The sequence below is a fragment of the Eptesicus fuscus genome, chromosome 15, assembly GCF_027574615.1.
Source record: "Eptesicus fuscus isolate TK198812 chromosome 15, DD_ASM_mEF_20220401, whole genome shotgun sequence".
Lineage (NCBI taxonomy): Eukaryota > Metazoa > Chordata > Mammalia > Chiroptera > Vespertilionidae > Eptesicus > Eptesicus fuscus.
Window position 1 is genome coordinate 52855629 of NC_072487.1, and position 140672 is coordinate 52996300.

General features: G+C 51.7%; 3 protein-coding genes, 1 long non-coding RNA gene and 1 other non-coding gene across 9 annotated transcripts in view; 1 reads left to right on the plus strand and 4 right to left on the minus strand.

Moving 5' to 3' along the window:
• Positions 1-3557: 3557 nt before the first annotated feature.
• Positions 3558-50449, minus strand: CORO2A (coronin 2A). 4 transcript variants are annotated; one of them, XM_028145953.2, is made up of 13 exons: positions 28433-28577; positions 25568-25768; positions 14608-14724; positions 12894-13043; positions 11012-11191; positions 10202-10318; positions 8367-8471; positions 7514-7610; positions 6607-6719; positions 6168-6258; positions 4947-5221; positions 3766-3903; positions 3558-3657 (listed from the first exon to the last, which is right to left on the minus strand). In XM_028145953.2, the coding sequence occupies exons 1-12, from the start codon at positions 28505-28507 to the stop codon at positions 3772-3774; spliced, it is 1653 nt and encodes a 550-aa protein (XP_028001754.2). In that variant the 5' UTR covers positions 28508-28577; the 3' UTR covers positions 3558-3657; positions 3766-3771. The 4 variants fall into 4 exon arrangements, with proteins under 4 accessions (XP_028001754.2, XP_008140088.2, XP_054583253.1 ...); XM_008141866.3 differs by lacking the exon at positions 28433-28577 and adding an exon at positions 50391-50449 and having other exon boundaries at positions 3558-3903; XM_054727278.1 differs by having other exon boundaries at positions 3558-3903.
• On the plus strand, positions 29677-33129 carry LOC129151649 (uncharacterized). Its single transcript, XR_008558306.1, has 4 exons — positions 29677-29709; positions 30380-30487; positions 32558-32664; positions 32827-33129. It is a non-coding gene; the product is annotated as an uncharacterized LOC129151649 (long non-coding RNA).
• A 4073-nt stretch (positions 50450-54522) lies between the features above and the next one.
• On the minus strand, positions 54523-98965 carry TBC1D2 (TBC1 domain family member 2). Of its 2 annotated transcripts, XM_008142139.3 has the most exons (14): positions 98789-98965; positions 98045-98476; positions 94566-94707; positions 88838-88985; positions 82317-82450; positions 78782-78978; positions 71160-71555; positions 65751-65861; positions 64262-64449; positions 62792-63268; positions 58513-58633; positions 56186-56371; positions 55373-55494; positions 54699-55046 (listed from the first exon to the last, which is right to left on the minus strand). In XM_008142139.3, the coding sequence occupies exons 2-14, from the start codon at positions 98411-98413 to the stop codon at positions 54800-54802; spliced, it is 2838 nt and encodes a 945-aa protein (XP_008140361.2). In that variant the 5' UTR covers positions 98414-98476; positions 98789-98965; the 3' UTR covers positions 54699-54799. The 2 variants fall into 2 exon arrangements, with proteins under 2 accessions (XP_054583235.1, XP_008140361.2); XM_054727260.1 differs by lacking the exon at positions 98789-98965 and having other exon boundaries at positions 54523-54994; positions 98045-98553.
• LOC114231748 (small nucleolar RNA SNORA66) lies at positions 83951-84082 on the minus strand. Its single transcript, XR_008558422.1, has one exon. It is a non-coding gene; the product is annotated as a small nucleolar RNA SNORA66 (small nucleolar RNA).
• Positions 98966-108077: 9112 nt separating the features above from the next.
• The window catches only part of GABBR2 (gamma-aminobutyric acid type B receptor subunit 2), a 249382-nt gene continuing 216787 nt past the window's right edge, over positions 108078-140672 (minus strand). Inside the window, exons 14-19 of the mRNA XM_054727422.1 lie at positions 126384-126494; positions 120142-120366; positions 118028-118210; positions 114340-114469; positions 111576-111693; positions 108078-108943 (exon numbers count right to left, since the gene is read on the minus strand). Of these exons, the coding sequence (XP_054583397.1) occupies positions 108778-108943; positions 111576-111693; positions 114340-114469; positions 118028-118210; positions 120142-120366; positions 126384-126494 (933 nt within the window). The 3' untranslated portion in view covers positions 108078-108777. The remainder of the gene's footprint in view (positions 108944-111575; positions 111694-114339; positions 114470-118027; positions 118211-120141; positions 120367-126383; positions 126495-140672) is intronic.

The window sequence follows — 140672 nt, forward strand, 5'->3', positions numbered from 1 at the left end:
TGGCTGGACCCCACCCATGCACGAATTAATGCACTGGGCCTCTAATAAACACATATTACACACACACACACACACACACACACTGAGTGGCCAGATTATTATGTGTTCAGAGATCATAATAATCTGGCCACTCAGTGTATATGTGGAATCTAAAAAAATAAAGTAGTTTATTGTGATGATCATGTCACAGTGTGCATATATTAAACCATCACATTGTGAAACTTAAAAAAAAAACACACGCAACCTAAGTACGTACAGTTTTTATCAATCATACCTCAATAAAGCTGGGGGGGGGGCAGCTCTCATCTATAAGGCCCTTGGCTTTCTTTTTGTTGTTGTTGTTAATCCTCAACCAAGGATATTTTCCCCATTGATTTTTAGAGAGGGTGGGAGGGAGGCAGGGAGGGGGAGAAAGAGAAAAATCATGCAAGAGAGATATATTGATTGGTTGCCTCCCTCACGTGGCCCCAGTCATGGGGATCGAACCTGCAACCCAGGCACGTGCCCTTGACCGGGAATCAAACCTGAGATCTTTCCCTGCATGGGCCAGCATTCTAACCACTGAGCAGCACCGGCCAGGGTGAGGCCCTCGACTTTGAATACCCTTGATCTCTGCCCCGTCTATGCTCTAATCTTGGCTTGTTTCCAGGCCAGGGAACAGGCAGTTTTATCTGCTTCGAACACACTTCCCCCAAATGCTCACTGCCCTGCTTACTCCTATTTACCCTTCAGGTTTCTGCCCAAATATCACCCGTTCCAGGAAGCCTCCTTTGCTTCTCCTCCCAAAGCAGCCAACATGTCCCCTATCCTGGCCCTCCCTCTCCCTCCAACCACGACTTAAAACCTCAGAGGGCAGGGACAAATTCTGTTTTACCTGTTTCCCAGCCTGGAAAAGCAGGTGCTTGATAGTTATTTGTGGAACAAATCAAGAAAAGGAAGGTCCCATGTATTAAAATGGGTAGGCAGATACTGTTTATTTTGTTATATTCTTTCCATAGCACGATTCCACATCTATTTATTTTCACTTTTATTATTATTATTATTATTATTAATTTTTTTTTTTTACAAAGGTACAAGGAATTTCAGGAACAACATTAAAACAATCAAACTGTTCAGGCACAGTTTCATATGAAAAGCATAGATCAATTTCTGACTTCCTGCGTCCCTCTGTGATACTCAAGTTTTGTTCCAGGAAGAACAATGACTGTAGCGCTAAGGTGGAGATGCCCTAACGCTCATCTCCCAGTGCTGTCTTCATTCTCGGGAAGTTCCTGAGTCAGCAGGTGGGGGCTCCAGGGCCTGGAGTAGAAAGACGAGTGCACATTCCGTTGCCCTGAGCGCAAGGGACTGGCCCTGCAAGTTCTGGGCAAGTCCCACTTCATCAGTCAAGAACATAAACAAAACAGGAATTTTTTTTAAAAAATGGCTTAAAAAAATATCTGATAAAAATCACCTATCCCGCTCCCTTGCTGTGAAATAATTTAAATAATTTACTCTAGATGTAAAAAAAAAAAAGAAAAGAAAAGAAACCGTTTGTTCATGCTGCCTTTGCATTGTTTCGAAGTGTGAGGTCTGGGCCCCTTTGGGGTGGAGAGAGTTTGCGACATTCAGGAAGCTCCCCAGACTCAGCCCCACCTCCACCACTTTGTAGCAGTGCCTATCGGCACAAACATTTCCTTATTCTCTAAGGCTGGCTGACCTTCCCTCCTGAACGTGGGGTAATCATGCCTGCCTGACCCGAGTCAGAGTTAAGATGTGTCAGTGAGTGGAGGTTGGAGGGCTTTGTAAACTGTGAAGTGCTGGCCCCAAATGAGGCAGGAGAGGTGACCCCCATCCAGACTTCTGCTTTCCGGGCAACACCTAGGATTTGGTCTTTGGCAAGCTTGGCGGGCCCCAGCGGCTGAGTAAATGGTGGACAAGACAAGCAACTGGGGTGTCTGGTATGTGCAGCAGACAGGGGAACTCAGCCATGGCTAAGGGAGGGTGCAATCAGAGCCCCCATCCTGTGGGAACAGGGTCGGGGGCAGAGACCTGGCGGAGGGCTCAGAACGGTGCTTCCTGCTTTTAGCCTTAGAGGACTTAGAGGACAGAGTTGGAGTCCCAGCACCTGCCTGGTGCTCCTTGGACTCATCTTTAGTGTAGACAGCTACAGATGGATTAGCCCGAGGGGTCTCCCCCATGTATTGCAGAATCACATGGGAACTCACAAAAACCTACACAAGGCCAGGCCCTACTCTGCTGATGCAGCTTCGATCGGTCGGTCCGGGGTTGGGCCTGGCCATCCGTATTTCCTGAATCTCCCAAAGGGATTCTAATGGACAGCCTGGGCTGAAGCCTACCAGGCCGGGTGGCCTCCTGCAGTCCCCATCCTAGTCCAGCAGCATTACCCTGTGCAAGGGGCAAACATCCTTGGTCAGGAGGCACATTTGTCTCTAGCTAAGCCACTGTATTGACCACCAAGAAAGGGAGAACCTCAGAGAAGGGCTCAGAACACAGATTCACAAAGGAGGGACAGAAGAAGCACAGGCTGGAAGGGAACTTTAGGGCCATGTGGTCTCGCTTCCTTGCCTCGTACAATCCCCCTCCTCCACAAGCCCTCACGGCCGGGCGGCCAGGGGGTTCTGCGGGCAAACTGTCAGCACTGGGCTCCCTACGTCCCGGGAGCCTCTTCTGTTACCTTGGACGGACACCTGCCTACGTCATCCTGGCCGAGGCAGGCTCTGCGACCTGAGGGCTTTGGTGGCGGCCAGGGTCTGAGCAATGCCCTGAGGCCCGCGTCCTACACCAGGGAGTGTCTACCCACCTGGGCTGATTCTGGCTGAAGAGAGGATGGTGTTGTCCTCCTCTCTGTATTCTAGAATTGGGCCGGACCTTGACTTCTTTCCCTGACGTTAACCTGCCTCTGCACCTTTGCCAATGTCTTGTGAGTTCCCACGGCAAAACCAGCTCACCACCCTGCAGGTGATTTTCCTTAGGCCAAGGCCAACATTTCTTGTCTCCGGTGGTCGATCCCAGGGCCTCCTTGTTCAGATGGAGAAATTGAGACCGGAGAGGGAATGACTTGAGGCCACGTCAAATCAGGGGTGCCGCTGAGGCCAGAACCAACGGGTTCCTGCTCTGTGGGCTGAGAACTGTGTCAGAGCAGAAACAGCAGACAGGCAGACAGACAGACAGACAGACAGGCCCAGGAGAGCAGAAGTTCAGCCCAGCCACGAACTCTCTGGGGACCTGCATCACGTGTCTCTCTCTGGGCCTTAGCTTCCCCACCTGTAAAATGAGGAAGTTGGGCCAATCACTGGCTTTCACACTTCTAATTTTTTTTGGAGTCGCAGAATTGTGTATTCCATCAAAGTCCACATGTATAAAACAGAAAGGAGAGCTGTCCCGTCAGAAGGGGGGTGAGGGGTACAGCCTCCTGCTTAGCCTGCCCCATTCTATAGACCACAGTTTGAAAATCACAGGCAGGTTTACCTCCTAGGTCCTTGTAGCTCTAATTTTCTACCAAGTTAGAGCTTATCACGCACCCTTACAAGCAGAATCAAACAGAAGGCAAGGTGTCCTCTAAAAAGAGTCAATTCAGACACCGTTGTTTCGAGAAGGCAAATAGAAAACGGCACCACGTTCCACTGGAAACTTGCGGCGACGGAGTTTCATGTTCTGGTAAAAAAATGTAGAAATAGCGGTTGTTCTCGGGGGACTTGTGGTTTGGTTCTGGACCTCCCCATGGAGCCAAGTGGTGTCCCTGAGGGCGAGGAGGGCAGAGACCTCTGCTCAGGACCATTCTGAGCTCATCCGCAAGTTTTTGATCTCCAGTTCCAACTGCTTGGCCTGGACCTCGCGCTGGGTCACCAGCTCCCGGAGTCTTCGGATCTCCTCCTGTTGCCGATAGAACATCTGCAGCAGCTGGGAGAGCACAGAACAGAGGGAAAGGTAACGTAAATGCCCTGGGACTTGAGGGGGCAGGACCCCAGCAGAAAGGATAAAACATTGTCCCTTTTGGACTCAGAAAGGTGGAGGTGATTAAATTAACGTGGCTGAGGCCTAAGGGGACAGCCATTGCATTGATCTTTTACAAAAACCTTGTTTCCTTCACCTAGTAAATGAAATTAAAAGACTTGACGTTTCAGACTTGTTTTTGGTGCCTTTTTTTGTGTGTTTCTTTTTTTTTCCCCTCCTTAGATTCCCCCATGGGATGGAGGAAAGGATGTTTGGCCCTGATGTCTGGAGACTGGAGTTTTTACCATCACTAAACTGTGTGACTTCAGGCAAGTTACTTACCCTCTCTGAACTTTAACTTCCTCCTCTGGGAAATGGGGGTCAGAAAACTAACGTCAGCATTATCACAGCTGCTGCCGCTGTACAGAAAGGTACCAGGTGTTGGGTGATCCCCCTAAGTAAGGATCTTTGTTATCTGCTCACAACGGCCCTGTGAGGGTCGTGGTGTTACTGCCCCCACTTTACCGCTCTGGACACTGAAGCTAAGAGAGACTCGGCCCCTGGGGCCAGCGTCTGACAGGTCATGCTCAGGAGAGCTAGGATGAGCATCCCTCCGGGAGATGGCAGCCCTTGAGGTTTTAGCCACTACCCACTGACTCCCAGGGCTGCTGAGAGAACGCACACAGATGACACATCAGTGCCCACCGCGGGACCTGGCACACAGCCAGCACTTAACCGATGTTGGCTCTGAAAGCACAAATACAGTGTCAGAACTGGAGGGATGCTAATACCCACCACGTCAAGCCCTCTTCACTTTACAGATGGCTCTCCCCGCTCTCCACCCACCACCAGGGCATACAGGCGGTGCTCGATGCCTGTTTGTTGAGTGAATTACCAGTAAGCAGCTAGCCAGGCCACACAGCTGGTTATTTTTCTCACCCATCATTTCTCTGCCCCCTTCTCCACACACCCCTCCCCCCCAGTGCAGGCACCCCCACCCTCATTCCCACCTCGTTCTCTGTCTTTGGTGGGGGGCATTCAAAGATGTCAAAGCCATTCGTGAGCCACGTTTTCTTCTCCTCCAGCCTGTGTTCTGCCGTCCACCTTGGCGCCTTCTCCTCGAGCAGAGAGAAGGGCCTCCGGCCATCTTCTGCCGCCAGCATTTCAGTCCGGTCCAGGAGGTGAGGCGAGGCAGGGGCCAGGGAGTTGGAGAGAGGCCTTTCCGGGGGCAGAGGCCGAGGGCTCAGCAGCTCGGAGCCGGGCCGAAGGGACACCAGGACAGGCCCTGGGAGGGAAGCGAAGGCTGTGTGAGGGCTGAGTGCCCACAAGCACATGGGCGTGGGGGCACTGGCACAAGCAGGCGTGCGCAGACACACAGACACGCAAAAGGTGTGGGAGCTCCGGCCACATGCAGACAGGCACAAACCCACGGACCAGGGCACCCAGAGTGCGAATCGGGGTCCCGCGCGTGTGACCATCTGAGGAAGCCTGGCTTGCCGGAGCAGCACGGCGCATGCCCTGGAGCTGCCCGGCACCGCGAGCTCCGTGGGGAAGCGTCGCCCTTGCTTTGTAGGGACAGTCCCACCACACCGCCCTGCCATCCATCCGTTCACGAATTCCCCCCAGCACGCTGGGCAGCAGGGGAGGCAGGCTCACAGGGAAGGGTGAGGAAACTGAGGCCCAGGGAGGAGCGAGACTGTCTACGGGTTATACAAAAGTGGGGTTTGGGGGGATAGAAGGAGAGGGAGATCCCAATCACAGAGGCAGCAGCTGGAGTGGGGGTGGGGAGCACCCACGGCCTTCCCTGGGCTGGCCTTCACGTTGACAGGACAGGCAGGGTGAGTCAGGGCAGGCGGAGGGCACCCCAGGGCCTGGGTGGGGGCTGCTGCCTTGAGGGCCTCTGGAGTGATTGTGGAGGGGCAGGTGGGAGGATGGGCAAAGGGTCCAGCTGAGACTATCCAGTCACTCTGCACAGCCCAGAGCTTAGTAGTTTTCCATGGAGCAAAATCCCTTGACTTGGAGGGAATGTTCTGAGCCACTCGGGGCCAGTCCCTGCCTTCCTGGACCCTATCCGACCGTCCCAGAGGCTGGGGACTGATGGTGAAGGACCAGTCCTCGGGGTTTCAGGAGAATACAAATACGGTCCAAACCCCTCTCAGCCATCTGCGCCATAGGACATGCCATTTCCCCCCACATTCGCCCGCCCGAGGCCTCTTCTGGGCTTTCCTCACCTTTATCTATCCCACTGAGCCACTCCCTGGCCGTTAGAGAGGGCTGGGCCCCTGCTGTGGGCGGGTAGATGTCCTCTTGGTAGGATTCCGACTGCAGGAGAAGTCAGGACAGTGAGAAGTGGGGTGGTGGGGAGGCTGCCCGCAGGAGGGCCTTAGAGAGCTGGGGTCCAGGTCCTCCCCAACCTTGTGAGTTGAGAAAGCCAAGGCCAGGGAGGAAAGGGTCATGCCCAAGGTCATCACACAGCAACTCCAGAGCAGAGGTGAGGCAAGAGTCAGGACTCCTAGCTCCCGGGATGCCTCACGGACCACGGAAAGGCCTGCCCCTTGGGGAAGTGGCCACCAGCCTCCCTGTTGCTGCCTCGGGCGTGGGCTCCAGGCTCCGGGGTTAGTCTTCTGGGGAAGGGTTCCCGCCTCCCTGCAGAGCCCCCACCACTCTCACCCGCCGGGGGACGATCATGGATATCGGCTCGATGAGGCTTTTGGTTGTGATCAGCTTGTAGAAGCGGAAGATCTCACAGGTGGACACGTCGAGACCTCTCTTTGGCATGAAACCTGCGGGCAGATGGTCAGTTAGGGCCCAGCGGTTCCAGCTGGGCTGGGGCCACAGGGGCCGGTGTGAGTGGCAAAGCCAGGCTGCACACCTGGATGTGAACAGACACCGCCTCCTCCCCCGATTCTTCCCGTCAACCAACAGTTCATGCAGGAACACCTCCGCTGGGCCAGGCCCTGTGCGGGGGTGGGGTAGGGGGGGAATGGGGCTGAAACCTCAGACCCTGGCCCCACCTTCAAGAATATACATGATTTTAGCTCGACTTCGGCAGGAAGCGTGCTCGGCTCCAGGCCCTGCCTCGCCATCCCCACAGCTCCTGCCCCAGATGCCCTTGACAGAGCGTGCCGGCTTTCTTTTGCTTCCTGTTAGCATGGCACACCTTTCCCCATCCCTTCACTCGTAATCTAGCTGTGTCTTTACGTTCAAGTGCGTTTCTTGTAGGCAACACGTAGCTGTGTCTTGTTTTGTTCTTTTATCCCCAAAGACACGGAAAAAGCAGGGCCTCTCTGAGGCCAGCCTCTCCCATCTCCGTGCTGCTGTTTAACGGCTTCACCGGGGCCTAGGACACCTTCGCTCTCCCCCGTGCTGTGCTCGGCCTCCTCTCTCCGTTCCGCAAGTGTGGCCTCGCTCGGGAAGCCGCCCAGAGAACCTCCTGCACCCCAAACCAGAGCTCCCACGAGCCAGACTGTTCACCCACCACCTCCCCTCCCGAATGTGGGCCCCTCCAGGGCGGGGCCGGAACCTGACTCATCCCTGTCCCCCCAGGTCCCAAGCGGCCTCGGGGCCCCACACTCACCGATCCCCTTCTGGGGGTGGTAGGAGCGGTACTCCGTCAGGTAGTTCAGGTGAGGCTTGTCGGCGCTCACCTCATAGTAACGGATGTTCCCGTCTCCCTGCGGAGGAGGGTGTGTTCAGAGCCGGTCCCCAGCACCCCACCGGCCCCCACTGCCATGCAGCAGGAACCTGGTGTTCACAGTAGGTAAAGAGTTGGCAAAGCCACCCTCACACAGGGAACGCCAGGGAACTGTCACCAAGGCAGTAGGAGGGGCCCCCCAACCATGACCCAAAGCCCACCGGGGTGTCTCCGAGGCAGAAGCTCTGGGGGCACGGGCTGGAGCCCCACCCCCGTCTAAGAGCTGCACCCCAGGACCAGAGTGGTGTGTCCTGAGACCAGCGAGTGGGTCTCACCTCTAGGAGCATTTCTGTCATAGTGACCGGGCGGGGCAGGGTGGGGGGTGCTGCTGCTGGCACGGATGGGTACGGTCAGGGTGGGTAGGGCCAGGGTTGCCAGAGACAGATGGTAGTCCTACCCAGTGAAGACCTGCTCTGCCCCCATTTGAAGGTGCCCCTGGTGAGACACACCCCCTGGTCCCTCCTCGTCTGGACCCAGAGTTGATGGAGGGGAAACCAATGCAGCGTGTTCAGCTGAAGCCCTGGGCCCAGGTGCTCTCGGGAGCCAGGAAGGTGGGAGAAAGGGGGTGGGCTCCCCACAGCAGGAGAGTGGTCAGCGACTCTTGCCTGTCCCTGCCCCTGCCTTGCACCCCAAGGGCCCAGGCTGCTGTCTGGCCACCAGAAGGGCTAGGCTTAGGGTAGTTCTGCCTCCTGCCTCAGGATTCCATGAAGCCACCTTCCTCCCGTGCCAGACTGACCTTCCCCACCACGTAGAGCATGTTGGTGTCCGAGTCATAGAAGGGGAACAGCACGCCGGAGGAGCCGTCCAGGTCCTCCTCTGTGAGAGGCACGGAGAGGTCGTCCTGCAAGGGAAGGGGACCAGGACGCCTGCAGGTCACTCCTGGGGTCCTCGGTGGTGCTCTCTGAGCTAAGAATTCCTGCCACGGGGCTCTGCTTGGGTGTGTGTGTATATGTGTGTGTGTGGGGAGAGAGAGAGAGAGAGGGAGAGAGAGAGAGAGAGGGAGAGAGAGAGAGAGAGAGAGAGAGAGAGAGAGAGAGAGAGAGAGAGAGAGAGAGAAGAGAGAAGAGAGAAGAGAGAGGAGAGAGAGAGAGAGAGAGAGAGAGAGAGAGAGACAGGCCGAGAGACTTGTGTATATGTGAGTGTATGAGAGACTGAGTGTGTGTATGTGAGTGTGAGAGAGACTGAGTGTGTGTGTGTGAGAGAGAGACTGAGTGTGTATGTGAGTGTGTGAGAGAGACTGAGTGTGTATGTGAGTGTGTGAGAGAGACTGAGTGTGTATGTGAGTGTGTGAGAGACTGAGTGTGTGTATGTCAGTGTGAGAGAGACTGAGTGTGTGTATGTGAGTGTGTGAGAGAGACTGAGTGTGTGTATGCGTGTGTGAGAGAGAGAGAGAGACTGAGTGTGTGTATGTGAGTGTGTGAGAGAGACTGTGTGTATGTGAGTGCATGTGTGTGTGAGAGAGTGCACCACCTTGTATTTTGCAGCATTTTGCCCTTAATGAATGACTTCTCACACACCTGATCTCACTCTAGCCTTCTGCCACCTGTTTTGTTATTTATTCTCACTACAGGCCCAGTGCAGGAAATTCGTGCAGGGGGCGGGATATGTGTCCCTCAGCCCAGCCTGCACCCTCTCCAATCTGGGATCCCTTGAGGGATGTCTGACTGCCTGTTTAGGCTCAATCCCTGCAGTCGGACATCCCTCTCACAATCCAGGACTGCTGGCTCCCAACCACTCACCTGCCTGCCTGCCTGATTGCCCCTAACCGCTTCTGCCTGCCAGCCTGATCACCCCCTAACCACTTCCTGCCAGCCTGATTGATGCCTAACTGCTCCCCTGTTGGCCCAATTGCCCCTAACTCCCTCCCCTGCCAGCCTGGTCACCCCTAACTGCCCTCCCCTGCTGGCCCAATTACCCCTAACTGCCCTCCCCTGCTGGCCTGGTCACCCCTAACTGCCCTCCCCTGCTGGCCTGGTCACCCACAACTGCCCTCCCCTGCCGGCCTGATCACTCACAACTGCCCTCCCCTGCTGGCCATCTTGTGTCCACATGGGGGTGGCCATCTTGTGTGTTGGAGTGACAGTCAATTTGCATATTACCCTTTTATTAGATAGAATGAAGAAGGAGATTCAGAGAGAAGGAAGTGATCTGTCTGGTATTTGAAACTCTGGCCAAGTGCTCCTTGAATCAACACTGCTTGACCTGCCCCCCACCTCCCCTTCCCCAGCTGCACCCCTGCCCCCCACATGCAGCTCCTCCTGCCCACTTGCCTCAGTCCTTCGTCCCAAGCTCTGCTCCAGCTCTTCCTTCTGCCCAGAGGCCCTCTCCTCCCTTCCACCCCGTCCTGGTCCAGACGGGGCCACGTGTCCCCCCCTATCCTCTGTCCTGACCAGTCTCCCTCTTTGAACTAGAGGATGCCCAAGGTCTGGGCTTGTGCCTTCAGGCTGTTGGCATCTTCCTGTTATTCATCAATACATTCAATCAATGAGTGCGTGAGTGAATGAATGAATGAAGCCAGAACTCAGCTAAGGAGCGATGATGGGGGGTGTTGGCGTTGCGTGGGAGACTCACCTGGTCCCACAGGGCAATCTGCCGGTTGTTCCACCGGGATGTGCCTGTGGACAGCAGCTTCTTCAGGTTCCCCAGGAACAGCACTTTGTTGGCCCGGTGCCCCTTGTAGCTGGCTTCCTGGAGGGACATGTGCAGTCAGGGACGCCCTTGCCTTTGCTTATGCTGCTGCTCCACCTGGAATGCCTCCCTTCCTCACCCCAGCTCTGCCTGGAGAACCCTTCCAGGGCTATTTTTCTGAGCTGCAAGAGGGAAATATTTGCCCAGTTCCATGCTCTTGTGGAAAGATTATTGAGCACCCACTATAGCATGGGGCTGGGCTATCTCATCTAATGCTCTGAGGGGAAAGACTAACAGCCCATTCTTGCAGATGAGGAAACAGAGGCTTGGCCACCTAAAAGGGCGTGCCTGAGGTCATGTCTCATAGCGGATCAGCAGTGGTGCCCTGAGGTCTCCGACCCATGTCATGCCCCTTGACAGAGCTGAGGCACACTGACAAGTTTTGGCGCGAGACCAGGTTCAATACTGGCTTTCGATGTGGGCATGTCGCTTAGCCTCTCTTCAGCCTCAGGTTTCTCATCTGAAAAATGGGGCTGACACATCCTACCTCAGTTTCCTCATCTGAGAAATGGGGATGACACATCCTACCTCAGTTTCCTCATCTGAGAAATGGGGCTGACACGTGGGAAGGCTTGGGCAGAACTCCCATTACTGTAATGAACAGCATTACTGCCCTGTTCTCAGAAGCCTCCACCATCTCCACTCCGCTCCTTGCTCCTCTGACCCCAAGCCAGCCTCCAGCCTAGCACTGACCTGGAGCACGGTTCCTGCTCGGGGGTCGAGAACCCGAATCTTGCGGTCTTTACAGGTGGTGGCCAGCAGGCTGCCGTTGGTGTTGAAGGACATAGAGAGGATCACGTCTTGGTGACAGTCGATTGTCTTCACGGGGCTCATGATTACAGACTCCTTTGTATCCAGGTTCCAGACCATCACCTGCACGGCAAAGAGCCGGCTCTGAGCACGGCGGCCTCCCCGCCCCTGGCCCCCACAGTCACACGCCGGCCGGGCCGTAGTGAAACATGGTATCCCCCGGGGGGGAAGCCACAGATGGCAGTCTGGCCAAGAGGCCTCCGGTGGGAGGATGGATCTGCCGGCTTGAAGCTGCCTCGTGGTGGGAGGGGAGAGCCGGGAGCCAGGCTGTCTTGGCCGTGAAAAAAAAACACACCATCTGCCTCTGCCTGGGAGCCATGAAACATCCACGCTAGGAGGACCTGGGGGACCAGCTAGTCCAGGGGGTTTCAAACAGCAGCTCCCACCTCGCACAGGCAAACAGGGCTGCCGTGTCTGGTTGCACAGGCTCTGAGAGCAGTGTGCTTGCACCGCACAGTTCCAGGGCAATCCATCCCCAAAGCCTGGGATGGGAACAGTGCCCCCTGGCGTTGTGTACAGAGGAACCTGCACAACCCCAAGCAGCCGCCCTGCAGACACACCCTAGACCAGGCGTCCTCAAACTACGGCCCACGGGCCACATGCGGCCCACCGAGGACATTTATCCGGCCTGCCGGGTGTTTTTGCCGTTTTGTTTTTTTTACTTCAAAATAAGATATGTGCAGTGTGCATAGGAATTTGCTCATAGTGTGTTTTTTTTTAAACTATAGTCCGGCCCTCCAACAGTCTGAGGGACAGTGAACTGGCCCCCTGTTTAAAAAGTTTGAGGACCCCTGCCCTAGACAGATAAAGAGCACTTCTGGTCTGAAGGGGGAGAAGCCCTCCGCACCGCTCCCGTTTTACCCAGCACAGAGGCCCCGCAGCTGCCTCAGTAAAGCCCTGTGGAGGGAAGAGTTTAAAAGCCACAGCTATGGTCACACCAACTCCATCCGTGTACAGATGGAGAAACTGGGGCTGGAGAAGACAAGGGCTTTCCCGGGTCACACTGCAAGTCAGAGGTGAGTCGGAATAGAATCTCAGTTGCCCTCACCATGGATTTCCCCCTCCACAGGGCCCAGCCCACCCCCTCCAGGCAGACTACGGGGTTGAATAGTGCCCTCCCCAAACTTTCGTCCACCTGGAACCTCAGAATGTGGCCTTATTTGGAATAGGCCTTTGCTTATGTAATTAGTTCTAATGAGGGCATACTGACTTTGAGTGGGCCCTAAATCCAATGGCTGGTGTCCTTTTTTTTTAAAAAAAAATTATTATTATTGATTTCAGAGAGGAAGGGAGAGGAAGAGAGAGAAACATGACTGATGAAAGAGACTCATTGATCGGCTGCTTCCTGCACACCCCTTACTGGGAGCCAAGCCCAAAACCCAGGCATGTGCCCTGACCAGGAATTGAACCATGACCTCCTGGTTCATAGGTCGACGCTCAACCACTGAGCCACACCAGCTGGGCTGACTGGTGTCCTTATAAAAAAGAAGAGAAAATACACAGACACACAGAAAAGGAGGCCACGTGACAACGAAGGCAGGTTGAAGGGATGCGGCCACAAGCCAAGGCGTGCCGGGAGCCACCGGAAGCTGGAAGACTCACAGAAGGATTCTTCCTCAGGGCCCCCGGAGGAAGCCCGGCCTCCTCACGCCTGGAGTCAGGATGGCTAGTCTCCGGAACTGAGCGGGAGTGCATCTCCGTTGTCTTCAGCCACTCGGCGTGGTCGTTTGTTCGGGCAGCCCCAGGGAGCTGCACGCAGACCCACCTTGTAGTCATAGCCCGCGCTGAAGAGGATGTTGGCCGCCGTGGGGTGCCACTCCACCAGGCCCACTCTGCGGGAGTGGCCCACCAGCTCCTTCCTGTAGGCTGTGAAGTTCCTGGACAGCAGCTGCTTGGGGATGGCCCAGATCTTGATCTGCCGGGGATACAAGGCCCAGGGGGGTGTTAGCCAGGGCCGCCGTGGCACCCCACCACCCTCAGAGCTGGGGGCAGTGGCCAGCAGAAGGGACGGGGCGTTCGCTCTGTATCCACCTCTCCCTCAGGGGAGGGGCAGCTGGGGCACCTCAGAGGGACGGGCTTTGCCAAGGTCCTCCCGCCCAAGCAGGGCTGGCGTTGACCAGAGATGAGTCCAGGCCTCCCGATCTGCCCTCCCCGTAATCTTTGCCATCCTAATGACCTGAGGTAGTGGGTGGGTAGATGGGCCACAGGCCTGACTCTCAGGCTGGGTGTCAGAGCAGATTTGCCTTCCAGCACAGAACACCCCCCAAAGTACCATGGTCTCCTCCTGCCCCTGGTCTCCAAGGCCCAGGGTGGAGCCTTGAATGGCCAGAGGAAGGGTTTGTGCTGAATCTTCAAGGCACTAGGGAGCCAGCCAACACAATCTCCGGAGCCGGACAGGGCAGGCCCTTCCGAAGGGGCCCCTTTTATGTTCCTCAGCATCCCCTCTGGAAACTCAGAATTTTCTACCTGCTTGTCCTGATGAGCTGGTGTGCTTCCTGTGATCAGACAGGGAGGGTTCTGCAGTACATTCTACTTCCCTTTTTGCCTTGGCTGCCAGGCAGCTCTGAGCTAAACCTAGGGCTCAGGAGCTACAACCCTCCATTGCCAACGTTTCTAGTATTATTTCCTCACTTCCTCCATCTGTGGCTGCTGCACTTTAGAGAACTGGCATCGCGCAGTGGGAATAGAAATAAGTCCTCGGTTTGAGGTCCGGCGCTGCCTCTACAAACTGTGCGATGTAGGGCAAATAGCTGTACCTCTCAGATCCTCGGCTTCTATACACCAGAAAATTGTCCTACCTTGTGAGGTTGCTGTGAAGGGAAGACTGAGTGAAATGATATGTGTAATGAGGAGCACAGTGGGCTCACAATAAATGGTAACTATGAAATTTATCCGTACTTGAATCACCTGATCAGATTGGTGTCTTTTGTTTTAAGCTATAGCCACCACGTTTTAGAATTGGCCTAGAATAAAAATTATAAATAAATAACACTGAACATTGTGGGTACAGGGATTAGGTCCCTGGTACAGAATAGGAGCTCAAAAAAGTTGGTGGGACTGAAGCTTTGGGGTGGTTTTGGTGTCCATATTCATATATGGTTCCCACTCTAATCCTTTTAAAATTTGCTTCACTACTGTTTGAAAGTGGCACAGTATTTTCTGGCCACAATAAAATTGCTCCTCGTGGCATTTTAGAGTTCCCCCAGAAGAGGGACTTTCCCAATGGAATTCATGAATCTCACTGGATCTTCACTAGGCAGTTGGAGCTATTATGCCCATTTTAGAGGTGGAGAAACTGAGGCCCATGGAGAGAAGGGGGTCATGCCCCAAGGTCAAAATCTAAATGACCCCCCTCCCCACACAGTAACCTCACCTCATGAAGGATGAAGGAGTCAGGAGCATCAGAGCTGAGTTCCATCTCCCTCTGCCCCAATCCCACTCCTTTTGTTCAGGGAACAGCCTTAAGGGCCGATACTCACCGTGGCATCTTCAGAAGCAGAGGCGATTTCAAAGTCGTCAAAAGGGTTCCACTTGATGTCTAAGACGTTCCCTCTGTGCCCGCAGACCTTTGGGTAGTGGGGGTCCAACTTTCCTGTCTGCAAAACAATGCCCGGGAGGAGTGAGGGGAGAGGGGGCGAAGTCCACTTTAGCACCCGCCGGTCATTCATTCAGTCAGCAATCACTGAGTAACGGGGAGACGTAAGGGGCAGAACTGGGTGTGACTCTAGGACTCACCCCTCTTCCCCGTGTGACCCTGGGGGCGTCACATCCCTGCTCTGAGCCTCAGTGTCTCCCTCAGTGAAATGACACAGGTATTTCACAGGGTTGGTGTGAGGGTACAGGAGACCAGGCGTGGAAAGGGTCTAACACAGGTTATGAATTCAGGCCTCGCACACAGGAGGTGTTCGATAAAAGGACGTTTCCTTTCACACGCTGCTGGTGGGGAGGCGAAACTGGCGCAGCCACCTTGGAGAACAGTCTGGCAGATCCTCCAAAGGGTAAACATAGCTACCATGTGACCCTACAATTTCACTTGCAGGTGTATCCCCAAGAGAAATGAAAATGTAGGTCTACAAAAAACTTGTACATCAATGTTCACAGCAACATTATTCAAAATTGTCCGAAGGTGGAAACAATGTCCATCGACAGATGAATGGGTATACAAAAGGTAGTGTATTCATACAATGGGATATTATTCAGTCAGTCAAAGAACGAAGTACTGATGCATGCTACAACATGGATGAACCCTGGAAACACGCTAAGTGAATCAGTCAGACAGCAAAAGCCACTTAGATGATACACCAGATGTGGTTTCATTGCTTGAGCATATTATCACATCCCCTGGTACCTGGCATCCAAGACCCTGACTAACGGCATATGAAAAATTCAGAACAGGTAAAGCCACAGAGACCGAAGCAGGTGAGTGGCTTCGGGGAGGGGCAATGGGGAGTGACTGCTAATGGGTCCCGGGTCTCTTTTTGGGGCGATGAAGCTACTTGGAAATGAGAGAGTGGTGATGGCGGCACAACCATGGAAAATACTAAAACCCACTGACGCCTACACTTGAAAATGGTGAGTTTTATGGTCTGTGAATTATAGTTCAATTAAAAAGGAAGGACCTCCCCTTCCCCTCTCCCCCTTTCCTGCTGAGAATTCCTGAGCGGGTACGGGGCGGTGGGGGGTGGGGGGGGAGGGACACACAGGTCCCAGAGCGCATGCCATGTAGCCCTGAAGCTGAAATTTCCAACCACTATTCACACACTGGGGTATCTCCCGGGTCACGGGGAGCCGCATGGGTTCAGGCACAGACGCGGGAGTTGGCAGCGACCAGCACACGCATTTTACACCCCACACTGCACGGTCCTGGCAGCACACGGAGCCGGGCCGGGCTCTCCGCCTGCCCGTGCTGCACGGCCCACAGGCACCATCGGCCTCGGGTTCCGGAGCCCACCCACCAGAATGCCCCCCCCCCCAACTGCTCTCGTAGCTGAGTGACAGAGACAGCTGAGAGGAAAACGGGCCCACAGGCCTTCGTTCAGCAAATCTTTAGGAGGAACCTCGGACACAGCACTCTGCGAGGTGCCGGGTGAGCTCAAGACGTAGTATCTGACCTCGCCGAGTCAACAGTCCCAGGATTTAAAAAAGGGAACTTTCAAGACAGGGTGAACCTGGGGAACACCCACCCCCTCCCCTCCCCGCACCTCCCCGGCTCCGCAGGGGGCACTGCGCTTTTGTGGGACAGCCCACGCGAGGCTGAGCGAAGACACCGGGGTGGTCACCTCTGACCTCGCTTAATAAGACTGCGAGAGGGCAGCAGCTATGAGAACAGACACAGGGCTGCCCCGCCACGCCAGCCAACCTGGGAGACAGACACCTGAGCCCCTGGATTGTGGGGGCTTTATGCAGGCCTCATAGTAGGTCTGCAAACAGAGGCGGTGGTCCTGGGCTCTCCTTCAGAAACACACAACTCAGCTCTCACCCCTCAAGAAGGGTACCAGACACCCCCCTGGAATGGACCCTTTACTGGAGGGGGAACTTTATAAAGGATGCTCCTTGACAAATGGGAAAATGGACAGTAGATTCAAGTACTGTTGCAATGTGAACCTGATACTGTGGTTATGTTACAGAATAGCCCCAAATACACTCAAGTATTTAGGGGTAAAGGGCAAAGATGGACGTAATGTACCCTCAAAGAATTCAGAAAAAAAAAAATCCCCTCACATACCCATTCAGAGAAAGAGCGAAAGAATTTGGACAGGTGCTGATAGTGATGTGTGAAGAGGCGGCCTAAAGTTCCATTTCTTTCTGATGGTCCTGCCTTCTCCACGGCTGGAAAAAAAAGGGTCCCTGGACAGGGAAGAGAGAGAGGGCATGCTCCCTGCCCCCTGCAGCAGGGGCAGCACCTGGCGCCAGGGCCCTGCAGCGAGAACCCTGCACCCACGGGCCCTGGCTCAGGTCTGCACGGGACCGTGGTCCAGCCATGGACCCCTCGCCCAGGCTCTAGGCCTGCACGCTGTCACCAGGTGAGCTTTCAAGGACTGAAATCTGATCGTGTCTGCTCAAATTTTCCCTTTTCCCCCATCTATAAAATGAGTGAATAATCATCTCTCCCTGGCAGAACTGCTATGGGGGTAAAGTGAGCTACTGTGCGAGGAAAGCCTACTGGTGATGTCTCAATGGGTTTAAGTGCTCAAATAAGAGCAGCTATTATTATGTGTATATGTGTGGGTGTGTACGCACGTCCATGTGTATATCAAAACTGAGAAAAAACAACTGGACAAAAATACACCAAAATGCTATTAATGGTTATCTCTAGATGGTGAGATAAATGAATGGTTTTTTAAAAATACATTTTATTGATTTTTTACAGAGAGGAAGGGAGAAGGATAGAGAGTTAGAAACATCAATCAGCTGCCTCCTGCACACTCCCTACTGGGGATGTGCCTGCAACCAAGGTACATGCCCTTGACCAGAATCGAACCTGGGACCCTTCAGTCCGCAGGCAGACGCTCTATCCATTGAGCCAAACCGGTTAGGGCTAAATGAATGATTTTTATCATCTTCTATGTCTTTAAAGAATTTTCCTCCAAACTTTCTATAAAAACTGTAAATTTTACAATAAAAAGGTATTTAAGATAAAATTCCAGACTTTCTGAAATGTCGGGTCCTTCCAGGATTAGCCAAAAATGTTCTAAAACTGCAGGACTTAGCCAAAACTGGTTTGGCTCAGTGGATAGAGCGTCAGCCTGCGGACTGAAAGGTCCCGGGTTCGATTCCGGTCAAGGGCATGTACCTTGGTTGCGGGCACATCCCCAGTAGGGGGCGTGCAGGAGGCAGCTGATCGATGTTTCTCTCTCATCGATGTTTCTAACTCTCTATCTCTCTCCCTTCCTCTCTGTAAAAAATCAATAAAATATATTTTAAAAATAAATAAATAAATAAAAATAAAACTGCAGGACTTGAAGGGCTCTGAGAGACCGGGAGTGGTAAAAAGCCAGCACAGCTCCGTACCTGCGGGTGGCAGGCACCAGCAGGGGGTCACCCCCTCTCTCCCTGACCCCCGGCTGCAGGAGGAGCTTGCCCAGGTCCGGTGCAGGGTCAAGCCCAGGGCGGTGAGCTGTGGGGTCCTTCCCATGCTGAGGTAGCTCAGCCCTTTCTGAGTCAGTGTCCTGCCCGCTTCCTGCACACAGCCTTTCCCTTCTCTTGCATCTTTTCCTGGGTCAAAGGGCATGAACAACGCTGGGTCTTGGGCCACGGCACACCCAGTTGCTCTCAGGGCCTTTATCTCTACACTGGCCCAGGGCCATGCCCCAATTTCTGCCCCGAGGGCGCCTCGGAAGAGCTGAGTGTCCTTGGCTGACAGGAGGCAAAGTGCCCAGAGCCCCATTCAGACCCACAGCTCCCGGGTCAGCCCAGGAGGCGCTTCAGGCTCCTCCGATGAAGCAGCTCCCAGAGCTGAGCGTGGGCTCCTCCAGGCCTCAGAGGCCCGGCCCTCCCCTGAGGCGGCAGGCTGCTGGTGCCTGAAAGGGTTTTGTGCTGAGGACCCACATTAGCAGGCATTAGCCAGACGGATGGGCTATTGACTGGGCTGCTAATAGCCCTGGCAGGGCAGGAAGTTTATAATCAGGAGGCCACTTCCGCCCTCTGCCCCTCAGGCCAGCCGTCAGCCAGGACCAGGCCTATGATTTATGGGGGACTCAAGCTCTACATCAGGGGAGATACGCCGGCTCGCCTCACAGACCTCGGAGAACCTGGCTCGGCTTGGAATGGCCTCAGTGACCCTCACAGTCATGGCCTCCAGTGACCCTCCCAACAGCCCAGAGTGGACATGGGAGGCAGGGGTGGTGGGGGCAGGCGGCGGCGGCCTGCACAGTGTGCCTGCGAGGTCAGGTGGGCAGGTGGCTCCTGAGTCTGAAAGCTGCTATAGCACTCACTACTGCGTGACCTTGGACAAGTGACCTCGGCGCTCTGTGCCTCAGTTTCCTCATTTACAAAATGGCAGCAGCAGCAGGACCTCACAGGGTGGGCATGAGGATTAAATGAGTTAATACACATAAATGCTAAGGACAGTGCCTGGCACGTGGTACGTCCTCGGTGAACCTGTCAGTGGAAGGTCATTGGAGTTAGTCACCATTATCCAGTTTTACTGTTGCTCCGAACGTTTCGGGGGCCCAGGGAGGCACTCGGTGTGAGGCCACACTTCCGCCGAGGGCCTCCCGTCACGTCCTGCCCAACCGATGGGCATTCGCTCCAGGGCTGCCTCGCTGAATAAGTCGATGCCTTGATCGTATTCCCAGGGACAGCTCAAGCACATTCTCACTCTACAAGGGGCAGGTCTGCAAATGTTTTTTTTTTGAGGAACTATTACTTAGAGTCATTTATGTGCCAGGCCCTGTGCTGGGTGCTCTGCTCCTAAAATTTGATTCACTTCCCAACCACCCCAGGAAGTAGTACAAGAGTCCCCATTTATAATGCAGAAGCTGGGGATCGAGGGTTGGCAACGTGTGCTGGGGGCCACAGAGCCAGTCCATGGCCAAGCCACGAGAACGGGGAACGCTTCCTCCCACTGCCTGGCCTGCCTCTTGCCATCCTCACACCATTGTTCCCATCAGCATCAGGCAGACCTTTCGCTGACGACCTACTATGTGCCAGGCCCCACACTGCGTGCACATGGGGCAGAAGATGCGTCCCTGCCCCCCAGGAGCTGCCAGTCTGGGGAGGGCGTGAGGTAGTATACCCAGGGCCTGGAGAGAGAGGCAGAGGAGAGGCCCTGGGGATCAATCCGAGAAGGCTTCCTGGAGAAGGAGGAGACCTTTGAATTGGGCCTTAAAGAGAGGGAGACTTAGACCAGGCCCGGGAGGAGGACAGGAATTTTAGGTAAAAAACGGCAGAGCTGTAGGCAGGTTGTAAGTGGGAAGGGTCCTGAAGCAGGCAGCAGGGAAGGCAGACTGAAACATGGGATGGAAGGGAGGTCAGACGAGAGGAGTCAGGCTGTGGGCATGGAGACCGTCACCCTGGACAGGGCTCAGGGCTGGACCCTATACAGAGACGGACGTGTGGACAGATGAGTTACGTCCTGATTAGAGGGGTTCAGACGTGGGGCCGGGGGCTGCCCAGAAGAGAGAGCTGAGCAGAGGGAAGGATGACAGGAGCATTCCCTAATCCTGGGAACACACTTGCTGCTATAATGCAAATCCCGTTTCTGTAAGGATCAGGGCATCATTCCCCAGCCCTCCCCCACGAGGACTCAGATGAGCATGAAGATGGTTTACGGCAGAAACCCACACCCAGGGTTGGAGGCGGTGAACCTCAGAGGTTCTCTGGTAACCCTCCTTGGTCACCCCCAGAGACGGGGAGCTCACTCTCTACCCAGGCGTTTTGTTCCACTTTCAGACCATATTCACTGTGAGAAAACACTTCTTCCTTCGAGCCTAGTGTGGCCTCCGTGTGGCCCTCCCGCTCCCCTCACTTCCTGCTCTGGCCCTGCTGTCCTTTGGGACCCCATAGACACCCTTTCCATCCCCTCCCAGGCCAGCCCCAGGGAAATTTGAAGGCAGAGGACCCATTCCTCGAGTGAGTTCTTTTCCAGGCCAAACCGATCCAAAGAACTGAAAGGGACTTGAAAAAAGGCCTAGCCCACGCCTCGCACTTCTAGGCAGGGGAGCTGAGTGTGGAAGGAACAGGAGATGCTACGGGAGGCTCTGAGAGTCAAACTGTCAGCTGGGCCGGCGATGGGAGCTCGGCGAGGAAGGCAGGACTTATCTGCAGGCAGTGGGGAGTCGTGGGAGGCCTCTGAGCAGGGGAGTGACCTGGTTAGACACAGGCTTGCGGAGGTCCGTCTGGCCCCTAAGAGCCCAGCAAACGTGCCCCTTCCCCCCAGGCACCTGCAGGCCCTGGTGTCCATTCGACCCCGCAGGCCCCTGGCTCCCCTCTGGCCGGGTCCACGCCCAGCAACCTCCCAGCGCCCACGGCCTGCCCTGGCCTTCCTCCCCGCCCATCCTCCACACCTCACAGCAAAGTCCACCCTTCTTCCTTCAAGAGGTGGATCTGCGGCGAGCGGGCCCCCGGGTCAGGAGCCCAACCTGGCACGTCCCCAGACCTCCCCGTCGCCCTGCCCTGTTCCCTGAGCACAGCCCTCTGTTGCCAAGGCTGCAAGCACCTCCCTCCACGGGGGTCACCCTGGGTCACAGCACGCAAAAGGCAGGGCCCTGGCTGCAGAGGCACTCCCGCTGGGACACCTGACCCCGCCTGGGGCGGCCTAGCCCTTTTGAGCAGGACTTCCGGGACACCTTCCAGCGCAGGCACTCGGTTAAATAAGCAGCTAACGTGTCCCTTCCTCCCCGCCCTTCCTTCGCACGGCGATCTCTGCCGACACGTCTCTGCCCGGACGGACATGATCCCTGGGACCCAACCAGGAGCCTATGTCTGGGCCACATTCGGGTCCTCACTCTTACTGCTCAGGGTCCTCGGGGAATTCATCTCCCTGAGCCTCAGCATCTCATCTGTACAGTGGAGCCATTTTCCCCTAAGAAATGGGCCGATGGCACCCACGTCAGAACTGTCCTATCCGCCCAGAGTCAGTGCTGCGTGATGGGACCAGAACCTGTGTCCTTCCCCTCCCTCGGGCCCTCATTCCTGCTGCCTCCCCCTGGATGTGGTGACGTAAGAAACGATCAACCAAAGGTGCCGAGGGGCCGACCTGGACCCTGATGCAGACACAACGAGGCCCTCAGGAGGCATCAGGGACGTTGCACAGGAAGTGGAAGTCGGTGACCCAGGAGCCAGGGTCCGTGCTGCGATCCTGGCGTTGTGGTCGAGAGAGAAAATGCACTTACTTTTGAGACTTGGATACTGAAAAGTGTGTGGGGATAAAGTGACAAAATGCCCAAGGTTCGCTTTGGAATACTTCAGTGGAGGGGGGGGAGAAAAGGGATGGATGAAGCAAGAGGAGCAGTCTTGAAAATTCTAGAACCCGGGTGTCGAGGAGTTTGCTGTATTGTTTTCTACCTACTTTGGTGTTGGAAAATCTTTCATAATGATAAAAAAGAACCGGGTGACCGTCGAGCACTGAAATGTAGTTTGCAAATCAGCGGCAGCGGCACCACCTGGGAGAAGAGTCGCCAGAATTAGCAAATAAAAATTACGGGATGCCCAGGGGTATTTGAATTTCACATAAACAACACATGCTACTTCTAGTCTGAGTCTGCTCCGCCTGGTATTTTACCAATACTGAGGAATTCTCTGTGCCAAGAGCTTGGCAGTTCCTTATAAAAGGACACATGGGTGACGAGCTAGTCGCTGCCCTCCTGGGCATGTGTCCCGCAGACCTGGAGACGGACTCACGTTCCCACAGAGACCTGTAGGCGGATGCTTACAGCAGCTTTACTCATAACAGCCCCAAACTGGAAACCATCCAGATGACCTTCAGCGGGTAAATGGTTAAACGAACTGTGGTGCGTTCACACCCCGGAAGGAATACTACTCAGCAATAAAAAAGAACGGGCCACTGATAACACGCAGCAACTTGGATGGATGGTTGATGCTGAGTGGAAAAAAAAAAAAAAGTCAAGCCCAAAAGTTTCCATGCTATATGGTTCCATTCAGGTGGCATTCTTAAAATGACAAGAGCATGGACATGGAGAACAGAGTGTTGTCGAGGCTTAAGGTGAGAGTGGGAGCGAGGGAAGTGGCTGTGGCTAAAACGGGCAGCCTGGGGGATCTTGGTGATGCTGGCGGCATTCTGCATCTTGACGGTACCGATGTCAGGACCCTGGCGGTGAGACTGAACTCCAGTCTCACAAGATGTTACTGTTGGGGGACGCGGGGGGGGGGGAGTGAAGGGCAAACTGAATCTGTTATTTCTTACTATTGCGTGTGACTGTGCAATGATCTCAAAACAAGAAAGATTAATTAGAAAGGAAAAAGAAGCAAGAAGACGTCATTTGGTGCTTATCTGAGGGGCAGAGGTGACTGGCACCCTGCGTGTTCTCGGGCCGCGCTGGGGGCTGCTGGGATGCAGGCTCTCCGGCCCCGCTGCAGAGCCCCCTAATCAGCATCGCGTCGTGACCCCCAGGCAGGAGCTCTGACTAGTCCAGCTCCTGCTGTGCCTGGGCTCCTGGGAGTCTGTGCCAGCAGCAATGACCGTGTGTCCTCAAGCTCCTTACGATACTGTTTCCAAAGCCCAGAGGGAACTAACTGCACGTTTACGCGCGATCAGCTGCACAGGACAACTGCGTCTCCACCCTCCAGAGTGGGGTCCCGCTGGACGCACAGTGGAGCCTGACTCCTGCCCTGGCCTCCAGGTCATCACAGCCCCAGCCCTGCCCCCTCTCTGACCACCTCCCACTGCTCCTGCCATGTGACAACACGCCTGTTTGTTTCTCAATCACCAAACCCAGTGGTCGGCAAACTCATTAGTCAACAGAACCAAATATCAACAGTACAACAATTGAAATTTCTTTTGAGAGCCAAATTTTTTAAACTTAAACTTCTTCTAACACCACTTCTTCAAAATAGACTCGCCCAGGCCATGGTATGTTGTGGAAGAGCCACACTCAAGAGGCCAAAGAACCGCATGTGGCTCGCGAGCCGCAGTTTGCCGACCACGGACCAAACCCATTCCCACCGCAGCGCCTCTGCACCTGCTGTGCCTTTTGCCCGAACACTCTGCCTCTAGGGTTCTAGTGGCTCTCTGCCCACAGTCACCTCCCAGAAAGGCCTTCTCTGCTCCTCCTCTCTAACCGGGGTCCCCTCGCCCCTCCCAGGTCACATTCCATCACATCAAACCAATTCATTTTCTCATCGCAGTTATCAGCACCTACCCATACTAATCGTTTCATGCAAGTTAGAAACCATGGCACTTCTGAAAAAGTCCGGGTCATAAAAATCAGGAAAACACATTAACATGTAATTAATTAAGAATATAGTTTGTTTGGTGGACAGAATCTTTTATTTTATTTTTAAATATATTTTTTATTGATTTCAGAGAGGAAGGGAGAGGGAGAGAGAGAAACATCAGTAATGAGAATCCTTGATCGGCTGCCTCCTGCACGCCCCCTCTACTGGGGATCCAGCCTGAAAACCAGGAATCGAACCATGAACTCCTGGTTCATAGGCTGATGCTCAACCATTGAGCCATGCTGGCCGGGCTGGACAGAATCTTTTAGAAGCACCCAGAACGTGGAAGAAATAAGTAGGCAAACAGGCCATGTCTGGGGGTCCTTCCAGCTCTAACCTTCACGACTTTCCGCAAATCCCATTGTACACTTGTTCCTCCCCAGCTTGAAAAATTTCATCTTTCTAGAATATGGTTCGCGCTTCTAACCCCGTCATTCAAGGCCCTTCTCATCGGGCCCCGATTAACTTCCCCAGGGTAGTTCCCTTCCTCCCCTAGACAGACTGTTCTATCTGTTCCGGCCAGACAGCTCTACAGCTCTCTGCATTGTTCCCTGAACAGTCCACACATGGTCCCCGCTCCATGCCTTTGCTTGAGCCACTCCCTTTGCCAATTATGTCCTCTCTGTTTATCTGGATGAACAACTGCCGGGTAAGTTGTTCAATCAATGAGCATGTGTGAGCACCCATTGTGTGCCCACAATGCGCTATATGGATAAAAAAAAGTATTGGTTCTTTTTCCCCCCTATTCCAAGGATAGGAGGTCCCAAGCAGAACGCCTGGTTCATGAGATTCCAATTTGTGATTTTTAGTTCTGAAGTCCTGTTTCTGACTCCTGGTGGCTTATGTGCTGGGTGATCTCAGATGATGGATTCGCTGATCTGAACCTGTGGGACTCCTGTCCACACTGAACTGTTTCCTCCAGAGACCTGGTCTCTGCGTTTGCTGCACACCAGAGGCAGTACCAACCCAGCAGCGCTCGAGACCCCTCGGAGGGTCCCCTTAAGGCAGAGACGCAGGCCCCTGAGAAGATCTGCCATTAGGTGAATCTATAAGAAACTGCCACGTGGGGGTCCAACACGGTTAAATATCAGCAAAGGCCTAAGGTCCAACCTCTACTGCCAACATCTGCCCTGAGGAGAGCCAGTCCTTTCTGTTCACTTACGCTTTCCTCTCCTACCTCAGGGTTGGCTTCCTTTAGGGGGGAGAGGAAGTGGCTTTGGAGATTTCCCAGATGTCCTGCGAGCTGGGCAATGCATTAAAAAATCTATTTTATTCAGGAGTGGATTATTTTGCAGTGGGGTAGAGGGGACATCCCAGGAATAGTGAGGCAACTGCTGGAATCCCAGGAGAGGTATATTCTTCCAAGGAAGAAACGAAGGCTCACAGAGGTGAAATGACTTATTCAAGGTCACACGGCTGGTAACAGGCAGGACTAGGGTTTGAACAGGGCACAGTAGCAGAGAGCAGGCTCTTTCTACGTTCCCTCTGCCCCGAGCTGCCTCCGGAGAGCCGTCCGGGCCTGGGCTCGCCAGGCGCCCTTACCTGGTGCAGGGGGATGACGAGGAAGGCGCCCCCTCCAGCACACTCGGTCACCACGGCGATGAAGTGGGGGTTCACGGCGCAGAAGTGATTGTCGTGGACGCTGTGGGTGATGGGCACCGAGTCGTAGCAGTTCTCCTTGCTGGCTGGTTTGCCAAAGACGTGGCGGAACTTGGAGCTCCGGTACTGGGGGTGCCATGACATCTGCAGGAGACAGACGGGGACAAGGGGTCTGAGGCTCGCTGCCTGGGAAGTGGGGTGCACGGCGGCCTCAGCGGGAGGACACAGAAGAGGGCACAACCAGGACAGGGATGTGCTACGGACCCAGGGAACAGGCTATCTCGGTGGCTACTTCCATGGACCCGGTGAGATGTAGCGAGATGATGTGTAATTACTGCTGACCTGCCTGCTTTTCATCCGTCCAAGCGTGAACACAGAAAGAGCAGAAAAGCGGTAGAGAGACCTCAGCACATTCCCAATCCACCATCTCGCCGGACAGGCCAGCCACCCCGCCCCTCCCAGCCCAGCCAACTGGGTAACGTTGTGTCCTCTGGAGCCAGCCAGCCTGCCCTTCAGTTCCAGCTCTGCCTCTTGCCAGCTGGGCAGGCAAGTGACTTAGCTTCTGAAGCCTCCCTTTTCTCATCCGTAAAACGGGGACCACGAACGTATCCTTCTCAGAGACCTGTCACGAGGGTTAGATTAGATGACACGTCTAGATCCCTTGGCCAACAGTAATAATGACGACCACTACGCTCACCCCGGCAATCTTGAGAGCTGGCCAGGCTTCCCATCCAGCCTTGCATTTGTTCACTCCATGTTTACGGAGCACCAGGGAGAGACTAGACCCTGTGCCAGGCCCCGGGGTTTCGGAAAGAGTAAGCCTGAGCCCAGTCTTATAGGAGTGAAGAGTCCTGTGAGAGAGGCCACGGGGGAGTCTGGACCACTGCGACAGGGTGCTGTAGCTGACGATGGAGGTGGGTACAGGGCAGTCAGGGAGGGCTTACCAGAGGAGGTGACACGTGAGCTGTGATTTGAAGGGCGAGTAGGAGTTAGCCATGTTGGCAGGACAAGAGAGGGCTGGCGGGAGGTGTCCCAGGCAGATGGAATAGCCGAGCAAAGGCCGCGAGATAGAAGAAAATATGGAATGTTTGGGGAACTACATGCAGTTTGGTAAGATTAACAGGGAGATGTTAAAAAAGAAGCACACGCGCGCGCACACACACACACACACACACACACACACACAAGCATAAACTGGGCAATGTGAGTAAAGAGAGTACCAGCCAGAGGTGAGAGGCCCCGATCACAAACGAGTGGCCAAACGCCTGACACTGTGTGGCCTCCCCTCAGTCTCGCTGCTGCTCAGGTTACACCCTCGTCCCCAAACTCGCTGACCCACTGGACCCTCCCCTCTCTGCTCCCCATGTAAGGCAGAGGGCCCCTCTGGATACCAAGCCTGGGTGTACTCCTGACCGCCGGCCCCCACCTTATAGCACCCTTCATTGCTCCCCACGCATTACTGCCTCCAGGTTCAAGGCCAAACTCAGCCTGTCATGCAAGGCCTTCTGGTTGGGTCCCACCCCATATTCCAAGATTCACTTTCCCTGCTCATGTCCTAAAGGGTGCCTTCCAGATAACGAGCACCCCTCTCCCCGCCGCGCCCCTTGGGTCTGCTCATGCATTCCCCGTCCTCCGGGCCTTCGCCCTGGCCTTTCCCGCCGCTTGGCCTGCCCTTCCCAGCCACCGACTGCCTGTACCCACCTCTGCAGCCCCACATCCTCCACCCCCAGCTCCCGTGACACCCCCAGCGGCAGAGACCGTGCTCTCCTCGGCTCCCCACAGCCGCCTCTCCTGCCTGCCCGAGGTCCCTGACACCGTCTGCCCTGATTTGGACTCTGGTGTCAGGTCTCATCTTCTCCACCAGCCTGAGGGTTCCTCAACACAAGAAGGCCCAGCTCCAGGAGTGCCCAGCACGGAGCACTGCCTGCCCCCGGCCCCAGGAACTTCCCAGAGGAAGACAGTTTGGCTGGTTCCCACGGGGTCAGGACCCTTAAGGTTCTTCTTCTCTGCGCTCAGTTCAAAGGCACAAGGTCGGACTGTTGGCCTCAGGAGGTCGTGGTGACCAAGGGAGACCCGTGAGCCGAGCCCTCCCAGGTAGCCCCTCTGCCTCCTGGGGGCCGGTCTGTCCTGGGCAGCTCAGACATTCCCACTCTCCTTTTGGCAACTTTGCCCAGAAGCCTGGCTGCGTTTGCCAAAGCTCCAGGAGGCAGCACCGAATGCAGGGACTGACTAATGAGTGCCCATCTGATCCCAGCAAGGAGGGAGGAAGCCTCACAGAAACACAACGGAGAGAGGAGGCAGTGGGAAAGCCATGCGAGGAAGTGGGCAGAGAGGGGACGCGCAGGAACAAACAGAGATCGTCTGGAATGCCGGGGCGCTGAGCTCCGAACGCGCTGTGGGTCCTCCATGCAGAGGAGGGGGACCTCAGCTTTGTGCCTGAGCTTCCCAGCAGTCAGTGCGAGAAGGGAAACGGTCAGAAAGGGAGGGAGTCAGGGCGACTAAGACAAAAACCTCCACCCGCGAAGGAGCAGCACAGCCCTCCTCGGCCCGGGCCTGGGAGAAGCGGGTCCTGCGAGTCCTCTTAGAAGGAACAGCAGGACAAAGACCTCCCCGGGGTCTTGTCCTCTCGGTGGCAGCTGGGGGTGGGACAGGCGGGAGAAGGCAGCAGGCTCAGCTCCAGGTCCCCCAGCCGCCTCACTCTGAGCAGCGTCGGGGGGTGGGAGGGCTGTCTGCGGCCAATGGCGCGGCTCCCCTCACATCCCAGCCTCCGTGCCTTCAGGCAGCCATCGTCCCGCCTGGAAGACCTGCCTGTGACCCTCCAGCACGCTGTCCTTGGTGAAGAGAGGAGAAGCCACGTGTTCCAGACGGTACAGCTTCCATCATCCTAGGTCCCCCCAAGGGACTGAATGGAACCGAGCATCTCCCCGCACCTGACTCAGGTTGGACATAGAGCCTGACAGAGAAAGGAACGGACAGAGTGAACCACCGAGAGAGTGGGGTTACCCGTCACAGAGCACAGCCTACCCATCGACTCACCCCGCCCCACGCACGCCCAGCCATTGGTCGTGGGCAAGCAGGGGCCGTGCTTGGTGTGGCCAGAGCACAGGCGCCTGCCGGGAAGAGGTGGGCGAGGGGAGGACCCGACCCCTTCGGGAGCCACGTTAAAGCACCTGGGCTCGGAGGGCGATGGGGAGGGACGGCGGGACAGTGAGACCGGGCTTCACGGGCAGGTGGACTCCCCTGACGGCCGGGAGGAAGGAAGGGTGGGCCAGAGGGCAGGCGGTGATCACCTGGGCTGAAACCCGGCACAGGGCATGGAGAGGAGAGGACATGTTAGTGAAATGCCAAGGAGGGGGACCCACCAGCCCTGGCATCTGCGTGCCTGTGGGGCCAGGGGCAGGTCATGGCTGCTGAAATCAGCACGACCCGCGGGCCATCCACAGTCCTTGCCCCTCCAGCCACTCCCAGAGTTCTCCCTCCACCGCCCAGAGCTTGGTCCCACGCCCGAGGGACGGCTCTCTGCCCAGGGTCAGGGAGCCTCAAGAGGCCTGGGCAAGTAAGTCTACCTGAGCTCACAGTCACCTCCACGGAAATAGCAACTCACAGTGGGGGGTGGTTGCTAGGCGCCAGGGCCATTCCAAGTGCTTCCCCTGTCTGAACTGAGCAGGTAGGCCTACCTGGCTCCCCATCACAGATGCAGGGGTGCGGCCAGACGTGAGGGCCCCGCGGTCACACAGTGTCAGCGGTGGAGCTGGGAGCTGAACCCGCTGTCTGCAGCCTCCAGCCCCAGGTTCTTGAAGATCCTGACCTCGATGACAAAAGCTCTTTCGCACCCACTGCACCCTGGACCCCACCTCAGCCCGTGACCATTACCACACCCACTTTACCCAGAAGGAGAAAGAGGCTCCGGGAGCTAAGTGGACGCCCTCCAGAAAGGGGGCTGATGGCCTCCACGGGTGAAGCCGGCTGCCCTCGGAACAGCCTGAACACCAGTGACCTTCTGCCCCCTGCCCCAGACTCCTTCCCCCACCCCACCCCGCCCCACCCCACCCCACCCGTCCCACCACCTTATCTTTACTGCCAAGGTTCGTGCAGACCTATTGCCACGGAGGGAAACGGGCAGAAGTGGGGGATGGAGCAGCACCAAGCCTCTCCCTTTGCCCACGATATGGGAGTGTGCACCCATATGTGCAAGTGAACTTTGAGCGACTGCGTGTGCACTGTGTGTGCAAATCTGTGCATGAGCACGGCATCCACCAGTGTTCACAAGGACCCAGTGCTCACTCCCGTGGTGTGCACGCATGTGTATCCGTGCAGGCATGAGTTTAAGGACTCAGCAATTCAGAGAACAGGCGTTTTATTTTCCCTACAAGCAGGCACTTGCTGGAAATGCAGACCGTAGCGGGCCCTCCGCCTCGCCCAGGGGCTGGCCCAGAATGGCTGATCCCGGCCAGGTTTATATGCCACCCATCCTATCTTGCCCGGTCCCATCCGGCTGGGTCCACATCAATGCTACAGCAGGCTGAGGCGTGGCACAAAGCAGGGGTGGCACCTATTCTGTCCCATGCATGCTTAGGGCCCCCGATGCCAAGGGATTAGGCTCTGTGGGCTGTGAATTCCCCGCCCCCCTCCCAAAGGAGTTAGTCACCTCTGGGTTAACATCCCATTGAGTTGATTTAATGCCTGGCAGTGAGGAGCTGGCTGCCTGTCCCAGCCCTCAGCTCTCCTGTGGATCTGTGTCTCTATTTGGTGCAGGAGAAGCAACTTGACCAAGATCCTAGGGGTAGGATCAATGCAGGTGGGAAGCAGAAGCCAAATCCTGTCCAGAGGCCCCTCTTCCTGCCACATGCTCCTCTCTGACAGGTGAGAGACGGACAGACAGACAGACATAGAAACTTTCCTGCCTGCCCCCAAAGGCCTGTCTTCCCAGCCCAGCCCTCCACCATCGCAGGACAAGTGTTAGCTCCGGGTGGCTGAAAGGAAACCCAAGCTGGGTGGGTACAAAGCAGCATAGGAGGTGATTCATTAATTGCACCGTTCCTGGCCTCAGGGAAAGAATGGAATTACCTGATTTGGTCTTGGAACCTCCGGGATGGGTAGATGCCTGGTGCTGCTGGCTACCATGGTCTCTTTATAAGTTTGTGGTTCCACATCTGACATTTGGAGTTTTATTTCTTTTTCCTAAAACCTGACCTTGTGGTCAGTGAACTAGCCCCAGACGTGCCTCCTGAGAGTCTGAACCACCACGCTTATGTCTGCCGCCGTTAACAGAGAGAGATTACAACCACAGGTTTCCTGGTTTTAAAACATTGCCCAGCCAGTGTGGCTCAGTGGTTGAGCGTTGACCTATGAACCAGGAGGTCAGAGTTGGATTCCCAGTCAAGGCACATGCCCGGACTGTGGGCTCTATCGCCAGTGTGGGGTGTGCAAGAGGCAGCCAATCAATGATTCTCTCATCATTGATGTTTCAACCTCTCTCCCTCTCCCTTTCTCTCTGAAAAAAAAAAAATAATACACACATACACACACACACACACATCTATCTATCTATCTATCTATCTATCTATAATAATGAAAGCATAATATGCTAATTGGGCCAGACGTCCTTCCAGGTGACCTTCTGGATGAAGCCGAGGCTGCAAGGGAAGCCCGGGTCCTGGGTGCCTGCTGGTGGCCGGAGGGAAGCCCAGGTCCCGGGTGCCAGAGGGAAGCCGGTGCCAGCAGCCAGGGGAAGGAAGGCCTACTCCTGCACAAATTTCGTGCATCGGGCCTCTAGTATAAACATAAACAAATATTACTGTAAGAGCACAGAGCATTCTGTCTGAAGGGGCCTATAAAAGACCAAAAAGTAACATAATAAACACCTAGTTATGGGCAGGTCCCTCACCTGGACTCCAATCCTGACCAACTGTCAGCTGTCGTAGGATTTATCTTTGGGCCCAAACTAGCCTAGGAAAGCTCCTTTCTAATTCATCCTGATGCACCCGAGAGGGGCGGGACTCGGGGTGGGAAGCCAAGGCCACCTGCAGTCAATGAAAGGCTCCCTCAACCTGCAGCCCTCCCTCTCTCCGGGCAGGAAGAGGACACCACTGCTTCTCCTAGTGCAGTGATGGCGAACCTATGACACGCGTGTCAGCACTGACACGCGTAGCCATTTCTGATGACACGCGGCCGCATGCCGAGGATGAAAACATTTGCTGCTCCTGAGGATGAAACATTTGCGACTAGAGTCTTGGAGTTAGTTTTTCCCTCAAAGTGACACACTACCCGAGTTATGCTCAGTTTTTTGGCGAAGTTTGACACACCAAGCTCAAAAGGTTGCCCATCACTGTACCTAGTGAGACTTCCATCCAGTCATTTCTGCTCATCGGAGGCCAGGCCCTGTAGCTGCCCCTTCTTGGCACCAGGTGTCCTTATTGCCGCCAGCAACAGGGTCCACGTGACAAGGGTCTCATCCCCCAGGTTTAGTCCCTCCTTCAAGGCAAGCAGAGGCCGGTGGCTGTCCACGGAAGGAGGCGGCCCACTTTCCCGCTTTGCCGGGATGGGGATGGGGGTTCCGGGGCTGGAGGGACCTGCAGTGCTAAAGTCGGGACAGTCCCAGGCAAAGGGGACAAGTGGCTCCCGTACCACCTACCGCAGAGATCTCCAGAAACCTTTATCTGATTCACGTGCAATGATTTTCCTCTAAGTCACCAGTAACCCTGACGCCGGCAACCTGCCCGTGAGAGACTCTAGAACTGACTTCTTTTTAAAAAAATATATATTTTTATTGCTTTCAGAGAGGAAGGGAGAGGGAGAGGGAGAGATAGAAACATCATTGATGAGGGAGAATCATTGACCGGCTGCCTCCTGCATGTCCCACACTGGGGATCGAGCCTACAACCCAGGCATATGCCCTGACCAGGAATTGAACCGTGACCTCCTGGTTCATAGGTCAACACTCAACCACTGAGCCACGCCGGCCGGTCTACAACTAACTTCTTAAAGAGCCCAACATCCTGAACCAGAGAACAGACCCTATCAAAGCAGGAAAGTCCAAGGTTTGTAAAGAGAGGTGAATGTGACGTAATTCAGTCACCAACCTCCACCCGCCGCTAGCTGTGCTTATTCTGTGCCAGGGCCTGCGGTGGGGGCAGGGCAGGGCAGGGGGCCAGAGAGGATGGATTCAGTGACTGCTTTCCACTCGTCTACACGTGTCTCAGGGGAAGGGCCAAGAGCAGGGGAAGATGAGAGGCCGGGATCCGGCAGGCTGTCTCCCTTCTCGAACTGACGGCTAGGGCAGCGGTTGCTACTCTCAACGCACGCGAGGCTCATGTGCATCACAGCACGGGCTGGGGGACCCAGGCGCTGGCTCTGACCAACACTGAGCCTCCCGTCACACCCGGCTTCTCAACTAACCACGTTAAAATGAACTTGAATGTAAAACCCAGCTCCCCAGCCGCACCGGCAGCATTTTAGTGCCCCGCAGCCACGTGCGCCGTGTGGGCATCTGATGGAAGTGTGATTACAGGACGCGTCCATCACACCCGTGTGACTCGGGGCCCGTTACCTAACAGTCTGTGTCCTCACCAGTAAAACCAGGCATTGTAACAGCAGCAAAAACAACAGCTCACACATGGCTGACTATGTGTGAAGTATGTTCCATGTGCTAACTCAACCCTCACAGCGGTTCCATAAATACAGACGCGGGAACTGGGGCACAGAGAGGTTAAGTAACCCGCCCAAAGTCACACAGCTGGTAGGCATCGGAGCTGGGATTCAAAGCCGGCCCGTTTAGTCCCAGGTCCACCCTTTCTCACAGGGCTGCCCTGACCATTACGTGGGACAGTCCGCACGGCAGTGCTGGGTGAGTGCTCAGCGCTCAACAGGAGTTGGCTGTCAAGACGGACGCGGTCCCACTGCTCACAGGACGCTGAGGTTCGATGAGGTGCAGGACAGGTCTGTGCTGAGGGCCCAGCGTTTGGGGAATCGGAGCAAGAATCCCAAACCAGGAAGTGCAAAGCAGCCGGCTTGGCACAGCGGCCTGACCCCTGGGGCTGGCCACGCTGGTGGAGGGAGCAGACAAGCACAGTGAACGCTCACATCCCCGCTGGCCAGGGACCCTGCGGAGTGTGCACCGGTGCATCTTCCGGGCAGGGCTCTCCAAGTGCAGGGCAGCGAGCTCGGCCCCGTGCTAGGGGACAGGGGCTCTGGGCTCTTGTGTGTGGGGAAGGGGCAGTGGTATGGCCCCGCCTCGATTGCCCCCCTTCATGAACAGGGGAAGCAGAGGCCCCTGCAGCCACCAAGGAGAAAACAGTGGTGTCTCCAGGTTCTCTGCCCAGCGTCCTCCCGCCTCCCCCTCCCCCTCCCCCAGCCTCCGGTCCTTCTGGTCCAGCACAGATGCCCTGCCCGGCCCACAGGAAATACAGATGGAGTCAGAGGGCGAGCCAAGAAAATGCCTCTCTCCTCCTGATGAGATTAGGCCTGAGGGAGGCCTCCTCCTGACATCTGACGCTGCCCAGAGCCGTCCCTGGGCCCTGAGGGGCAGGGACCTCCTAAGGTCCTCCCGCCAAGCCTCCCCCCCCCCCCCCCCGCCGCCCCAGGGTCCCACCTGCTCTCTACCCCTCCCCCAAGCTGTGCGGGGCCTGGGCAGCCTTTCTCTTGGTGACTCTGCTGCCGGTCCCTCCCCGCCCCAGGTTCCTATCCTGCCCCCACCCTGACCCTGTCTTTCCCTTAGGGCCCCCTCTGTCCTCAGGATAAAGCCCTGGGCTGGACTTGGGCTGTGAGCACCCCCATCCCCCCACGGCCTTCTCTTCTCCACAGACCTGCCCTCTGAGCCCAACAGATTTATCTGCTCCGCCCTGAAAGCATCGTGTTTTCCCAGCCCCCCATCTTCGCTCACAGCCCGTCTCTCTGCCTCGAACCTCGTCAGCCCCCGAGTCCATGGGCACTGGGCTGGGCTCCTAGGGTGCCCCCTCCTCTCACAGCACCTTCCTGGGCCCAGGCCAAACAGAGCCACCTCCTGGGGGGCTCCCGGCTCCCAGGACCGACAATCTCTCTGCCTGTGAGGTACCAGGGCAGGGGGAGAGGAGGGACCAGGTTCGAATCCCAGACCCACTTGTCTCTGCACCTCAGCACCTCGCCTGTAAAGGGTCCGAATCGCTCACTCGCGGGGTCCTGCCAGGGGTCACTGAGATAATGGGGTCAAACACCTCGCACGCATCTGGTGTGAAGGAGGAGCTCAGCTGGTGGATGCTCCCTCCTGTCCTGCTCCCTGTGATTCTTCCTTCTTTCACCTGTCGTCTGTCCGTCCATCCGTCCATCCATCTATCCATCCCCAATGGCCCTCCCTTTTGCTTTGCCCACCCACAGGCCAGATGCCATAGGCAGGCACTGGGGGGCTGGGGAGAGACCATCTGGCTCCTGGATCGAGCTTTCACAGCACCACCAGCCCCTCCGGCCCCCCTCTGGGCACGAGGGCCGGGGCTGAGCCTGTCCTTTCTAGCAGGTGAGCCGGTCAGGCTGGAGAGTCCTAAGGCTGACACCACTGGTCCCATGACTTTGGACAAATCTAGTCCCATCTCAGGTGTTGACTTTCCACCCGTAGGCTGGCAATGCCCGGCCCCGCCCACCTGTTGGGATGATGGGCAGAGGGCTCTGCAGCCTGCACGTGCCAAACCCTGGGACCGGGAAGGCTGGAGCCGTCTGCCTGGTGCCTTCACCCTTTGGGGACACAGAACAGGGCTTCTTCTGTGTGTTCCCCCCCATCAGGCCCCGACCAAAACTCCCCGTAGATTTATTGCCCCACGGTCTCCTTATCTAGCAGTTTCAGGAGATAAGGTCACCTGGGGCTTTCGCAAGACACCTCCAGGAGACAGAAAACTGGAGGCTCTACTTCCTGCTCCCGCCCCGTCCTTGGCAGAGTGTCTGGATCTGTCTTTGGACAGAGAGGGACACTGAGGCCCAGAGAGGGAGGGGCCTTGCTCAGGGTCCCACTGAGCAGAGGACGGGGCTGGAGCTGCACCGCCTCCTGGGATGGGCGTCTGGCCAGGGCCTGCATTGTTGTCAGCAGGTCCCTGCCTCGGACCCAGGAATCAGCACCACCCTGCCCTGCTGCTGGGCCCTCCCCGAGCCTGTCCTGCCCTGGGGCTGTGGGGAGGCCGACATGTAACCAGCAAGCTCAATTCAGGGCAAACAGGCTAAGCAGGCCGCAGCAGGGAGATGGAAATCTGGGGAGCTGGGGAGGGCTGCAGGGCAGATTTTTGAGCTAAACCTTAAGCTCAACGTGAGCGAGCCCGGCACAGAGTGAAGGAAGGCACTCACTCCAGGTGGAAGGCATGGCTCAGCTGCACCTCCACACCTGGCAGCACCGTGGCTCGGGGCGGAGCGCTGAGGCCAAGAGAGGCGGGTGCGGTGTGGGGTGAGGAAGCAACAGGCACATTCAGGAAACCACCAGCGTCTGGGTTGGCCTGGGATCCGGGCGAATGCAGGGAGCAATGAGGGCCGTGGGGAGAGGGGGCCGGGCGTGGGCCCCGAACACCGGCTTCGGAGCTGGCACTTGAAACAATGGGAGGCATCCGAGTCTGTGAGCAGTGGTGTGACCTGGTCAGAGCCGACGTGGATTTAGCTGCAATTTGGTCGTTAGAACGTTTGCCCTGGGAAAGTACAGGGTGGGGCCAATGTATGTTTACGGTTGTTTGCAATGGAAAATAATGCAATAATTAATAAATGGTAATACAAGAATAAACGGTGCTTCCTGTACTCACAAGTGTAAACCAGCCTTGGCCCCACCCTGCATCTTCTTTCTTAACTTTGGGCTTGTGTCTAAGGAAGGAACAAGAGGTTTTGTTTCATGGCCTCCGGGAGGCTGGAGGGCTGGGGAGCACGGGGAGGAGGAGGGCGAGTCTGAGGCCTTCCTGGTCTGGACTCGGGAGGAGTGTGCAGAGCCGGCGGATTTGGTGAGCAGGAGTCAGGGCCTGATCTGCCACCTCTACAGATCTTAGCTCTTCGAGCAACTGAGCCGGGAGGCCTGGCCTACAGGCCACATCCCAGCAGCTGGGGCTTTTAAATCAGAAAATCGTTTTCTTTCATCCTTCAACCCGTTCCCTGTGGTAGGAGTCCCCGGATCTGACCGGAGCCTGCTGCTCCCGCACATGCCTGGGCGGCCCAATACGCTGCTCAGGAGGAGGACGGGGAATTCCTTCCTGCTTCTCCCTCACCTGCTCAGGAACATGGAGATAAATGCCGCTGCCCAGCCTTCCTCGATTCCCCAGCTGGCACTGTAGAGGGTGGCGAGGCACCTTCTCCCTCTGTCCAGCCTCCCCGAGCTTCGCCCAGGTCACGTGTTCAGACTGGCCGGCCGGGAGGGGCAGCCGGCCAGCGGAGGATGAAGGTAGAGCGAAGATGTCAGGGCACCAGGCCGGAGGGGGCTTCCGCCCCAAGTCCGACTCTCTGCAAGGACTGGTGACAGCATCTCCTTTGTATTTTTTTCTTTAGTTTCTTTTTAAATTTTTTTATTTCTTGATTTTAGAGAGAGAGGAAGAGAGTGAGAGACTTACAGAGACAGAGAGAGAGAGAGAAAGAGAGAGAGAGAGAGAGAGAGAGAGAGAGAGAGAGAGAGAGAGAGAGAGCTACAGAGACAGAAACAGAGAGAGAGAAGAGAGAGAGGGGGGTGGGGGACAGATTTGTTGTTCCACTTAGTTATGCATTCTTAGGTTGCTTCTTGTATGTGCCCTGACTGGAGATCAAACCCACAACCTTGGCGTATCTGGACGACACTCTAACGAATCGGCCACCCGGCCGGGGCCTCTCCTTTTCGTTCTGCGAGCAGCAGTGGGTCTGAAACTCGAGAGCCCCTCAGAAGGGGGGCTGATGAGCACCCAGATTGCTGGGCCCATCCTAGAGTCTCCGACTCAGTAAGTCTGGGGGCCTGAGAGTCTGCCTTCTAGCGAGTTCCAGGGACCCTCTGTGAGAGCCCTGGCTCTGTAACCTGCTCCACGACTGACAGTCCTCCCATGCACGTGGCATTTGCTCCCCACATCCACCTCGGGGTGGGGAGAAGTACCCCCATTTTGCGGATGCAGCAACTCGTGCTCAGCTCAGAGCAATGGAGTCACTCTTCGGAGGTTACGCAGCCAGGAGCCAGCGGGAACCTGTCCCGCACGGGTTCCCTGAGCACAGCCACTTCCGCACGCCAGCCGCTGGGGCTGTGATCCTTTGGGGCTCTCCGTCTCTCCACTGTTCTTCCTGGTGCACAAACGCGGCTCAGCACGCAGGGGCGGCAGGTGCTCCCATGAGGGCCTCCCCGTCTGCAGAGCAGTCACCCAGGGCAGAGAGCCCAGGGCCCCTCCCTTGCCCCCTTAGTGCTGATTGCGCATCTAGAGCTCTAATTCTTACCTAATCTAATTTTAGCCAGACCCGCTCTCAAATGACCGTATTGCATCTGGGGGCAAGAAACAGACACATGGTCCCAGGAGGGCCCAGGGCCAGGGACTGAGCACAGCCGCCCGGCCTCCTTCCCACCCATTCCACCCGGAGAGCCAGGGCCTCTGCTTGGATTGCTCTAGTGATGGGGCGCTCACCCCTCCCGGGGGCAGAAGAGCCCAACCGTTAGACTTCCTCCTCCCCCTGAGCGGAAGTCTACAATTCCCCCCGCTGCGCGCCAACCACATCCGCGGCCCCACAACAGCCCTTCAGAGATGCGAGGCCCCCGACTACGTGCCCCGGGATGGCTTCACCCCAGGTGAGGGAGTTTCTTGCATGACTCCGTTTCCCACCGCCTCTGCATTTTGGTTGCCGCCCCATAATGCTCCAGGCTGTCCCCATCTCACACCCATTTTGGGGCCCAGACCCCTCCCCCTCCCATGAGCCCCCTAGATGCAGCCTGAGGACCACTCAGTAGAGCAGTTCCCCCCACAAAGATCCCAGACTTCACGTCTCATAATAGTAGCACTGGCCAGACCCCAAGAGATCTGGGGTGCGGGAGGGGAAACTGAGTCAGCATGCCCAGGGCCGCCCAAACAGGGCAGAACCAGGGATGGGGTCCAGGTTTCCAGTGCCCCCAGCCCAGGACGATCTCCAAGACAGGAAACAACGTTCCCTTTGTTCCTGTGCCTGGATGCCATACCAAACATTTTGTTCCTTATCTGTGTTGCCTTTCTCAGAGGGACAAATTCCAAGGATGGCTGGGGAAGAAAGATCTTCCAATCGTGAGGCCGGGTCACTCATCCCAGCTGGGCCCTCCTGGGGCTCAGGTCTTGGGAAAGGGGGGCTGCATTTCTTCGGAGTGAAGTTTAGGCTGGGAAAGATGGGGCTCCTTGGGGTCAGGAGAGAAGACAGACCCCAAGTCTGTGCTGCTAGAAAGGCCCACGGAGCACCAGCAGCCCCCACGATGGGAGGGTAAACGGGGGCACATTTTCCAAGTCCCCAGATGGAGACAGACCCCCGTGCTGTGAGCCCAGAGGGAGCCACGGGGTCTCCGTCCGGGGAACGGGTAGAGAGATGGAGACATCCCACTGCGCTCGAACGGAGTGTGATCACCAACGTGGTGGTGTGTCAGAGGCGGCAGCAGCGCGCACACCAGCCCGGGACCCGAGCTTTTAACAATTATTTTCCTGTTTAGATAATATTTTTCCTGTGTCTCCCATGCCTCACTTTGGAGGCCACCAGGATAGAAGACGGGGGGCTCTCAGAGGCTTCGGGCTGCAGGGACGGCAGAGATCACCTGGTCTAACCCCTCACTTTGCAGATGAGGAAACAACGGGACGGGATGTAACTTGTCCAAGGTCACCTGCTGGTGAGTGTCAGAAGCCAAAGGGAACACAAGTCTCTAGTCCTTGATGCTGAAACCGGCAGCCTCCGTGTCCTGGCCACAGCCCAGCCCCTCACTGGCCCTCTCACTAGGCCAAAGGCAGGCCCTGCACAGCTCAGCCCTCGGGCTGCCTCCCCTGGGCTGCGAGGTCACCGGCCGGCGCTGAGGTTGCTGAGGGTGGCAGGGAGAGGGGCATCCCGGCAAAGGGTACAAGTGCTGTCAGGAAGGGGACGCGGGGCCATCGGCAGGCCTTGGATCTAGGAGTCACGCTGCTTCACTCCGAAGGCTCTCCTCCTTATCTGAGAAATGAGTCTAATCCAACCCAGCTCTCGGCTGTAGTTGGAGTGCCAGGGGGTCCCATAGACAGCTGTGAGCTGGAAAGTAACCCGAGGGGTGTGGCCGCTGTCCTTACACTCCGGCAGGGTCTGTTTCGGGGGGAGAGATCTGGGATCCCGAGGATTCTGCTTCTGACCGCCAAGAGCAGCCCTGGGCGCTGCAGGACTCGGATCTCCTGCAGAGCAGTGGTCCCAGGGGCTCCAGCCCAGGCCCGGCGTGGGTGCGGGCAGCCCTGGACACGGGCCCTGGGCCTTCTGAGGCTCTCTTACCCCTGCTGGGCAGGGAAGTGGGGGAGGGCAAGGGCAGTAGGGAGGGGCACAGTCAGCCTAGGTACAGACAATAAGGGGGTGCATTTTCTACAGAGACTTAAAAATAATAAAACCCACTAAACGTCTGACATCCTAGCCCAGTGGTCGGCAAACTCATTAGTCAACAGAGCCAAATATCAACAGTACAATGATTGAAATCTCTTTTGAGAGCCAAATTTTTAAAACTTAAACTTCTTCTAACGCCACTTCTTCAAAATAGACTCGCCCAAACGGACCTAAATAGAATCTTTTCGAAAGAAGACAGAAGGAAGGCCAAGAGACACATGAAAACATGCTCAAAGTCACTAATTATCCGAGAGATGCAAATCAAAACGACAATGCGGTACCACCTCACACCTGTCAGAATGGCTATCATCAACAAATCAGCAAACGACAAGTGTTGGCGAGGATGCGGAGAAAAAGGAACCCTCGTGCACTGCTGGTGGGAATGCAGACTGGTGCAGCCACTGTGGAGAACAGTATGGATTTTCCTCAAAAAACTGAAAATGGAACTCCCATTTGACCCAGTAATCCCACTCCTGGGAATATATCCGAAGAAACTAGAAACACCAATCAGAAAGGATATATGCACCCCTATGTTCATAGCAGCACAATTCACCATAGCTAAGATCTGGAAACAGCCTAGGTGCCCGTCAGCAGATGAGTGGATCAGAAAACTATGGTACATCTACACAATGGAATACTATGCTGCCATAAAAAAGAAGTAATTCTTACCATTTGCAGCAACCTGGATGGAACTGGAGAACATTATGCTAAGTGAAATAAGCCAGTCAATGAAAGAAAAATACCACATGATCTCACTCATTTGTGGAAAATAAAGAACATTATAAACTGATGAACAAAAAGATAGATACAGCGGCAGTAAAGCATCAAACGGACTGTCAAATTACAGCGGGAAGGTTAGGGAGAGGTGGGGGAGATAAAAGATCAACCGAAGGACTTGTATGCATGCATATAAGCATAACCAATGGATGCAAAACACTGGGGGGTGAGGGCATGTATGGGAGTGGGGTGGGGGAGGCAATGGTAAGATATGTACACATATAGTACCTTAATAAAAAAAAAAAAATAGACTCGCCCAGGCCGAGGTATTTTGTGGAAGAGCCGCACTCAAGGGGCCAAAGAGCCGCGTGTGGCTCATGAGCCGCAGTTTGCCGCCCACGGTCCTAGCCTCATGATGGGCCTGCAATTCTAAACAATGTCCGCGATAAAGCACTCCTCCGGCCGCGGGGATCTGGCCAGTACCTGTCGCTTTCCGCTTGGACTGAGCCCAGCCCAACTGCGTGCACGCTGCATCCCAAATAGCCCCATATGCTTCCTGCCTCCAGCCGCTTGCCTGTGGGGTTCCTGGGCCAATAACTCCTCCCACCGCTCTGTATGCCCAGCTCCTTCAAGGCTCAGCTAAAGCTGCACCCTCTTGCGGGAAGCCTTCCTGCCTGCGTTCTTGTCCGTCCCCCAGCGGGCCACGCTCCCTTCCCAGGCCTCCTGCCTCCCAGCCTGGGCTGTGGACTCAGTAGCAGCATGTTCTCTCCAGAGGAAGATTCAAGAAAGGCACCTCCCTCTGGCATCTGGAGCTCACAGCACAGAAAACCACACCAGGAGAGCCACTTCCTAGCGTGTGGCCTCAGCCACGTCCCACGGCCTCAGCGTCCCTGTGCACAAGGACCAGCTCATCGCCCTGCCTTGACCTGCCATCCCTTCTCTTGGCTGCACCCTGCACCTTGTCATCATGCAAAAATGTTCCACCCGCTTCCAAAGTCAATAATTCAAGCACCCCCTTGCTGACCACACCCTCCCCACCTCCAGGTTCTTGCCAGGTGTGACCAGGCCTTTGTCAGTACCCCCGATGGATCAACGAAAGGGGTTCAGACCCAAGGAGAGAGCCGTGGGCCATAGACCCCTCTCCAGGATAACCTAACCCAGGGCCCATTCCTCCTCTCCAGCTTCATCTTGCCTGGGACCAGAGCAGCACGCAGTGCGTTTAATTCTTCACAGACCCGTTGCCTCCAGCCCCAGGGCCTGGCTCAGGCTGTTGCTCTTGTCCAGCCTGCTCCGCCCCCATCCTCACCTGGTTATTCCCTACTTCCTTTTCCCATCTCAGCTCAAAAGTCCCTCCCTCGGAACAGCCTTCTGCAGAGACCCTGGACTGGGTACATGCCTCTGCACGCTGCCACACCCTCTCTGTTCATCGGGGTGCCTGCCCCAGGTTTTGGGGGACTCCAGGATTACTGCCCGTGTCTCCTTTGGCCTGTGAGCCCACGAGGGCAGCACCTGTGTCTGTTTTGGACGCAAAACACTGAGCCGAGCTTCACATGCAGAAAGTGATCAAGACGTGGACAAAGGTCGCATGCAAAAATCAAATTAAAAAAGAACTTTAAGGCCTGGCTGGGTTGCTCACTGGTTAGAGCAGTGGTCGGCAAACCAGGGCTCACGAGCCACATGCGGCTCTTTGGCCCCTTGAGTGTGGCTCTTCCACAAAATACCACGGCCTGGGCGAGTCTATTTTGAAGAAGTGGCGTTAGAAGAAGTTTAAGTTTAAAAAGCTTGGCTCTCAAAAGAAATTTCAATCGTTGTACTGTTGATATTCGGCTCTGTTGACTAATGAGTTTGCCGACCACTGGGTAAGAGTGCAGTCCCACACACCAAAAGGTTGCAGGTTCGATTCCTGGTTGTATGCGGGAGGCAACCAGTCGATGTTTCTCTCTCACACTGAAGTTTCTCTCCCTCCCTCTCTCTCTAAAAATCAATAAAAACATATCCTCGGGTGAGGATTGAAAAACAACTTTAAGGAATAAACGAATGGGCTAATCCGGGCGAGATTCTAGGAATACCTGCGTGGAGCAGGCCCCTGCGGTCTCTCTCCGGGGTGGCCCACAGGCCAACCTCCTCCTGATAACGGTCATAACAAGGATGAGGCGAATGATCCAGCCAACAAGCCCTCAGAGCTGCCCCTGCCCATGACTGCCCCTCCTCCAGGCCTCCCCCATTGCTCACCGGGCTGGGAGCTGAAGGACCTGCCCACTGGGGCATCTCTGAACTGGCATGTGGTTTACGCCAAAGTGTGAACGTTTTCTCCTGCCCACGGGCCAGAACTCAGGAGCCTTTTCTTTGTGGGGTTGGATGAGGACAAAGTAATGGCATCGAGTCAGAGCAGAGCTCAAATCCCAGCTTTACCTCCTACGGCTGTGTGACCCTGCAAGAGTCACCTCACCTCTCTGGGCCCCGATTTCCTCATCGGTACAAACAGGACAAGAATATCTAGCCAGAGGATTAAATACTTACATGGATCAAATGAGTAAAAGTACATGAAGGGTCTAGTCGGGGGTGGGAGGCTGCCATGCGTCACATCTAATTGATTTCAAGACACCACTTCTAAGCTGAAACGGAAATGCGACTCATAGTCAGCGTTTGTCTGCCATGTTTTCTTTCCTAAAAGGTTAAAAAATAATGGCACCTCTCCTGGCAGATGGTGCCCTGCATGCAATGGAATACAGCAACTGCTTCACTTCCTTTGCAAAGAGGCAGGGAGGTCTGTGGGAGTCCAGGGTCCAGAGACCCCGCACACACATGGTTGAGGGAAAGGGGTCTGCTGGGGTCTGGTCTGAGGGCACGGAACCCTAAAGCATCGGGGAATCTGAAGGCACAGGCCCTTCCCCGGCCCCATGCCTTCTGAATCTGTCCCGCCGTCCTGGTCCCACGCGGGGGTGGCCGGAGTCCAGCAGGACCCCCCGCGCCCTTTCTGGCTCAGACCCTCTGCTCCTGGTGACCTGCAGTCCCTGGCTCTGGGGCAGTCTGGTCACAATGCTAACTGTGCCTGCAGCCACCCAGACCCCCAGTCTTTGTCCCAAGAGGCGAGTCCTGGGACCCACCCTGAGACGTGTCCTCCAGTGCCACCCACTTATCAAGCCGCCCCAGACTCGGCTCTCAGCTGCTCTGGAAGGTAAGCTTCGGATGCCACCCAGACCTCCCCTCGCCCAGTGCCGCGGGCGCCTCCCTAAACCCTCCAGCGGGTGATGCCAGACTGGCCGGGTTATCACCGCCACCACTATTCTGTTGTGACATATATCACATACAGCCAAATGTCAATAGAAATAAAGTGTCTATCACATATACAAATGTCAAAATGAAGAAAAGACAAAAGACAATAAAATCCCGCCATCTAGTGATAACCGGCTTGATGTGTGTCTGGATTGCTTACATGTGTGTAGATTTATTCTTTTCCCATATCTGAACCCAAACAGGCGCATGCCACATGCTGTCTTCTCTGCTTTTCTAGTTAATGCGACATTGCAGACCTCTCAGTGACCTCAGGGTGCTCCCCCCAAACCCTCACCGCCAGGTCCCCCAGGCCTGACCAGGATGCAGTGTTTATGACCTGAGCGGTCTCTGGGGCACTTGTCCCCGCTTCCTCAGGTCATGGCTGCCTTCAGGGCCCCACTGAGCGAAGCCGCACCCGCGCAGAAGTGCTCTTGAGCTCTTAAATCACGGGGTGTGAGGTGAGTGGGGCTGTCTGTCCAGCTGGATTTGATTGCAGGCCTTTCAAAACAGACCCGATGTTCTCCCAGAGCCAGACCCGAGGCTGGCTGGGTGTTTCCCTACCCCCGGGGCTCCAGACACCACAATAAACAACAATGAACAGGTGTCTGGCGTTTTACAGCTGGTAAAGCACTTCCACGCTCCACGCAATTTTGAGTCTCACAACAACCCTATACATTAGGCAAAGCAGGTAGCTATTACCTTCATTTTACAGATGAAAAGACTGAGGTTCAGAGAGGAGGGGTGACTTACCGAATGACCTCCCTGCTTTCCTTCCATTCAGAGTCTGGCCGACTCCAAACTGTACCAACCACCTCCAGAAAGCATTCCCGACCCTCACCCCACTCCAAGCTGTGCGCCCTTGAAGGCCACGATGGGTCTGGCTTATCTCCCCATCCATACTCTCCAAGTATCGAAAAACCTCAACTGATAGCTGCTGGAAGGAAGATCATCACGACTATTAAGGCAGGAAATAGCCTCCCCGCGTTGTGTACGAGGACAAGAGGCGTAAAGAAGGGATAGGACTTGCCTACAGAGCTCGTCTGTGGCCAGGTCAGGTCTCCCCCTCAGAGGTGTGGCTTCTTTCATTCCTCTGTGTCCCTGGTTGTCTGCAATCTTGGACTCCAAGCCACTGCCAGAGGTTCATTTCTGGCTCCTCTTGCACTGGTTGGGTCCTACCTGGTCCAGCAGGTGTGAAGGGGAGTGTGGCGGGCGGGGCTATGGCTACGGTAGGCCACCACCCTGGGGCAGCCTTAGGAATGAGCATTTCATTGTGCTGTGCCCCGTGCCAGCATTTTCTGTCTACCTCTCACTTCATCCTGCAGCTGGCACCATTCTGATGACACTTTGCAGGTGGGGAGGGAAAGACCCCGGCTCAAGGCTCCCTCGGCGGCTGAGCTGGGCCTGGAAGCCAGGGCTGCAGCCCCGGCAGCAGGCAGCCCCGGGAGCGTGCAGGCACGAGAGCCAGGAACAAATGCTCAGCCGGAGTACAAGAGGCAACTCCTCCTGGGAGGTCTGCAGGCTTGGTTTGGCAAGGCCCCAAACTCTCCCACCCCACCACCCGGCCACCTCCCACTCAGGACCGGCTGGAGGAGGAGACTCGGGCCCAGGGAACTCGGCTGGCCCTGGCAGTCCCCTAGTGCCCGCTGTGGGCAGGTCACACCACCTGCCAGCTCCCTGCCAGCTCCGGGCTCAGGGCCGGGCTGGAAGCAGCTGTCACATCAACGCGGCACCAGTCCTCAGCTCCCTATTTCTTCTGATGAGAACGAGACCTCACCGGTCCGCTCCCAACTGGTTGTAAGGAGCCGAGCAAGGCCCTGCCTCTCACTGAGCTTCCCTGTCCCTCTCTGGGAAGTGATGCCAGGGCCCGGGGGAATGGAAGGTGGGGGAGGGGGTGGAAAAGGGTTGTCTCAAAGGAATCCACCAACTCTGAGCTTGCAGGCAGCATAGCACAGGGATGAAGATCCCGGACACTAGAGCCAGATGACATGGTTCAAATGTATGGCCCTAGGCAAGCTGCCCAAGGTCTCTGGGCCTCAGTGTCCTCATCTGTAAAATGGGAGTAACAGTAGAAAAAAGACGGAAAATAAATACACCAAGATATTTATATTATCTGAGGTGTGGGGAATTTATTTTCTATCTATTTTCCTGTCTTTTTCTAAATTCTCCATTATCCAGTGTTTATAACATAAAAAACAAATACACTTTCTTTGTAAATTAACTTTATGGAGATATAATTTACTTACAATATAATATACCCATTAAAAAATGGGAAGAATCCTATCTAATAAGGACAGAATATGCAAATTGACTGTAACTCCGAGACAAAGACGGCAGTGCCCACAGCCAATAAGGAGGGAATATGCAAATTGACATGACAAGGCGAGAGGCAGAAGGCGGCTCCGGCAGCCAGGGGAAGGAAGGCCTATTCTTGCACGAATCTTTGTGCATCGGGCCTCTAGTAATGAATAATAGTGTCCATCCTATAGATTGCTTTGGGGAGTGAGTGGGTTAATGCATGTACAATCTTAGCTGGTGCCTGGAAATGCTATTGTTTGTTAAATAAATAAGCCCAAGACCAGCCTGGCTTCCTCCTTCTCTCCCTGCTCACCTGGACTGGACCTCTCCCCGCTCCCCCAGCACCAAGCTCCTCCATCGCCTGCCCCCAAGTTCACCTCCGCAATCTTTTTCTGTACCCAAAGGAACTGCACTGACAGTCAAATCTGGCCATGCCCCTGCCCTGTTCAAAAGCCTCCCATGGCTCCCCTCTGCCTGGGACGAAAAGCCCTGGCTCGTACACGAGACACTGTTTAAGCAAGTTATTTAACGTCTCTGTACTTTTCTATTCTTAACTGAAGAAGAGGAATAACAATAGCATCTCCCTCACAAATGTATAGGGTTCCACAGTGTCTGGGTGGGGTACACAGTCTGACTCATGGCCTCTCTCACCAGTCTCCTCTCCCCTCTCCCATAGTCACTGTGCTAGCCTGCTCTTCCTTGAACTTGCCAGGCATGGTCCTATTTCAGGGCGTTTGATTGGCTGTTCCTTCCACCCTTCCACCATTCGGGGAGGCTCTTTCCCCAGAAATCAGCCCAGCTCTCTCCTTCATCTCCTTCCAGCCTTTGTCCAAAAGTCACCTCAGTGATTCCCCTGACCACCCCATTTAAAACCGAAACTCCTCCCTTCCCTTCCCCTTCACACACCAGAAATGCACTCCTACGTTAATGTGCTCCATCTCAGTTGTCATCATCTATTTTACTTACCCGCCCCATTAGATAGTAAGTTTCTTTACAACAGTTTTTTTGGTCTATATTTTTTCCCATTACTGTCAAGACCCCTGTACGCACAGACCATACCTAGCACAATGTAGGTGCTCCATAAATGATGGCTAAATGACCAAATGAACAATGTAAAGCGCTTAGGACAGAATCAGGCTGCTCTTTAATGATTTCCATTTAGGCTGAACCAAATAAAACTGCCAGGTCTTGTAAGTCAAAAGCAGCCAGATATTGGCCATGTCACATGGCTTAACCTAATGTTTCCCGAGGCAGCCCGCAGGCGCCTGGGAGGCATCTCAAGGCCTAGCACACAGGAAGTGCCCAGTAAATGTTTGTCCACAGAATGAAGTCACCTACTCCTGGCCCTTCACACTAGGTGTGATTGCAAACCACCTCCTATCTGTCTGAAGGAGGCTACGCACACACGGTAGACTTAAAGTAATAAACAGAGGATCTTGCCAAATTATTTTCTGGTCCCCCTGAAAAATCTCTGTCCCCTGATATCTGGTAAAGAACATCAAAACAAAAACACACCATGCTCTCAAGTAATCCAGGCCTTGGCCATTTGGAAAGAACCAAGGTCTAAGGCTGCACAAAGTCCCTTCCCAGGGAAAACGACTAGCTGCCCGCCTCTGAGGGGACTCGTTTGATGACGGTGCGGGGAGGCTGGAACGTTCTTTGGTTATTTCTGTGTTCACTGCTCTTTCCAATAAAGGCTTCAGTTAAAGTAGATTTAAGTCTAGAGCATGGGTTATCAGAGCTGAAAAAGATTCAGCAATCATAGAATCTACCCCATTTCACAGATGGGGAGAGTAAGGCGCGGAAAGGGAAGGGTTTGGCCTAAGGTTACAGTGGGGTAGAGGAGGAGTTCATCCTTGGAATCTGTGCCCACTGACTTTAGTCCCATGGCCTTTGGACCACACTGCGTCTTTGTTGGCCATTACACTCCCCACGCCCCCTCTCTCTCTGTAGTTACTTCCTTATGGGAAAGTCCTCAAAGTAGAAGTTGGGGGCAAAGGGCAATTAAGATTATTTCATGGACTTTTGTAACAAGCTGTCAGATTGTCCTGCAACATTAAATCCACCAGAGAATCCCTATAGCCTGGTCAGCATAGAGGTTTATCCTTTTATATTTATTTTTGCTAATTTGATAGGAATAAATACAGACTGCTTTCATTTACTATTTGGCTTAGATGCTGGCTTGCTTTGTGACCTTAGATAAGTCACATCCCCTTTGGAGACAATGATGCCTATCTCTAAAATAAGGGGTTGGGTGAGATGATTTGTTCAGATCCCATTCATAATTTCATGGTGCATTTAACATTTTTTTTTAGCACAGGATGACTTTTTAACAACCAGAGTCGGCCATGCTCCTAACCGCGGCCACAATGGCCGGGACGTGCTGAGCAGGAAAAGGGGGCCCAGCTCCTACACGTGCAGAGATGACAGGAGACCTAGGAAGCACTTAAGCCTGCACATCGGAGCCACGCCCGAATCACAGCACATAATTTAGTCTGCTTTTATGAGAGGCTAATGACACTCATTTATGGTCTGTGCCGTTCCACCATAGCCAGAAGGCAAGGCCATGGTCACTTCCGCCCTCAGAGTCACAGACTGAGGTCAGAGGTAGCTCACCCTGAGCAAGTGCGCATCCAGCCTCTGCTCACATACCTCTGATGACACAGAGCTCACTACCTGCCCAGGTGGCCCCTGCTTTCTTTCTGCTGTAAGAAAGCATCTGGGGGGTGGGGGGGGGCGGTGGACAAGAGAGACCAGAAGACCAAGACTTGATTATCATAAACTACTGCCTCAGTCAGGTCAGGCCAACAGAAGATGGGGAAGAGGACAGGCAGCTGCTAACCCAGTGTGCACGCACAGGAGGTGCAGGGACACATGCACTGGGCTCCGGACAAACCCCAGGCTGATGACTGCCCGCTAGGGGGCAGACACCTCAGGTCCCTGGTCCTGCCTTTGCTCCCTTTGGCTCTGGCTGGAGAAATCGTGCTGGGCCTGGGGCAGTTCAGCTTGCAGGTGAGATTTATGGGACAGATGATCTGCCCCAGGGTGGGGAAGAAGGGGAGGTCTACGTGCCCAGAGCAGGAACAGCCGATTCCAGCTGTTTACAGCCAGTGAGATCCACACCAGAACGGCGTGCAATGGGCAGCAAGACCTTCCAGAGGGAGTCTTCCGGAGGGGGCTGGGCCGCATGCCAGAGGTCTTTACTCAGAGAGCATCCAGCCACAGTTCTTCAGACATGTGCTCTGACCCAGCGCCACCCACCCACAGCTCTCTTAGCGCTGCTGGCCTCTGGGGTCCACGCCTGGACGTGAGGCACTCCTATCACACCGGCTGGGACACAGAGCTGAGCATGTTTAAGGGACTGCCCGTACCATTCCTTAAGCCAGCTGCGTGTGTGGGCCTGGTCCAGGCAAGTCTGCAGCCAAGGACCCCACCACCTTCAACCCAGGGACCAAGACCGCGAAGCCGACTCGGCGGCAGACTCTGACCGCCCCACCTGGCACACCCAGGCCAGCTCGATAGGGACCTGGGGGTGTCCCCTCCTCCTGTTTTTTGTACCAAGAGGATAAGTCCCAACACGGGTCCCGCGGGGCGCTCAGGCCACAAGGGGGCCTGTCGGGGCCGGCTGGCCACACCCAGGGTGAGCGGCCCTCACAGCGGGCGGGAGGGGTGAGCGGTGGACAGTGCTCATCCGGGCCCTGGCCGTCCGGAGCCTAGACCTGGGGGCGGCCCCTCCTCGCGGCCCAGTGAGGAAGGGGCCACCATTGCGCCCCCTACCCCGAACGGGAAACTGAGGCCTGGAGAGGAGCAGTGCTTTGTGCAAGGTCACGCGGAGGGGCTGGAAGCCAGGTTCCCCGCGCCCCGCCGGGTCCCCGCGGCGCGCCCTGCCCCAGCATCCCTCCCGGGTGCTGCAGCGGGAGACGCAGCACCCACGGCGCGCAGACCGCGAGGCACGGCTGGCAGCGCGGGGCCGCCCTACCTTGATGACGGCCGCGCAGGTGGCGGTGGCGTCCGGATCCGGTTCCGAGCTCCTCGCCGCCCGCCGAGTCCCCGCGCCCAGAGCCACCGCCTCCTCCCCCACAGCCTGGCGGGCGGGGCTGGTGGGCGGGGCAGGCGTCGGGCACAGCCCCGCCCGCGCACCCCGCGGGGCCACCCCTCCTTCTCCTCTCCCCCAACCGCGCTCCCGGCCCCCCGGGGCTGGCCTCGGGGCGTGCCCACACGCACAGACCCGGCGCACACACCGGCGTGCACTCGCCGCAGTGATTGGGGCGGGCTCTCCGGCGACCCGCCTGGCTTGACGTCCCGCCGGTCCCTCGCTGCGTGGGACGGGACAAGGGACTCGACCTCCCGGAGCCTCCGTTTTCCCCTTGGTGGAATGGAAACAGTCATTGTGTCTGTCTCAGGGAGCCGGTGAGAATTAGAGGAGACGACCTGATTCACCAGCCCGGTGCAGTGCGCGCGCAAAGCCCGCCGCAGGAGAAGCGCTAGGTAAACCCGGCCCCGGAGCCCAAGGACTGGGAGCGCTGCGGGAGTGTCGGAAGGATTCCCTTCCTTCTCCCGGCAGCCAGGAGGGGGCGCTGCTGAGCAGTCTGGCCGGCTTGCGATGCGGAGGCAATCTAAAGATGGGGAGCCGTCCCGCCCCCCCCCCCCCCGCCTTTGAATACCACCACCTAACACTGTTCTTCGCACCTTAAATGCATTAATTACCTCACAAGCGTGTGAGGTTACACTATTACTCAGTTTACATATAAGGAAGCCGAGGCCCAGGGAGGTTACAATACCTCAATACCTCGCTTAAGAAGAACACACAGCTAATTATTCAACAGTAGGCGGGATGGCTCCCAAGACCAAGCTGATAGCCACCCCACCTCTCCTGAGAAAAGCTCTTTGTTTTGTTCAGTGTGGTATCTCCAGGGCCTAGAACAGTGCCTGCAACAGAGTAGGCACTCAGCAGTTGTTGAGCGATTAAAACTGCACACCATGTCCTAACTTACATATATTTCATTTAATCCTGATAACTCCTTTATTTGGCCACTATGATTACCCCCACTTTACAGATAAGAAGAAAATTGAGGCTTAGAGTCGCTAAGTATTTGGGGTCTCTTGGTTATCTCCTTAGAAAAGCCAGGGCCAAAGCCTGAGTCAGTGTTCACTGGGCCACTCACTCCTCTGTGCCTTTGCTCACACCTTCTCTTCCGCTAGGAATTCTTACTGTATCAGCTCCCACTGTCCACACCTGCTCATCCTTCCTTCCAGGTTTGCCTCCAGCCTTGTGTCTGCACCATTCCACACTGTGCCATGAAGGTAGGTGGCTGAGACTGCTTGGGAAAAGGCTGGTTTGACAGGGACCTGTGGGGGCCGTGGGCATATGGACTGAGGTGCAGAGGGGAGGCCACTGGAGGCCTCTGCAATAGACATACCCGGGACCCTTCTTGGAGATGCTGTGTGTGGGGGGGTCCGTTTCCCTGCTCCTTCCCTCCCCTTAACCCTGGTCCATTGAAGGAAGACTATTCCCTGGCATCCTCTGTATTGCACACATGGGGGAACAGAGTGGAAGTGACTTGCCCAGGGAACCCTAGCTGGAAAACCACATCATGGGTCTGGCTCCGAAGCTGGGCCTATCTGCCAGTACTTCGGGCTGTACTGCTGACTGGGATGGGCCAGGAAACCAACACCTTCCTTCCTAGGTGCCAGCACGGCCTGCTTTGTTTAACCTGCCATGTAAGGGACCGTGTGTGTGTGTGTGTGTGTGTGTGTGTGTGTGTGAGAGAGAGAGAGAGAGAGAGAGAGAGAGAGAGAGAGAGAGGTGGGGGTGGGGCAGACAAGTCCTCTGTCTACCTGCCCAGCCGGGACTTTCTGTACCATGTGGTCCTGTGCCGTGGGAGGCTGAGCTGAGAAATAGGGGCAGCAGCTCCTGGGAGGTGAGGTTTGGAGTGTGGGGGTTGGGGGGCCTCCCAAAGTGCCCTCCAGGCCCTTCCTCTTCCTTTGAGCATTCCCCTTATTCTTAGGGATTTGGGCCCAGCAGGGGTGTGTGTGTGTGGCGGGGTGCTGGGTAACTCCTTCCCCCTCCCTGTAGAATGGGCTGTGGACCTCAGCTTGCTGGGGGTCTAATATTAGTCTGGAGTGGGGTGCTTTGAGCAAGAGGTCCCATCCCCTGGGGTAGGAAGGTGGGGGCTGTGAGGGATCAGATCCTCCAGCCCGGGAGGCAGCGGCCCCTGGGGATGGGGGCGACAGCTGTGGTGCAGGGCCAGGAACCTGACACCAGGGGTGGGCCCCAAACGCCCTCCCGGAGCAGGAGGGCGGCAGCCTCTCTAGGAGCAGCAGCAGCCCCAGACCTCAGAAGTGTCTGTCCCTGCCACAGCCTGCTGGTCAGGAGGACGGCTTTTCCTTCATTTTTCCTTTGCCTGGGGCTCTCCCCACAGGCCCTACACTACTCCGGAGGCGGCCAAGGGCCAGGCTGCCCTTTCCCTTGGGTCCGTGGGGGAGGGGAGCTGGGAGGAACCCTCCCTGGCTCTGCCTTAGGGCCTCTAGGCTTGAGCCTGGCTTAAACTCTTAGCGGTGTGACTTTGGGCAAGTTAACCTCTGAGCCTGTCTCCTCATCTGTAAGCGGAGCCTGGCCTGTGGTGGGCCAGTGCTCTCCGCCAGGCAGTTCTCCGTCCTGGCTCTGGCTCTGGCTCCCCTCTTCAGGGCTGGAGGAGGCCCGACCAGTCAGTCCTCACTGCTCTGTGGTCCCCTGACCTCTCAGTGTGTCATAATGCCCGGGCCCCACAATAGGCTCTGAGCGGGCCCAGCACCAGTGTTTTTGAAAAGCTGCTCAGAGGATGCTAGTAGGGACCAGGGACCAGGTCAGGCTACACAAGTGGGCAGAGCCTCTCCTCTGGGGGCAGGAATAAGAAATGGGCGGGGCGGGGCAGAGAAGGTGGAGGAGAGAAGAAAAGTGGAGAGAAGGAAGAGAAGGAAAATGAGGAAGGGGAGAGGAAGAGGAAGGGAGAGCATGGGCGAGTTGAGGGAAGATGAGGGGAGGAAGGGGAGTGGGTAAAGAGGGAAGACAGGAGGAGGGCCCACTCCTCTGGCAGCTCCTGTCTGCTCTGGATGTTCACCTTTTGCTGAGGAGGGAATCTGACTTTCAAGGCTGCATCTCTCCTGGAGCTGGGCCTCCGCAGGCCTGAGCCCTCGGAGTGAGGGTTTCCTCAGGAAAGGCCAGGCCGGCCGTGGAGCACTGTACTCTGTGCCAGGCACCAGCTCAGCACCAGCGTCTCCCCAGTGACGGCCCTTAGGGCTACAGCACCCAGCTTGTTGGGGGTACAGCCAGGACCCCCCAGTCCAACCTCACACCACCATCACGCGTCACAGGTCCGTCCGGTGACGGAAGCGCCTCAGCATATGAAGAGTAAACACGAGAAAGGCCGTGCAGCCTGCGTGGGGATCCGCAGGCGGCCTGGTGTCCTCGGGCGCCCGCAGCCCGTGAGTGTGGTAGGAGAGAACCCTGAGCACCCTCCCCAGAGTCGTGTGGGGCACAGCGTGGGGGAACTGGGCGCCTGGTGTGCCAACCCATGTGCACACCTGTGGGTGACAGAGGGCCGCCCCCGGTCCCCAGCGATGGGCACGGCCTCCTTCCCCAGCTCTGGACCGGAGCCTCAGATCAGAGCTGGGTTTCCCTGTGAGAGCCCTGCACCCCAGCCCTTCTACTGAAGCCTGCGGAGCCCGAGGCTACACGGACACAGTCCCTGCGGCCTGGACGCCCTGCCTCCAGGGGACGGCGGAGCCTCTGACTGAGGAGGGGGTGGAAGAGCCCAGAACTGGAGCTGAGTCCCGACTTGGGGCAGCTGCAGCGACCCTCTCACTGCCTCGTCCTCGCCCTCCAACCACCCATTCTTCAGAGAAGAGGTGACTCTTCTTGCCCGGCCTACGAAGTTGGTGGTGGGAGATCAGGTCAGACAGCTGACCCAGGGCTCTCTGCCCAACACCACACCCACTTCCTCTTGGTGGTGGGCATGGGCTTTCCGTGGGACCGCCCCTCCGCGGGCTGCGAGCAGAAAGGAAGGCCCGTGTGGTGGGTTCACCCAGGAACAGGTGAGGCTCACCCAGGAACAGGTGGTTACTGAGACTCGTAAGTTCCAAAGCTTGTGAACTATTTCTCGTATTTACATGGTTTTATACAGAACTTAGAGAATGTTCACAGTTCCCTATAAAGACGGCACTCCTGTCTGCGTGCTAAAGTGCTCTGAGGAGGAAGTGAGAAAGGGGCAGCGTCCCCGGGCACCCAACCAGCACACAAGTTCTGATGGGGAGCCGGAGCCCAGAAGCGGAAGGACTTGCCCAGGGTCACATGGGATGGGCTCGGGGCTGGACCACTGCTCCAAGGCCGCCCTGCTGTGGGCCTGCCAGTCAAGAATGGAAAGGGCTTTGGGGAGTGCCGGTGGCCACGCCAGGCTCCCCGTCCCCCTCGTCATCACTGGTGCAACCCTCGGGCACCACCGGGTCCTGGGCTGCCCGAGTCTCCAAGTACTCGGCCTTGAGCTGCTCCAGCTCCCGCAGCTCGGCCTCCAGCCGCTCCCGGTGGACCGCCCGCAACTGCTGCAGCTGTTTCATAGGAAAGGGGTTCATGTCGTTGAAGGCGATGCTCATCAGCTTCCTGGGGGGAGAGCACAGTCAGCCCAGAGCACAGTGTCCCAGGGCACCCACACTCACCGCGCCTCCCCAGGCAGGCCTGCATTCACTCTACCTCGTGGCTAAGGCCCCTGGCCCCTGCCCTTGGGGAGCTCACCTTCCAGGGAGGAAATGGTAAAGAAGAAGACAGTTTTGACTCAAAGTCATATGTACTGAGGCAGGAGGAAGCTTGGGGCTATGGGAGCTCTGACCCACTGAGGAAAGGCTGGTCAGGGAAGGCTTCCTGGAGGAGGTGACACAGGAGCGGGTGTGGTGGTGGGAGTGGTGGAGAGAGCAGGGGTGGGTTCTCACCGGCTGTTGCAAATGGTCTTGGTGAAGAAGCGCAGGTACTGGTAGATCTCCAGGCTGTCCTGTAGCCTCAGGATCTCCTCCTCCGTGTACTTGAAAATGGCCAGGGCATAGCGGAACACCACCTGGGGCCAGGTGGGGGCTCAGCTAGGGCATGGGGGGCCAGGGCAGGTTCTCCCCAGAGGGAGGAGAACCCACACACCATAGTGGGAGTCCCTGGACAGGCTGCAGAGGTTGAGAGCTTGGAGGCGACGTGTGCAGGGAGGCCATGGGGGAGGGGAGCTTGGACTCTGGGGATTGGGGCTGAGCCTGGCTCTACCCTGATGGGGTAACGCTGTCTTTCCATGGGGCACTAGCAGGAGCTGGTGAAATGGCAAATCCCAGGGTTCTGGGAACTGTGCAGTGCGTATGTCATCAGCCACCGTGTGGGAATGGGCGGACGGTGGGTGAGGGCCTGCCCAGGGTCTCCTAGCAAGGTGGAGCAGAGCTGGGACCAGACCCAGTGCCAACCTCCCAGCCCAGGGCTCGGTCCACGGGAGCGAGAGGAGGAGGGGCGCAGGTGACAGGAGTGGCCACGGATGGAAGAGGGATGTGCCTCCTGGGTCACGCTCATGCTTCCTCTCCGGGAAAGGAACCTCCCAGCTTTAGGAAGCATCTTGGGAAGCAGAACCTCATCCTCTCCATTCTGCCAGGCTCCCAGCAGATGTCCCCAGCAGCCCTGAGGGGGCCCCTGTCCGCCCGTTTTCCAGGGGCAGAATGGAGACCCAGGGGTGATGGTCCTGCCCAGGGCCCTTGCTCACCCCCGCAGAGCCCTACCTTGGTGCCTTCGTACAGGAAGGCGTCCCAGACCCGGAGGAGGAGACTGCTGATGAGACTGTCGGCAAAGACCACGAGGAACCAGTTGAAGGTGACGAAGGAGAGGTCCACGCGGAGCTGCCCCAGGTGGGCCATCAGCCTGGGCAGCTTCTCCGAGAGGAGGTCCTGGAGCACCCGCTGGTCCACCTGGCGGCCGACGAGGGGGCCGTCAGCTGCTGCCCCGGGAAGGGGCTGCCTCCTTTCCCTCCTGCCCCCAATACCCAGCCACGCAGTCCTGGAGCCTCAGCGTGGGCCCCGCCCTGCCCCCCGGGGTGAGGGGGTGCGGAGGGGCTCAGGGCAGCCTGGCTGGGAGAAGGCACAGCAGCACTTCACTCGCTGCTCCCAGGCTGGAGTGCCGGCTTTGCCACCGAGGTCTCTGTGGGATGGTAAGGTCACGGACAGTGGAGTTCTGGCCCCTTTGTCCTCTGAACCGCAAGCCAAGCAGCTCAGCTTGTACCAGCTGATGCCACAGCTGCTTCTCTACACCCATTTGGGCCCGATGCACAAGATGCTCGGGGCATGTTTACGGGGAGTCACACTGTCCTGCTGCCCTGGACATCAATGGCTGCCAGTGGCCTCTCCTTGTTTTACGTGACCCTGTTGATTACTCCCAGCACCGGCTCCTTCCCAGGCTCTAGGACAGGCGTCCTCAAACTACGCCCGCGGGCCACATGCGGGTGTTTTTGCCGTTTTGTTTTTTTTACTTCAAAATAAGATATGTGCAGTGCGCATAGGAATTTGTTCATAGTTTTTTTTTAAACTATAGTCCGGCCCTCCAACGGTCTGAGGGACAGTGAACTGGCCCCTGTTTAAAAAGTTTGAGGACCCCTGCTCTAGGACATGGTTCTTTTCTGGTTGACCTCCCACCGCCAAGACAGGCCCGTTAAGCCTCCTGCTGCTCGTTTTCCTGTTACCCTGTTTCTCAGCCTCCCCTTCCACGTAAGTCCTCTTCCAGGTGTTAGCTGTTGGCCGTGGCTACACCCTCCCCTTCCTTCCGTCCTCTCCCAGGACCCCAGGTCCACTGTGGAGGCCTCATGTCCAGCTCAAAACCTAGGGTAATTCACTCAATCTAAGATGCCACTGGCCTTCTGAAGGATGAACTGACGTGATGTTTGAGATTTACTTCAAGGTCACCAAAGGAGGAGTGGGTGGAGGTCTAGGTGAAACAGCACTGGCCTGTGGGAAAGGGAGCCAGCTCCTGCCTTCCACCCTCCGCCGCTTCCAGCCGGGGCCATGGCCACCCTGGGACCACATGATGAGCAGGGGGATGAAGGCCCACGCCAGGATGGCAGAGCGGAGGGCTAGGAGGAGCCTTCGGCTTTGTGATGACCTGAGAAGAATCCCCCCTGTAAGCCGCTGTGAGCTGGGCTTTCCCGTCAGGCAGCCAAACATCCTCACGTGATTCACCGCCTACGTCTTGATCTCCAGCCCTGACCTTTCTACTCCACACCTGAATACCCATCCCGCCTGAGCGTCCTGCACCAGGTGGATGTCCCAGAGGAGGAATCAGAGTTGGAACGTAGGAGGAAAACAGAACAGGATGGGCAGGCAGATAACGGCTTGGCAGGTTTGGGGCTGGGAGTGAGAAAGTTCCCTCCAGGTGGCCTCTCTCCATAAAACAGATGGTGCTGATGCAGCAAGAACAGGGCAAGGGGTGAGGCGGGAGAGGCGGGAGAGAGGGGAGGCTTGAAATGGTTTTTCATTTACACCCCTCAACAGACTCAGGCAGTAGTGCTCCTCCCGTTCCAAAGTGGACAAGCCTTGGGTCAGAGAGGTGATCTCCTTGCCAAGGCCACACAGCTGAGCACTGGAGAGTGTGGCTCTCAGTTCACTGGACTCCAGGCCCGGCCTGTGCTCAGCGGGCAGCTGGGGCGAGATGATGGAGGCAGCTGTGCTGCGCGGTAGGGAAGGACGAGTGTGTGTGAAGAATCACCACCACCTCCATTCTCCCAAGCCCATCTTTCACCTTCCTGACCTCTATTTTGAAATTTTGTACTGGCAAATAGCAAGTGACACTAGATTTTCTTCTCTGCTCCCCAGAAAACCAACCGTTTCTAATGTCACCACTGGAATAACAACTGTCTATCCTGTGGGCAGGGACCCCACAATTCTAAAGGTCATCAGCTCACCAGCACTTCCTAGCAGTCCCAGTGAGGGGCTACTGGCCCACTGTGCAGAGGGATAAATAGAGGCCTGAGAGATTCCTGACTTTTCCGAGACTCACCGGCTTGTAGGAACAACTCGGGCTGACCTGCGTAACTCCGGAGGCCCCTCCCTGCCTTGCTTACCTGGGACGCTGTCAGCGTCTTGCTGTAGTAATCAGCTGGCATGATGGTCTCCACGATGGCCACCAGGCACCAGAAGGCACTCTCCTCTTCACCCAGGACCAGCAGAGCGACGGCTGCCAGCCTGTGTGGGAGGGAAGGAGGCCAGGAGTGACAGAGGTGGCTCCCTGGCTCCCAGGAGGAAGTCCTGCCCCACCCCACTCCCTAGCCAGGCTGCCGTTTTTTGGCACCTGGGGTGAGACAAACATGCTTTTGGGGAATACTACATCATCGGGGATTTCCAGAGCAAGGGGGATCAGCTTAGAGCAGGGGCTTTGAAGTCCCGTTGCCTGGGTGTGAATCCTGGTCCCGCTACTTTCTTGCTGGTGACCCTAGGCAAGTTACTTAACTTCTCTGAGCCTCAGCAGCCTTCTAATAATCACAGGACTGTTAGGAGGATAAACACAATTAACACATGTTAAATGCCCAGCACAGTGCCTGACACGTGGTGAGTGCTTTATAAGTGTTAACTATCCTTATCTTTAAAAACAAACAAACAAACAAAAAAAAAACAAAAGCAGCCCTAGCTGGTTTGGCTCAGTGGATAGAGCGTTGGACTGTGGACTGAAGGGTCCCAGGTTCGATTCCAGTCAAGGGCACATGCCTGGGTTGTGGGCTCGATCCCCAGTTAGGGGTGGGCAGGAGGCAGCCAATCAATGATTCTCTCTCATCATTGATTTTTCCATCTCTCCCTCTCCCTTCCTCTCTGAAATCAATAAAAATATATTTACAAAACAAAAACATATTTTTATAGATTTCAGAAAGAAAGGGAGAGGGAGAGAGAGAAACATCAATGACGAGAGAGAATCATTGACTGGCTGTCTCCTGCATGCCCACACTGGGGATCAAGCCCACAACCCGGGCCCTGACCAGGAATTGAACCGTGACCTCTTGGTTCAAAGGTCGATGCTCAACCACTGAGCCATGCCAGCCGGGCTAGCTATCCTCATCTTAATATCCACAGGCTTTGAGACCTTTGCAAGTGTGCAAACCTCTCTGAGCCTTCCCCCTGTGCAGCGGGATTAGTACTTCCTGCCTCCCAGGGCTGAGAGGCATCTGGAGTGAGAAGATAGCCCTGACTCAGCATCCCTGCGTGGCTCGCTGTCTGGCATGTAGCAGGTGCTCAGTACATGGAGATCATTTTCTCCTTTGCTTCCCCTTCCCGCTAAAGTTATCACGGGGCTCTAATGGGATCCTGGGTAATGAAAAACCACAGTGCTGAGCGGAAAGTCTGCCTGGAAAAAGTACTGTTTTCTCTACTTCTCCCATCTTTCCTGATGGGTCTTCCAGGGCCCATTCAAGAATACATTTTCCAAAATGTCCTTGTCTGTCAGGATGCTAGGTCAACACAAGGTCACATATTCAAAGATGTTTAGGGCATGCTGCACACACTAGCTCAGTGGTCGGCAAACCACAGCTCGCGAGCCACATGCGGCTCTTTGGCCCCCTGAGTGTGGCTCTTCCACAAAATACCACGTGTGGGTGCACACGTACAGTGCGATTGAAACTTCGTGGCCCATGCGCTGAAGTCGGTTTTTGGCTCTCAAAAGAAATTTCAATCGTTGTACTGTTGATATTTGGCTCTGTTGACTAATGAGTTTGCCGACCACTGGGCTAGCTCCCTTCTAGAGGCCTCTGAAATCCTGCAGTGAAGACACCTCGCGTGACCTTCTGGCCACGGCTGTCCAGTGGGCAGGGGCCCCTTCTGACAGCGCACCCCATGAGCACCCTTGGCCGTGTTGGGAGGGCTCACAGAGCACATTTCAGTGTCCAGACGTTTATGCTTCTCTGGGCTTTTACTGGATTGGATTCAGGACCTCCAACCTCTTCTCAGGTTCATACTTTTTAAAGAAACAGGGTCAATTCTCAAAAGAAAAAAAAAATCCTTTTATCCCCCCCGTAGACTCAGGACTCTCTCTCCATTCTGGCTAAAATATTTGTGCAAACCCTCATGAGTCTGAGCTGAGTGGATGAACAGTCACAGGTCTCCTGGGAAATAGAGAGCCCTGCCCTCTCAGAGCTGGGGAAGGGTGGTGGTGGGTTCAGAGGTCATTTAGTTCAGGGATAGCAAATGTACGATACCCTGGCCAGCACTCTCTTTGACTATGCCCAGGGCAGACATAACCAACTGGTCATGGCACTCTTCCCACTGAGTGTGGAGGCTGCCTCAGAACTCTCACAGGACAAGGCTCCAGGCAGCTACATCCTACCAGTCCAGATACATTCATTGCCGACACCGTAAGACTGAGGCCCAGAAAGCAAAAGTGACCTGCTCAGGGTCACACAGTCAGTTGGAAGCAGAGCAGAAAGAGAACCCAGGGCTCCCCAAGTCCCTGCTGGTGTTCTCTCCACCTCACCCCATTCATTAGAGCCTGGACGTGCTCAGTCCTGGAACTGGCCGCCAGCATCGGCTTAGATTGCTTAAAGGTCAGTGATGAGAGGCTACTGTTACCAACTAGGGCCTATGAACTGCTCAGGGCCGCAGCCAGACTCCAACCTAAGGCATTTACTAGTAGAGCCCAGTGGGGCTGCAAAGAAGGTAGTAAGGTTATGTGGGGGTGGGGGGGGGGGGTGGTAGAGGTAGGATGGGACACAATTTTAGAACTCTGATTATATTTTAAAGGGAAATGGCTTTAAAATGTTTGCTCTAAATTAGCCCTAAATCATTGCCGTATCTATCACCCTCTAAACAGGCAGGACTTATTGCATATATTAAGCAGTGTCTGTCCTCCACAGGATACATACAGTTCCCAAGGTGGCCACTAGATGGCGGCACTCAACAAGTGAAAGGGTTTACTAGTGAGAGCCTTTGAAAGAATAAGCACCACCCTCTACATTAAAACAGGTTCCACTACAAATAACTTTCTATTTAAAGCAGTCACATGGATATTTTTCTAAATACCAATAATCATTTGTTAAAAAAGCATTCCGAGAAAGAAGAAAAGAAATACTGTGTGTGTCCCCCCTCTCTGGGCCTCAGTTGCTCCTGTGTACCCGCCTCTTTCCAAACAGGGAGAAGCGTCTTTCCTTGTGACTTACCTCTAGACCCCCTCCTGCTATAGGAGTTTGCCTGCCTCTTCAAGCACCAATGAGCTGTTCTGGGTTTAACTCAGAATTCCCAGTAATTGTACATGTATATGCTCAATTTTACTCAATTTAGACTGGAAATAAAGTACTATAAAAAATATCTACCCTTGGGAACCAATTGCATGTGAGTAGGGACAGTCTGAATGTTTAATCTGTGTTGAGTAAATGTCACACACCACCTATCAGAAAAAAGAGCAGAATGGCTTATGTAAATTTTGCTTGTGTATGTATGTTTCAAGTGAGTCAAAACTTGCTTTGGGAAATATCTGAGATTATGCAACTTCTCCTGAGATGACTGGGGAGTCCCCACAGTACTGAGGGGGCATCACTACCGAGGTACCCACCTCTACCCCTGATCTTCTGCTTATTGGTTTAAGGAGAAACGAATCCAGGCTGGGCCCATCAGATTCCTTCCTTTGGGAATTTAGATCTGAGACAGGAGGGCATGGACAGAAGGGAAGACCCATTGAAGGGCTCTAGGCTCAGGGCCTGAGGTCTCCATTCTGACATCCTCCACAGGCCCCAAATGTCCACGGAATGATGGACAGAGAGGCTGGTCTACTGAGAGAAGGAAGCAGAAATGTGGAACAAGAAGCCACAGACCACGCAGCCCCACAGGGGGCTGCAGAGCGGTACTCTCTCAGCTGCACCATCGCAGGGACCTGGTCCCCATGGAATGCGGAGGGAAGATGCCCCCTGGGGTTGTGCAGTTGCCTGGGCTTCCAATGACCATGTGGCCTGTAGCTCTATTTTCTTTTCCTGGCTTGTGTGAGGTTCCCCTGTAACATTTACACATTCTCTTTTCCTGTGGCTCTGCTGAGTGGGTTTCATTTGAAGCAAATGATCCCTGACCCAGACAGTTCCACAAGCTGTGAGCTGGGTTGTGTATGACACAACTCCAGGGCACCGTTCATGCTTTCCCTGGGGGTGGCACTCCTGAGCACAAACCAAAGCAGAAAGCATGGCATGAGGATCCCTGAGCTCTGGCTCTCTATCCTGAACGTGTCCTTTTACCGCTTGTCCCCATCAGTACAGGATCCAGGCAGTTCCAACTCCCCTCCTGGGCTCACCTCTCCGGGTTCTGGGAGGCTCTAAAGAGACAGGGGGCCGCTCTGAAGGACAAAGGCTGTGTCCTCACTGGGGCCTTGGTGCTCACCTGTTCAGGCCCTGGCAGTAGCCGATGGAGGGGTTCTGCCAGGAGAAGGCCAACAGCACCCGGCGGAGCTTGTCGGGGAAGCTGGAGGTGGGACAGGTGAAGTGCTTGTTGTTGGTGAAGGTACGGTTCAGGTCCAGCTCGATCTGGCGGGCAGCAGGGTGCTTGCAGGTCTGGCTCCGGCTCAGCAGCTCCTGGTAGCGGCCAGGGGCCTGCAGGTGCTGGACACGGCGGTGGATCAGCCACCTCCAGACTCGAGGCCGGTGCTCTTGGGACACGCCCATCCGCAGCAGCTGCTTGAGCTCCACGGAGGGTGCAAGCTCACCCAGGGCAGCCCAGCGCTCTCGCAGGGGTCGCTCCATAGCCTCGTGGGCCAGCAGGTGGTGGGAGCGCACCTCCAGTGCCTGGATCTTGGCCAGCAGCTTCAGGTCTTCTACCTCGTAGTTGGGCACTGTCTGGAAGCCATACTCATCATACTCGCTGCCAGGAAAAGCCCATGTTAGCAACACCTTGCAGATCTCTTCCCCAGATAAGGGGCAACGGGGGAGGGGTACACCCTGGGCAAGGCTCCTGCCTGTGTTTGACTTCCGGTTAGCCATGCAGCTCTGACAGGTCACTCAGTTCTCTGTACAGTGGGCAGAGAAACGCCTGCTCTGCCTCATAAAGACCCACTGAGATCCTGTGCTACTAACTGCTGGGGGCCTACACTGTGCCTGGCACAGAGCAAGTGCTTGAAGAGACATTTACTCTCTGCAAATATAAAGGACCCTCTTATTACTTCATGTTGCCTTCAGCCCAAGGAGTCTTGCAATATGGAACCCCACTTCCACAGCCAGTAAGCCCCAAATGGATGGGGCAGAGACAGCATCAATGCTAACCAGAGGTCGGAGGGCTGGGGATCCATTCCAGACGTCTGTTCACTTCTTCACCATTTGCCCCTGTGTGGGCTCTGCACATGCTATCTCATTGAACCCTAGTACTCTTGCAACCAGGGTCGTACACACATCTGTGGAGGCTACCCATGAGGCTCTGAGCAGTAAAGTGACTTGTCTAAGGTCACACAGTGAGAGACCCACGTGTAGCTCCAAGACCGGGGCTCCCAGCCACAGTGCCATCTGTTACATTTAACTGTCCTTGTCCATTGGGCTCAGGGGAGACAGCTGGCTTATCCCCTCTCCTCCCTTTTCAGACAAACCTCTGGGGGGCATCCTGGGAAAAGTGGAAAAAACACATGAGGCTGCTCTGGAGGCCGACCCAGGTCAGCTGCATTAATGTGCGGTGTGGCCTTGGGCAAGGGGCTGCCTTCTCTGAGCCTGCACTGCCTCAGCTGTAAAACAGGGCCCATCTCAACCACATGCTCATTTATCTGAAGATACGAGGAGGTCAGAATGGTGCAGGGCCACACAGTCAGCAGGGCAGCTGGGACCCCCAGGCCACCCCAGCCAGCCCTGGCCTGGCCACCGCTGGGCTCACCTGATGGGGCTCAGCTCAACACTGTCAGCAGAGGCCTCGCTGGCTTCCCACTGCAGCGCCTCCTGGATGAGTTGCCTGAGCAGCTCCGCGCTCTCGCTGCCCTGGTTCCCCATGGCCTCCTGCAGCCTCCGCAGCCCTGCCAGGTACTTGCTCTCCACCTGGCAGTTCTTGGCTTGGAGGTAGGCACACTGTGGGGGGTGGGGTGGAGGTGGGGGCTGGTCAGGCCACTTGGTTGGGCTTGGCTTGCCCCAAAGGCCTGAGGCCCGAAGAGCTTTAGGCAGCACACCCTTCTCCCAGCTCTCATCACCCCTCCCCTCCCCTCCTCACCCCCAGCTCTCCGTATAGGGAAAGGAGATGGGCTCAGAATCCAAGGGTTTACAACACGGCAGGAAGGGCTCCAGGACAGAGAACTGGCCCAGGGCTGGGGCTGGATTCAGCAGGAGGGGAGGGGTGGGCAGCGACAGCAGAGGCTCTTGTATGGCCTGCAGTCCTGTTCCGGTTCAGCTGCTGCTGGCTGGGTGGCCTATGGCAAGTTAACTTCTCTGTGCCTTCTCTTCCTCTGAGCAACGGGGATGACGCAGATCTGCCTCAGGATTGCGGTGAGGCTTCGCGGGCACCTGGCCTAGAGCAGGCTGCCTGTGCTGAGCTGTAGGTGTATCACTGAGCAGTGCCCGGGGGCAGACAGGGAGCTCTGGACACTGCTCTTGTGCCTTCTGCTGCCACCACATGGGCTCTTTCTGCCCCCAACACACCGCCTCTCTCCCACCTCATGGGACACACACTGCACACCCTTCCTTTGCTGCCTTTTCCTCTGTACCTTTGCGATCAGAAGTGGCAATCAGAGCACAGTTTGAGGGAGAGTAGACAGGTAATGAGGAGGGAGGGAGAGTAGACAGGTAATGAGGAGGGAGGGAGAGTAGACAGGTAATGAGGAGGGAGGGAGAGTAGACAGGTAAAGAGGGAGGGAGAGTAGACAGGTAATGAGGAGGGAGGGAGGGAGAGTAGACAGGAAATGAGGAGGGAGGAGAGTAGACAGGTAATGAGGAGGGAGGGAGAGTAGACAGGTAATGAGGAGGGAGGGAGAGTAGACAAGTAAAGAGGAGGGAGGAGAGTAGACAGGTAATGAGGAGGGAGGGGGAGTAGACAGGTAATGAGGAGGGAGGGAGAGTAGACAGGTAATGAGGAGGGAGGGGGAGTAGACAGGTAATGAGGAGGGAGGGGGAGTAGACAGGTAATGAGGAGGGAGGGAGAGTAGACAGGTAATGAGGAGGGAGGGAGAGTAGACAGGTAATGAGGAGGGAGGGAGAGTAGACAGGTAATGAGGAGGGAGGGAGAGTAGACAGGAAATGAGGAGGGAGGGAGAGTAGACAGGTAATGAGGAGGGAGGGGGAGTAGACAGGTAATGAGGAGGGAGGGAGACACGTGAGATGGTGGAGAGTGAAGGGGTGGCGGGTAGAGAGAGGGCCAGAAGAGGGGTCCCACCTCTCACCTTCATCAGGAGGGTCCTCTCCTTCTCAGCCACCTTTCTCCAGATCTTTGTCACCTGGTGGATCTCGGAATTGAGGAAGCGGTTCTGGGTCTGGTACGCTTCCATGTCATCCTGAAGAAGAGGGCAAAGCAGCTAAGGACTTGCACTGTCAACATCTCCCTGGATCTCACCCTCAAATGAGCCGCCAACACTTCCTTTCTTTAGAAATTTCCAATAATGCAACAGAAAAGGAAATCTGAAATAAAGCAAAATGACTGATAGCCCCCTTCACTAATCTTGAGCCTAGAATTAAATGGCAAAGAGAGCACTAAGCCTGGAGTTCAAGTCCTGACTCCGACTTCCTGGCTGGGAGACCTCACTGACTGCTGTTTCCTCATCGGCAAAAGGAACACATGCCAACCACCCCCCTGGGCAGCGGGGAGACTATGAGGTCACATGTGTTAACTCTACAGGGACTGAAACACAACATGTTAACACAACCGTCCTGCAGGCCATACAAGAGCCTGTGCTGTCGCTGCCCACCTCCCCTCCTGCTGAATCCAGCCCCAGCCCTGGGCCGTTCTCTCTCCTGGAGCCCTTCCTGCCGTGTAGTAAAGCCCATCTCCTTTCCCTATGTGAAGGGCTGGGGGTGGGGGGGGAGGGGGGGGGGGATGAGAGCTGGGAGAAGGGTAATGTTCGTTACTAAAATAAGCCTATTTTGTCGTATATTTGCAATTATACTGAACAGTTTTGGGTGAAGAATTTTTTCATTTAGGGTCACTTTGTAGGTACTTTTCTATGTTGCTACAGAAACTTCCCAGTGATCATTTTTAATGTCAGATGACTATTCTATTGGGTGAATTTACCATAACTTAGTTACAATCCTTCTCCTGTTGTTTTTTGACTTGAGCCCGGGTATTGTTTTTGATTATGAACACGGCGGCGATGCACCTCTCTGAGCCAGGCTGTCCAGGGGGGTGGAAAGCCAGACGCGGCTGCTGGGTGTGCAAGGAGGAGCTGGCCAGGCACTGAGAGGTTCAAGTGGGAGCCTGCACCCCAGGAAGGAGCAGCCGCAGCCATGGCTCTCAGCCTTTATTCTGCTTGGACGGACGTTGCAGGAGCAATGGACAACACACTCTCACAGCACGCCCAGCCATTCCAGGGCATTTACGAGCTGACACTCAGCCCTTCTCTCCCTCCCAGGATCAGGCACTGGCTGTAGGTGAGGGAGAGACTACTGCAGGGATGACCTTGGATAGGTCCTGACTTATCTGGAAACTGGGAACATCACACCGAGTCTGTGGCGTTTCCTTACCAGGAAAGGTCAACTGTGCAGCTCCTAGGCCATCCTGACCCCTCCTGGGGGCTCTTCATTCTGCCAAGACCCCTCCCAGCCCAGAAGCTCAATTTGTGTGCAGGGTCTGCCGCCTTCCGCCTAGTTACACAGCGGGAGGGCCACCTGTTCCCAGGGCTCCTGAGCGGGAAATACATGCCCTGGGCTGACTTCATCTGGTGTCCTGTGCTCACCACTCCGTTGGGGCTCTTTGTGCTGTCCCCAACCCTGGCCTTTCCCCCACCCTCCACCCCCCCTTTCACTCTGCTCTCTCCTCCTGGCCAGGATCCAGGCAGTTCCAACTCCCCAGCCCGGACTTCCTCTTCCCAGCCAACTGTGTCCCTGTCCTAGATCAAAATCTAGGCTCCTTCCCTTGGAACTGCTGCCGGGGACACTGGCTGCTCTTCTGGGCAAGTGTCTGCCTGCTTCCCCTTATGACCCCAGGCGTATCCTTGTGTGGCAGGGACAGGGAGATTGGTGCAAACCTCCCTGTCTGCTGCATGAGGACCACGCCCTGCTCCCAGGACAGTCTCATACTTTAGTGTCTAGAGAGTCAGAGACTCATGAACACAGGCTACGCAGGCTCCTCTCGCCATCACCTCCCCACCCCCACGCTGAGCACGTTATCTCATATAATCCTCCCAGCAGCTCAGAAAATAGCACAGTCCTAGCCGGTTTGGCTCAGTGGATAGAGTGTTGACTTGTGAACCAAAGGGTCCCGGGTTCGATTCCGGTCAAGGGTATGTATCTTGGTTGCAGGCTCCTCCCCTGCCTGGGCCCTGGTCAGAGCTTATGCAGGAGGCAACCAATCAATGTGTTTCTCTCACATTGATGTTCCTCTCTGTCTTTCCCTCTCTTCCACTCTCCCTAAAAATCAACAGAAAAATGTCCTCGGGTGAGGATTAACAAAAAAAAAAAAAAAAAAAAGAAAGAAAGAAAATAGCGCAGATGAGGCTCTGAAAGGAGGTGTTGGTTGCCTGAGGTCACAGAGTTGGTATAAGGCAGGTCTGTCTGATTCTAAAGCCAAGTCCTCACCACTGGAATCCACCTGGAAGTCAAAAATCTAGTCCTACCCTTCAAGGTTGTCCTTGGTATTCTTCTGGTTGAATGCACGCAGGTTCGTCTGAACCGGTGGTATGATAACGTGTCAGTGACGCAGGCGCTGCCCGAGTTCAGTGCTGCCTGGCGGTCAGGACATGGACTCCAGGGCCACACTGCCTCTATACAAATCCTGCCTTCACTACTGAGCCTGGGACAAGTTACTCACCCTTTTGTTAATCTTCACCCGAGGATATTTTTCCATTGCTTTTTAGAGAGAGTGAAAGGGAGGGAGGGAGAGACAGAGAGAGAGAAACACCGACGTGAGAGACACAGCAATTGGTTGCCTCCTGCATGCGCCCCGATTGGGGCCAGGGATCAAACCTGCAACCCAGGTATGTGCCCTTGACTAGGAATCAAACCTGAGACCCTTTGGTCCAAGGATGGCATGGGGCAAGTGCCGTGCACGTGCCATCTCCCTCTTGGAGTTCTCACCTCTCTGAGGGCTACTTGTACCCACTGCACTCCCTCCACCTGCTGAGAGAAGATCTCTGGCTGCTGCTACTGTGGCTTCTTCCCAAGTGCCTGGGAAAATGAACAGGACTCCAGGCAAGAGAGAAGAACAGCCAGCCACCCGAGTTTCCACTATGTGCCAGGCCCATTCTCCCCACATTCATTATCGTACGTGATTTCATCCTGACCACAGCGCTGTGGGCTAAGTACTGAAGTACTAACATCTCCCTTTACAGATGAGGAAACACGCACAGAGGTAAGTTCTCCTCAGTCATGCAGATGGTACGGAGGGAGGCAGGACAAACCCAGGTGTGCTCAGTCCACCGGAGGAACTGAAAATTACTGCCGGGTGAAAGGACACTGGAGTCTGCTGCTGGAGTGTGCTCTGCACCACCACCTGGTCCTGCCTCCTGTTCCCATCCCTCCTTCCTCATCCCAGGCCCAGGGACATGCTGCCTCGGGTAGAGAGGGAGGGCAGGGTTGGCACCCCTGGAACAGCTGTGGGTGTGGGGTGGAGAGGGGCCTTCCCATTCAGCTCATCGCCCCTCCCTTGAGTGTTCTTCTTGGCTCAGAACTGCAGGAAGGAAACAGAGAGATCTCAGAGAGAAAAGCCACATGACAGTCACCAGTGAAGCAAAGGAGGAAAACACAAGTGGAGAAAGGGGACAGGGGACAGACCGGAGGAAGGAGTCTGCCTGCCTGCCTCCACAGGGATCAGGAGCCTGGGAGATTTCTTTGGGGAATGCTGTGTGGACTAGCCCATGTGCTAGTGGGCAAGGCAGTGGACTGGGTGTGGGGAGACCTGGAGTCTAGCTGTGACTCTGCCGCTTGTGCTGTGTGACCCTGGACCAGTCCCTTCACCTCTCCAGGACTCGCTGTCTCTGCCAGAACACAGGGGGGGTGGGAGGTGGTGGTGTGTGAGAGGTGAAGGGGAGGAGAGGGGGAGGGGGAAGCAGACTAGATCTTTGAGTCTTTCCACTCTGATATTCAAGGTTGATGATTCTACTCTCAAACAGCTTCAACAATAAGGGGGCATTTTCTTAAAGTTGGCTGTTCTCAATCACAGGGCGAGCAGGAAAATGGCGAACAGCTACGAACTCTAGACATGCAAGTCTTCCTAGCACAAGATGCTGGGCCTCTGAGGATCAGCTACAAATACAAGTTTGGTTGATGTGAATCATAACCAGAGGCTCCTCATGCCTGGGCTCGCTGATAAATTCCTGCACATGCAGATTCAGAGGCACGCCCAGTCCCTAGGCGAGTCCCGGCTGCCAGTCAGCTCCCTGGGGCAGGCGGGAAGCCTCCAGCGAGTCCATCGCTCTCACCTCCAGGCTGCTGGGTGGGTGTGCAGCAGTGGCTTCCAGCGGGATGGGCCAGCTGGGCAGGAGAGCAATTTGCGGAAGCCATTTCACTGCTGTGTGGAGGACCGAGAGCTTCCTAACAACCTAGCTGCATCTGCACTTGAAAAGATTTTGTTTTCATTTTGAACTCAAAAACATCTCTGATTTTAAGGAAAAAGACTCAGATGGGTCATGTGGCTGTTCATGCTGAAGGAGGAGAAAGGAACCTGGGTTTCTGTTGTCTCCCTTTATCCTCCTAACAACGGCACCTCCACACCACCCTGCCCCCTCAAAAGCACCTGGATTTCTCTCCTGCTCCCCACAATAGTTCTCTGGTGCAGCAGCACAGGAATTCCCCGTTATACATATGCATACGTGTGTGGCTGCGAGTGGCAGGGTTTGGGGCAGGCCTGGCTGGTTATCTGGCTGCCTTCAGGGACAGTGGGACTGTGAGCACCCACCCCAAGCCTCAGGCCTCCAACTGTTTGGCAGCTCTTGTCACCACCCTCTAGGGAGGACGCGGCAGCCCATGGCAGGCATAGCACCTAAAATAAAGCTCCTGCCTGCCGTGCTACAACTGGAGCCTATGGGCTGGGGCAGCCTTTCCCCGGTGAGGGCCACAGCCTGGGTGAGGGGAGGCAGTAGCTAGAAGAGGCAAAGCTGGATGGCAGCAGAGCAGACAGACTAGTCAGAAATGTGTGCTCCAACCCAATTCCAATTCCCCCACTGCCTCAGCACACGGAGCGCACAAGTGACCGCCACAGGGCTGGTCCGAGGACTGAACGAAGGGATGCAGGCGAAGCACGTGGCACAGGAGCAGGGATTAGTGCCATCATTGTGAGCAGCTCACAGCCAGCCACAGGTCACCTGTTCTGTGTGCAGGACTGCTGGGGGAGGGCCGCCCTGGAACCATGGGGGCTCCCCAGGGCATCAGCGTGACACCCAAGGAATCTGACCAGGCTAGGCCCCAGGTGTATAGCTGGTCTAGTCCTCAGGAGTTCTGACCCATCGTGGGCTCTTCCTAATTTGCTAAGCTAGAGATACCTTTCCTTTTCAGCCTAGGACACCATGAAAAGATCAAATTGAATTGGGCCTTCTGGTTAAGAAGGTCAGGAAGTATGTAGCAATATTTCCACCAACATCTATTTCAAATATGAACATTCCAGTAGTAAGGGTTACTGCTGAGCCTGGAGGGCATGGCCCTACCTTCAGATGCTCCATCTTTTCCTGTTGGCTCAGGAAGTCCCTGTCGGCAGCGTCTGGGGGCACAAGGAGCGGGTTAGGGGGATGTATGAAGTCCTGGGTGACCTTCTCAGACAGCTTGCAGATGACCTGCTGTTTGGCCTGGTTCTTGTCCATGAGCAGCTGCACGTGCTGCTGCAGCTCCTGCACCTGCTGCTCACGCAGGCTCGCCGTCTGTGCCAGGCTCTCCCGCTCCTGCTCCAGGGCCTCCACCCGCCTGCCCAGCTCTGCGATCTGCCGCACTTTGTGCCGCACCAGCTCCAGCCGGTCCTTGTCCTCGGCCGCCGCCAGGTACGCACTGGTTGCCCTCTTCTCCTGCTGTGCAGCCTCCAGAGCTTTGTGCAGGATCCTCACCAGCTCCTGGACAGGGAAACAAAGCGCCTGTGAACTCGGGGAAGGACTACTAGGCGCCAGAGGTGAGGCATGTATTCTCACCAGTTCTCCTAACGGCCCCAAGAGGTGGCCAGCAGCATCCTCTGGTCATCTCATCTCAGCCCCCATTTTCTCTTTTTCCATTCAAGAGTTTTAATTTGACACATGATTTCTCAGCTCAAGACTACATTTCCCAGCTAAGCTTACAGCTGGGTGTGACCAAGCGACAATTCAACCTATACCGGAGGTGGGCAGCTCTGGGTCATATATACTTTTGAAACCACTACACATATGCTCCCTGGTCCGGTTCTCCTTCCTTCTGGCTGGGAAAAGGCAAGAACTACAGCAGCCATGTGGGGCTCCCAGCAGAAGTTGCATGTTGAGGATGGCAGAGTTGTCCACCAGCTCAGAACTGTTCATTTACCTCTGGGCTCTTCCATGAGAATGTGAGAGAGAAATAAACTTCCAAATTGGTTTAGGCCATAGTACTTTGAGGCTTCTTTGTTACAGCAGCTGAGCCCATATCCCGAGTAATACCTGTCTATTTCGAGGCCCAGCAGAGTAGAGTGGAATTTAATCCCAAATTATCCAGACTCCAAGGCCTGTGCTTGGTCAGTAATGTCAGCAAAGGTGCCGTGGCACACGGGCATTGCTCTTCCCTCCTCTCACTCCTGTGGCAGGTGTCATTAACCTCAATACTCCTTCCTGCTAAGCCGAGTTGAGGGCTCAGAATCCTTCTGAATAGAGAACCCAAGCAGGTGCTACGAGCTGAGACAGCAATAGAGAGAAACACATCGACAATCCTCACGCTAAGCACACACAGAGAGCCTCATTCAATCCATTTGTGCCCAGCTCCCTAAGCCCACCAAGCGATGCCCGCAAGGCTGGAGCAAGGGAGTGCTAGAGAGCAACAGACCTCAATTTACGCCTTAGCGAAGCATGTGATTCACGTGGAAATTCAAGCTCAGCCTGGCTCCCCATGACTGGGAGCCTTCACCCTCCCCAGGACCTCTCTTGCCCCAAAGCACCGTGTGGATTCATTCAGGGTCAGGATCAGATGATCAGAAGCCAGGCAGCCTAGCCACCAGTACCACATGAACCTTGAACCTCATGAACCTTGTATGCAGGGGCTTTAGGTCAATGCTGTGCTCCATGTCAGCATCATCTGGAAAAACACAGTTTCCTGGAGACACATTAACTATATCGAACACTGTTGTAATTAGCTGGTTATTAATAACTAGAGGCCTGGTGCACAAAATTCGTGCACGGGGGTGTGTCCCCCAGCCCAGCCTGCACCCTCTCCAATCTGGGACCCCTCAAGGGATGTCTGACTGCACGTTTAGGTCCAATCCCACTGGGCCTAAACAGCCAGTCGGACATCTCTCTCACAATCCAGGACTGCTGGCTCCCAACCGGTCGCCTGCCTGCCTGCCTGATTGCCCATAACTGCTTCTGCCTGCCAGCCTGATCACCCCCTAACCACTCCCCTGCCAGCCTGATTGATGCCTAACTGCTCCCCTGCTGGCCTGGTCCCCCCCAACTGCTCTCCCCTGCAGGCCTGGTCCCACCTCAACTGCTCTCCCCTGCAGGCCTGGTCCCTCCCCAACTGCCCTCCCCTACTGGCCTGATCGCCCACAACTGCCCTCCGCTGCCGGCCATCTTGTGTCCACATGGGGGTGGCCATCTTTGACCACATGGGGGCAGCCATTTTGTGTGTTGGAGTGATGGTCAATTTGCATATTAGTCTTTTATTAGATAGGATAGGAAAGGAGCAAAGAGAAGGCCAGACACTTTAAGCAGGGCCATCTGGGCAGTTTCACCAGGAAGCTGTGATTTCACACTCCCCAGGGAACCACCGGTTCATTCCCTGAAAACCACTGGAGGAGATGGATGCACAGGCAGTAAGGTAGGGGTGACCCAGGGAAGGAGCCTGTCAGTCTAACCTGGAACACAGATCACTGGCTAGAGGGGGTAGGGCTGCAGACTCAAATTCTGAGGTTAAAATCCCCAAAGGAATTCTCTCTCTTGTTGCTCTGATTTTGCTCCTGTTTCCCTGCATTTGCCTGTGTTCCTAGAAGCTGCATGGTCCTGGGCCATGTGGAACACATATGCAATGGACTGATGGACTGCAGCAGGAACACAAGTTAGGCCAGCCTGATGCTGGAGTGGACTGTGCAAATGGGGAACAGAGACTCTGGGCAACAGCTTTAATCCTAGCTCTGCTAAGGACACAGCTACACTTCTTCCATGGTGGACGAAGGAGAGGAGACTTTGGAAACTCAGGGGTTTAATGAGTGCAAATAAATGCCACTCATTCTCCTGCGTGAGTCTCAGAAATTTCATTTTCTCATGACATTGCAAGAAGCCCACTTCCACTAGTAATAGGTGGGACACGCTGAGCTCCCAGGTGGTAACTATCTATGTTAAAGCACTTAACTTTTTTTTCCTGGCTAAAAACAATTCTATTTTGGAGAACTGCCCCAAATCATGACTTTATATAAGTTAATGACAAGACAAAATTAGTGTGCATCTTCTGACACCTCAGTACTAGTGACTGTCCCTTCTCTGCTTCTCTCTTCCATCCAACCTTCATCAAGCACCTACTGAGTGCAAAGCCCTGGGCCAACTGCTGGGGCTCAGGAGGGGACTGGCAGGTGGGAACGAAGGTGAACCACTAACAGAGCAACTTCCTGCAACAGTGGGAAGCAAGGCGTTTCTGGGGGCCCAGAGAGGAGAGCAATGACTTCTGCTTGGGGTGGCGGTAGGAAGATCAGCACCTTCTACTGAAAGGCAAATCAGTTTAAAGAATGGAAAGGGCCAGAGATGGCCAAGCAGCAGGAGGGAGATGAGGATCAGCAGGTGGGAGATGATGGTGGGGAAGGCTTTCTAGACCAGTGGTTGCCAACCTTTTGGACCTCACGGACCACCAGTGGTCCATGAAACACCGGTTGGCGACCGCTGCTCCAAAGGTTTCCTTAAACCAGGAGTCACAGACCTTTCAGACCTCCCAGACCACCAGTGGTCTGCGGACCACTGGTTGGCGACTGTTGTTCCAGACAACTGAACCAACAGCTCAAGCAAAGCCCCAGCTGAATGCAAGAGCAGGTGAGGAGCTTGGGTGTTACAGGAAGTGGGGGAGGGTTGCAAACCAAACCAGAATGTCAGGAATGAAGAAATCACTTCCCAGGGCCCTGCTGAGAGAGATTAACATTCCTGTGACTCCGGATAAACTGAGAAGCCCAATCATTTTCTGGTTTAGCTGAGATTTGGAGATCACCTTGGTAACTGCTGGTGAAATACCAACAGACCACAGTTCAGACTTGCCTGAGGCTCAGAACCAAGTGATCCCGCCTCGCCCCCCCCCCCCGCCCCCCGCCCCCCCCCCCCCCCTGCCACACACACACACAATTTTGGAGAGTCAACTCTGAAGCCCATTTCATTACATTTAGCTGTCTCTCCTCCCCACATCTGGCTCTCAGAATCCAAGACCAAGACACCAGCCCAGGAGGCTCTCCTCCCACCCCAGAATCCCTGCCCCACAGTGAGACAGGGAGAAAGGAAGGGGTGGGGGGTGAAGCCAAATAGAGACTGAAGCAAGAGGGAGAGGACTAAAGGGACCTGGTAGATCTCCATGAGTGGAAAAGCACAGCATGATAGAGTGCTCCCAACTCCTAATCCAGGATCCCTCACTTCTCCATGATGAGTAGTTCATGGATTTTGCATTGAAATGCTTCTTTCAATTTCCTTAAAAATGGAAATAACCCATGTTTGTGGCAATATTATTCACAATACCCAAGAGGTGTAAACAACCCACCCAGAGTCTATTGATGGTGAACAGGTAATATGTGGTGTGCGCATGTGCACACGTGCACACACACACACACACACACACACGGATATTATTCAGTCTTAAAAATAAAGGAAATCCTGCCCTAACTGGTTTGGCTCAGTGGATAGAGCGTCTGCCTGCGGACTGAAGGGTCCCAGGTTCGATTCCGGTCAAGGACATGTACCTTGGTTGCGGCCACACCCCCAGTAGGGGGTGTGCAGGAGGCAGCTGATCGATATTTCTCTCTCATCGATGTTTCTAACTCTCTATCCCTTTCCCTTCCTCTCTGTAAAAAATCAATAAAATATATATTTAAAAAAATAATAAAAAATAAAGGAAATCCTGCCACATACTACACCCAGATGAATCTTGAGGACATTATGGTAATTGAAATATGTCAGTAACAAAAATTCACATATACACCATTATAGAAATATTAAAAACAAAAATGGAAGCTTGTGATGCATCCGTTTTGAAGCTGCTTTTGTCCACGTCATGTGGAGTGCACCCTAAAGTCTGCATCCTGTGCAGTGGGAGTGTACTCTGAATTCTGGCTGGGGTTCTAGGGAAATAATGGGTTGCTCTTTGCTCCCACAGTTTCCTAAACGAAGTACATGCCTTCACCAAGTCACCCTGAGTGAGCTAGGTTGACCCTACAGGGCCCCAGGCAGGACTCAGGAGGAGTCCCTCATTCCCAGCAGCCAACAGATGGTGAACAGCACCACAAACAACAGCCTTCCACCTGCCAGAGCAGATGGCCTTCAGGCTGGGTACAATCCTGCCACCTCCAAGGGCACTGAGCCAGAGTCAGCTGGCCGAGCATCTGGTACTTACTATCATCTGGAGTCCAAATCTCTGTGGGGCCAGCACTGCAGGGGCCTGGGATAGATAATGACTTAATGGGTATTGGAGTCACCCTGTGGTTTAATATGACACAGGGAGGCACAGACAGTTCGTGCCATTTTTTCTGAAGAGCAGTTTTGTCTGATACTGGGCTGTACCAGGAGACCATGGAGGAGGCAGCCTGTGATGAGAGCCCTGAACCTGGAGAAAAAGACCAGCGCCCTCCATAGCATCCAAAAGAGTTTGAGATACAAATTGGTAAAGGATCACTAAAGTTACTGGCAAGGGCCACCTGTCTGTCAGCTAGAACACGACCCCAGCTCCCATGTCTCCTGTGGCCTCAGGTAGAAAGATAGTGCCTTCCCACTGAAGGGCCATGGGAGGGCCATCTGGTAGATGTGGGCCCCGAGGTCCAGGGAGCTGTTTTCCCAGCTGAGGCACTGGACTGGGAGGGTCAGATGGAGAGCTGCTCTCCAACCTGCATTTCTGAGTCCCTAGGGCTCGGCATCCCAAGGTTGTGCCAGCCTCTGCCCCCTCTGAGCCAAGAATTGGTCTCCTTTTCTCCTTCCCCTCTTTGGTTTTGGTGTCTGGGCTGGAGATGAAACCCCAGAGTTGGCAGGGCTGGGGATCCCCCTTCCTAGTGTGAATGAAGGCCGGCCCTCCGTCCTCACTGCTATGCCCCCACAAGCACACTTCCTGGAAGCCCTCACAGCTCAGGTCTGATTCCCATAACTCCTCAGGAGCGTTCTTCTCAGAGCCCCTCAGGCGTGTGTGTCATTCCTTCAAAGGCCGGAAGGAATCAACAAAAAAGGCAGGGAATGCTAGCTGTAGTCAAAAAAATCAAAGCCTGAATCTGCTGGGCAACTGCTGGCCAGGCTTCAGTCAGGCTTTATGAATCTGACAGGCCTCTCCAAGAAACATGGCTATTACTCCATTTATAGAGGAGGAAACTGAGGCTGTAGAGGATAAGAGACTCGCTCAGGGCTTGAACTGGAGTATGCACCATCTTATTGAAGGGCCTGTGCTCTGAATTACCCACTAGACCGAAGTGCATCTGTGAGATGGGTCAGAGAGCATGCAAGTCCATTCACATTGTGGGTCCAACGCTAACCCACAAGACTTGCTCTCCTCCCACTACCTGCTCAAGAGCAGGAATGAGGTTTGCTGGAAAGTGAACCAGTAACAAAGTCTAATTCTTTAATGCTTGAGCAACCTCCTCCTGACATTTTCACTCTGACTGCAGGGGAACTGTCCACAGCCTGGGTGGCCCTTACTAATCTCCAAGACCTCGCCTTCATTTACTGAAGAATGGTCCTCCACAGCCGCAGAGCTGTTAGGGGCAAACCTAAATGAAATCTCGGTGTCCCAGGGCCCCTCAGCTTCATCTGACAATTCTTAATGCCTTAGAACAATGGTTCTCAACCTTTCTAATGCCGCGACCCTTTAATACAGTTCCTCATGTTGTGGTGACCCCCAACCATAAAATCATTTTCGTTGCTACTTCGTAACTGTAATTTTGCTACTGTTATGAATCATAATGTAAATATCTGTTTTTTTTTAATCGTAATGTAAAAACCGCTAGCAGGATTCGCCTAAGACCATCGGAAAACACAGATATTTACATTACGATTCATAACAGTAGCAAAATTACAGTTATGAAGTAGCAACGAAAATAATTTTATGGTTGGGGGTCACCACAACATGAGGAACTGTATTAAAGGGTCACGGCATTAGAAAGGTTGAGAACCACTGAATTAGAAGAACTGGCCAAAGACAAGGGAGGCTACCCAGATTTCCTAGAAAGAAGGGTAAGATATGGTGAAAGGAGAAGTGGTCTTTACATTCCAGATTTCTTTTCAACCCCAGGCTTGGGTTTGGGTTTGGGACTTAAGCTGTGCTGGTCCAGGGATCAGGCACTGCTCTAGCTAGAGAGGCTGCCGACGGTGCTGCAGCCGCCCTTGCCCTCCTGCCACGGGACCCTCACTGCTTCACGAGGTAGCCCTGGGTGGGAACACGATCTACTCTCTGGGTTGTAGGCTTTTTAATGATTTTCATTTCTGTGTATGCATGTGATTTGTTTTCTACAATGAACATGCAGCTTTCTTTTTTTAAACTGCTATCATTAACTTCTCTCTCTATTAAGCCTAGATCTTCCTCCCTGCTATTGTTCCCTGTTGGGCCTGACTCAGCTCCAGGGCCAAAGGAACTGCCTGCTCCCTCTGTCCTGATAGTCCTTCAGAGATCCTGCCCAGTTACCGGCTGCCTGGTGAAGATCCTGGGTTCCTCTGGTGACACCTCCCAGGACCCTGCATCCAGGTCACCCTCCTCCACACTGTCCCTCTCCGGTGTGGGGGCAGACCATGCACACTCCTTCAGGAGGGGCCTGAGAGGCAATTACTAAAGTAGGTCTCCAGAGACCCTGCCCTTAGCGGCTTTCTGAGTGACAGCGTGTCCCTGAGTAATCAACAGCACAGCATTTTCAACCACCCACAGTTTGGCCTACACCCAGAGAGGTCTCCTGGAGCCTGGGGCCAGAGCTCACCTTTTGAGACTCTAACTCCTTGGTAAGCATCAGAACCTGTTGCTCCAAGGCCAAGGCTTTCTCCTGGACAGTTCGGTTCCGTGTGAGTCCCTCAGCAAAGAGCGGGAAGGTGTTGTTCTGGCGCTTGGCTTTCTGAATGAGACTGGCAGTCAGAGAGGATTTGGGTGCAGGCTTCAGAGTCTCCCCTGGATCTTTCCCTGATCAAGAGGAGAAACACAGAGGTTATGACCAGGGCCTTGGCAGTTCTCAAATGAGCTTGCTGCAGAAGCACCTGGAAGACTTGGTAAAACACAGACTGTGGGACCCTACACCCTGAGCTCCTCATTCGACAGGCCTGGGTGGGCTTGAGCATCTGCATTTCTAATTCCTAGGTGAAGCTGATGCAGTCTGTACTGGGCTGGACTAACTAAACATTATTTACACTGTGCCGACCAGGTCACCAGCCCATCCTCTCAGATCCTCACCTGCACGGGCTATGTTTGCCAGGTGGTCATCCCCCCAGTCACAAGCCCTGAAGGAATGTCTTGTTTCTCATGTCAGGATTCCACCTCTACCTTCTGAGCAACTTTCAAAGTACAGAAACCTGTCTCTTGATAGGAACATGGAATGTCTGTACTCTGCATTCTTTTCCCAGAGAGCAGCTCAAACTCTTCTTTTATTCTTACTATAAGCTAAGTTAGGAAACATATTTCCCTAGAGGCTGCATAGTCCTTTTATTTCCTCTAGAGCCAGGGTTAGCAACTAATGGTCCACAGGCCAAATCTAGCCCACAGCCTGCTTTTGTAAATAAAGTTTTATTGGGACACAACCATACCCCTTCATTTGGGCACTGTCTGTGCCCAAGAGCAGAACTAAATACTTGCAACGGAGACCACATGACCCACAAAGCCTCAGATATTCACTATCTGGCTCTTTATTGAAAACGACTGCCGACCAGTGCCAAATTTTATTCTTAAATCAAATCTACTCAATCAAGCCGCCTTGTCCTGCCCTGTCCTCGGCCTTTGCTTTAGGGCTCTGCCATCAGTCTGCAACCAGGGACATTTAATGGCCTGATTATATGGTTAACCCTTTGCACTCGCTTGCTTTTTTCTCATTTCCTTTATTCTACTCGGGATTTAATTTTTTAAATACCCCAGATTTTACAAAGCGCGGAAGTAGAATAAAAAACTGGAGTTTCTTTTCATACAAACTTATTTATTTGGATTTTTTTATATTTCAAATTATTGATACATTCAAAGAGTAATTTTAATCTCGACATCCGAGTGCAAAAGGTTAAGGGACCTTGAGGATCTTGTTTACATGGCACAGACACATCATGCCTGTTGTGAGGCCCCAGCACAATTTCTCCTCAGCCCTCAGTGCCAGAAAAGGCTTTGCTTCTTCCAAGAAAGTATGTGTCTATTCTTGTGGACCCTGGGAATAATCCAACCACTTGTATCTCTCTCTTTGCGTGGCTGCTGAGATGCTCAGAGCCACATTTGCTGCCCACCCACTGGCTACTCTGAAGGATCTTATCTAAATTTTCTAACCCTAATAAGTCATTTTCTTTTCCTAGATATGCATTTTAATAAGCTATCCCCAATTCTTTTGAGACTAAGGTGTGAAAAATAAGGATGTGGCGTGGGATCCCAGGGGAGGGGACAGGTAGGGCTTGGAGGACAACATGAATGACTTAGCATCTTTCTTCTGGGGCCCAGGCTGAGGGACAGCCAAACGGGTTTGAACAGATAAAGAACTAGTAGGTGACAGGAACCAGAAACTCCTTGAACTTGTTGTGTATACGAACAGATGGGTTTTGTTTCCAGACGTCAGAGAAATCTGGGTGAGCTGAGGATAGAGCAGCCACAGGGCTCTGAGGAATGCCAGGCCGTTCCCTTCCTGGCCCGGGGCGCTGGGAGAGCCAGACTGTGCGGCTCAGCCCTGCAGCCCTGCTGACCTCTGAAACACTGCTGCCCACCAGCCCTGCAGGCAGGAAGCGTAGGGATCATGAGCTCATTTTACAGCTGGAGAAAACGAGGCCCAAGACAGCGTTTCTCAATCAGTGCCCTAGGATTTCATGGGAGTGCCTCACGGCTGACTGGGAAGGGCAGAGGACGGGGGGCTGAGGGGAACCCAGACTCCCACCCCCGACCCAACTCAGCTTTTATCTGCTTTGTATATTAGATTTTGTTTATGGCATCAAGATTTCATGGCAATAAAGATGTAGTTTTAAAAATCACTGATTTAGAAAAGGAACTTCAGGCCGCAGCGTGGGGCCGGAGTGCTGGGCCTGAATCCTGGTCTGTCACTCACTGTGCGGCAGGAGCCAGTCACTCTACGTTCCTGTCCTCCGTTCCCTCGCTTAGTAAATGAGAACGACAACAGAGGCTGCCGCTCAGGTTGTTGTAAGTTTAAACAGCTTCTGCAAGTAAAGTGGTTAGTGCACATGGTTGAAACCTGTAAAGGTTCTAAGTGCAAGAAGCCAGACAGCAGGGACCACATGTATAAACTATCCAGAATAGGCAGGTCTGCAGAGATAGGAAGTAGAGTGGTGGTTGCCTAGAGTTGGAGGGAGGTGGAGATTGGGACTGATGGCTGAGGGATGTAGGGTTTCCTTGGGGGGTATTACAAATGTTCTGGAATTGACTATGGTGATGGCTGCATAACTGTGAATATACTGAAAGCCACTGAACTGTATGGTATGTGAATTATATCCTAATACAAATATTATCCCCCCCCCCCCCCCCATCCCAAAGTGCTTAGTGCACAAATAACTACTATATGTAAGTGCTAGCTTCGTTATTACTGACTCACTATGGTCCTGATCTTCTCTTGCACTGTTCCTGTGACCTGCGGGGTCTCCCCAGGCACTGCTCCCACGGGCACCTTTCCTAGAGTCACTTCTACACGCCCAGGCGTCCTCTCCGCCATGAGAAGAACACACAGTGCTGCCTCAGCCAGTTTTCTCCCAACTGTTTCTAAGTTAAAGTCTGTTCTAAGGGCACCAATGCCACTTTCAAAGAAGCCAACCTCCCTCCCCCCCCCCCCCCGCCACGGTGTGGGTCACTCACATTTTGTGAAAGAAACAATCAAGTGCTATGTCATAGCTGGATGGGACCTAAAGGCCATCTGCTCTGCTTCTTCAGGCAGAGCTGACGAATTTTAATGACCATAGAAAGGCATTTTTATATCCTTTCTTTATAAATTAAAAAAAAAAGTAAGAAAGTGAGTGGGATTTTCCTTTATTACTTCAAGAATCATGGCTGAGTTTTAGTTTGGGAAGGTGAAGAGTTCTGGAGATGGATGGTGGTGGTGTTTGCAGAAGAATGTGAATGTACTTAACGCCACTGAACTGCACCCCTGAAACAGGTTAAGTTTTAATGTTATGTATATTTCATAGCAACAATAATAATCAATCACTGCTACTAGACCCATAAACCCAGGAGGAGTTCCCCGGAGAGTGCCATGGTTGACAGAAAAGCAACAAATGCTGGTTTCTGGGGAGAAGGGCACTCAGTTTCCGAAGGCAGCTCAGCCCTGGGCAGAGGCTCACCTGGGGCACTGGGGTCAGGGGATGAGGGCCGCTCCTCCCTCTGGGGCTCGCTGCTCGGCAGAGGATCTTCCCCTGGAGGTCCATGGCCTGTTCCTTGGGCCTGCCTGTTGCCCCGGATGTTGTACATCGTGTTTCTGAAGGGAAACAGAGGAGCACGAGGCTGACAGCCCTGACACTCTGCCCCTCTCCTCCCCGCTGGCTGCCACCGCTAGAGCTCAGGCTGTATCCCACGCCCAGGCATGGCCTGATCAGTCTGCAAGGCACCCTGCATGATGCACCCCACTGAGCCACTCCCGATCCCCCTCACCCCTCTTCTTTCCATCATTTCATTGCTTATCACCTTCCACAATGTTGCTTATAAACAATATAAGCTTGACTCCCCTGCCCCAACCCCGCAGCTGGAGTATAAGCATTGAAGGTAGGGATGTTTGTCTGTTTTGTTCACCAAAGTACTTTGAATGCATAGAACAGAGCCTGAAATATAGAGGGCCCTTGCTACATATATGTTGAATAATGTTGAATGGATTTGCCAAACTAACTTGCCTAAAACCTTCATCTGGTCTTGTAACTACCTGGCTCAGATATCATCAGATTGTTGTACTTCCTACTTCCGCTGAGAAGAGTTCCGAACATCTCCTGGCATCCTTCTCTAGCTTTCTTTCCCTGCTCCCATCTGTTCTCTCTGAAGCCTTCACTGGTCACCACACAGTCTCCAAGGAGCTCACTGCACTTCATGAGTGGGCCACCTTGTGACCAAGTACTTGCCTAGGCTGAATAATGAGATGTCTTTTCTTCAGAACTGGGCACTAACATACCTGCATGCCTGCTGGCACCTGGCACTGGGGTAGCCTGTACCCAAGTGCAATCTCAATACATGTTTGGTTTGTAGGTAGCACCAAAGGCTGACTTAGGGTCAGAGACCACAGAGAAATTCATAGTGAGCCAGATAAAAAGACAGTTCAATTGAGTTTTTCTTTTCCCTTTGCAAGATATAAAAGTAGACATATTCCAAAATTAGTTACCAAGGAAGAGAAAATGACTAAAGGAGTTCTGTAGGTCAGTGTTTTTCAAACTGCAAGTTATAAACCATTGGTAGATTATAAAATCAGTTTAGTATCACGATCAGCATTTAAAAAAACAAAATGGAAAACATGAGAATGTATTCCACTTAGAGAGGGTTAATATTTTGTGAAATGTGTGTGTGTGTGTGTGTGTGTGTGTGTGTGTGTGTGTGTGTATACTGAGCTATTTCCCCCTGTGGTCATGGTCAACAGGTAGACAACACTGCACTGGAAAGTCACTTATTTAAGGGCAGCAATAGCATGGCCAAAAAAAGAGGATGCGAAAGTCTGTAGATCTGTGCTGGAATCCTGGCTCTGCTATATCACCCCCATGTGGGGGACAAATTACTCTGAAAAACCCTTATTCCAAAACACCTAGATGCTAGATAAATACAAAACATATTTCACAAATATTTAGCTGAATTCCCAGGAAAGGAAGAGAAGTCCTTAGGCACTAAATATGAAAAAGGAGGTGAAACTCAAATGGGAAATAAAGAGAAAGGTCACCATGTAGATTAGATTACTGTTCAGCAAATACAGGCATATCTCGGAGATACCTTTTTGTTTTGTTTACACTGTACTAGGATACAATGAACCACCTCAGTAGCTTCTGAGGCTAATACACGTCTATCACTACAATTACTTTAGCAAACCTGGTTCCCTTCACTTCTGCAACATCATGCAGAGTTAGTGATCAGTTTGCACTCAGAGATACTTTAATTTAAAAATACCTTATTGCTAAAAAACGCTGAGCCTGCTGAAAAATTGGCGCTGACAGACTTGCTCAATGCAGGTTACCACAAAACTTTAACTTGTAAAAAATGCAGTCTGTGAAGTGTAACAAAACAAAGTATGTCAGTATTTGCTCTTGCTCCTCCACCTCCATGAGAACAGAGTGCTTCCCCTTTCCCCTCTTAACTTTGAGTGTGGCCATGTGACTTGCTTGACCAAAGCGATGTTAGCAAATGTGATATGAACATAGGCTTACACTGTGCTCGCATGCGGGGCTTGCCCTCTTGAAGAACATGCCTCAGGGAGCTGTGGCCCATGGAAGATGAGAAATATGTGGTAGAACTAGATCTTACCAATAGCTTAGAGTCACGACCAGGTGAACCTAGCCTATAGCAACTGAACTAAGATGAGTGCAAAAGAAAAGCTTATTAATATGACACTGAATTTAGAAGTGTTTGTTTGCAGCATTATTGTCGTAAGAGTTGACTAGGATATAAATCTGTTCAGGGATCAACTATTGGTTGTTGTTTTTTTTATATTGAGATATGTTTGACATATAACATTATATTTGTTTCAGGTATAAAACATATTTATTCAATATATGTACATACTGTGAAATGATCACCACAATAATTATAGTTAATATCCATCACCCACACATAGTTACAGATTTTTTTCTTGTGGTCAGGGATTAACTGTTGATACCAAAAACCTAGAGCCTTGGTTGCAAGGGAGGAAAGAAAACAAGGTTTGGATCCATACAAAGTGTAGGGCTAAAATTGAAATTTTACATAAAGCTGGGACTCCTGAAAACCCATACCTTCTCTGAAGAGGTGGGTTAGAAAAAACACAAAGAAATACTAGGTGAAGGTTCTGGGTATTCAAAAAATTTTGTAATATCATTGTTTGGTTTGGGTGTCATGGTAATACTGACCTTATGAAATGAATTGGGAAGTGTTCCCTCCTCTTCTTTTATGGGGGGAGAGTTGGTGAAGAATTGGTATTAATTATTCTTTATGTTTAGTAGAATTCACCAGTGAAGTTATCTGGTCTTAGATGTTGTTATTGTTTATTTTTGTGGATAGTTTTTTGATTACTAATTCAATCTCTTTATATGTTATAGGTCCAATCAGATTTTCTATTTCTTCTTGATTCAGTTTTAATAATTTGTATCTTTCTAGGAATTTGCATATTTCATTAAAGTTATTTAATTTGTTGGCATATAATTGTTCATAGTATTCCCTTATAATCTTACTATTTTTGTAACAATGATAGTATTGTCCCCTTTTGTTCTTGATATTAGTAATTTAGTCTTATGCCTTTTCTTGATCTGTTTAGCTAAAAGTTTGTTGATTTTTTTCAAAGAATAATTATTTAATCTGAAACTTATCTTTAAAAGAAAATCCAGTTTCTTGGTATAGTTGGGTCCAAAATAAAAATGAGATTTTACTTTAATGGAGAAATTAATAAGTTAAATTAAGAACAGAGAAGAAATTAGAAGTCAGCACTCTATCAGACTTTAAAATTTGGTCTCTGACTCCTTTTACTCTGTTATTATTAAGGTCCTATTTTAAGAAGCCCCTGACTCCTTGGCTAGTCACTTCCCCTTCCCAGTTCTTATTTTCCCCATGTAAAAATAAAGGGTGGTAGGCCATATAGAAAGAATGATGAGGCAATGAGGGACACTATTTACTAAGTAGCATTTTGTGCTGGCTCCTGTGCTGAGCTCCATTACAAATCTCACAAACCACAAGCCACATGACTTGGAGAAGACTCAGAGACACATCCCTACAGCCAGAGGAAGTGGCTGGGTGGGGTGACCATCATTGCTGCCCATACATCCCCTTGCCCAGGGATTGCAGCCTCCCCAACATGTCTGGGAGCTCACAGTCATCCCTGGGATATAGAGGCATAAAAACCCCAACCTCAGGGCAGTAAAGGGTCTTCTGATCTCTACAGATACAGACCAGGTGGCCACTACCCAGCCAAACTATTGTGCTTGGAAGAGGCAACTCCATTTCATAAATTTATTGACTTGGGTTGAAGCAATTCATAGATCATTTTCTGTGTACGTTTAGCTCTAGGTCTGAAATGCCTGGTCAGCATAAAGGTAGTGGTCATAAAAGCTTGTTCTGGAAAGAAAGCCTTGGGCAAGCCATTTATCCTTTCTGAGCCTGCGTTTTCTCACCTGCAGTGGGGATGATGAATGTATTCACCACAATGAGGCCCTTTACGGACCAGGCTCTAAGCTAAACACTAGAAATACAACTAATTTAATCCTCACACACATACATTCAATGCATTTAATCCTCATGACAGCCCAATGGAGTGAGTACTGTTATCACCTCCATTGCACAAGAGGAGAACTGAGGTTCAGAAAAGATAAGTAACCAAAGCCACAGAGATGATAAATGGTGGGGCTGAGCATTAGACCTGGACATCTGACTCCACAGCCTGAGAACTTAACTGTTTTAATACCACTTCACCGGGTTGTGCAGACAACTCAATGGGAGTATGAAGCACCCAGTATGGTGCTCTGGAAGCTCCCTTACTCCCTTCCCCAGACTATGACCTAGGCTAATGGCAGACCCAACTGTAAGCTCTAAGACCAGCCAGGGCCAGGGGCTACAGGAGACAAGGGCAACCTTGAACTCACTGGGCTCTCCCCAGGACACGTGCAATGTTCCCTTGCATTTTCTGTGGGTTATTGCAAGTGTCAGGAGGGAGGTAACTGACTAATCCCTGAAACTTCCTTCCTTTCTTGGTCTCTGCATGTTCTCTGTTCCACTTCTATTGTTTGTGGCCTTCACCAGGCAGGAACCTGGCTTAATCTTGGTGAGACCATCCTGGATACAGTGTGTACCAGCTGGATGGCTGAAGTTCTCAGGCCCCCTCTTACCCCCCCTCCCCCGCCCCCCATTAGGCTCACAATGCTCCCAGTTCTCTCCAGCTCCTCCTTAGAGAAGATCCCCAGCAGGGCACCCTCCTTGTCCACTCACACTGGGGGGGCGGGGGGGATGGCAGGGGCGGGGGCGGGGGCTCAACCATGCCCCATACTCCCCAAGTCTCTCTCTAACTCAGATTGCTCTCCTGAGTTCCAGGTCCTCCACCCAGTGCCTGATGGGTAGTTTACCTCCAGGCCCTAAAGAACACTCATTGTCTTTCCCCTAAAACCTGCTTCTATCCTGGGAACAGCATCACTACCCTTCTAGTTACCCACGCAAACTCAAACACTGAGGCTGACCGAGGGAAATGCTAAGCCTGAGTCACACAGAGCCAGGGTCTCTGATCCGAGTCCAGTGAACAATCTATTCTGCTTTCTAAGAGGTCCAGTTTGTATGAAGTCCTCACAAAAAATAAGCACCCAAACAGATCAGAATTGGGTATAGTCTGAATTCCCAAAAGCTTCCATTTCTTCAGTAAGAGCTACAATAGCAGCAGCAGGGTGGGCAAAAGTAGGTTTACAGTTGTGAGTATGTGAAAGTTTGTTCTTGTATTATTATTTATAAATCATTATATTATTTTCCATGTGAACAACTGTAAACCTACTTTTGCCCCACCCTGTATTTATTAAGCACCTACCCATTGCCAAGCACAGTTCGAAAGCAGTTTGCATGCACTGACCGATTAACCCCTGCACTAACCATATAAGGCAAGCACTGCTGAATTTTATATTTACTAACAATTTAAGTGCAGCACAGAGGAATCAAACAACTTGCCAAAGATACCAGAGCCCATGACTGGTGGAGTCAGAACACATATCCAGGCAATTTGACTCCAAAGCCCAGGCCATATTGCTATCTTTTTATAACCTATTTAAAACAAAGCCTGCCGATGAGAAATTGTATGTATAATACATTATTAAATGATGGGCATCTAATAAATTACACATTAAAAGTGAATAATTTGATGCGTTTGACATATATAGACATTTATGAAGCTATCACCACATTACATTCAGCATGATATCAATTACACATGTATGTGTACAGAAGATGAGGAGGAAAGAGATACACTAAATTCTAAGAATGCTTGTCTGGGTGATAGGAATATGGATAATGTTAAATTTATATCTTTTGAGATGTTTCTAATTTCTAAAAAGAATATGCACTACCTTTAAAATCAGAACAATGAATGTAATATTTTAAAGTAATAGCATGAATTGAAAATAGAGCCCCTAAACCAGTGGTTCCCAACCTTTTTTTGGCCATGCCCCACCTAAGCATCTCCAAGTGAACTCCTAGTCATGTGGAGGAAGCCTAAAAGGACATTAACTTGGTCTAAACAAGCTTCCAAAGAACGTGGCATTCATGAAAGAGAAAAATAAAAGAATGACAGGACAGTTGAAGTACTGAGGAAGAAATCACTAAGAAATTGTTAAAAAATAATAATATGAAGTGATATGAAAAAAATAGCAAATAAAATTTCAAAACATATAAAAGAGAACTGAAATGCATAAATGTCACAATATATATTTATATACTGTATATGAGGCCCCTAGAAACATAAGAAATGCAAAAAATTCACTGTTAACAACTCATTCTCTAATTGCCCCCCTTAAAAATCAAATTCCCCCCTGTGGGGCGTGTGTCCCACGTTGGGAACCACTGCCCTAAAACCCTCCCCACCAGGCCCTCCTCCCTACTGGGAATCACCCCAGATCACAGTAAGCTCTGAAGAAGGGGCTACTTGCTTCTTGGCCAGCCCCTCAGCCCCACTAGCACTTACTGTATTTCGGTTCCCAGGTGCTTGAGGGAAATATTCTGAAGGGCCGAGGGCATGGCAGGGGCTGGCTGCAAGGCGGCTGCCATACCCACGAGTCCAGGGGGCGTTTTCACGGGGCACAGGAATTCCTCCAGCTCTGCCTCCTCTTGATCTGGGGAACAAAGAAAAGGGAAATCACCCATTGGGTCATTGCACTTGGAAAGACCAGTCAGGTGGGTGCTATGGGCTCAGCTCCCACTGGGAGCAGGTGGGAGTCAGCCTGAGCAAGACTTTCTTGTGGGTTAACAGCAGCCAAAGAGGCAGGTGGCATGTTACTCAACCATTTAAAATGATGCTAAGGAAGAATGCTTAAGAACATGGGGAATATGCATGGCACATACTCTAAGGTTGAAAAGCCAGATAAAAATCAGGGTTATAGTATGATCTCCATTGTATAGGAAGAGTCTCAAAGAAATACTTGGCAATCTTAACAGTGGTCAGAACTGCATACTGGGATTAAAAGTGAGCAGGCTACTCATTATAGTTTAATGTTTCCCCCCAAATTTTCTATAGTAAACATGGGTTACATCTATAAACAGGAAATAATATATATTTATCAAAAGTAGGTACTAAAAAACAGATTTTACAACACAGGGACATTTTAGGGTCACAATACTGAGTACCAAAAAGCAAAGTAAAGCGTTTTGTATTGTTATCTGATCAGAAAATCATTTACATTAAGAAAAAAAAAAAAAAGAGGCAGGTGGGAGGTCATAACAATGCTAACACTGGCTGTCTCTGGGTGGTAGGCTTACTTTTCTATGTTTTTCAAATGTTCTGCTTAAACAGGGATTCTTATACAGTGAGTACTTTAAAGGCTTAATATTAAGGAAGGTTTCAAGACTAATGAAACATTATTTGAGATATAAGAGAAAAGAGGTGAAAGACTCAGAAGTTAGCTTTGAGTGCTACCACAAGTCGAAGAGAACCAAGGCCACTTGGAGATGGTATGATCTTGACCAGGCAGCCCTGAGACAGACACCTTTTACTTGGGGCCCTCTTACTGAGAGGGCGAAGGGGTATCGGACATTTATTTTTGCCTTGCATCTGCAAGAACATTAAATGCAATGGTGGGGGCCAGGGAGAGTTGCTCAATCTACTTGAAAATAAACTTTGCAGTCTAACTTGGCAAATAACACATTGTCAATCCCCAAAAGGCTCTTTCGGATGCGGCAGCCTGGCTGGTACTTGGCCACACCCACGAATTCTTTTGTGTTCCTCCCTTCAATTTACTTTCTCAGTTGTTTGGGCGTCTACCCTAAAGTTTCCAGGTGGGGCTGGAGAAAGTGAGATCATCAAAGGCACAGGAAGCTCCCAGCTTCAGGAGCAGGGAAAAGTGCATGCTTCAGGAAGACCAATTAGGTGGAAGCTAGAGGGCAGGCCAGCCAGAGTTCGGGGAGTTCTGGGAGGTGGAGACAGATTCCTTCTAACTCAAGTCAGGGAAGACTTCCTGGAGGAAGGGCATTAGAGTGGCCTGGAGAGCTGGAGGTGATTTGGACCTGCAGAAGGAGTGGGAGAAGGGGTTCCAGAGCCAGAGTTGAGGATGCCAGGAGGGTCCCAGAGGAGGAGGTGATAAGGACAAATGGGATGGGGTGGCTAAGAAGGGATCACATCTGGCTGGAATGGCAGAGCCCCTGGGGGTTTCAGCAGGAGCCAGAAGAAACCTGGCATTTCTGCTGGGAGGACGCTGTGACCGGGCTGATCATTTTTTCTCTTTCTGCTTCAGGTTCCATATTTTAAAAACTGGACAGCCACTCTGCACTCTGTCTCCTTCAGGGTTAAAATATATGAAAATGTTTAGAAAACCATAAAGCCCCATACTGTGGATGCACATCTTTCAAAGGATTCTTTGATTCAGACTTTGAGCTGATTCAAAATAATTAAGGTCTCCTTGCTTATCAATACTTTATCCATCCTCATTCTCCCTCAATCACAACAAAGAAAAAAATTACCATCTGTCTAAGATTTTAATGTCTTGGCAAGTACTTCCCTAACTGCCAATATCTGTTTTTTGTTAACATCCACCTGTGGCTCTAGATCTACTGAGGCCACACAGAACTACGTCTTGGGGGTAAATGTCACCATGGGGTTCGTTTCACCAACGAGGAAACAGCAGCTCAGAGAAGGTGAATTTTGTGACCAAGGTCGCACAGCTGCTAGCAGAGCTATGCATTCAACACAGTTCCTCACTTTTCCTTATTACAGCAGCATTTCTGACGAGCAGACAGTACTAAGAAGGAAAGCGCAAGCTCCCAGTGCAAAGGGTGTGTCCAAAGGATGAGAGGCACATGATGGTGATGCCACAGGGAAGGGTAGCACTTCCTTCAGGAAATAGAATTGACCCAAGACTCTGGTCTGGGGCCTCTGGGTCCCTCTCCAGCCTGGAGACGTGCCCCCGGTGAGGTGACCATACAAAATATTTTCAGCAGCATTTACTTGTACTTCTCCTTTTGCCTGAACTGTAGAGGCTGTCCCATTACCAGCAGGAAGAAGCCATCACCTACAACCAGGGCTTAGACCAGCAGGCCACTGGTTTCCTGGAGGGCCCTGGTACATGGCCCGTCACCTCCTCAGCTTGAGGATGGGGTGCGTGTTTGTGTGAGTCTACAGACTAGGGTTCAAATTTCAGCACTGACATCTTCTTACTGTTTGACCTGAGCCTCTTCGACCCTTAGTTTCCTCTTCCGTAAAATGAAAATAACAGCAAAAATCTCATAAGATTGTTGTGATGATTAGCTAGATGATACATGTGAAGTGTTGCAACAATGTAAGTGGTATGGATATTTTTATGATAAACATTTATAAAAGTGCTTTGTGAGATGTTTTCTACTTTGGCACCATGTCTTTATTATCAATCCGTTGGCTTCCCCTTGATCTTCCTTGGCTCTATGGAGACCAATGTTCAGGGGAAATATAAAATTAAGGTGTGAACGCTTACAAGCTGTAGAGAACGTGCCTTGTGCTCAAAGGCAGCCCTGAGACGCTGTGCAAGATGCAGCGCCTGTGACTCAGTCAGACGCCAGCTGGTAGGTTTTCATTGCCCTGGCGGCAGGCCCCTGCTTCCTCTCAGGAAGGGAGGCACTGGAGAGGTGGGGCAGCCTGCTCCAGCCTGCCAACCCATGGCCTGCCAGCTTGCTCAAGACTCCAGAAATGTCTCTCTGGTTAAGCTGGGGAAGGTTTCACAGGGGCCCTGGTCCGGGACGGTGAGGGCTTGCTGCAGGATGAGTAAGGCTTCAGAGGGGAAGCCTATATGCCTGCTTCCTGCATCTCCCCAGTGTCCTCCTTGGGAGACTGGCACCCTGGTCATGACAACCATTCCCTTGCCCCCATGCCCACAGCGGGCGCTGGCCCAGAAGAGGCCCGCCGAGTGTGCTGAACCCGTGGGATCCCAAAACTGATAACCTGGTTCTTCCCATCTCAAGTCAGGGAGGGCTTCTCATTACTTCTGGTCCGAGGCTGATGGGGAATTGTGTCAACTCAGACTGCAGTTTTCAGCACAACCAGGGTTGTTTAGCTCTGGGAGGTGGGGAGTGGAGGGTAGAATAAAAATGTAGAAGCAAAAATAAATAAACCCTTCCCCAAAGAAAGCCCTTACAATCATAAAACACTCAGAAGGTTCTCAGGAGAAATTACTGATGATTATTAACAATAAAAAGATGCAGTTGTTATAATAATAACAGTGCACATGTATACATATAATAATATTATTAAGACAGATGCCATGTATTGAGCATTATGTGCCTGGCATTATGCTAAAGGCTTTACATTCCTTTCCTCATTTAATTATGAAATTCAATGTATTTGCTCATACACTCATGCAACAAATATCCAATGTGCCAGGCAGGGCACCAGATCATGGGGACACAGGTGACAAGGACACAGCCCCCACCCTCTAGGGCTAGGGGGCAGAGACTGACAAGGACACTCTACTTAGAACACAGTGTGACAGGCCTCAAGAATGGTCTGGAAGTGTTGAGGACTCATATAGAGTCCAGCTGACAAAGTCCCAGAATGCTTCCAAGGGGAGACTGTCAAGAGGAGGGGGGGGGCGGGACACTAAAGCTTGGCCATCGAGAAGAAGTAGGATTCCCAGGCCGAGAAGAGAGCAGAGACGCCTCTGGCACTCTGAAGCATAAGACACGAGGCAGGTGCTGGGGCAGCAGACAGAGGTGAGAGCAGGAAGGACTGAATTAGGTGCTAAAGAGCTAGGACTGTGTTTGGGCCTGGGACATGGTGAGCAGTCAGGAAAGGGGAGTGGGGCTCAGGCTGTCACTTTATTTATTTATTATTTTTTAAAAATATATTTTATTGATTTCAGAGAGGAAGGGAGAGGGAAAGAGAGATAGAAACATCAATGGTGAAAGAGAATCATTGATCAGCTACCTCCTGCATGCCCCACACTAAGGATTGAGCCTGCAACCCAGGCATGTGCCCTGACCTCGAACCCTGACCTCCTGGTTGATAGGTTGATGCTCAACCACTGAGCCAAGGCTGAGCTCAGGCTGTCACTTTAGAAAGCTCACTCTGACTACAGTGAGGAGGATGGTCAGAGGGGGCAGGCTGGGACAGAGGGCGGAGGCTGCTCTATAATTTTTCAGCTGAGAGCTGAGGCCTGACCCAAGGCGACAGCAGTGAAGTGGGGCCTGGGTCTGATGTGTAGGCCACAGGGAGACGAGGCCAGCACTGGTGACTGACGACCGGCTAACTGAGATGCAGGAAGAATCTGGGCGGCTCCTGGTTACTGGAACAACTGGGTAAATGGGGAAAGGAAAACTGGGGGAGAAGAGTCAAGGGCAGATGAGCTCAGTTTGGGACATGAAAAACATCCGGGTATGGAGGTCTATGATGCACTTGGCCACAGTCCTGCCCTCACCCATTTGGCTTCCGAAATTAAGGATGTTAATTAAGGATGAGGCATCTTAGACACGCTGCAGATCTGTGGTGGGACCTCACTCTCTGTGCTCCTGCAGGGGCAGCTGTGAGTGGTCAGTCCTGATTCTAAAATCTGTCAGTCATATTCCTGGCTTCAGCATGGGGGTGGGAGGGTGTGATCTCCAGGACTCCTCCCTGTTGGGATGTTGTAGGATTTGGGATCAAGAAAATTATTTGTGGGCCACGTGGGGGTGAAGGATTCTGGCTTATGCGAACAACAGGAATAATACATTGAACACTGGTCTACACAACTCATAGCACAAAAGCATTTGTGTAAAGCAGCAGTAACAATATCTGCAATTTCTCATTAACCTACCTCAGAGCAACTCGGTGAAAGTTTCATTTCTTAAGACATTCCCATTATAGTCATCGTAATAGTAGCTGACAGCTATTGAACTGACAATGTGCAGGCATCATTCCAACCATTCAAGGTATACGGATTCATTTAATCCTCACCAAAACCCTAAGAAGTAAGTATAATTTCTTTACTGACCTCATTTCAAAGGAAGGAAACTAAAGCTCAGAAAGGGTAAACAACTTGCCTAAGACCACACAGGATTAGAATGTGAACCAGGCAGCCTAGCCTCGGAGCCCATATTCTTGCCCTTGCCACTATCAGGTTGCCCTAACTGATCCTGAGTCACATCCCTGGCTCCCTGCTTCTTTAGCAGAGGGCTCCTCCCACTCACTTCTAACAGGAGGGGTGAGGCTTCGTCACCAAGAGCCCTGGGTGTGGACAGGAGGCGAGCCCATTGGGTACCTAGCTCAAGGCGCAGGGCAGGCTCATTCCCAGCCAGGGCAGCGTCAGGGGCGACAGGAGGTGCAGGCAGGCTGTTGTGGAACTCCCAGCGCTTCATCTGCAGCTGCTGCAGCCAGTACAGCATCACTTGCTTGTTGGCGGCCTGAGAAGCACAAGGGTTAGTTGGCAAGGAAGGCTCTGTGCCCACAGGGTGGCACTGGATATGGGATGTGGGAAGGTCAAGGGAGGCTTGGTAACGCTCCTTCCCAGAAAACAATTTCACTGTGGCTGGGTGCCCACCTAGAAAACACCACCTGCTTCTTGGCTATAGAAGGTGATCAGGCTCTGGTCTCCCACTTAGAGGTTCCTTAACCTTTCTGGGCCTCAGTGTCCTCACCTGTACTATGGTGATGATAGCACTCATTCCATAGGACAGTTGTTATGAGGATGAAATGAGGTAAGGAAGGTAAAGTGGCCAGCACAGTACCTGACATGCAGTAGGTGCTCAAAATGTACTCACTGGGCAAAGGAATTTGGAGGTGCTAAGAGAGAGGGTAAGAGCTTTAAAATTCTGCCCTGGGTGGGGCCCAGGATACCATCACTATCTCTGTCTCTCTGTGCAACATCTCAATGTCTTAGCTGACTTTTTTGTGGAATGGAGATTCCCTTCTGTTTTAGCGATGCACTGAAATCATGCATATGATCGGGGACTGGAAAGCCAGTATGCACAGCACGACAAAGTGGCACCCTTCAGGCATGCCCCCACCCCCAAACAGTTAATGGCTGATGCTGATTGGTCTTCCACCACTGAATGGTACAAACATCTATTCTCACATCCATTAGGTCACCAGATCCTCCAGGGAGGAGGCCGGGCAGGAGTGATCAGCCCCTTCTACAGATGGAGAAACTAAGGCTCTGAAGCCGCTCGGGTTGGTCCCAGAACCTGGGTCTCCCACTTCTCCCACTCCCAGAGCTTTGTTGTAGTTTATGGCCAGGAGATGTGGCTTATGTAGCAAAGGCCTGTGATTGATTGGGCACAGAAGCTGGGCAGCTCGCTCGGAGTGGATGTTGAGTCTCACAGAGCTGCTCACAATCCAGGCCACATGAGGAAAGCAGGAGGCTACAGGCAACCAGGGCAAGCTCCTCCTTTTAAGAGGCTCACAGGTGAGGTGTGCATGAGGCCAGGGGGCTCCAAGAAGAGGCTCCTGGTCTGTTGTAAAGATATCAAATAAGATAAAATGATGCCCACCAGTCTTCCCTTTCTATACACTTTTCCTGAGAGACTGCAGGTCTTCCCATGGCTTCACCATGACCTTGTACCGACAAGGTCCAGCCCCAAACCAAACCCATTTTATTAAATCACTGGACAAGTATATATTGAGCACCTGCTATCTGTGTCAGGGACTGAGGGAGGCACTGGAGATTCTGTGGTGAGCCAACACACATGCCTCTGTCCTCTTAGAACTTAAGAGTCTACTGAGGAAGACATACACCCGATGTCCTACTGTCCCCTCATCCTGGGTTCAACTCCTATCAGTGACTGGACCAACCAGGCAGTCAGCCAGTTACAGGAGCCATCCCTGACTCCTCTCTCACATTCTTCCTGCCTCACATCCCTAGCCACCGTCTCGCTCTGTCACTGCTCTGGCTCAGCCATCATTTTCTCCTGATCACCTCCTGATGGACTCCCTGACCACCAGCCTTGCCTTCTCCTAATTTGTTCTCTACCCCATAGCCAGACTGAGCTTTCTGAGCATTCTACTATCACGGTGCTTCCTTGCTTAAAGCTCTTTGACAATTTCCCACAGCCCCCAGGACAAAGCCCACACATCTTGTTATCACTCATAATGCCCTGCCCTCCCCCGTGGGCCTCTGTTCTCCCATTCCATCTTTTGGGTCCCTCAACTTGCCTGGACACTGGGTGGTAACATGATTTCCCATCTTTGTTCATGGGGGTCTCTTGACCTGGAATAATATTCTCCCTCTTGTCTGCTGGTAGAAAACTGATGTTCTCTTTCAGGATTCAGATATCAGCCCTTCTATGATGTCCTTTCTGGATGGACCCTCCCACTCAGTGGAACTGACCCATCCTGTCACCACACTTTTCTGGTACAGACTTCCTGCGTCTCTAACAGAACATTTTACTGTGCGTGCCAATCTCCCTGTCAGTCTCTCTCACCAAATCTGAAGCTGTTTGAGCATCAGGGGATAGGTGTAATTTGGCTCCATACCCAGTGCCTAGCACAGAGCCAGGCATGAACACAGATCCATGGAATAGTAAAAGCCATGTGTTGGAGACCCTGCAGACAGCATTCAACCTGTGGGAGGAGACACCTGTAAACCACATGACCTGTGAAATGCCTGCCTTGCCTGGCCTGGAATTCCTGGTTTCCATTATTTTATCTGATCTCCCCATGCTGGTCTGGTTGTAAAGGAGAGCTGAAGCTGTGGGCTGCATTCAGGGGCCTCAATAGATGCCCAATTGGCTGGAGGTAAGGGTGGAGGGCTGGGAAGATGGGATGGGGTGGGAAGGCTGTCTCCTGACACATTCTTAGTTCAGAGTGTGGATCCTGGAACTCTTATTTCAAAGTGCAGATCGGTCTTTCCAATTAAGTTCTGGGGCACCTCCTCTTGGCTCCACCACGATGTGTGTTCACTCAACCAACATTTACTGAGCACCCACCAGGTACCAGGTTGTATTCTAGGTGCTGGGAGTATTTCAACAATTTGCTGTTCCAGACGCTTACATATCTTGTTTTAAAACTCACAAACTACCTACATTCCGGGAGGTTAAGTGACTTGCCCAGGGTCATACAGCTAGTAAGTAGCTGACGTAGAATTTGAATCCAATCCTGTCTGATTTCAAAGCACATGGCCTTTCCACGTTTCAGGCTCTCTCAGTCAAACAAGATTAAACAAAACCTACTGATAGGGAAAGCAGGTTTGGATTTGCCCCGATGAATAGTCTAAGCTGATCAGTGAAACCTCAATGTTTACCTCCCAATCCCTGCCAACATTTTCTCAGCATCCATTCCTTTGGGCCAGAACATCAAGAAAAGTGATTTAGAATCTAGGTCTCGAGGGAGGATTGCAAACTCCCATCTTGACTATACGTCAGCCCCAAGTAAGAAAGTTAAGGTAACTGCCTTGTCAGGCACACCCCCAAGTTCGGATGCGGTCCTGAGAGGAGGTAAGACTATGAGATCCCAAGAATGGGCTACATACACCGCCCTCTGGGTGCCTGAGGTGGGGCCAGCCACTTCATCTCTCTGACTCAGTTTCCTGATCCGAACTACGGACCCGACACTCCTGCCTTTGTTGTGGGAACCCCGTGAGGAATTGGGCGTGAATGCGCTTCCGAAAATCACAAAAGCCCGGGCACCCAGGGCTCACTGGGCCATCAGGATCGGTGATCATTTTCCCGGTAAATTGACTGTGACCACCCACCGTGCCCCAGGAACTCATCCCTGCTTACAAGGGGGGTAAATCAGTCCATTTACCTTCAGGGTAATAATCCGGCTGGGAGTCTTGATTTCGAAAGTTCCCTCCTCGGCGTCCGCCTTGCAGTCAAAGACCGCACTGGAGAGGTCGATGCTGTCCAAGGGATTGGCATCCTGCGCGGTCCGCGAATAATACAGGTGGCATTTCCTCTCGTCGTAGAAGAACCAGCGAGATTTCCAGCCCCGGATGGGCCCCTTGCCGCCAAACTTACTTAAGTATCCACAGAGTTTCCTGGGGACCGTCTCCAGGGGCCGGGCGCAGCCCTCGGACTCCTCGGGAGGCAGCCCCTCGGGGCCCCTGGCCACAGGCTCTCCGGACCTGAGGGCAGCGGAACTAGGCTCCGGGGGTTTCTCCGGGGCGCCCTCCATCGCCGCTCGGACCGCGCAGGGTGAGGAGGTCCGCAGCCCGACTCCGGACGAATCTCGGAGGCTCTGAGGGCGACGTGGGCGCGAGGGCGGGCCCAGTGGTGACCCGCAGCGGGGAGCGAGCCTCACCGACCAAAAGCCCAGGAGGGTGGCGGGCCACGCCCCGCCCGCCCCTCGGAAACCTAACCACGCCCATCGACACGCCCCCGCAGGCTCCTCCTGCCCCGCCCACTTCCGGGTTTGGTACCCGCCAGTCAGTCCTCTTAACTGGGGGCAGGTGCGGGGCGTGAGGCGGGCCTCTGGCTGGAGGCGTGGTGTCTCTGAGCTAGGTTAACGGGCGGGAGAGGAACGGGAAGGGACGCCTGTCACGGACCTTACCGTCCTGGTAACTCGCGTAGTAATGTCGAAGGAAAGGTCCTCACGCCGAGGGGCCGCCGCCTTTTCTCCCCAGGGGCCGCGCGGGTCTCCGCCGGACGGCGCATCACGCGCCCATTGGCTGAGAGAGACGCCGGGCTCGGTGGCACCACTTCCGGTGTTGCGGGGCGTGAGGGGCTCGTGGGTTCGGCCGCCAACTTTTCTCTTTGCTTTAGTTCTGCGCCTTCGTGGCTCTCAGCCGGCCGCGGCGGCCTCCCCCGCCTCTGTCCCAGCTCCAGCTCACCACCTTCCGGCGCCGGTTGCATGATATGGGGCGCCCAGGCTGCTGCTGCTGCACTGCTGGGCGGGGTTGGGCTCAGTAAATTTTGTACCAACTAATAAAGAGTAACTCTACCTAGGCCCCAACTCGCTCAACTTCCTGCCTCTTCTAGTCTCTCGCCCCCAACTCTCCCCTTCCTTCCAGTCTAGGGCGCAATCTTCCATTTGGGCTCTGGAGCCCATTTCTGTCCACCCCTCTAGCCCTTTCTTAGCCCCTTCTCTCCCTTTAGCTGACAAATATGTTCGATATAGCATTACTTATTATTTCAAAAAACTGGAAGGAATGGCCCTGACTGGTTTGGCTCAGTGGATAGAGCGTCGGCCTGCGGACTCAAGGGTCCCAGGTTAGATTCCAGTCAAGGGCATGTACCTTGGTTGCGGGCACATCCCCGGTAGGGGTTGTGCAAGAGGCAGCTGATTGATGTTTCTCTCTCATCGATGTTTCCCTCTATCCCTCTCCCTTCCTCTCTGTAAAAAAATCAATAAAATACATTAAAAAAAAAAAAAAACTGGAAGGAATATAAATGACCCAAAATACGAAATTGGTTAAGTAACTGATTGGATACTTTTTGCAGAAGGATATGGACTTCTACAGAAAATATTAGGTTGAAAAAACAGGCCACAAAACTATTTCCGCAAAACTTATTTAGCTAAAAATAGGGTATGTTTATGACAGTAAGGTTGGAAAAATGATGTGTAATATTTGAGTTTTAGGGACATTAGAGGGGAACTCCTGTTGATCTAAATGCATTAATTGCTGTATATCCTAATGGATACACTTCTGGTAATTTTATCAAAATATAGTCAATATCCCGCCCCTCCTTGGAGGATATTGTTAAGCTGCAGAGCAAGAGGTTGTCCCGAAGTGACACCTTGTGGCCTTTGTGGTGTACTGCCCCTGTCTGCATTAGGTGTCCCCAAGTTTTTTTGTCAGAGGGCTTAAAAGAGGCACTCAGGAATAACCCTCACACAACATAACCCAAACAGGCAGGTTAATAATCTGACTCCTTAAAAACAACGTATTTTGCATAGACCTTCAACCCACTTATTTAGTGAAGGCAAGAGAAACAGGTTATCAACAAAAGCATGTGTTTCTTCATGTTCAATAAGGGTTTATTACATGCACTAATGAACATCAGTGCATGTAGGTGTTTTCCATGTCGATTTCTTTCTCCTCTTTCTATGGGATAGTTTTAGTTCTCTTATGAAGGAAAGAGTACAGTCTCATTGAAAATATGTTTTAAAATGTTAGGCTTTCTGGTGAACAAAACATCATGATATACTTTCTAACATACCTATTTTTGAGTAGTATCATTTTCAATTGATAAAACCCAAGGATTCATGTTTAATTGACACATGATTTTCAAATAGATAATGTTTAAAGGAATTAGGTTCATTTAAACTGACAAGCCATTTGCAAAAATGGTTCTCATTGGCAGTTTTCCTATAAAATATTTAATCAGGCAAACAGATAAACAACGTTTAATTTTGCAATTTAACATGACACTCAAGGTCAAAATTGGCTCCCCAGCTACTTGGCAGGATCACTGGAACAAATGTCTACTCCATCAGTCCAATTTTGCATGACTGAGCCTCATGGAAATTCAGTTCTACACATCAAGCACATGTTTTACAGCACTTACTAGTAGTTATAGAATCTTGAAAGAGATGACCTGACAGTGCAGACATTGAAGACTGTTCTATTTTATATCCCATTTCAAATTCTGAATGTAAACCAGATTATACAAAAGGAACTTTAGTTCCAGGGAAACTTGCTTTTAAATTTTTTATTTTATTTTAAAGAACCAAATAACATGAGAGAATTTTTTTTTTTAGTTTAATTTTCACAAGTATATAAGCCAGAGAAATAAAAAAAAAAACACCTAGATTTCCAAGTTTTATGTTCTTGGTATGCTTGGTAAGAAATGCAGGAGTGTCATTTAATGGGTGGGAAGAGAAAGTTCTCATGGGAAATTAAATATCAAATCTTGGTGGTACCTTCATCACTTCTTCTCTAGTGTCTCCAGAGTTAGACTGTCTGTATTTGAATTCTGGCTCTATAATCACAGATGTCTGACCTTGGACATAGTTACTTAGCCTCTCCGCCTGAGTTTCTTCATCTGTATGACAGGATAATTATAGTACCTACCAAGTAGTGTTACTACATGATTATGTGAGATAAACCACATAAAGTGCTTACACAGTGTCTGGCCCGTAGAAAGCATTTGGCAAGTGTTAGCTACTAGGATTAGCATGAGTTCTAGGAATCCTAAGGTCTTTGAGCTGGTAGGGACCTCCCAGGATTCATTTGTACCAGATCATTTTCTAAACTCTCCTATTTTTACTTAAAGTTCTATAACTAAACACTATAACACATGCTTGGCATGTAGTTACCCTTGGTGGGGATGGGTAGTGGGGAAGATGGTATGAAGATCCTCCCCTATTGGGGTGGAGAGGTTATTTGCAGCAAGAAACTGGGAGAGGGAAGGAGTTAAATTTGACACTACCTCCATCCTAGAAATTTTCCTCCATCCCTCCTCCCTCCTTTCTTCCCTACCTTTTCTTTTTTACTTTTCATTTTTTTTCTTTTCATAAATTGTCTCATCAATTTATCTATAAAATCTTTTGTCTCATGGAAATGAGGTTTTACTAATTTTTCTCGAGACTAGAGCAGATGCAGATGAGATTTGGCATTTACTTCTGTTTCCTGCAGAAAATCTTTTCCCAAAGTATGTTCAGTCTCAGCTTGTTGTGTGCTGTTTGTCTTTATGCTGCAGAATCTTCATAGACTCTAATGGATTTTTTTTTACAGCCCAGGAAAAGGCATATTTTATTGAGGTATATAATAAACGATGTGTGATTTTCTTTATATACATGTATGATTTTTATAGAAATATGTATATGTAACACATACATATTTATATTTTTATATGTATATCTATGTATAAAAGGCTAAGTGACCGACCAACCATCCGACCATTTGACTGGCCAGTAGGTATGATGCGCATTGACCACCAGAGGGCAGATGCTCAATGCAGGAGCTGCTGAGCTGCGGTGACTTGGCAGCAGCGGTTCTCAGGTGATGCACCCCAGAACCAGAGAGGAGTGAGCCCGATTCCTTGCGGGGCTGTGTGATTCCACCTTCGGCCATGGGTTATGTTGTTGCTGGGGCACTGTTGGCCCCGAATCTGATTTACTTCTGAGCTGTGGTGACCACAGATGCCCTTCGAGCCACAGCGCTGCCCCAGGTGCAGCTGGCCGGGAAGGGACTGCAGGAGGTTGGCTCTAGGGCATGTCCGGCCCCATCTTGCCCAGTCCCACCCCACTGGCCACTTTCTAATTAATTTCCTTTCAATGTGCACGAGTCTGTGCACTGGGACACTAGTATTATATATAAAATATACATATGTGTGTGACTATATATATGTGTGTGTGTGTGTGTGTGTGTGTTACTATACACATATAATCACATATCATAAGTGTACAGCTCAAATAAATTTTTTCTGTTGTTAATCCTCACCCAAAGATAATTTTCCATTGATATTTAGGGAGAGTGGAGGAGAGAGGGAAAGACAGAGAGAAACATCAATGTGAGAGAAACCCATTGACTGGTTGCCTCCTGCATGAGCCCTGACCAGGAATCAGGCCAGGGAGTAGCCTGCAACCAAGATGCAGGCCCTGGACCAGAATTGAACCCGGGACCTTTTGGTCCACAGACTGATGCTCTAGCCACTGAGCCAAATAGGCAAGGGCTCAAAGAATTTTTATGTAGTGAACACAGGCCTGTAAACACTGCTCGGATCAAGAACCAGAATATTAATAGCACCAAGAAGCCCTCCTCACACCACCTTCCCCACCCAGGGTAACCACTATTCTGATGTCTAAACATTAGTTTTGCTTCTTTTTAAACTTATTAAGGAATCTTACAATACATCCTCTTTTATATCTGGCTTTTTTCACTCTGAATGTTTTTTATTTTATTTTTTAGATTCATTAATATTGTCACATGTAGTTTTAGTTTTTTCCATTCTCACTGCTGTATAATATTCCACTCTGTGAATATACAACATCATATTTTTTTCTGACCTACCGTTGATAGCATTTGCCAGCCTGGTTATTTCTAAGCAGTAAATATCATATCCAGGGCTGGCATTTCCCCCAGAAGGGTGAGCATCTTCTATCTTGCCTTTGGATGCTGGCAGAATCCTTCTGTCAGATCTTGGAGGCTTGAATGCTTCAGATGCAGTGGTCGGGGGGTGGGGGGAGTGGGGTGGGGATGTGGGTGATGAGCAACTTGGGCAGAGTTTTGTTTCTGCTTCTTCCATGTTGTTGGCTTGCCTGGGCTTCAGTGCAGTAAGGGTTTCCCCCTCTCACGTTTTCTGGGCCAGAGGTGCCCAGACTGGGGTTTATAGCCTCAGTCTGTTCCACAGGTGAATCTCAGAGGTGTGCAAATCTATACATTAAAAAAACTGTGTTTTCTGCCCTGGCCGGTTTGGCTCAGTGGGAAGAGCATCCGCCTATGGACTGAAGGGTTCCAGGTTCGATCCCAGTCGGGGCACATGCCTGGGTTGAGGGCTCAATCCCCAATGTGGGGGTTGCAGGAGGCAGCCAATCAGTGACTCTCTCTCATCATTGATGTTTCTGTCTCTCTCTCCTTCTCCATTCCCCTCTGAAATAGATAAAGATATATTAAAAACAAAACAAAACAAGACAAAAAACCCCAAAACACTGTGTTTTCATTTTCATTAAACCTCCACCTAAAATAAATTAAATAGGCATATTCTGGGTCAGTGGTCGGCAAACTCATTAGTCAACAGAGCCAAATATCAACAGTACAACGATTGAAATTTCTTTTGAGAGCCAAGTTTTTTAAACTTAAACTTGTTCTAACACCACTTCTTCAAAATAGACTCGCCCAGGCCGTGGTATTTTGTGGAAGAGCCACACTCAAGGGGCCAAAGAGCCGCATGTGGCTCGAGAGCCGCAGTTTGCTGACCACGGTTCTGGGTGATCTGAATCCAGCTACTTCTGATGAGGCAGTTTAAGGAAGTGTAAGAGGGTGAGCTCTAGCATCAAATTCCTTCTCTACCATTCCAGCTGTGTGACCCAGGACGGCACTCACCTTCTGTGCCGGTGTCTAGTTGCAAAAAGGCAGCAATAATTGTCCCTGCTCTAGAGTCCCTGTGAGATCTAAATGATATTATGCCTGCAAAGCACTAAGCCTAACGTTTAATGAGCATCAGCATTCAATCACTGTTTTATTTGTATGTGTTATCTGGGGGGCCCCGTGACTGTCAAAGGCTCCTGAGAAAAAAGCAAAGGTGGATTGAATAGAGAAGTGATGTGTTAGAGCTGAGTGAAGGCCAAGTGACATCATGTCCTGCTGAATAAATGAAGTTGTCACAGTAGTTTAAATAAAGAAAAGCAGTGTGATAATTGAGTCATCACACCAGGCAGGCTGAATTCAAAGGAATGTGCCCGGGAGCAGTTGGTGCTACGCTCGCACAGCGAGCTGCAATTTATTTTTCAGCAAAAGCTCATTTGTCCCATTAAGTCAGTGTTGTTAATATGTTGTTTTTTATTGGTTTTGTCATTTTGTTTGCATTTAATTTATAAATTTATTTGGCTTTCACATGAAGGATTTAAGCATGTGTTTATATCTAGTTTGAACATATTTAGGTAATTTTCTTTATAAAAACAATTGAAGTCAACACCATGTCTTAAAAGGTGTCTCTACAATTTCCAAGTTTGAGGCACACTGCCCTGGGTCTTTTCCATTGGGATTCAGATGGAGAAAAAGCAAATGTATTTCCTCTTGGCTCAGAACCCTAACTCCCCATGTGCCAGGACTCTCCAGTAACAGGCTGGTGAACCAGAGCAAGAGAGCAGCCATGACCTTGAGAGCAAAGACGGCCAAGCTAATAGCTCTGCAGGCGGGCAGCTTCTCCAATTTCACTCCATTCCAGAGCTGTGAGCATGGAATTTATTTTGTGAGATAGGGGAGCATGGTGTTACTGGTCTTGCTTTCTAGGATTTCTACCTTGGCATTTAGGATCTTTGAGATACATGGCTCTCCAGGATAACATGTTTCCTGTTACTTCTATAACCTAGATGTCAGCAAGGGTGATGATGCCCAGTGAGATCTAGAGGGGATAAGCCACACTTCCCATTCCTGTGCCTTTCGGACGCTCCTGTGAATTTCCGGGAGCTGACGTGCTCATGATCACCTGCGGCTCCACGTTCCTGCTGGTGCAGGGAGCGTATTTTCCCTCTGCATCGTGTGGTTTTTCTTCTATCCCCACTTGGGCCTCCACCTAAATCCAAAAAGTATTTGTCTCTTTCTTTCATTTCCACCCAAATCCACAAGACTTTTGCTTGTAAAGGTTCCTGAAGGTTTTTAGGGACATTCTGCAGGAGGGGGTGAAGTGAATGAAGGAGAGGGTTTACCTCACAGCAACACAAATGACTTAAAATCAAATGTTTGACATCTCTGTTCTTAAAGGTCTTTTGGCCACTTGGCCATGGTACTTGAACTTGGCTTCCCTCCTCTCTCACCTTTCTCTCTCCTTCCACTCCTTCATTTCTAATCTTTTCTCACGGAACTGTTGCCCTGTCTCTCTTTAGCCTGGTTTCCAGAATCTCTCTCCCCTGTCCCCATGGTGAGTCAAGACATTTTCCCTAACAGTTTCCTACCTAAGAAGCATGCGATTGTCCGATTAGAGGAGGCGGGTAATGAGGCTGGAAAGGAGCAGGGGCCCAATCTCACAGGCTGTCATGGTCTGGAGGGGGCGTCAGTGCTGGGGGGGCGGGGGCAGTAAGGTATCTGGATTAGTCAGGAACCTTTTGGTTGCAAGTAATAAGACCTGAACTTGAACCAACCCTGCCCAAAAGGGTGATTTATTGGAGGAGCGGAGATTCCAAGGAAGGCCTGCACCCCCCAGCAGGGAAGGCTCAGGGTGCTGCTGGCCTTCAGGAACAGCTGTCCTTGATTGGCTTCATTTTTCTGTTCTGTGGCTGACTACATTGCTTTACATGGAGGAGACCTGGGGAAGGGACTTCCTGGCCCAGCTCAGGTCAGGTTCCCACTTTAGATTCATCACCTGTGGCCAGAAGCGGTGCCAAATGGTAACAGGGCTGCGCTGTCAGCAGAAGGCAGGGAGGCAGCTTCGGGAGGCAGGAACAATGCTGAGCAGGCAACCCCAGAACCGCCCCTTGAGCTTCTGAGCAGAGGAATGTGGCCTCAAATGACCTGCATTTGGGGCTTGAGAGGAGGCATTACGGACGACAGTTTTTTCCCTTTTATTCATAAAAACAAATTTGCAACAATTTATTAAAAATTGATACCATGCAATAGGGGGACGAGAAATTCCTCATGTACATTTGATTCTGGCAGTTCCAGTCTAATTTAAAGCGTTTGTGCACTAACATCATTGGAAAACACCTCAGGCTGAATGAAGCCTTTTCGGAAATGTGCGGTGTGTTTGCTGCGTATAAAAGAACAGACCGTTAAACAGCTAGAGTCACTTCTGTGGGTCTTGTTATTTGCAGGGAAATTTTTAAAAAATGGGTGAACCTACAGGATCATTAAGACAGAGAATGTACTTTGTGGGTTAACCTAGAAGACTGTGCACGTTCAGGAGTCACAATGGGGTACAGACGCACACACTCACCTCCGACTGTCCAATACTTTTGTTTCTTTTTTTCCCTGCTATGCTGGAATAATATTTCTACAGGTATTTTTTTGTGTGTATACATTATGTACAATGAATTGTCTCTTTCTCTTTGAAAAATTAATGTGACCCTTTAAATTAAATCTGATTTTGGTGAAATCAAGAAAGCAAGTAAATACTGTAATACACAGTGAGTGACAACACCGGTTTTTAGTGCCTAAACAGACAATGACTTCAACTTGACCTGTGATGTGTTAACATTTTTTTCCCCTAAAAGCTACAGTACCTCCATAACCTCTCTGGGGGAGGGGAGAGGAAAGCTACACTACGTGAAAGAGGGTGTTCTGAAATGTTGGCGATGGTAAGATTCCCGTGGGCCCTTTTGTCAAAGCCTGGTGGTGACAGCAGCATAGTCCTGACTTCAGTGGTCTGGGAAGAGATTATTGCCTGCCTGTGGAAGCTGCCATTAGGTTTCTTTAGGGAGTGAGCGACTGCTCAGTTGTGCAGATGTCCTGGACGTTGTCATTCAGGCCTTTCTTCAGCAAAGAATGAACCTGTCTAGGAAGGTCACAAAAGTCATAGGGAGCCTCTCTTCAGCCAGCTGATCCTGGTAGAGGGCCGTGTTGGGAGCTTCTCTGGGCCACTCCCCTGGCTGTTGTGAGGGCTGAAGGTCACGGTCATCCTGATACCTCACGGATCAGGCTGCTTCACTGTTTGGTATGAAGCTTTCCTGCATGAGATCAAGTGAGATAGGCAGGATGGGTATTATTTCAACCCCAACTTGTTAGAGAGGGGAGACTGAGGCTCAGAGAGACACTAGTGGCCTGCCCAAGATCATGGAGGGAGTCAGCAGTGGAGTAAAGACTTGAACCCAGGTGTGTCTTACTCTCAGGCGGTCCTCTTTGGGGGTTCAACCACAAGGAAAGAGTGACAATGTGCTGACTGCTCACCCCTGTGACCCCCATGGGCACAGCTCACCAGCTTGCCTGGACTGAAGGATGCCTTGTGAAGCTGAGAGAAGCCCTCAGCTAGCAACTCCTTCCCCTATGAGTACAGGGATGTCTTCTAGAAGAATGCCCATGATTCACTTTGGTCAGAAACAAAGTCAGTGGGGAAAAACAGTAACAGCAACAACCCAGCAAGCCCTTGGGCCCTGATGAGAGAGGTTAAAGTGCACAATCTTTCTGTTTTGTGTATGCTGGGAGTAGACATCCCATGATTAGCTCAGGTGGCCCCCCTTATTACCAGGAACACCTGATACAAACACAAGGACATGGCCAATGAGGTGGGTGCATGACCGACTGTCGGTGAATGCTGCAGAGCGAGTCTGCGGTGACGTGCCCTAAATCCCCACGGTTCAGAACGGGTGTTAATTGTGTTAATGTGTGGCATTTATCAGAGAGTAAGGTCCCACCAGGAGGCATGTGAGCCAGCCTGCTCCCGCACCCCAGCCCTGGGCCGCCTGCTGCAGAGCTGTGCCTGGCTGCCCTTCCTGCGGGCTCCCTGCTCCGGGAAGGCTGGTTGGCTGGACTGGCCGCTGGGGGCCTGACTGCCCTTCCCACCTCCGATCCCAGAGGGGAGAAGGGCTGGCCTGGGGTCTGCAGCCAGCAATGGGTGTGCAGAGGCAAAGGCCGTTTCTCCAGCAGCCCCTCCTCTTCCCAAGGCTGGGCAGCGACTTCTAGCTGGAGTTCTAGTGACTCTTTCCTTGTCTAGGTTTCTCTCTCTCAAAGTCTCAAATATTTCAGTTCCTCCTGTTTGCAGACATTAAGGAAGAAGTCATTTCCATTCCTCTTCTTTGTGAGAGAATAAAAACTTCACAAATAAGGCGCGAGGTCAGGTGCCAAGTGCGCCCCATCCTGTCCACCTGACTGCCATCCAAGAGTCCCGCAAGGCCAGCATGGCGCCCAGCTTCTCCGCAGCCAGATCCGACAGTGTTCCTGTAGCAGACGCCTCTGCTCTGTGTGGTTCTGTCATGGGGGAGGCCCAGCCCCAGGCCTACCACCCTCACAGGCCCGAGACCATAACTCGGAAGGAGGGTGGCACATGTCTGTGGCGGGGGCTGGCGGTGGGGCTGACGCAGGGGCTGACACAGCTGGCGTCCACACCTCCAATGGACGGGAGGTAGGCGTGGTGGAGGATGGGGAGCTGGAGGGACAGCCGGCGCTGGATGCTGTGGCAGGGAGAGAGTAAGAGAGAGAAAGAGAGGGAGTAGTATTAAGGGAGGCTATCTGGCTACTCACCAGAAAGTCCTTGGACTTGCTTTGGCTAAGAGGCTGATGGTAGTAGCACAGTTTTCTCTGAATTCTCTGAATTCAAGATCATCTAACCATTCACCTGTCTAGCAGGTATTTAATGCAGGCCTACCTGTACCGCCCTGGCAATAACCAGGGAGACAGTAAGCAAGGAGGGTGCTCCTTGAGCTTCGGGTGATTCCTAAGAATAAGGCTTTGCCCTTTCAACAGGGCTTTCTGCAAACACAGACAGCTCTCATTGTCTACTCTTGCAGGCCTCCACATGGACGTGGCTTTGGGTTTCATCCCTGAAAGGCTTCTCAGCTGACCCATCCTTCCCCACTGGCTCTGCCTCCCTGCCTCGTCCAGGAACTCAGCCCTTCTTGCTGGGCCAATTCCAGAAGGTTCCTTCCTGGTCTTTGGTGATTAGCATTATTTTTTCAACAGAGATGGGACACTCAGGGCTCTCTAAGATCTGTCTCTTGCCAGATTCTCCAGTTGGATCTTCTACCCCCTCTTTCTGTAAACTCTACTCTCTGGCAGCTAGTTTCTCCTAAAACACTGCTCATGGCCACTCTCCATGCCTTGCATAGGCTGTTTCCCCAGCCTGGGGAACCTTGTTCTACTTCCCATCTGATGAGCTCTTTTCCTTCAAGATCCAGTTCAAATGTCACCTTTGTGCTAATTCCCCCAGAAGATGAGCCCATTCCTCCTCTGAGCCCTCAGAAACTTCTGAAATGCAGCCAGAAATACCAGAGCCGGAGCTGGGGGAGGGTTTGCTTGACTGATGGAGGAGCAGACTGGAAACGGAACTGCCTTCCAACTCCTTTCTAACTGCCACAGCTCCATGCTCACCTCCATGCTCATCAGTCTTCGCATGACTGGCAGGTCAGGAAGTCACCTTAGTTGTTGGAAAAGCTGCTTTGGGGGAATGTGCGCAGGCCACTGCCCCTGCTTTGCTCAGCTGTGCTTTGTGCACTTCTCCACGGCAGCTGGGAAGCTGCATTCCCTGTATTCTTAGGCCTGCTGTGTCCCCATTGCCTGGCCATGCAGGTGGGACGAAACTCCAGATCTCCACAAAAACCCAGAAGGCAAAAGCAGTATTCCCGTTATAAAGATGAGTTTATGTAACTTGCTCACAGAAACAAAGCAGAAACTAACAAGGTGGGACTTCTGCTTCTGTGAAACCACAGAGTTTTGTGGAGGAGGCCAATCACAGCGGCTGCCTCAATGCAACAGGTTGTGCTCTGGACCGTAGGTAGGGCATTGGTCGGGATCTGAGATGGATGGGGACAGATGCAGGGCGGGCTGCCCCCACTCCTTATAAGGACCTGTTGGCCAAAAGGGCTTCTCCCAAGAGATACTTTGCAGATGTTCACGAGATAAGGGTGTTGGAGATCTCATTTTGAAATTAAAGTTGAACCTTTGTAACATCAACTATGATCAATTCCTTAAGGCAAGATGGTGTTGGAAATGAGTCCAGAACAAGGGAGCTGAAGAATAAACTCTGACCTGGGAAGGGTGCCATCTACCTGGGCAAGGTGGGCATCTGTCTGGTTGTCAGAGCCACAGAATTCTGCTGTCTGGTGGGATCCTGTTTACATTTTCATTCATTCAACAGACACTCACCAAGAACCTACTCGGCACTTGAACCTGTGTTCAGTCCAAGGGACATATGAAGGACCCATATCTTACTGTCATGGTGCTGACATTCTAGTGTAGGTAAATCGCTGACGCATGCCATGTAACCATCACTAATTGTTCTGACTGTAAGCCAGTGAGCCTTGGAGCTAATTGGGTGGAGAGGCTATTAGCTCTAACACTGAATGGCCCCAAATGGCAAGGCAGTTGGTGATTCAGCTGTTTTTGCTGGTTCTCACTGCTTGTCACGTCCCAGGAGCCAACTTACAGGGTTGACATTTCTAATCTCTGCTTCCAATCTGTTGTGAGCTGGGAAGAATGAAAAAAACTACCAGTGGGAACAAAGCGAACTGAGATGTCCAGGTCTTTGCTTAGAAGTTTCCTTCTCATTGAGTTTTCTCTGACCACCCTATTTAAAACTATACTTCTAACCCCCTTCCCTGCTTTATTTTTCTCCAAGCACCCACCATTTAACATACTAAGTTTTGCTTTTTTAATTAAGTAACTGTCTTAAAAATAGATTGGTAGCTCCATGAAGGGAGGGGTTTTTGTGTTTTCTTTACTGCTGTGTTTGACACATAGTAGGTCTCAGTAAATCATTGTTAAATAAATGCATTTAGCAAGATTAAGTTTTATACATAATAAAGCCGATGTGCTACAGTGGAGAACATGCGATTTGATATTAGACAGACCCAAGTTCAAATCCCATCTCCTGCACATAGCAACTGGATGAGCTTTGACGAGTCACCTCCTTTTTTGAATATTAGTTTTCTCATCTGTACAATGAGCATTGTCATCTGACCTGCACCATGGGATTGCTGTGGAGTTCAAATGAAATAATGGGCATGAAGACATGGGGCATGGTAAACTGTAAACTGTTCTGCAGGTGTCACGTACTCTGGCAGCAATTCTCAAGGAGAAGGTACTTACTGTTCTGGGGAGTTTATATCTTCTATAGGATCTTTGCATGTTCTCGACGGCTCTGTTGTGTTCCATTGCAGCTGGGGATTTTGATCGAGGTGATTTTTTAAAATGGCCTTTCCTCCATCTGAATGCAAAACAACGTCACAACACGCGATATTAACTTGATTTTTAAAAATTGACAACGCAGTATTTGTAGGATGCTGCCCCAGGAGAGAGGATGCAAAAGAGTCCAGCATCCCTCTGCCTTCTCCAAGCCATGGTCTCTTCAGCAGTTCTCCTGGGACCAAGGCCGGGAGCGGAGAAGCCTCCACCCAGGGATGGAAGTGGCGTGCTGGAGGTGTGTATGGTGTGCCCCCTGCCCTCCTTTTCTCCAAGAACAAAGTAATAAAATGGGGGTGGGGATGTGAAATCAGGTCAACCAATGTAGGCAACATATAATTTCTCCTTATATATAAGGAAATAAGCTTGTTACCTGAGTTATATTTTAGCTTACTTGTTGTTTAATTATTTTACTACTTATGATGGCTTTTGCACTGTGAGAAAGTTTTCTTTTGGCCCTGGCCGGGTGGCTCAGGCAGTTGGAACTTCATTCCGTACTCCAAAAGGTTGTGGGTTTGATTCCCGGTCAGGACACATATGTACGTTGCAGGTTCGAGGTCAGAGTGCGGTCAGGGCGTGAATAGGAGACAACCCATCGATGTTTCTCTTTCACATCAATGTTTTTCTCTCTCAAATCAATAAAAATTTATCCTTGGGTGAGGATTAAAATTTTTTTTTCTTTTGTAGTTGAATTTGTCAACCTTTTCTTTTGTGGTTTCTGTGTTTTGCATCAAACTTAAAAAGTCTTTCCTTCCTCTGAGATTATAAAATAAATTCTTCTATACTTTCTTTTAGTATATTCATGGTTTTACCTTTTATATTTAAATCTTTTATCCACTTGGATTTTTGTGTAAAGTGTAAGGATCTAACATTATTTTTATCCCAATGACATTTATTAAATAATTAATTCTCCTACTAATTTGAAATGCCCACCTTTTACGAGAAATAATTTTTATTCTTTCAATTTCCTTGTTACCTCAATTTAAACATTTTAAACAATCAATATACAATAAATTTATAATACTGCTTTTATAATATGTTAATTATATTATATATAATAAAATTAATCATAATTTTATATATTAATTTTATAATAAGAATACTTATTACTCATGTAATAATAAAAGAAACAAGATTTTTTCATTGACTTAAAAATTAATTTTATAATAAAAATGAATATATGCTAATGACAAAACGCAAACAATAGAGAAGTATATAAAATGAAATGTAAAAGATTCCCTTCTCACCCATCCTTCCACACAGGTGGATACTGTTAACTATTTGGTGTCTGTTCTTCCAAATAATTTTAAAAATGCACTTACACACACATGCAATTTATATATATCATAATGCTAGTCTTCATCTTGCTTTTCTCTTGGAAATCTTGCCATATCTGCACAAATAGATCACTTTTTTTTGGTTAATCCTCACCTGAGGATTTTTTTTTTTTTTTTTTTTTAGACAGAGTGGAAGGGAGGGGAAGCATGGGAGAGAGAGACATCGATGTGAGAGAGATACATTGATAGGTTGCCTCCTGCATGTACTCTGACTGGGGCCAGGGATCGAACCTTCAATCAAGCACATGCCCTTGGCTGAAAATCAAACCTGTAACTCTTCAGTGCCCAGGCCTATGCTCTAACCACTGAGCATACCAGCCAGGGCCCACCTCACTTTTTTTTTTTAATTTATTATTATTTTTTTTTTTATTTTATTGATTTTTACAGAGAGGAAGGGAGAGGGATAGAGAGTTAGAAACATTGATGAGAGAGAAACATCGATCAGCTGCCTCCTGCATACACCCTACTGGGTATGTGCCCGCAACTAAGGTACATGCCCTTGACCAGAATCGAACCTGGGACCCTTCAGTCTGCAGGCCAAGGCTCCATCCACTGAGCCAAACCGGTTAGAGCCCACCTCACTTTTTAATAGCTGTATTATGCACCTTGTTTGGTTGTATCATAATTAACGAAACTACCCCAAATAATGACCATTTGTGTTAATTCCAGTTTTTGTCCCCTAAAAATAACGTGATGAACAGTGTATGTCTATATCTTTGCCTACATGGGAGTATTTCCAAGGACGGGGCTCCCGCTAGTGGAATTGCTAGGTTGAGAGATTTCACATCTAACAGTTGGAGAGTGCCAGACTGGCTTCCAAAACGTTGCAGGAGAATTCTTAGTTCCATACATTCTTACCTACATTGGAATCTAAAATTTTGCTGAAACCAAAATGGCTTGTGTTACTTCAGCTTTCATTTCCCAGGTGGTTGGGGCGAGAGAGGGTCATGTCCTATCCTACTGACGATTCCTTTCCTGTACATTGATGTGGCGCATTGGAAACTAAGACAGGTTGTTGGGAGGAGTACATGTGATCTATTTGCTAAGAACAATGTGCCTCCATCAGGACACTGGGAATGCTGGCCATGTGTACAGGAGCAGCTGCAGCCCCAGGGTCTGAGAAGCACCAGCCCCAGCTCCAGCAGAGTGGGGCTCTAGATGGACACTGAACTGTGGCCAGAGATATGGGCTTCAGGTGCTCCAGCTCTGCCTGTGTGACTTCAGACCAGCCCGCCCCTCCCTGACCTCGGTTTCTTCATCTGTAAAACGGAAGGTTGATGGCTGGTACCTTGATACCCAGGCCCCCACGTTCCAGGGACTCCACCTCCTCTTACCTGTGCTCTCGGTGAAGTTCCCCAGGTTGAGGATGTCGTTGAGCTCTTGGTAATGGTTCTGTTTAATGTAGGTGGTCTTTTCTGGCGTGTCCTGCAGTTGCATGGTGACCTCTTCCAAGTCTTTATCAAGCTAGAAGACAAAGGCTCCAGCTGAGTCAGAGCTCCAGCCCAGTCCCTGCCCCAGCCCTGGCAGCCAGGCCTCCAGAGCCAAGAAGCGGCTCACAGGGTCACAGGGCTGGGCCTCGGGCTGGTTTTGGGAGGCACTGAGAGCCAGAGGGGCGGGTGCATGTTGGGGAAGAGATGCAGACGGCCCTGCCAGCTCTTGTCCCAGGAGGAGCTGTGATGAGAGGGGCCTGGGCTTTGCAATGATGTGTCCGGTGCAGCCTTGTGCCTCATGGAGCAGCCCAGGGAGGAGGCGAGAGCATCCCAGTGCAGGCTCTGAAGCTGGGCAAGCCTAGAGGCAGGCCCAGAGCTGTTCCTCACTAGCTGTGTGCTGGCTGGTGAGAACTGAGTTGCAGTTCTTTCATCTGTAGAATGGGTGTAATAATGGTATCTACTTTACAGGGTTCTTATGAAGATTAAATGAGATAATACAATAATTTAGTCCAGTGCTTACCACATATAAGAGTAATCTGCTACTATAAGATCATTACTGTAATTATTATTATTGATACTAGCAGAGTCCTTGGTGTGGGGGAACAGATCTGCAGATCTGGCCAGCTCTGAGCCTCACACTGTTGTGGAGAATCAGATCAGTAGAGGTGCCTTCAGGGGAGTTAAGCAGAAGGATCCCAGTCACCCGAAGCTTATGTAAGAATCAGATGCAAGCCCTGGGCAGTTCAGTCCCTGGGGAATGTGTTGGGGAGTGGACCGTAGTTGGGAGGGCAGGGGCACCCTATTACAATATAAGGGAGGGACCACATCAACTGTAAAGTACTGTCCTGAGGTCAAGAGCACAGCCATAAATTATTTATTAAGTTTTCATGTGCAGAAGGCGAGAGATACCTCTTTCTGTGTGACTCAAATGGCAAGGCCAAGATCAAAGGTGGAAGCACCAGGAAACCAGATTGTAGTTGAGTCCAGGGAAAACAACCCAGCACCTTGGGGTATTTGACTGTGGCTCGGGTTTTGGGTTTCCTAAAGTGAGTAAACTCTTTGTTGCTAGAGTGTGGAAGTCGAGGGACAGAAACCTTTCCTACTCTGCTCCCATGGCTAGTGGAGGGCGGCCCCACGGTGAAAGCCAGCTTTAGATGCCCAGACCGCTGTGTAGAGGCCCTTGTGGCAGACGACTGTGAGCCCCCACAGCAGGGACTGCCAGCTTAGCAACTGAAAATACAGAATACTCACATTTGAGTGTCAGATAATAAGGAATCATTTTAAAAAGCAAGTATATCCCAAATATTGTGTGGGACATATTTATACTAAAATTATGACTGGTTGTTTGTCTAAATTAAAAATCTTTTTCAAAATGAAGATATTTTATTCTCATTATAAAAATGATTCATGTTCATCGTAAGAAATTCAAACAATGCAGAGGAAAGTGTAAAGAATCAAATATTATCTGAAATTCCCACTTTGTACATCTATGTGTATATATACTATTAAACACACTCCTATTTCTACTTAGATTATTGCATTAATATTCATTCTATTTTACAATCTGTTGTATATTACTTGTCATATCATACCATATGACATGATGATGACTTAAAAACACCCTATAATTTCCTTTTTAATTAAATGTGTCTGAATTAAAATTTAACTGGGCATCCTGTATCTAATCTGACAATCCTACGTTTCACTTCTTCCTTGGGACTCTTAGCTACAGACTATATTTCCCAGACTCCCTCTGGCTAAGTATAGTGTGAAAGTTCCTGTCAATGTAACAGGAGCAAACCTAAAATGTGTACAATTTTGAATCACTTGTTTAAGAGGCATTCCCCTGCATGGACTTCCTTTCTCTTTCCCTCCTGAGCCTGAGAACAGGACGTGCCTTCCACCTGGCTTTAACGGTACTGCTGTGGCCTTGGGGAGTGGCAGACAGGAATTAAGGGGTCTCATTTGGCAATGACCTTGGGGAGCAGAGCTGCCTGCCAATCTGGACCTCTCTCTTTAGCACCATTAGGTAAGAGAAAATTTTCTTTGGGCCACTTTATTTTGGGGCCTCTTTGTTATAGTAACTTAGCCAGTAGCCTAACCAAGACATCTCCTTTATTCCTCTCCTGTCCCATTGAATCAAAATTCCTCTATTAAACACCTGGTCCAAGCACCATGGGCCCAGTCACAACCCTTGATCCAAAGGGAGGGGTGGACAGAAGAAGGTAATTTGGTTTCTCCTCCTTCGTATACAAAGTCCAGCATTTGAGGTTTGGCTTGGGCACAAAGGAATCTGGTTATGGCCTCTGAAATATTCAAGAACCAGTTAAGGACCTTCAGGACAAAGGTGAGGTCTGCTGCAGCAAACTCTCCTGGAAATTTCTCTTTACTTCCTTCTCTCTTGTGGTCCCTCATGTAGATGTGATTACAGGTGGGTGTGGAGAGTGAACAGTTGAGCGGGGTGCACACAGTTAGGAAGCTACTTGTGAAATAACAGACGACATATTTTGTCCTCTGCTGCCTGGGTTCCTGATACAGGACTCCTGAAGCCCTTATAATTCCCCGTGTGAGAAGTGTGTTTGTGTTCTAATGAGGCAACTCTGGGTGGGCCCCTGGATGAGGGCTGGTCACTGGCAAGACCAATCCATGATTAGAAGCTTGGAATTGTTAGCCCCGCCCAATTCTCCCGACAAGGTGAGGAAGCCTCCATAATTACCCCAGAAGTACAGGGCTCGGAGAGCTTCCAGGCGGGCAAACAAGTCCACACCGGAAGATGACGCGCCCCAACTCCATGTGGGAGAAGCTCCTGTGCTTGGGACCCTCCCAGACCTTGCCTTATGTATTCCTTCATCTGGCTGTTCTTCTGAATCCTTTATCATACCCCTTAGTAAACTGGTCAACATAAGTGTTTCCCTGAGTTCTGTGAGCTGCTCTAGGAAATTATTTGAACCTGAAGAGGGGATAATAGGACCCTCCAACTTGTAGCTAAATTGGACAGAAGTTGAGGGTAACCTGGGGACCTATACTTGTGATTGGCGTCTGAAATGGGGTGGGAGCAGTGTTGTGGGACCTTTAACCTGTGGGATCTGACACTGTCTCCAGATAGTGTTAGAACTGAGCTAAATCGTAGGTTACCCAGCAGGTGTTGCAGAGAATTGCATGGTGGGGGAAAAGCCCCCACACATTTGGTGACCAGAAGTGTCAGAAGTGAAGTGTTCGTGTGAGCAGTAAAGGAGACACACAGGAGGTGTACAACTGAGTTTTTCCAACTCACTGCTCCAATCTGGAAGTTCACAAATCTCTAAGAACAACTTTCTTTCTGGGGATGTATTGAATTAGGGCATTGCTGGACCCCAGGGGCCTGGGCCAGCTGGGCAATAAACTCCTGCCAGATCTGACTAATAGCCTGTCTAGCTCACGTTCTCCTTGGTGCTTGCAGCCATCACGGCAGCAGATGGGACTGCACAGCTGTGATGCAGGGATGTCCTAGAGGAGACATGGTGGGAACAGCCGCTCTCACAGTTCCCTGCATCGGGGCACAGGGACGCCAGTGGGAGGACGGGGCCCTGACTGGCAGTGCTGTGGGAGGTACCTCTGTGATCTTCATTCGCAGGCGATGGTTTTCGGACTGCAGGCCCTCGAGGCGGGATGTGCTTGCTTGGTTCACGCTGGTGACAGAGGTGGATGTTTTAGAATCTTCTTTCTTCTGATTCTGAGTGAATTGGAAGCGTCTGTTCTGAGTTGCTGCATCTGGATTTGTTCTCAGAGTGATAAGCTGAAAGAACACAGGCGGGTTTGAAAAGAGAACCCTGGGGTCCTCCCTCCCTTCCTCCATCCAGCCTTCCCGAAGGTCCTGCACTGGAGGCAGCGGGCGGCCATAGGAAGAACACGCTGGGAGTCCAGAGCCCTGGGCTCAGGACTGTCTCTCTCTGCCATTCACTTGTGCATGACCTGGGCAGCCCCCTTCCCCTTGCTGAGTCTCAGTGACCTTCCTTGTCAGTAGAAGTCTGGTCTTCAGACCCTGATTCCACCTGCGTCCCAACTATCCTGCAGAGCCCACTAGGGCCCCTTAGGCCTGGCTCAGCTGAGCCTCACTGTGCCTTGGGCCTTGCGCCATGTGGAGAATAGACATGCAGGTGACAGTTGTAAAGATGGTGGGATGGAGGAAAGTGCAGGCTTCTTGTTAGAACCACTGGTGAGTGTTGGGGGAAGACTAGTGACTAGCTTGGTCGCTGACAAAGACATTTTTATATAAGAGAAAAGGTTGCCACTTGACCCTGATCTTACTTATTTAGTTGAGAAACATCTCTGGTTTGAGGCAGGCTCTGGACTCAGGACTGGAGAGCAGAGGCTGAGCGAGCCACGACCCCTGACCACCAGGACCTCCCTCATGGGCCAGGGGCGAGGGGCTGAGCTCTGAGGAAGGTTGGGAAGGATGGGGAGGATACGGGAATCCCAGGGGGAAGAAACAGCATATGCCAGCACAAAGAGACTGGGGCTCAGGGCGCTTCTGGAGAAGGGCAGTTTGGACGGTGGACAGGGATTCCTGGGGAGACTGAAGGGTCCTGAAAGGCAGCCCAGTGTCAGAAACTTGATCCTGGAGACAGGAGGGCAGTGAGGACCTATTAGGTGACAGAGCAGTGACACGACCAGAGCCGGGCTCAGAACCATCTGGCATCTTTTGTAGGATGGAGAGAACGGCGGAGTGTAGGAAGCTGGAGCCTGGGCAGGTGTCGGCAACTAGAGAAGGGAGGAGTATTCGCCAGAGGCACGTAGGGCAGAGCTGACACTGCTTGGGGACTGACTGGGCACCCAGGAGGATGCAGGTGCCATGGGCAGCCTCTAGGGGAGGGGGCCCTGAGTGATCTCTCCCTCATCCTTCTCCTAGGCAGACACTCTGCTGCTTGGGCCAACAACTCCTTCCCCACTCTCTCTGTTTCCCAAGACCCACGGAGGTCAGGCTTCCCTCTGTGCAGACCTGCTACTGCAGGGGCTCCTAGGAGGGCAGGCCTCTGGGTCACCTGCCCGCTGCTGGGCCGGGTAATGCAGGAAAAACACCTCTCAGGGCGGGCCTGCAGGTCAGCTTTTCAGATGAAGGAAACATGTAAACATGGCTGTTAGGAATGGTTATTCTTTGTGGCCCACTAATACTACTTCTGCCACTCTATATTAAGGGAATAATGGGAAATAAGGAACATGTGTTATGTGGAAAAGTCGTTTATAACATATAAAGTCTGGAAACAACTGTAATGAGCACCAATAAGGGACCAAGTGGACAAATAAACATGGAACGTTCCCTCAGTGATGTCATAAACATGGGGAAATACAAAACACAAAAAATTAAGTGAAAAAGGCAAACTGCAAAGCAATATATGTGCTAGAATTACAGCTATATCTGAAAAAGCACCACTGCCTAACTATTAAAAACACTGGAAGAAACACATAAAAATATTAACAGTAAAAAAACAAAACAAACTTTTTTTTCCTGGGTGGTAGGACTCTGTGAGGTTTCTGAAAAATCTGGCTTTTACTCTTCTGCATTTTCCAAACTTTCTGCGATGTGAATTGTGTTCCTCATAAGAAAATAATGTGTACAACGTAGGAAGTGGAGGAAACTCAGCAATCCCCTTGTGACAGAGTTGGAGGCCAGAGGCCAGAGGCCAGAGGCCAGGGTGGTGAGGGCGGGCTGTCGGCCCTGCCCCGTACCTTGGGCACAAACACCAGGCAGAGGGTGATTGTGCTGCAGAAAATGATGACCAGGGCCACAATGCAGAACTGCACGTTGGGCTGGTCCCGGGTCAGGAAGGAGACAGCGGCCCCGATGATGCACATGATCCCCACGTTGTAGACGCTCATCCCGATGTACTTGCTGTCATTGAGCGCAGGGATGCTGACATTGCGGGTCTCCCAAGCTAAGAAACAACCGAACAACTGAAACGGTGAACAGAAAGGAAAGATGGTCATTACCAAGTGGCAGCACACGCTCCCCTCTTTGAGGAGCAACTGAACAGAGGGCTACTTGGGAAGTGGGGGCTGAGGGAGGGAGGCTGGGGCTTAGCTATCAGCCAGGTCTTCTGGAGGTCACCGCCTGTCTCCACTCATGGCCCTGGGTTGAGTCTGGGGGTGCCGATTGGGAGTGTTACAGCTGTCTGGTTCTCCTTCGCCCCCACCCCTGGTTCATGCACAGACCCACAGGAGCCATAGCGGAAGGACCTTCAGACATGATCTTCACCATCTCCCCTCATTCTGTAGAGAACACTGAGGCCCAGGGAGAGGAAGGGGCTTATCCCAGGCCACAGAGCAATATGGTGGCAAAAGTGGACTGAGTCTCTAGAAGCTTAGTCTAGTCTTTTTCCCATTATACCAGCAGGAGTCCCTGTGTCTGGGACTTCTGTTACCCTATAATGCACATAGCTATGCAGAATAGACACTGTCTTTCCTAGTCTATACATGACTAGGTTCTGGACAATGCCATGTAGTTTGCACAAGTACGTACAAGTTCTGGAAAGTGTCTTTAAAGAGAAAGGTGTTCTTTTCCTCCTTCTTAATAGATGGAGTAGAATAGGTGGAGTTCAGACCACTAAGTCATCTTAGACTACAACGTGGAAGCAGCATGATGAAGATGGGGCCCACAGATGCAAGGAGCTCAGGTGCGGGAGCCCCCACACCTCTCCTAGACTGCTTACTTGAGAGGGAAATTAACTGTCTCTTTAACCACTATTATTCTGGTTTTTTGGTCCCTTGCAGCTCTACTCTTAACCAGTATCTCCCAACAGAACTGAGCAGGGTAGAACTCCAATGTAATCTGAAGCAGTGTGTTGAGGGTTTATTTTCACAGGTGGTCTAAGGGCAGGGCAGGCTGCAGAAGGAAGTGCAGATAAAATGCAGGGCAGGAAAGTGTGTGGGCGGGAGGGAGCGCTGACCAAGGCTGATGACTGTGCAGGGGCTTCTGCTGCAGTGCAGCAGCTCTAGGAGGCCTTCCCACAAAGGCCCTCTTCGCTGTGATCTCCTCACTGCAGCTGGGGCATGGGCCATCTGCATGAGCTACTTAACAGCGCAGTGAGGGACTATGTTTTGAGGTTGGGTTTACTTTGGCACCACAATGCTGTGTGGCAGAAGGGTGGCTGGCACAAGGCCGGAGGATGTGGAATCTGCTCTGCTGTCCACTGGCTGTGTGACTCTGGGCATGTCACTTCATCTCTCAGGGCCTTAGCTTCAGTATCTGTGGAATGGGAATAAAAATACCTCTCTTACAGGGTTTCTTTCCAGATGCAACGAGAGGGTGGATGTGAAAGCATATTATAAATGGAAATGCCCTATATAGAATGTAAATTGCATTTTGTAATTGGTATTATGTTATACAGTCATGGTTATTTTCCTCTCCTTTTCTTAGTGTGTTATCTCACAGGCTGATTTATTTTTTAAAAATTCCTTTTAAAATGGGGAGCCAGACATGGGATGAGGGAAAGAACCCGCAGCTGAGAAAGTCTGCCCTGTGCTGGTTCCCTCAAAGTCGGCCCCTGCAATCCCACAAGAGCACTGGGCATGGCTGTCCACATCGCACAGGGGAAGAGGCTGGGCAAGGCGAAGTGACCTGCCCAGGTCCCACAGTAGTGAGTGTCAGGGCTGGATGGGTGCTAGGACCCCTGCTCTCTGACAGGGGGTCTGACCTGTTTTGATTTCAGACTTCTGACCTCCAGAACTGTGAGATGTTTTTTTATTAATATTATTATTATTATTTTTAATAAATCTTTATTGTTCAGATTATTACAATTGTTCCTCTTTTTTCCTCCCATAGCTCCCCTTCACCCGGTTCCCACCCCACCCTCTGCCCTTACCTCCCCCCACTGTCCTCATCCATAGGTGTAAAATTTTTGTCCAGTCTCTTCCCACACCCCCACACCCCTTTCCCCCGGAGAATTGTCAGTCCACTCCCTTTCTATGCCCCTGATTCTATTATATTCACCAGTTTATTCTGTTCATCAGATTTTTTATTCACTTGATTTTTAGATTCACTTGTTGATAGATATGTATTTGTTGTTCATAATTTTTATCTTTACCTTTTTCTTCTTCTTCCTCTTCTTCAAAAATACCTTTCAGCATTTCAGATAACACTGGTTTGGTGGTGATGAACTCCTTTAGCTTTTTCTTATCTGTGAAGCTCTTTATCTGACCTTCAATTCTGAATTATAACTTTGCTGGGTAGAGTAATATTGGTTGTAGGTTCTTGCTATTCATCACTTTGAATATTTCTTGCCACTCCCTTCTGGCCTGCATAGTTTCTGTTGAGAAATCTGCTGACAATCATATGGGTACTCCCTTGTAGGTAACTGTTTTTCTCTTGCTGCTTTTAAGATTCTCTCTTTGTCTTTTGCTCTTGGCATTTTAATTATGATGTGTCTTGGTGTGGTCTTCTTTGGATTCCTTTTGTTTGGGGTTCTGTGCGCTTCCTGGACTTGTAAGTCTATTTCTTTCACCAGGTGGGGGAAGTTTTCTGTCATTATTTCTTCAAATAGGGTTTCAGTATCTTGCTCTCTCTCTTCTTCTGGCACCCCCATAATTCAGATGTTGGTACACTTGAAGTCCTAGAGGCTCCTTACACTATCTTCATATTTTTGGATTCTTTTTTCTTTTTGCTTTTCCAGTTGGGTGTTTTCTGCTTCTTTGTATTTCAAATCTTTGACTTGATTCTTGCGATCCTCTAGTCTGCTGTTGGATCTCTGTATATTACTTTTTATTTCAGTCAGTGTATGCTTAATTTCTAGTTGGTCCTTTTTCATATCTTCGAGGGTCTCACTAAATTTATCGGCCTTTTCTAGAAAATTCTTGAAAAACCTTATAACCGTGGTTTTGAACTCTATATCCAGTAGTTTGCTTTCCTCCATTTCTTTCATTTGTGACCTGTTTCTTTGTCTCCACATTTTGGCTGCTTCCCTGAGTTGATAGAGTGGCTTTGTGTGCTAGGTGTCCTATAGGGCCCAGTGGCTCAGCCTTCCCAGTTACCTGAGGTGGACACTCTTGGTGCACCCCTTTGTGGGCTGCATGCACAGTCTTGTTGTAGTTAAGCCTTGATTGTTGTTGGTATCACTGGGAGGAATTGACCTCCAGGCCAATTGGCTGTGAGGATCAGCTGTGTCTATGCTGGGAGAACTTCTGTGCTGGAGACACCCTTATGAGATAAGACTTGCTTCAGTGGGGCTTTGGTGCTCACTGAGTCTGCCCCCTGAGTGTGTCCCTTATGGATCTGAGGAGTTGTGATCTGGATGGTCCCACTCTGACCCCTGGGTACACTGGCTATTGGATCTCCAAGGAGGTGCAAATTTAGCTCTGCCTGAGGCCACCCAGCAGGAGCTACTGAGAGATCTGCAGATTCCTCTTCTTTGTTTGGGGTTCGGAGGTGCCCAGATGAGGCCCAGCTGTGAAGCAATGCAAGCTGCTGTGGGGCCTTGGGCCTTCTTTTGGATGTTCTGGGTCTCACTGACTCAGCTGCAGTTTGTTAGGTAAGTTTAGAATTCAAAAGACCAGGCCATTCATATGCAAAAGCCTCTGCACTCAGCTTGGATGGGCAGAGTCTCAGGGCGGAGCAAACAGTAATGGCTTCCCGTCAGCCCTGCCCTAAGAGGCCCCTGGGTCTCAGTGTCCCACGGTAATCGCTGCAAGCACCTCTGAGAGAAAGCCGCCCTCGAGTTTCGCCCACTGCCAGACAGTCCAGATTCTCCCCGTATGAGTCTGGGTCCCCAGAGTCTCGCCCGGAACTGGAGTTCAGAGCAGTCGGGAGCTTGTGTCTCCCTCTGGCTTGAAAAAGCCAGCCGCGTACTCAGTTGCCAGCCCTCTCCGAACACGCGCCTTGGTACCTCTGCCTTCTGCAGCTCTTGTGAGTCTTAGTGTGCTTTTCTCTTTCCTTCTAGTTGTAGAATCTCCACTCAGCCAGCCTTCCTGTGGTTCTGGATGATGTCCGTTTTGTCTTTTAGTTGTAGTTTTGAAATTGTGCAAGGCAACAGTTTAGGTGTTTACTTATGCCGCCATCTTGGTTTCTCCCCAGAACTGTGAGATGTTTTAAGTCACCAGTTTGTGGTAATTTGTTATGGAAGCCACAGGAAACTAGGACACCATCAATGGATGGTACAGGCTGCTTTGAAGGGGGTAAGCTCCCCATCACTGGAGGTGTGGAAGCAGTGAGTGAAAGAACACTTGTTGGAATGCTCATGGTGGTTTGTGCAGTTTGAGGATGTTGAAACATCTGACAGCAGAGTGGGACTACAGGGCTGTGCATGCTCTTTCCAGCCTTGAGATTCTGAGTTTCAAGTGCAGGAGGGACTAGGAGAGGGGCTTTCAGTGATAAACCCTAAGGGTGAGGAGGGCTGTGCACAGTTCTTTGCATACACTGGAAACTAAAGGATTTGTGCTGTCAAATACAGTTTTATTGACATGATCTGATTGGTATTAGCTTTACTGGAAGAGATACAGTCATCTCCAACCACTTTGGAAGTAGGTGGGGAAGATAATGAATGGCCAAAACAGTATAGATAAATGCAGTTTAGAGTCGATCTGATTCACATAATCTAATTTTACAGAGTCAGGGTCAAGAACATGGAGGTTGAAGGGATCCTGGAAGAGTCCAGTTTCACTCTCTTTATTCAACAAGGGCTGGGGCAACTCGAGTCATGGATGTTGCACATTTCCTGTAACAGGGAGCTCATCCCTTCCCAGGGGCGCCATCACATCTGTGAACACCGCTCCGTCATACGAAATCCGTCCTTATGTGGACCAGGGGGCTGCTTTGCCCACTGATGATGGTTCTGCCCTCGGGTTCGTGCCCTGTCTCTGACAGCCCTGGTGCCCATGATCCCAGAGTATGTCCCTTCCCAAGCCTAGGACCTTAGGCCGGTCTTTTAATGACTCATTTACATTCTGGGCACCTCCTGTGGGCACTTCCAGGTCATTACCTCATGGGATTCGGATGGCAGCCCAGGAGTTCTCAAAGGACCTCTATGGAAACACAAGAGGGTCTCAACTAGTGTGAAGTGAGGGAAATCTTTGCCTAGGGTCCCCTAACACCTGCTCTTCTGGTGTGGCCCCTTGAAGGACCCAGGATTGACCACTAACAGTTTCAGAAGCAGCAGCAGGTGTGGAAGCATTTGACCAGCGTAAGGAATCCCAGTTTATTTATGACTTTTCGAGGGGGCTTCACTTTCCACTTCTAACTGGAGGCCACACAGTAGCAGATGGTGGCTTAACTTTCCTGAGAGAAGATCTGAGGAGGGTGTAGCAGTAGCTTCCTGTCACTGGAGGGGTTTTAAGTGGAGGCACAGTTTTCACAGCATGTGGAGAGAAGATTCAAGGATAAATCTGGGATAAGATAAGGTGGGGCTCACCTTTAAGTCCTTCCTCACTTCGACATTCCAAATTGTGTGGGGTGGGCTTGGCATGTGATCTTTGATATTAACAGATGAGTAGAGTGGAAAGAGTGCTAGGTTCTGGGGCTGAAAGTTACCAGCTGGCCTGTGGCAAATCCCTTAACTCTCTGATCCTTACTTTCATCATCTATAAAACTGGATGGGTCCAGTAACCTCCCATAGATTTAGAGGATCCAGTGAAATTCAGATGTGAACATGCGCTAGATGTCAACAGACTGCCCTCCAGGAGCGGTACAGTGGCAGCTGCACAGAGCTATGCTCCCAAGTTTTGTTGGACTCTGCCACTTACTAGCTGAGTGACCTTGGGCAAACAGCCTCAGCGTTTTCCTCAGTGAAGTACTAACAAATACATTATTTATACTAACTCACAGGGTTGTTATGGAAATTGCAATAACTTGTGGCAGGTACTGGGCCTGGCATAAAGCAAGTGCTTAGTCCTGGGGGTTCTTATTTTTATGTTGATGGAGGCCCCTAGGAGACAGAGTGTGACAGGGAAGCATTTCCCTGCGCCGCCTCCTGCTCTGCACCTACCATGAGAAGCCCCTTGTAGGCATAGACGATGCCAAGCCAGATGGTCATGTGGGTGTTCTCACAGTGCTCCAGGAGAGGGCGGATGGAGATGTCTCGTCCTGCTGGGTCCGGCTGTGCAAAGAAAAAACAGAAACTCAGGGATGGCACTGGGCACCCTTCCAACAACTGGGTCCCTACCTGACCGCGCTTTTCCCTCCCATAAGCCACAGCTAGTGCCACCATCAGGAGGATTTTTGGACCCGCCTCTTTTCCACCTGTGTTCCTATGGGGGCGTGCCTCAGCGAGGTTGACTGCCTTCTGTTGGTTGGTTGTGATTCAGCCTGCACTAAAGTTATATATGTTTTTTATGTCCTTTCAATTTGAGTCAGAGCTCCTGAGGGTAGGGACTGAGTCACTTCTGTGCCCCTAGAATCTAGCACAAGACTTGGTCCAGAGCAAGCATCTATAACATTTGTTGAAAGAGGGTGAGATTGAGGCATGAAATTAGGTCAGGAGGCCTTTAGGTATCTCTAGAATGAACTTGGGGAGCTGCAGATACAGATCTACTGGCTGGGCCAATCATGGGGCCTGCCAAGCCCTTCTAAAGAGACCCCCTTGCCCACCACCCCATTAAGGGAGCTCTGGTGGCTGCATTACCCATTGGGGCCAGAGCTGATTGGACAAGGGTTGGGCACCTGACCCTAGGCAGCCAATCCAGAGGCTGATCAGAGATCTATGAGGTTTCCTAGAGCAGAGTGCTCTGCCCAAGAGGGATGGTAGAGAGGATCCTACCCAACCTCAGGAATTAGAACTGGGAACCTCTGGGAGAGAATCAGGCAGGAGGTGGCAAGAGGAGAAAAAGACATCCAGGGAAAGAAAAAATTTATACTGTACATATATATAGGGTGGGGAAAAAGTAGGCTTACAGTTGTTCATATGAAAACTAATACAATAATTAATAAATAATAATACAAGAATAAACTCTGTTTTACATACAACTGTAAACATACTTTTGCCCCATCCTGTACTTTTCCTGAATCATTGAGAGTAAGTTGCAGATATCCTGAACCTTCACCCCTAAATATCTAGCATGTGTTTCCTTAGGACAAGGAGATTCTCTTACATAAACACACACACTTAACCAAATTCAGGAAATTTAACATTAATACAGTATATTATCTAATATACCATTCATTTTCAAATTTCACCAATTGGCCAATAATGTCCTTTAAGGCAATTGTGGTTTTTCCAAAGCAGGATCCAATCCGGGACCATGTATTGCATTTACTTGTCATACCTTTAATCTCAAACAGTTTCTGAGCCTACTTTGGATTTTCATGTCACTGATATTTCTGAAGTTTCCAGTTTAGTTATTTTGTAGAATGTACCTCAATTTGGGTTTGTCTGAATGTGTTTTAATGATTAGATTTAGGTTGTGCATTCCTGGCAGGAATCCTATGTAAGTGATGTTTTGGCCTCCTCAGTGCTTCACTTGAGGGGCACTTGATGGTATCTTGTCCTATTACTGGTGACGTTAACTGTGATCATTTGGTTGAGGTGATGCCTGCCAGACTCTGCTTCAAAGGTACTATTTCCCTCTCATAATTAATAAATAATCTGTGGGAGATACTTTGTGCCTGTGTGAGTATCCTGTTCCCCCACAAACATTAACTCAGTGGTTTCAGCATCCATTGATGATTCTTACCTGAGTCACATTATTTTGGTGGTTGCAAAATGGTGATTTTCTAACACTATGATTCCATCTAAATACTTGGCATTCTACTGTACACAAGATCTTCCCTTACAGCTCACTTTTAAAAATGTGTATCAGTATGGACTTGTAGGTTTCTTTTTAATTCAGTGTCTTATTATCCAGTAATATGACTTTTTAATTTTGATGCTCAAATTTTTCCAGATTTAGCTAATGGAAAACCCCTTCACACTGCCTTCTGTGTTTTTCAACATGTCCCCATAATTTTTTTGAGCACTTTCCTACTTCTTGGCACAAGATGTTCCAAGGTCTCCTCACACTTTTTTTTTTTTTTTTGCCTCAGTCTTAGAATCAGCCATTTTCCCAAGGAGTTCTGCTTCTTTTTAGCAGAGATTGGTATTTAGAAACCAGTATCTGGGCATTAGATGTGCTCATGGTTTCTGGGGTATCAGTACTTTTAGGACTATGTGGGAATGTATGTATGTATGTATTTATGATCCATCCATCATCGTTCTATCTATCTCTATCTTTCTATCATTTATCTATAGATATATAGGGTGTCCCAAAATGTATACACACACACATTGAATAATTGTATACATTTTTGGGGGACACCCTGTATATATAAACTCTAACACCACAGGTTTCTTGCTTGCCTCCCTTTATTTCCATATTTGCATCTTTCTTCTTACACAGTGAGAACACTGGTTTCCAATAACATAAAAATATTCTCATTTGCTTAAACCTACAAATAAACACAAAACAGTTTCAGAATTGCTACATCCATACACTACCAAGAAATTTATTAAGGAAAGTTGAAGATTTCTTTGCATATCTGTTTGTCTTCAGAACAGATGCCAATAGGGGTATCTCATAAAATAACTGTGTTCAGGATGTTGTCCTATTGAGGCCCAGGGTAAAGTCATATGCCGGAGGGGAAGGGTTAGGCATTCCCAGGGTCAATCACTAGGAAGAAGGGGCACTTCGGTGATGTAGAAGGCGGGCCTGAGGCAGGTGGAGGATGGAACCCCTATTTCTCTTGGCCCTGTTCTCTAGGCTTGACCTTTGAGGCAGCAATGGCCTGGGAACCTATGAGTTGGGGAGAGATGGTGCTCCCACATGGAAGCAGGAGTGGTGGGCCCCTGGGCACAGGCCATCTTGTAACCAGATCATCCAGCTGCATGCTCTCTGAGGCCTGATTTCCTTTTGTTGTCCCAAGCCACAGGAAGCCTTAGCTCGGCTTCTGTGGTTCCATGGTCACTGAGTGCACACAGGGGCTGGAGTGCCAGATGGGAGGGGAGAGTCATGAAGCCTCTGTCGTGGTGGCAGTGGGTACTAGTGAGAGACACCCAGGGGAAGGTGGCTACCAGAAACCACAGTCAGAGTGGCCAAGGCCGGAGATTTCCCCTCCACTGCTGCCTGGATTCTAAGGGTGATGGGAGTTTCTTCAAGTCCTTTCATTGTTTAAGGAGACTGAGAAGGGATGTGGTCCCAAGGTCAACAGTGACTTTGTGGCAGAACTTGAGTTTCTCTAATATCTGACAACCAAGCAGACATTGGAATGCAGTAGCACAGGCCCATCGCGGCCATGCATGGATAGCAAACCCATTAAAGATGACCATGTCTGTTCTACAATTAAAGGCACTAATTTATGATGGACTCTTAGATTCCATGTGTAGGGGACTGATTCTGTCAAACATCTTGTTCAATGTAATGATAACTATTCACAGGAAGCGGACGGTGGTTGTCTGGCTTACACGCCCCCATGACAGATCCCTCTTCCCACTCTTGGTGAGATGGTTGCAGTTTTTTTACTGAACCAGAACCACCTCCTCCTGCACCTCCACCCATTCGTCTTTCCTCTTGGGCTCCCCAGAATAACCTCAGCCTCTCTCTCCCCTTGAGCCTGCACACCATCCTTCAGAAGGGGGAGACCCATAGTGAAGGGACACACCACCTCCTCCCATGTCGACCTGGTCCTTTAGCCTGCTCGAGTTTACCATTGATCTATAGGCCTAGGGTCGAGCTCAACCACCTGGTGAAAGTCCGCCAGCACCCTTGCTCTAGATCTTCTTGCGCTTTTAAGTAACTACCTTCCACGGGTGATTCAGATGGTCCTTAGGGTTGACTAAGACCCCGTCAGGTAATTTTCATCCAACTGTAGTTAGCTCGCTCTTCCCTCTTCTGCAGCTGACATTCCAGCATAGTTAGCTTTCCCTTGTTAGTAAACCCCCTCCCCACCCCAGTCCCCATCTTGGTCTGCTCTGATCTCTTTGAATCCTGAAATGCTGATTCTTACATCTGGTCTTTTAGTCCCTCACCCATCTCTGTAAGATGGAAGGGCACTGGAAAACCAAGCGCCTGCTGAGAAGTCAGTGGGCAGAGAGGTTTCACACATCTTCCCAGTACACAGGCGCCGATCCAGAAATAAACACAACACATCTCCCGCACACAGGTCTGTGCACACTGAACACGCATCAGAATGGCAGGGGTTGGGGGTGGTTTTAGGAGTGATGAAGTTCAGGTTCAGGCTGGGAGATGGGGAATCTGAATAAAATCAAAAGACCCTTGCATTGAATCTCAAAGCAAACTGGAAGGGCCACACCTTCTTGTCTTATGAGCCTGACCTGAGACACAAGTTCAGAGTGGCCTGAGCAGTCACAGGTGGGAGAGATGTGGAGCACGGCCACCACCTGAGCGCTTACTTGGAGTCATTGTCGTGCACCAAAGTGCCACTAGAGGACACCAAAGAACTGTGCGGAGAGACCCACCCAGCGGCTGTGGATGATCCTGGGCTGGGGACACAGAGCTACTTCTGTGGCTTGGTGGGGCTGTAGGTGACAAAGCCCTCAGCTGCATCCTGTACTACTCTAGAAGGCACCCACTGGCCTTAAACAAGGTTAGATTTCCAGGCACCCTGGAGGACCCCCATCTCCCTTCCTGGCCAGTGGGGGTGAGGGTGCTATTGAGCTGGAGAGCCCAGGCTGTGCCTGCCCACTCCATTCACCCTGCTCCCACTATGGGCCATCCATGCAGCCCAGGGCCAGTGAGCACAGGGCACTGACCCCTACAGATGCCAAGCTGGTACTTAGGCCCACTTCCCTGTACAGCTGTGGACATGCCTCCACTGGCCTAAGAATGTTTCCCTTGCTCTGGATACTGGCCAACAAGAACTTGAACTTGCTTTTGTTCTTCTTTATTTTCCTTCCTTCCTTGCTGCCTACCTGGGCAATTACCTAAGTACTCATTCATTCATTCAATACATAACTATCAAACATTGCCACTTGCCAGGTACCATTCTGAACATGGGGAATGCAGCATGCACCAGGATTGATAAGACCCCTGTCCTCACAGGTCTTCCATTCTAGTGAGATCAGGATGATTCCATGAGAGCAGCCTCAGAGGAGAATGGGTGGACTTCACCAATAATAGCTGCGCTAAGGACACCGAGAGCTGCTTGTCATGAGTGACAATGACATCTAGTTGCTAAGCTGCGTCCCCTATACCCGTTATCTTGTCAAAGCCTCACAAGAATTCAACAAGATGTGCTACTCATTTTACAGATGAGGAAACTGAGGCACAGAGAGGTTAAGTAACTTGACCCAAATCTCCAGCTAGAAAGTGTCAGAGCGGAAACCCAAACCCAGGTCTGTCTTTCTTCCCCCACCATATGCTCTTCCCAACCTTCTCTACCTCTTTCAAAGCACCCTGTCAGATTCAAGGTGCCAGTGGGTACAGACCTGCTCAATAAGCGGTGAGGTGCGGCTAGTGGGAGGAATGACTTAATTACTAAACGTTCAACAGAGGCCTCCCCTGAAGTCCCTGGAGCTCTGTGAGGGCTGTGCTTTGGTGCTGCCAGCTGATTTCAAGCCGATAAAATGCTCTTCCTGCCTGACAGGCAGTGCCCAGCAGAGAGGCCAAGGCTCTCTGTGATGGCGGGGGCTCCAAGTGCTCACACCTGACTCCTGGTCCAGCCGCTGCTCAGCGGGAGGCTTGCAGAAGCTGCTGGGGAAACGTCTCCCCATCTGTGCACTGAAAGGAGGGCAGCTGGCCTGAGAGTCCCTCTGCATGATGCAATTATTCACAATGTAGGTCAGTGGCCCCTGCAAACATCCTGCTTTGTCAGGCTGCATAAACGAATGACCGGGAGAGCGTCTGGGCAGGGATTGAGACATTGGGTCCTGAAAGGTCAGAGACCCTGGTCCTGCTATAGACTTGCTGGGTGACCTTGGGCAAGTCTCCACTTCCTTCTAGACCCCGGTTACTCATTTGCAGCGTGAGCCCATGGGTTAATTTACAGTGTAGCTAATGCGAGCCTGAATAATGGAGGGATGACTGTACTGTCCTACACGGACCGATACCTAAAAACTCAATCAATATTTCTCATGTGCCTACAGTGTGCCTGCACTGTGCTCCATGCTGGGGCCCAGGTATACAAGGTGGACAGGATGCTTGCCTTCCCGGAGAGTGCAGCCTAGTGGAGGACACAGAAGGTGATGAACCACACAGTACAGCTAAGAGTACAGTGGCGAAATGTGTCCCTATAGAGAGGTACATGGTTCTTTGAGGGGTACTAGCAGGGGGACCTACTGCACGTCAGATAGCCTGGAAGGCTCCTCTGCAGTGGTGACATTTAGTCTGTGACCTGAATGATGAGCAAGACCAGCCATGTGAGAATCTAGGGGGTGACCATTCCTAGGAGAGGGAACAGCAAGTGAGGAGGATCTTAAATGGCAAAGCCACTGGCATATTTTAGGAACCAAAGGTGGCCAGTGTGGCTGGAGTGTAATAGGTGAGGGGCCAGCACACAAACACCTAGGGAGCTTGTTAGCAGGCAGGCCGGGCCAGCAGGTCTGGATGCGGCAGTTCCAACATGCTCCCACTTGACACAGGTGTGCTGGGCCAGGCCTTAGATTAGAGGATCTTAAACCAGGATGACATTTGGTCCTCACTTAGCAGATCTTTGGTTAAGAGTGAAGATTCCTTTGTCACTCACACACTTCTGACACAGAGTATCTATATGTCCTGACCCTGGCCAGACCCTGCAATACAGTACTTGTGTGTGTCCTGTGTGGGTTCGAGCAGGGAGGAGTCTGGGTGGCCGACATGAAGGGTGCCATGGACTCTCCTGTGACCAGGGGGCTCTTGATCTTTCATATTCCTACTGTGTGGGTGGCTCAGATTCTCAAGCCCCCACGGGACCTGTCCTTTTTTTAAATCCTCACTTGAGGACATTTTCACCATTGATTCTCAGAAAGAGTGGAAGAGAGGGGCAGAGAGAGAGAGGGGAAGAAACACTGATGTGAGAGAGACACACTGATTGGCTGCCTCCCACACACATCTGGACCTGGGCCAGGGAGTGAGCCTGCAACTGAGGTGGGTGCCCTTGAATGGAATCGAGCCTGCAAGCCTTCAGTCCGAGGGCAGATGCTCTATCCACTGAACCAAACCGGCTAGGGCTGGCCAGTGCTTCTTTGAAGGAGCGGGTGCCTTCCACCTCTGACCAGTTCCCAGAAGCTTCTCTCAGAACTTGTTCCCTGAGCCATCCTGCTTTTCTTTTAAATTTCAAATTTGATTTTTGAAATATAAGGTAAAATTGGAAGGTGAGTGTGTGTATAGGAATATGATGGTGGGGGAGGGAGGATGTCTAACCTTTGGGCTGCTTTGCAGACTTTAGAGATGCTTCCTTTTCCTGGGAAAGCAGTTGAGTCACAGCCTCTTTTGGGGGCAACGGGGGGGGGGTGGTGTCTCATTAAGGAAGCCTGGGCAGGGAGGGGAAAGGGCACTTGGTTCAGACCCCAAGTCCAGCCGTATGCCTTTGAACACATCTCTAAGTCTGATTCCTCATCTGCAACCTCCCAGCATTGGCAAGACAATCAAAGGCGGTGACTGGGGTGTTAGCAGGCTTCAGAGAGCGGAAAGCCCGCTCCGTGTGTGTAACCCGTCATCATTATCTCCCACTGCAGAGTCACAGCACGCTGGAGCCGGGAGGAACCTTCCAGATCCCTCCGGGCTGGGCTGCTTATCTCAACAGCAGCAGCCCCACATCTCTGAGGCAGCAAAGCTAGAAGCTGTCGTTTCAAGGTAAGAAATTTTTTTTAGAATGTTTGATTACGAGCTAGAGTGAATGTTTTCAGAATCCCAGGTCTGGAAGGGACCTGTGAGATCACACCAGGGTTTCTCAATGGGGCACTTCCTGCATTGTCTTCTTTGGAGGGGACACGGTTCTCTGTTGTGAGGAACTTGCCTATTCAGTGCAGGGCACTCAGTGCCCTGACACTTGGGCACTAAATGCCAGGAATGTCTTCTGGTCACTGCGACAGTCCACATCTCCCTCCCCTGATTCCCCATTTCCAAACACAGAGGATTATGCACTAGTCCAATTCCTCTTTTTACAGGCAGAGAAACAGGCCCAGAAAAGGACTCTAGCTAGAGGGTGACTGAGTGGAGACCTGGATGCAGGTGTCCTGACCTGTCCCATGCCCCGTGCCCTGGGCCACACTGTGGGTTGGCACAGGAGGGGCCAGTCTCATGAGCTGCTCACCAGCCAGCATTTATCGGGACTTACAGTTTTGGGCTCTGAGCACTGCCTCGTCGGCCCTCTGGAGCTGGATGAGGGCCACCCTCTGACTTTGGACTCATTCAGTCTGCCGGTGCTGTGCATCCTGCTCAGGTGCACTTGGGGCAGCGTCCAGAGCAGCAGGCATGGGGTCCAAAGCCACTCACCCGATGTCTGTGGGGTGGGAGAGGTGGCCGGGCCCTGGCTGAGAAGGGCAGGGACCCAAGTTCAGCATTAGGACACCAGTGGGCCAGCAGAACCCTGCCTGGTACTGATCAGAGAGGCATTCTTAATTTGACCTTGGAATCTAGCACGAATTTCTGTGGTTGTATAAGGGTCAGAGCTGGGGTGGGGATCCTCATGGGGAAGTTAAGGGCTGACAAGTGCAGTGATAGGTCCTAACATTCCTAGCCCTTTGCACTCTTAAGTCCTTCTACTGGGATTTCTCTTTGATTTTGACCTCAGGGCAGACCTTCAGGGTGAAGGAGCCAGGAATTTTGCACCCATGTTACAGGTGAGGAAATAGGCTTAAGGTGACATAGCGAGTCAGAAGCAAAGCCAAGCTAAACCTCTTTCCTGCAAAGCAGGTAGGAGGTGCATCTCAACTTCTATCATTCCCTTCCCTGTGGCTGGGCTCTGTGCCCATCCCTGTGGAGGTGGGCCTTCAGGGATGCCCCTATTCTCCTTAGCCTGTCTCTGGGCCCTCTGGGCAAGCCCGGAGCAGGAAGAGCTCACAGGTATGGCTGCTGAATCCACAGCCAAGAGGAGCTGGGTCATGGGGGGCTTCCATGAGACACACTGTGAATGGCACCACTGCTGCCTGGGCATGTAGGTCAGTACTTAAAACTCATGTGGTTTCACTGGAACACCCAGATTTCTGGCTCCTTTTGGAAACGAGACCCTGGGCAGCACAGGGCCTGCTCATGAGCCTGGCGCGTCTGCCAACGCCCCACGACTGGGCTGCCGGTCCAGCAGGTCTCCAGGCCTTGTTCCAGAGTCAAGTGAGTGCCTGGAAGATCTTGTAATTTTAAGGACACTTTGAAGTAAGTGTGACAGTTTTTCTTGTTAAATTGGCAAAGAGCGGAGGAGAGACTAATGGTGACTGAGAACAGCTGATGTGCGTGAGGAAGGCGCCTGTTGCGCTCGTGTGCTGGAGGAGATGCAGCTGGAGGAGAGCTCCCCCAGGGAGAGCCAGGGCTTTGGAGGAAAGTGCCAGCTCTGGAAGGGCAGTGCCATGGGCACCTAGCATTCCGAGGAGGCCCAAACCTCCGCGGGAACCAGGAGAGGGGTGTGGGAGGAGAAAGAGAGGTGAGAAAGAAGAGAGGCAGGAGAAGGAGGGAAGCTGGTTGGGTCACATGGTCCTTCCCCTCAGATTTCTGCACCTTCTGAAGTTCTATTAAAATTCAGGAAATGGCCCGGCCAGTGTGGCTCAGTGGTTGAGCATCAACCTATGAACAAGGAGATAGGGTTCGATTCCTGGACAGGGCACATGCCTGGGTTGCGGCTTGATTCCCAGTAGGGGGCATGTAGGAGGTAGCCTATCAATGATTCTCTGTCATCATTGATTTTTCTATCTCTCTCTCACTCTCCCTTCCTTTCTGAAATCAACAAAAACCTACTTAAAATTCAGGAAATGCTTGCCGAGCAAGAGGGAATGCTGGTGAACCTGGTCATGGCTTGAGGCTTACCCTGGGTCAGTGGTCGACAAACCACGGCTCGTGAGCCACATGCGGCTCTTTGGCCCCTTGAGTGTGGCTCTTCCACAAAATACCACGTGTGGGCACGCACGTACAGTGCAATTGAAACTTCGTGGCCCATGCGCAGAAGTCGGTTTTCGGCTCTCAAAAGAAATTTCAATCGTTGTACTGTTGATAATTGGCTCTGTTGACTAATGGGTTTGCCGACCACTGCCCTGGGTGATGTGGGGAGGAACAGAGACAGTATCTGTGAACCAGGAACTGGACCGCGCCTACAGGAAAGGCTGGGAAAGGCCAAAACCTCTAGTAGGCTCAGGGCCTCCCTACCTTGGGGGTGTGAGGCAATTCTTCTCGGATCTCAAGACCCAAGAGGTCCCAGATGATACTGGGATGCGCAGAAATATGGGTTAACTTTTCACACACCTGATTTTTGTAGAAGCAGCATTATTGGATGGAAAGGTTTGGTGGCCAATCTTGGGCAAGCAAGCTCTTTCCCCTCTGAGGTCCCTCAGTGCCAACATTCGGTGATTCCGGGGTGGTGACACCAGATGGAAGCCCGTTCCTCCCAGCTTGGCTCCTGGAGTCTGGTGTTCACCCACCCTCAGCAGGACCAGGATGCCTGGATCATGCATGCCCCAACCTGGCCGGGCAGAAATCCGCAGGCCGGTTTCCCAGGGCGCATGTGGGAAACCCTGAGGGCAGAAACATGCTTTCTTTCTGCAGCCCTGGACCGGCCTGACCCCACACAGCTTGCAGTCTGGGCAGCAGGCAGAGGTAGGAGGGTCCCACGCAGGGCCTCTGGGGAGCCTCTAGGGGCACTAACCCAGGCGGGCAGGGGATAAACAGAACAATGAAAGCAAAGCAGAGAGAGACACAAGGGGATGAAGAGAAGGGAAACTTGTGTCTCAAAGATACTAATACTATAGTGTCAGATTCTGAGATTTAATTAAACCCTGAGAATAAACAATAACAAGAGCTTAATGGGGGAATAGTCATTTGGTCCCTCTGCGACGGGACCCCACATAAAACTCTCTACCCTCAACTCCCATCACTAGCTTCATCTGTGGCCAGGCCCATAACCTCCCCTCCTGGTCCTTTACTATGCTGTGTCCTGGTCCTGAGATGCCCTTTCTTACACCACTGTGTGCACTGCACCCATTCCTCCATCTGTGAAATCTCCCCAGAGCCTCTCATCCCGCCCCTTGAGGCCCAGTGCTTCCTGCCTGTCTCTCAGGGGAGGGCCATTGCCTCTGTGTTTGACTTTTTGCCACTCCTTTCTCAGCACCCTCCCCATCTCCTCCCCACTTACTGACTGCTCCTTGTGTGCCAGATTCTGGGCTAAGGATGTCATACACACATACACACTGTCCCATTTCATCCAAATAATTGCCACAGTAGTGGGCTCTAATATAGACCTGGAACTTGAGCCCAGGTCTGCCTAACTCCCCAAATCTTGGCTTTATACACAAATCCAGAACTGCCCAGACCCCTTGGCAGTTGAGCTGGCCCTTCTCAGCCTGGCCTGGCTATGCCCATGGTGCGTCTCTCGGTCCGCTGCTAAGGCACTGCATGGCCAGGCTGGAGTTCACACGACTCCCTGCTTGGTGTGAGATGGGAGGTGGCTGGACAAGGGTGCGAAGATGGAGCACGTGGGGTCCTGGACGAGCTACTGCAGGCCACCACTGCTGTGCACGTGTGCTCAATCTAATGGTTTTCAATGTCATTAGATCGGCCTGACAACCCTAGGCATTTAGTAGGGCCATTAGTCTCATTCCCATTTTGCGTAGAGGACACCGAGCCCAGGAATAGGCTGTAACTCACCCAAGGTCACACAGCAAGAAACCTGAGGACTTGGCACTTGAGCCGGGTGTCCTGACTCCTAGCGTAGGGCCTTTTCCGTTGTTCGAGCGCCTCCCTAGAACTCTGGCTAATTCTGAGAGTCTCAGCTCAGCAAGGAGAAAGGAAGCTGGCTGCCTGGACAAGCCTCAAGTGTTCCCTCTTGTGATTCCTGCTGCAGCTCAGATGTTAGTTTGCCCTTGGCTAAAAGGCAGCAGGGTAACACTGCAGTGCCCTGGGTAATGGATAGCCACTGGCTTTGCCTCTGGACCAGGGCTGGGACCCAGGTCCATCACATGCTCACTCTGAGCCCCAGGTTCTCCTCTGAGAAATGCTGGAGTCACCTGCTTTAAGGGTTGTTCTGAGCATCAAGCAAGAGCCCGGAAGACAAAAGACTACACTGCCCAGACCCCCGCCCCCCCATCCCCACGGCAATGTGCACAAGAACAAAGCATTCATTTCATTTGCCTGTTGTCATTCAGGGAGGCACACGGGTTGGGAGCCCCAAAAGTGCAGTGTTGCAAAGACAGTTCCAAAGTAGGATGTTGCAATTGGTGCTGTGCCACCGCTGGCTGTGCGCGGGAGTCCCCGGGCGAGTGTACATGCCCCTTCACTCTGTAGCAGGGCTTGTATATCTGGGCCAGTTTCCTTGTCCCCTGCCAGTGCTTTCTCTTCTGCACCAATGATGAAGTTCCCAGGGTGAACATGATGCTCCAATTCATTATAACTTCAAAGCTGTTCTCAACTCATCTCACACACATCCATTAAGAACGAATATATAAATATAAATATATATAGTGTCTTTTGAGGTCATACCATTCAATTATTCTATTTTGTGAAATTACAGAACTTTCAGGCTTGAAGACACTCAAGTGTTTTTCCCTTCCCTTCCTCAGTGTGCAGACCCTGCTAAGAGCTCGTCCAACCTTTCTTTGCACACCTCTGGTGATGAGACTCACTAGGTCCTAAGGAAGCCCAGTTCATTTTGGGATATGTTCTTTTCCTCATCCTAAGCTGAAATCTGTATCACCAGAACTTCCCCCAGGTCCCAGCTCTGCCTTCTGGGCCCTGCTCCTCCCTTGGCCCTAGAACAGCCCCTCTGAAGCTTAGAGACAGGGATTGTGCCCTTTTGAGTCTTTTCTTTGCTGGGTTGGCATCACTCTTTCCTACATGGCACATTTCTTATTCTTTTTCCATCCTGGCCACACTTTCTCCCCCTGGTCTCCAAGGGGATCTGAATAGGACAAGAGTGGTGTCCCCTCCCATACCGAGAGCCCTATGCACCCGGAATACTGGTTCTTGGGACACACACACACACACACACACACACACACACACACACACACACCTGGTGTTCCTTAGGGATCTAAGAACCATATATCCTGTGAAGCAGAACCCCTGAGAGTTCTCTCTGCTGCCCAGGAGAAATGCCCTGGTGGCCCTGTCATCCCTTACGACACTTTAGGGTCTCCTTTTCCAAGCAGGGTGTTTCATCAAGTGGGCAATCCCAAAACAGGCCACCCTGGAGAGCATTATGCTAAGCGAAATAAGCCAGTCAGAGAAAGACAAGTATCACATGATCTCACTCATATGTGGAATCTAATGAACAGAATAAACTGTTGAACAAAATAGATCTAGAGACATAGAAGCAGGGAACAGACTGTCGAATCTCAGAAGGTGGGCATGGGTGGATGGATGGGAAGAGGTCAACCAAAGAATTTGTGTGTGTGTGTGTGTGTGTGTATGTATATGTATATAAATATATATATCCATGGACACAGACAATGGGGTGGTGGAGGCCTGGGGCAGAGGGTAGGGACAGGCTATAAGGGGTCAATGGGAGGAAAAAAAGGGGACATATGTAATACTTTCAACAATAAAGATTTTTAAAGAAATAAAAAAAACAAAACAAAAATAGGCTACTAAAGGCTACTGGTGCATGGTCATAATAATCTCACCAAAATAAATAAATAAATAAAAAATTAAAAAGACTCAAATTAGCAGGGCAGGGGAAGTGGGCAATCCAGAGACAAGACAGGGTTGGGGAATAAGAACAGGAATGTAGAGCCCTGGCCGGGTGACTCAGTTGGTTGGGCATCATCTGCGCACCGAAAGGTTGCTGGTTTGATTCCCGGTCAGGGCACATGCCCAGTTGTGGGCTCGATCCCTGGTAGGGGGCAAGCAGGAAGTAGCTGATCTATGTTTCACTCTCATGTGATGTTTATTTCTCTTTCTCCATCTTCCTTACTCTTTCTCTCTAAAAATCAATTAAAAAATCTTTAAAAAAAAAGGAACAGGAATGTATATTTGAGAAGAATTGAAGTTGTATATTTTTCCTATGAACCAAAGATGTGACACAGCTTTGGCACAACTAAAAGTAAGCATATAATCATCTCTAACGTTAACTTAGCATTTTCCACATACATAATCACATAAGCCTACAACAATCCCATGCAAGGTAGGACAGAAGTATCAGCCTATTTTACAGATGAGGGAACTGAGGCTCA

Bases quoted from the DNA above. Each gene is read 5' to 3' on its own strand.
- TBC1D2 (XM_054727260.1), bottom strand. From the start codon at position 98,413: ATGGAGGGCGCCCCGGAGAAACCCCCGGAGCCTAGTTCCGCTGCCCTC. The intron at 65,862-71,159 runs GTAGGGCCATGC...CCTCTTCTTCAG, and splicing joins AAAAGATGGAGCATCTGAAG to GATGACATGGAAGCGTACCA. The intron at 56,372-58,512 runs GTAAGCAAGGCA...GTCGGCCGCCAG, and splicing joins AGACGCTGACAGCGTCCCAG to GTGGACCAGCGGGTGCTCCA.
- CORO2A (XM_028145953.2), bottom strand. From the start codon at position 28,507: ATGATGGAAGCTGTACCGTCTGGAACACGTGGCTTCTCCTCTCTTCAC. The intron at 11,192-12,893 runs GTGGGTCTGCGT...TTTGCCGTGCAG, and splicing joins GCGCGGGCTATGACTACAAG to GTGATGGTCTGGAACCTGGA. The intron at 5,222-6,167 runs GTGAGGAAAGCC...CTTCCCTCCCAG, and splicing joins GCTCAGTGGGATAGATAAAG to GGCCTGTCCTGGTGTCCCTT.